The 144179-nt window shown below is 44.3% G+C and overlaps 2 protein-coding genes across 4 annotated transcripts; one reads left to right on the top strand and one right to left on the bottom strand.

The window, feature by feature from the left end:
• Window positions 1–16187: 16187 nt before the first annotated feature.
• LOC147904045 (putative clathrin assembly protein At2g25430) lies at window positions 16188–17984 on the bottom strand. Its single transcript, XM_087372375.1, has one exon. The coding sequence runs from the start codon at window positions 17982–17984 to the stop codon at window positions 16188–16190; it is 1797 nt and encodes a 598-aa protein (XP_087228501.1).
• A 34928-nt stretch (window positions 17985–52912) lies between these two features.
• Window positions 52913–118022, top strand: LOC147904044 (uncharacterized). Of its 3 annotated transcripts, XM_087370209.1 has the most exons (15): window positions 52913–53297; window positions 57038–57108; window positions 57215–57379; window positions 68718–68799; window positions 75303–75448; window positions 75585–75686; window positions 75784–75870; window positions 75962–76135; window positions 90030–90152; window positions 90256–90386; window positions 90682–90832; window positions 90928–91059; window positions 116804–116848; window positions 116941–117018; window positions 117119–118022. In XM_087370209.1, exons 3-15 carry the CDS (start codon window positions 57281–57283, stop codon window positions 117179–117181), a joined length of 1413 nt encoding a protein of 470 aa, XP_087226335.1. In that variant the 5' UTR covers window positions 52913–53297; window positions 57038–57108; window positions 57215–57280; the 3' UTR covers window positions 117182–118022. The 3 variants fall into 3 exon arrangements, with proteins under 3 accessions (XP_087226335.1, XP_087226329.1, XP_087226341.1); XM_087370203.1 differs by lacking the exon at window positions 68718–68799 and having other exon boundaries at window positions 52914–53297; window positions 57215–57310; XM_087370215.1 differs by lacking the exon at window positions 68718–68799 and having other exon boundaries at window positions 52914–53297; window positions 57215–57383.
• The last annotated feature ends 26157 nt before the right edge of the window (window positions 118023–144179 follow it).

The following is a 144179-nucleotide window of genomic DNA, read 5'->3' as shown; positions in this document are numbered from 1 at the left end:
ATGACTCATGCTATGCATTTCTCCCACAAGGAGTAGCTCAAAGTGGAGGCTCCATCGGCATATCTTCAACATCCCCATGACATGTGAGTCACCACCGAGACCCACAACATGGTGGGTGAGCGGTGGCTGGTAATTTTAACTGCCAGCCCAGTGGAATTGTAGCCACAATAGACGTGGTTGTAATCACTCATTCAACGTAGACATCTAAAGTAGGTAGACATGAAAATTATCAAAAAATATATTACAACCTAGACATGAATCAAATTAAGCTTCTACAAACAAGCATTTAAATGTTGTATGTTGGATGGATTCTATATTGTATATGCAATAAAAACAAATCCCAATAAGATACAAGATGGGTACTTAATAAGCCCATCTTGTTTTACAAGAAAGCCTACTAGTTATAGTGTGGCAAAAAAATTCCTTGCTAGGACCATTTCCTTCGCTATCCCCATCACCATTGCTAATGTCATTGCCATCCCCATCTCGTCATCACCATGCCATCACCATCTGCATGCTGCATGTAATACAATAAGGTTAGTGTAAATAACATAACTTTTGAAGACTTTTATGACACAAATTAAAATATTGGGTGCTCCCAAGATGTCAAGCTCCAATCAGAAGCATCTGTCATGCATGTGCTGCATTTCTCTACTACTTGAATTTATCTAGAGTGCTTTAGAGCCCATCTTTTGCAAATATCTAGTCAACTTTAGGGATTTGCGATGGACATGATCTCCCTATCCTCACCATGTCATGAATCTATAATTTTTGGTGACTTATCACCCCCTTCATGCATTCAAGCATTCATGCACGGGTGAACTCCTATCCCTCTAGTACAGTAAACTCATCATATAATTTGTTAATTATTTTTATCTTTGATTCATTATCTAGCTAATGCTAGTGAATGGACAATTTCTTGTCAAATTTTAGGGACATAACACTTGCCTCTTAGGATTCTCAATAATACATCCATTTCCATCCAGTTGGTAAGGTCTATGGGCATGCTGGGAGAACGGGGTAGTTGCAGGGATACTATCTAGGATAGAATCTATGTCCATATATAGCTCGAGGCCATAGGTGTGAAATTGGTAGTGAAGATAGGGGTGGGGCCAAGGGGTTTGTGATGTGTGGTCATTAATGTTGTGTAGTGGGGCAATGTTACTCCCACAGTCCACCATTGCCATGACAACTCCCTCCACTCACCCCTTGGTAGATCTAACTAAGAAGCCTATGGGGTTGAACAATGGAGCTTTGACTAAAGAGCTCAAGAGAATGTGCCTCAGTACCACCACCAACTACTCCTACCCTATGAGTTTCACTTGAAAGGGCTAGACCAGCCCTAACTTATTGGGATCTTTGTGTCCTATATCTAGAACTATATAGGTGCTTGGCATTTCATACTTTATCAAACGATGCACCTTGATGATGAACAACTTAACTCCATTACACCTTTTTACACCATAAGACCGCGTACTACCTAATCAAGTTGAACCTGCAATTGATAACGTTATTGATCCTAACGAGATAGATATGACCCCATCTTAACTTTGGGTAGAGTTGACATCAGCAGGTACAATGTGCCGAATATAGGCTATGGCAGATTGGCAAGCAAGAAATAACCTCATCTCCTGGGAAACATCAAAACATATCGGCCAAATATGCTCTTTTGTAAATGTATAAATGACATAGGCAAATGACAATACAATTTTCATGGGATATAAGAGTATAACATCAATTGGGTTCCAATGCATACAACCCCCGTCACAACCTTAATCAAGATCAAACACGTGTGGGCTATAATGAGCCTCTCTCTTCCCCTCTCCAGAACTCTTCCTGTCCACTGTGAGAAGGCTAGTCTGAAGGGGGTACAATGCGTGGCCACTTTGTAGGAGGTTAGGCCCATAATGTTGCTATGAGCTTATGCTCCAAGTCAGTACAACTGGCTTCTACCATACATGTGATGATCTTACATCACGTTTTGTTGGAGATCCTGACCAAGCCATTTGCACTAGGGTAGTATGGCTTTGACTTTCTATGTATGATCATAAACTCACTAGTCAAGATTGCTATCGTTTCGTTGAGGAAGTGAGTTCCTCGGTTGTTGACTAACTCCAATGGACATCCGAACTGCGTAATGACTTGTTCATATAAGAATTTGGTAGTGGATCTCACATCGGCCTTCATCGTGGCTCTTCCTTCTACCCACTTGGTGAAGTAATCGGTGGCCAGGATGATGTATCTAGCCCCGATCCCCTTCGTTGTTGGGCTTATGGGACCAATGAAATCGATGCCCCATTTTTCAAAGGGTTGGTTGGTCAAGATTTCGGTCAAGGGCATCATGTCTGCCTTGTGTGGGATTTGGATACGTTAGCAAGGGTCGCATCATTTGATGAACTTGGCCACGTCTCCAAAGACTGTCGGCCACCAGAGACCAGCTTGCAGCACTTTACGTGCTATAACATTAGGCAAAATGACCTCCTATAATTCTTGAGTGGGTTGCTTCAAGCACATTGATGTATTCGTGTTCCCACATGCATCTTCAGAGGATGCCATCCTTGCTCATGCGGTATAGTTGGCTAGCTATCAGTAGATATGGTGATGCATCCTTAATGAGTTTGTGGGCTCTATCCTTCTTAAGGGCCTTGCCTAGGGGTAATCCGTTGGCCAAGTAGTGGCCGATTTTGGTGGCCCATTTGGGAATGATGTCAAGGAAGAAGAGAGAAGCATCGGGGAGATCATCTTCTACTCCCGTTGGGGCTTCACCATTCGGGATTCTCGATAGGTGGTCAGCCAGGACGTGGGTTTTGCCTTTACGTACAACGACAGTGAAGTCAAACTCTAGAAGGATCAACATCCACCTAGTGATGCATCCCGTCATGCACAGTTTGTTGACCAAGTATAGCTTGATGGTCCACGAAGAAGACAAACTTGTTAGCCAACAAATAGTGCCTGAACTTCTTGACTGCATAGACCATGGTGAGACCTTCCCTCTCGATGGTAGTCTCATTAACCTCGGCCTCATTTAGTTGGCGACTTGCAAAGTATATCGAGTAATCTAAATTATGCTCCCCGGGTTGGGCTAACACACATCCGATGGCAAAACTAGAGGCATCAATATGGACATGGAATATTAAATTCCAGTCGGGTGACCTCAACACTTGTGCGGTGGCTAGAGCTAGTAGTTTCAGGGTTTCAAAAGATGTTTGGTATTCCTTGGTCCACTCAAAGGATACTAGCAGTTTGTATAATGAGCGGATATGTTCACATAGAACAAGATGAACCTCTTCTAATAGCCCATGTGACCAATAAATCATTGGACTCCCTTGGCATTGGTGGGGGGCGGTAACTCTAAGATGAGTTTGATTTTATTATGGTCTGTAGAGATTCCATTCTGGGACACTATGTGGCCCAGGATGACACCATGTTTGACCCAAAACTAGCACTTAAGAGGATTGAGGGATATGCAATATAAGCGGCATTTCTCGAGGACGAGCTTGAGGTATTTCAGATGGATCCCACTTCGAGTTCACGCAGATGTCATCTACGAAGACTTCCACAAAGTCTCTCAGATACTCTTTGAATACCAGGATCATCATCCATTGGAAGGTAGCAAGGGCATTGGTTAATCCGAATATCATCACCTTGGCTACATATACGCCCCATTCGATTGTGAAGGCGGTCTTATGTTGATCTTGTGGGGCGATCGACACTTGGTTGTAACCTGAAAATCCATCTAGGAAGCTATACGCTTCCTTTCCAACTACCCTTTCTAGAACATGTTCTGTGAATGGCAAGGAGTAGTAGTCATGTCTCGTGACAGCAAAAACCTTTTTCAAATCCATGCATACCCTAATTTTTCCATTTTTGTTTAGGACTATCATGATGGGCAATACCCAGTCCGTATGCTCAATCTCATAGATGAATCCCGCATCTATGAGTTTCTGGATTTCTTCCCTCACTATAAGTGCGTATTTAGGATTCATAGGGCAGGGGCATTGTCGTACCAGCCTGGCGTCGTCTAGCATGGGGATTGTGTGCTGCACTACTGTGGCAGGCACCCCTTTCATGTCAGTGTACTTCTAGGCCATGCAGTCCTTGTACTCCTGTAGGAGAGCTATTAAGGCATTCTCCTCATTGGGGGTGAGGTCATCAGTGACGAATATAGGTTGGGGGTCCTGCCCTTTCGAGGCTAGGTTTACCTCCTTGACCGAGGCTGGCCCGTCATACCCTTGGGAACATCCATCCTTCTGAGACCTTTGGGCCTGTTGTTATAAGATCTTATGATCGTGAATCGTGTAGGCCTTGTAGTGGGCCAGTACCTGCCGTAGGTCCTCTTTATCTTTAGTTTCCTTCTCTATCTCTGTCGAAGCAATGGTCCTTTTGGCTAGCTTGCCTTAGCCGTGCCTTTGGATACAGGGGATTTGGGACTTGAAGGGGGCTCTTCCATTGCACTTATAGAGCCGACGAGGGTGGTTACCCTACTCACCTTGTTTCCCCAGTTGGAGGAGAACTCGTGGTGAGCAGTCGTGACACCTACATAGGATAGCTAGTGAAGATCCGACTTTACCCTCACAATTCCCTTGCTTACCTCTCGGGGTTTGAGCATGTTAAACATTCTTAGGGGAACCATCGGGGTCAATCCCTCGAGCTCTAGAGTGGTGATCTAAAACCCTGCTCTTTTTGGGACATCTATATTGGCTAAGATGTGCATCCAGTTCTGCGAGATATCTGGCTCGGGGAGAGGTGCATACCAGAAGTTGTCAGACTCCTCATCCTCTTCCTTGTCACAGGGTTGGAATAACTTTACGAAGGTGGCTCGGGTGGTGGTGTCGGATTCTATGGCAAAGAGGTGTCTTGACAATGGGTGGGCCTTGTAGGTGTGTAGGTCCACTCTCATGGTTTGCTCCTCGATGCTCGTGCCGCAAGTAGATGTTATCATTACGCCAGTCATGCATGAGTCTGGACATTTGCAAGAAGGGCCTGCCTAGGATAGCTTCATATCCTGGCTATCGAGTGAAGTCCATGACTATGAACCTGATGGGGTATGTGAATCCAAATACCTTAATGTTTATGCCAGTCAGCACTCCCAGGGGTTCGGCAATTTCCCCATTTGCTAACTTTACTACAGATGGGTCTACTCGAGTGCTAGTTTTCCCCATTTCACCCAGAATTCCTTGGTACAGACACTCACCCTCCTCCCCCATCCAGGATGGCTTCAACATTCTGGTTATGATAGACTATGGGGATAGAGGCATTCGTGTCATAACCATTGAAGTCTGGCCTAGCTTGTTGATGGGAACCTTAAGTAGGTTCTGCCCCTTTTGTGGCATCGATTGGTTGGTAGGGGTTGGAGGTCAGAACGGTCTACTTATCCCATTGGATAGATCAAATCATAGGATAGGATTTCCTCTTAGCAGGCAAGTGATCAGCATTTTTATCTCTGGCAATAGGAAGGTAGCCAACCCAACACTGTTGCAGGGCTCTGGTGAAGCTTCTTCCTCATTGGACAACATGTCCACGAAGCCATATAGGTCTCCTTCCTCCTAGAGGTTATGCAACACTGGGTCTTCTTGGAACATCTTCTGCATCAGCAGATCCAGAGCTTCTGACTGTTCGAAGCTGAGGTGTTCCCCTTCCTCCATCCTCTCCAGTACCTTGAGCGATTTCGTCCCTCAGTGGCCCATCAGGTGGGCTGGATGAATAGTATCTAACCCTCTACTAGCCTTTAGTCGATTCTCAAACTTCTCTTGGCAATCTTATACCAAGTTCTAGGCATCTTTTATGTATTGCTTTTCTAAGACTGGGTCGAGATAGGTCACCTTATAGGAGGGTGAGGGTGCTAGGCCTTGGGCCCAACGCTAGATTGTTCAGCTCTAGGATCAGGGGCACTTTAGGGTCACCCTAGGTGGAATATTGTTTGGAAGCAGAGGAGTGGCAAGAGTAGCTATCTCCTCATCAGAACCATCCTAGATGAGCACTTGGTCAGAGCCGTCACCTACTCGAATGGCCTTCTTGGACTAGGTTAGGGGAGGTGGGGGAATCTCAGGGTCAGGAAATGGGGATACTTTACCCTTACTTTTGAGATTCCTCATTGCTTTTCCTAATGCCTTGGCTTGCATCCTTATGATGACTTATAGGGGCACTGCAGCCACATGGCCTGCTCGATGCTAAGCAGATTAAGGCTAGTGCTCCTTGGCGGGATGATTGGGGTGGTTGGTCTCCTCATGGGACAGTCCTGGAAAAGATGCTCGGTTCCACACCCCACACATAAGGGGGTAGGGTTGGTCATGGTTGGGGCGGCATGTGTACAATCCCTGTATGGATAGTCCTTCAAGAAGTGTGGGCCCTGGCATTTGAAATAGGACACCGGACGGTTTGAAGTACCCCAATAGGGGCATTCACTTGCTCTATGGGGACCGTGGCAGGTGTAACAATGGAGTGGGGGTCTCTGGGCAATTGAACTTAGGTCTCTCTCCCTTGCATTCATGGGGATAGTCTAGAATACAGGAACCTGTTGATCCTCCGGTGAGAGGTAGTGGATCAGGGTGCCACTTCCCTCCACATAGGGGTAGTAATCATGACATCCGTGATTAGGATCCGTCTCCTCCCAGTCATTGGGCACTTCTTTTATGAACACTTGATTGAGTGGGACTATACGAGGCAGCGAGGGCTACGGACCCAATATGGGTGGTGGTAACATGGCTAAGTTCTGTACTGCTGGCTAGAACTAGCCACGGGGCCACCTTGAGAGATCTCGAGGTTAGGCAGGACCGTTAGGGCTAATGGGGGTCTCATTTGATACATGGGTTGGGGACGGGACCTTAGAAATTGACATTGGGAGGTATCATGCTTTCCCCACCTATGGCACTGTGCACAGTAGAGTGCCAACCTTGCCCTTAGGCATGGGCAGTCATTGGAGGGGTGGTTGCCATTGCATACCCCACACCAGACATTGTCTCTCCGTGGAAACAAGTGGGGGTTGCTCGACACCTCCATGGAGGTTCCTGTCCTCCACTGTTGGCCTAGCTGATCCAACAAATTGGAGGCCAGTTCGCTCATATCCAAGACTTTGGGTTCATTAGTCTCCTTCTTGATCGATTCTACACTTGAAGACCTAATCGATGGAGCTATTTCTGAGGGATCTCGGCTTTATCTGAATTCATCTTGTCCATCATGTTGTCACATATACGGATGGCCACCTTGCGGCATAGATCAAAGGAGGTAGGGTTCATCACCATGAGGTGGTCATGCAACTTCGGGTCTCCCAATCTGATAAGGAGAAGCGAGGCAACATTCGTTCGTCACTCATCTGCTTATACTATTCACAACGGGCATTGAGGTGCTTGATCCTAGCAATGTAATCCCTTAGAGATTCCTTATCGTTCTACTTACACCATACAATTGGTTGATCGGGATCCATTTATGGCCACTGGGGGTGAACCCCACAATAAAGGCCTTTCTCAATGTCTCCCAATTGATCTTTTCTTCTAGGGTGATAGCCCTATACCATTGGCCTGCTTTGCCATCCAGAGGCTGAGGCCAAATGCATTGGCCATCTCTAGGTCTCCAGGAGTGCCAAAGGCTTCACAATTCTTTTCAAACCACTCCATGTGGGAGACCGGGTCTCCTTCTCGAAGGAACTTGGTCATTAGCTTGGAGATAGCTATGGGTCGGCTCCTCCAGGGATTCACAATCCCTACAGGAAACACTGGGGCAGGTGGAGGTGGTGTGGCCCCCCTTCCTAGGGCATTCACCAAAATGTGCATTGCCTCATTAGTTAACACTATTTGGGCTATTGGCAGAGGTGGTGTTGTTGCCGTGGGCCTGACGAGGCACAGGGTTGGCCTTAACCTGGCCCAGGTGGTGGTGTCCATGTGGTTTCTGGTACCGACATTGGGACGGATACGCTAAGGCCTGCATTCATTGGTGCAACTGGTATGGATGAGAAGGAGGTGGGTCCTAAGGCATGGGAATGTTAGCTCCTTGCAATGGGCGGTAGGGTGGAAACTATGGTGCCCCATAATTGATGAAGGCTGGTGGCACCGGGGCTGTTGGAGGTTCAAAAGGCACTCCATCTTGGAAGTTTCTAGTATCCCCCCGGCTGGGGTCTTGCCTTCGAAATTCCCTCATCCATGGATCTTCATCATCCATTTTTTCCCACTGGGAAGGTTTGGCATAGGTGGAGGGTCATGGATTGACGAAGGTGGTTTCCGTCCTGGTCTGTGATTCGGGAGCTAGATGTTGTTGGCCTTCCCTCCCCACGAACATGCCACAAAGGGATTCTCCATGTCTACCGACTTTGTTCAACCTAAGTGGCCAAACATGTTGGAGAACTTACCTCTAATCCTAGATGCAACCGAAGGTGCATGCGAGTTGGGAGAGGCTACACTTATGAATGGAGCTGTCGATGCCCTTGGACCCGAGGGGTCTTGCATCACTTCTTCCAAACTCTCTATTTCATCAAAACTTGATAGAGTTTCTAGTCAAGGAACTACTAGCAAGTGGAGGCTCAGGATCGAGCTTTTAGATTCCTAGCTAGGATGGAGGGTGGGCTGAGCGTAGCTCGAACCACTCTCTTCCGGCACAGAATCCTTTGGCAAAAGTCTTCCGGACCTCAAGTGCATGTGGGATGCCTCTAGCTGAGCACACTCAAGCTGAACTGAGGTTCTTGAATTTTTTAATTCTTTGGCTACCCTAGAGGTATCGCGACGATCGACGGGATAGCTATATAGTGATAGTCAGCAAGATCCGGTATCACACTGGGTGGTGGGATACAGGTATAGCGGTGGGTGGCGACGTAAGCATATAGCGACAACAGCGGAGTACGAATGACACTAGGCGATAGGATAGATGTATCACGACGACAGGCAAGGTAGACCTTGCCACGTGTACGGTGGGATCACAGGTCGATAGGATACGGATGGAGCATAGAGCGGTGGTATAGTTATCGCGATGGGCGTGGGGATCGACAATCGCACTGGGGGGCGTGATAGGAGTGAAATGATAATCAGCGGAATAAGCGTAAGGCAACGATCGATGGAATAAGCGTAAGGTGACGATCGACAGAATGAAATAGCGATGGGCGGCATGATCAACGTAACGTGACAGGCAGAGGGATACGAATATGACCACGGGTGTGGGGGTGAATTCACTACACCGACGGTGGGGTAGCAAAATAGCGACAATCGGCGGGATAGCCCTATAGCACTAGGTCAACGGCTGTCAGGTCAACGGGATAGCAACTCTGACACGCATTTAATCGGGGCGACAGGTTAGGCTATGGTCAGAAGTTAGGTCGATCAGATAGCTCTATAGCATCGGGTCAATAGAGTTTGACCGACGGGTTACAGCTAACGCACCAACCAGTGGGATATTTGGTCGAGGGGATAGCTCTATGGCACCGACTCGGCGGGATAGGAAAACACAGTGTCGTCGATTGATTTTTGTGGATTTTTTGTAGGATTTGAGTTTCTGTCCTGGATTTGTTATGCTAGGGGGTGCTACACTACCTAGTTCACCTATACAAAGAAAAAAACTGAAGAAAAAACACTTTTTGAAAGCAAAAATGCAAAATTTCATGAAGGGTGAGTTCTAGAACACAAAACAACTTCAAGATTTAGCAAGAATCAACATTTTGGTTGTTTTTTGATGGGATTGGACCTCACGCACTCACCAACTACGTTCCTATCAACTTAAAACACTAAAAAGCATAAAAAACAAGCTTCCAATGCTCCCAAATGACTTTCCAACAAGAAAAAATAATTTTCCTACTTTCCGTCCACACTCTCACTTCCTCCCTCTCTTTTCTCCTACAACTCCACTAACAAGCTCCAAGACAAGCCTAAAGACTTGTGCAATGGGTTGATATCGAAGGGAAACAAGTGCCAATGCAAAAGCATACCTTTTCTCCTCGGCGACGGTGCCAAAAATGTTGTGGGTCTCAGTGGTGACTCACGTGTCGTGGGGATGTTGAAGATATGTCAATGGAGCCTCTAGTCCGAGCTACTCCTTGTGGGAGTAATGCATAGCACAAGTCATCCGCAAGTGTCACTCGAATGGCCTCCAAATTGTTGCAATGTGTCCCCATGCGAGAAAGAGGGAAGGGGAAGAGGGGAGAGGAGAGGGAGAAGAGAAGAGAAAGAAGAAGGGAAGAGGAGAGTGAAGGGGGATGGAGTGGAAGACACAAGGGCACTACAATGGAAACAAGGGAACACCCAAAACACTCTCTTAGAAGAGAAGAGGGAGCTTGTATTCAAACTTGTGTAAACAACAATGAAGACCAAAGTCAACACTTTGGCCTTTTATACAAGTCACCTTTTGAAGGGAGGGCCAACTTGTTCCTTTTTAGCACTCTCCTTCTCTTTACAACCAAAGGCTCTTGGGCTCGGAGGGTGCCAAGGCATATTACTATTCTTTCCATCTCTCCCTACTAGCAGAAATAGCACTTGTGTTAACTCTATTAAAGCGCTTGGGACAAACCTAGCATTAGGAGGTAGTCCTAACTAGTTCCCAAATAGCGCTTGTGTTAGCCTCACACCTCCTAGGCTTAGGTGATTTGGGGCTCAAACTTCCTGAGCGCCCTTATGCCCTAAACCATTTGTAGTTCAAATCCCACACCTAAGGCTCAAAACCTAGAGTGGTGAGGCTTAACTTCTGTGAGACACTCCACAGCAACCCTACACATTGCCTGGAATCGTTTGCTTTGGAATATTTGGGGATCAAACTCCCTAAGTTTTAGTTGTACTCCTTTCATGGCTAGTTTTATTGGCGTGGCTATTTCCGTGGACATAGACCTGAAATGTGCATGTTGCCTTCAATATTTGGTCTTGGTGTTAGCTAGAACATACAACCTTCAATATTTGGTCTTGGTGTTAGCTAGAACATACAACCTGTGCCTAGAATCCTTGGACTTTGGGAATCAAACTCCCTAAGTTTGAGCTACACTCCTTCCATGTGCACATTGCTTACCATCATTGGCTTGTCCGTTGAAGTAGATCATGCGGCCTAATCTCCTCTAATCAACTGATTACCCTGCATTCGGTGGCACTACTCTGTGGATGTTAACACACCACTAGGATTAAGCATGCATGATCACTACGAGTGCAGTAAAAATTACGAGTCATCGGGCTCGCATGCTCAATAGAGAACTAGAGTGCATGGTAATGAGTAATTAGAGCTTCATGATTTACCTTTGTGGAAATTAGTGCCCGATGGTGGTGGCTCTCATCAACCATGTCTGTCGTGGCTAAGATTCCACTAGGCTGGCAGTTAATTACCAGCCATCGGAGTGGCTTGCTCACCCACCATGCTTCATGATTATCAGCCCATCTAGGGTGGCTCCTAAGATTCCACCACGGTGGCCTCCAATTAATATGGATGGAACCCCGGGCTCCAACCACCACGGTGGCTCAAACTTTATAATACATAAGATCTGTGGCATTTGGCATTTACTACATTGCTCTCATCCGCCCTTGCTCTACTACTTTGCTTCATAAGCTCTGCTATTTTGCTCCACACCCCTCCTCTAGCTCTTTTCCGCCCCTGCTCTACTTTGGTCCACACTCCCTCCTTTAATTCTCATCACTCATCTGCTCCCCTGCTCATCTATTGATCACCCACTCATCTTCACATGCCTACTACCAGCCCTCCTCAATGCTCTATGATCCCAATGTTATCTGCCTTCTCATATAAGGTGATTGCGTTGCACTCTCCTGGAGTAGAAATGCTAGCACTAGTGGAGACCCTTCATTACCATAGTCGATTCCCCCCACATTTGCATGTCACCACCTTAGATGACATGCTCACAGAGGGCCTCTTTATGGCTGTGTTGTATGGGTTCCCCTTAGATGTCAATGAAGGCCTCTGTATTTTTAGAGCAGAGTACTCTCGACTTGTTGGGGGGCCCATAATCTGACTCCTGGCAATGTGCATGGTCTTCATCCTCTCCATCATATCCTCCTTTGGCTCCCTAAAAAATTTTAATGCAACAAGCTAGACTGGTGGAAAACTGAGTTGTACAAATTCCCTCTTGCTCAGACGAGGCTCTCGGCAATGGATGGATGTAATCTTTTGGCCTCTAAGGCTCTCAACAATCTTTTGGCTCACTGGATGTAATGTTTTGGTCTCTAAGGCTCTCAACAATTGCTAAGTTTTTATTACAATTATATAATCTCTTTTTGTTCAATTTGAGGCTCTCAGTATGCACTGTTGTTAACTTTTTATATTTGAATGGTTATGGTCGCTAGCTATAATCTTTTGGCCTTTAAGACTCTCAGCAATTGCCGAGTTTTTATAAATGTAGGATCCTTTGTTCAAATTTTGCTCTCGGTATAAGTTGTTAATTTTTATATAACCTATTATTGGATGTAGATGTACATTGTAATGTCTTTTGCTCAATTTTCACTCAATAAATTGTACTTTTGCCCTCATTTATATTTACTACAATAAGGACAAAAATACCAAGAAAGAAGGACTGGAATTTCCTTGGTTTATGACCAAAATAGCGCTAAAATAACTCCAACGACCCACTGTTGTGGTTGCATGGAGATGAGATGGAGATACATCTAGAAAAATACAATTAAACTTTCAAAAAATGCAATTGACAATATGGCCCTTGAGGGGGCAAGGGCCATATTGACATGGATTATATAATATCCAAGATGCCACTGGACAGAAATGGCATGTCGATATGGCCCTTGCCTCTAAAGGGGAACCCTCAAGGGCCATGTCATCAATTGCATTTTGCTTAGTTGCACAACGGAATACATTTCCTTGATACACAAATATATAACTCCAAGAACCATCGCGGTGGTTGTCATAGATCTCCTTCTATTTGCCAACATGCTGGTTGTCATAGACCTCCTCCTGTAATACATAAAAATAGGTAACAGAGCTATAACTCCAAGAACTAAAGTGGTGGTCTCTCCAAGACAACCTTGAATTATGGCCAGCGTGCTGGTCTCTCCAAGCCAACCTATGATTTGCATGGGCTACGGGCAAAGATGCGACAAAAGGCTACATGATGACAGGTGGTCAGAGGCCAGAGACTACACTGCAGCGGTGTTCAGAATGATAGATTGTGCCTAGTTATTATGCCAAGAACCAGTGCAGTGGTCTCTCCAAGCCAACCTTCAATTTTAATGATCTGCATGGGTGTGGTGCCCAGTGATAGGTGGCAAAGCTGTAGCAAAAGACTGCACGATGATAAGTGGTCAGGTGGCTAAGGCCAGATACTGCACTATGCGAAGCAGTGCAGAGATGCCGTGTGTCGAGCTATGCGGTATTCAGAGTAAATAGATTGTCTCATTATTATGCTAGTGCACCTTCATGACATCGGGAAAATTTTCGACGAGAGCGCGGGTCCCCGTAAAATTCAAATATTCACCCAGGAAGTGCATCATGTCACGACCCCAATATGGCCCCAAAAATAGTTCTGTGATTGGCTACACCTAGGCACACGTTGAACCTAAGGGTGTTCACAGACTATCAACAATCTTGCCCACCCATGGTGCATTGAATCCATCCAGGCCATGGGCTAGACACGTGGGTGGGAAATCTTGCATGTCCATGATCCATACGATGGCATAATTCTGTAAACACCCTAATGTGTAGACATGGAGGTTCATGCCACCATCATGAAGTGTGATGGAAAACCGGGGTGTCCATAAAAGACCACAATCATAGTCCATCGTTTGTGCTAAAGTTCTCTCTTGTGCTCATGGATCTTTAGTGTTGATGTTTCATGTGGCATGCCAACTTTTGCAATCAAAACATATGGCTATTGTTGGTCATTTCTACCAATCTTCCTTGTGGCATGCACACAGCCACAATGGCTCTTACTCATTATGTTTGACAATAGCCTCTGCAGAGCTCCACAAAACATCTAGCTAGACACCAGCAACTATATGATAATTAGAGGATTCACAAAATCAATTGGAGAAATGTCCCTTTTTATGAGCGGCTAACCAAGCCACCTACAGTCATGTAGCTCTAAGATTGGTCCATGTACTTGGCTATAATTTTCATTATCCTATATAGTGAACTAACTAGCTTAAGTGCACCTCAGTTGGCCTGGGGTATGCAAAATTGTGACAAACATGCCATGTGTAAGTGCTCTAATAATATGTTACCTTATCAACTGACTCATTTTGTAGGAAGTTCTTGCCTTGTTATCTCAACATCCCCCAGTCAGGCTGTCTACTACATGTGAGATCCTGATCCTGTGCCTCGTTATAGAGCATGTTATTCTATAACAAAAAACATATTTGCCAATATGTCCCCTTATGTCAACACAAAATTCCAAATTCCTTCATCAAGACGGTTAAATAGTTAGGGGTTAGCTTTGAGACAATTGAAAAGGAAAGGGAGAGGACCAAGTAAGCTAAGGGGGGGGGAGGGGAAAGGGGGGGAGACAGCTTTCTGCAATGGAGCCACACTAGTGCATCATGCAATCATCCTTTTTTTAATGCTTGGTAATAAAAATTGGTGCTCTCTCATCTTGTTTAATTGCCAACACATTATGCACGCGTGCACGCACACACGCACGTGCACACACACACACAACTAATTTGAGTAGGATAAGACGTAAAAATATATGTACTATTGTGGTCCTTTTTAGTCATACATAGTTTTACCTTGGTGAGACCTACATAGCCAAAACACGATCAATGTATGTATATATAGAGAGAGAGTATTTGGCTATGTAGGCCCTACCAAGGTGAAACTATTTATGACTAAGGACCACAATATTGCAATGGCTCATCCTACTCAAATTTTATATATACTAATTTGAGTAGGATGAGGCATTGAAATATATGTAATATTGTGGTCCTAGTCAATTCCTAGTCATACATTGTTTTACCTTGGTGGCTGGTCATACCTACATGGCCATTTTTTGTGTTGTATTAGGACCATTAAACATCGGGTATGAAACTAGAATCACATGGCTCTACAATTTCTTTGTCACCAAGATAGGTGGCATGGGAGCTGAAGTTAGTGTTAGGCCTCCTTGTTTCTACTTGTGGGCAAAGCCCAGTTTACTTGCCTCCATCATATCCACCATAATATTCTTCAATCAATGCTGAAGTAAAACATGTATGCTTGTCTCTAATTCTCTGAGACAATATCTAGCCATGCGTTGTGACAAACTCCTAAGTCTTGAAGGGAAAATTAGAGATGTATTTTACTCTGATCCTTCGCTAGGGCCTTCTCTCAAAGATACTGCCTAGTTCTGGATTTGAATCTGTAGAAGTTCAAACATTGCCTCTGAAAAGCATAGATTGCCAAGCCCTTGGGTCTCACTAACCTTACAAGAAAAGAGATGTGTTTGGTTTGCCATAAGATTGTGTAATTTTGGCAACCTAAAAGTTTGATGGCTGCATCAAGAATATGCTGAAATGTCGCTAGTTTATTTCTGCAACCGAATAATAAGTCTGAAATTGGAATTGCTCAGTAATCTGAGTAGAAACCTTGTACCGTGACAAGCTTTACAAGAGGAAAAAAATATGCCAAAACGTGTACAAATATTTATAATTCTGACAACGATTTATATTTGGGAACATTGTAGACTTCTAACTTTGTCATCTCCACCCTTCCAGTGCTGCCTTCGAACTAAGAAAACGGAAAGCTGAAATAAAGACTCGTGTATAACTCAACTATGAAAATGACAGTTTAAAGCACATGGACGAATAAGCTGTGCACAACATTGACACTCTTCTGCATACCAAAACTTCTTTTTGTTACTCTTTCTTACCTTACAAAGAGGATAGTCATATTTCGATGTACGGTCAGCAAATACAGTAGGACGGAAGTTTCAAGTAAGAGAGATCAATATTTACCCACAATTTAACCGTGTGAATTCTCTCCCTTCTCGGGTTAGTTAAATATTAATATAAGAGATGTAAGCTTCAGTGTACATGCACGAGATCAAAGGAGCTTTCATTAAATATTTTCACAATTTGCACAGATTGATTTAAGACTTTGGGAGAGGGAGGGAGGTGTTAACCATCAGAATGCCTATCTCCCCACACAAAGCAATCAGAACGTAATAATAGCTTCCTTATAGAATGCCCAGACCTTTGATACAAACTTTTTTTGGTGAAATCTGTTGATACAATCACAAAACGCGTAAGAGTACTGATCTCAAAATACTGGAAGGGAAAGAGTAGTTCCACCCTCGCCACAGACTAACAGTATGAATAAGGAACAGGATGAACCGTGTGAAAGGGAGTACCATACCCATTGTTGTACAATTTCGTAAGACCATTGTAACCCTGCATGCCATCTCTTTGGTATTGATACCAAATTTGCTGCTCCTGCACCAGCAGTTGTTGCTTCTGCCTGGTGTCTGCCATTTGGACATATGCAGGTGGAGGAACGTGGAGGGAAGCTGCAAAAGGGTCTTCTCCGACCTGAGCCACTGGTGCAGGCAATGCCAAGAACGAGGATGCTTGACTTCCATGCAATGCAACACTGCTTGCACTACCAGAAGGAATATTTGCAGCCAACTTTTGCCTGTCACAAGCTTGATCATACATACTATCCAGAAGCAAACGATCAAATCCTCCTGCCATTGTGTTATTAGTACGTTTGGAAAATTCGCTAGAGGAAGTCAATAGGGCGAGTTCCCAGCCAGCAGTAGATTTCTCTCCTGCAAATGCTTGCATTCCTCCGCCTTGGCCTCCTCCAGAAGAAAAGCCTTCCGTGCTTTTGTTTGCAGAAGAGTCAGTTCCTGAGAAAAGCGCTAGTGCAAGCCTGTCTCCAAGCTCCTCGGTAGAGACTGTCGCTTGATCCAATCCTAGTAGCTCTGTTGCACTCTGTGCCTTTTGCGAACCTGGATCCTGCTTTACTGGTGGAGCTGGAAGGGGCTTCGTCCCATTTACCTCATAACAAACTTCATCCACTTCTGACTCTCTCGCTGGGCTTTTAGGCCTTGGTTCCGCACTCCTCCTGCGGCGACTGAGTGAATTTGTCTCAGAACGATCCTTGAGAAAATCTTTTATGGTCTCCAGAAGATCCTCGGAAACTTTCTGCACCAACGGATACTCTGAAGTTCTGCAAACTCTTAGATTCTTGCAGAAGTTGTAAAAAGAAGCCAGCTCATCTACTTGCTTAGCTCCCCTCGTATATGCTTCAAAAGCTTTCACACAGTCGAGATACTCCATATCGAAGAAGGCATCCAGAATAATGGCCAAGCCATCGCAAATATCAATATAGAGCTGGAAACTTTCCCTCACAACGGCGTACAGGGCAATTTGAACCAAACGATTCATCTTGGCAGCACCGGTTGGTCGGCAAGCGAGTACACGTTCCAACAGACGCTGCATCAGAGGAATCCTTTCAAGCAGTTCCTTAGGTTTCAAATCCTTGACAGCTTTGATTTTCGAGGTTGGCCCGGACACATCCCTTCTTCCATTGTCAAAGTGACGATTGGATCCGTTGAACGATCCATAGCCGTCATAAATTGAGCTTCGGTGGTTCAAAGATCTATCCTCGGGATGAGGCTTTCCACTCCAGTTATAGTCAAGGCGGTCATCTAGAAACAGCGCATATGTGCGCACAAAAACGGAATAGTCCCATGCGCCATGAGAATGCGAGTCGTCTCTAAAATTGCATAGATTCAACACTCTTACTCCCCTCCGCCCTCCCAATAGAAGCTCTTCCTGAAAGGCGAAGTCGCCCTCGCGAAGGAGACGGTGTATAAGCATGAGAGCCTTGATAGCCACAATCCAATTGTGGGTTTTACAGAGGCGCCTGGCGAGTCCTGCAACACAGGCGTTAACGTAACCCCTTGAATAAGAAGTGAGGTGGAGGATTTCCTGCACGTATTTCTCCTCGACTGGAGCCTCGTCATGGCTGGTGGCTTTCACCAAAGCCACCTCTACATCTGGAGCACGAGTGCTGGCGACTTTTGCGAGTCCGATGCTGGTTTGGTCTTTGAGGGAGCCCAGGGCCCTGCGGAGCTTGCGCTGCAAAGGCGACATGGTTTCGGCGGGAGGAATGCTGGAAAGCTAAAGAATTTGGATCCAAAGTTATGGTTTTCGAGCAACGCAGGACGCGCCGGCGCATAAGAGCATCGCACGAAAAAGGAGCTGCCCCCGACAGTGCAAGCTGCTACGAAAGCAAGAGAAGGACCACGATGATGCCGAGCCAGTCCTGGGGGAGATCAAGAGGACGATCAACGGCAATTTCAAATTCCCAGAGGCCCAGTGGACGGAATCTTCCGATCAGATCACCGGCTGTGCGTTGCGTCGTGCGCGTGCAGCAGAAGGCGTAGATTGCATTGATAGAGTGGGAATCAAAACGGCGTCTACAAGAGGAGGAAATCAGCCTGCCAGGTTGATGGAGACGCAGGAAAGAGATCAATGCATCCGTGCAAAAGTACTCGCGATCATGTGGCAGCAGCCATAGCCAGGGATGTCGAAGGAATGGAAGAGACCGTCGCGGCCAAAATCAGCTGCAGCAATCTAGGAGAGCGCTGCAAAATGAAAGGAGAAGGTGTGATGAAGATGATAACGATCAACCACAAGAAGGATGAGCTGCTTGCGAGAGAGAAGTGATGATGTGCGAGCAAAATCAAGGCGAAGGTGGAGCGACGGAAAGTCGAGATGAAGCAATAAGACGGAAATGTTTCCAATGTATGATGGAAATTCTGTGGAGAAGAAGAAGAAGAAGAAGAAGAGCAGCAGAGCAATTTTGGTGCTTGCAATCTCTCCAACAGAAGTTGAGGAGAGAAGCCAGCTGAATGGTCGTTCCCTTCACAAAACGGTGGTTAGTTGTCTAAACATCCTCTCTTAACCTAACTACTCCTTTTCATTCACCCGAGTTGGCTTGGAGTTCTCCAGACATTGTATCATGTCATAAGCTGGTCACGTTCTCATAAGGTGGAATGCAACCTGCCACCGCATAATTTTTCATTGACATGTGTTGATCCCCAGGCGCATGATTGTGAAACCCCCCTAACATGGATGCAGCATCATTGTCTCTTGCCTTACATGATTCAAAGACAGTCATTGCAAACAGGATAACCTACAACACTAGCCATTGAGATTGGATATTCATCAAATAGCATTATGTTACACACGGGAACAAGGTGAGGTTGGGAGTTTTCTGGAGTTCATATCGTTCAAGTCTACATGAGTTCATATCGTTCAAGTCTACATGTTGGAACATGCTTTTCATTTTATGCCATTGAATTCTAGATCTCTTCTAGATCCACATCAAGCAAGCTCCGCTCCTAAATAGTCTACTCTAGGTCCAATGTTTGGGAGGAGATGGCCATGCAAACCCAAAATATTGGTCCATGCTACAAGCAGTGCATGCCCCTACTCCAACTCCCATCGTTCTACAAGTTCAAAGTAACACAATAAGCTAGTGGAGAAGATATGAAGTGGCATGGTTCATGTGTACATGGAAGATTTGTCATAGTTACAACAATTTGTTCAATGATGTTTTCATTTACACCAAAATATTGGTCCATGCTACAAGATGTGTATGCACCTACTCTAGCTCCCATCGCCCTACAAGTTCAAGTAACACAATAAGCTAGTGCAGAAGATACTAGTGGCATGGTTCATGCATACATGGAAGATTTATCATAGTTACAACAATTTTTTCTAGGAGACGTGCACAAGGAGCATTTTCTCCTATTGTTCAATGATGTTTTCATTTACACCAAAATATAACTATTACCCTCGTCAAAAATCAAATATTCTTGATATTAACACGAACCAACGATATATGGTCACTAACATCATGGAATGTATACCATCATCATCCCAGGAGTGCATACATTATTAGCCTTAATATGATGTGGAGAGGCCCTTACGAGGCGACCCCATCCCATTTGCTATACAAACACCAATCTCTAAACATCATGTTCAAATCAAATAGGATTAATCATAAAGATGGCCCTACCATCCTTAACCCCCATCCCATTCCCTACTAACGTGGTGACCTTGCAGAAGACCATAAGCATAGTGGTACTACCTTCCCACATACACTACTCTTAGAATTGATACCTTACAAGGGTCTAAGGTTAAATTAATGGTTCCTCTCTTGGCAAGGACCTAGCAACGATAGTTTACAATCTCTTTTGCCCTTTCCTTTATGTTATAACATTACCTTGCCTTACCATCAAAACTTGCTACCTTGCCTTCATCTGATTCCCCCTATAATTTTTATCACTATGCCTATGCATTTCACATGCAAATGAGCACCAAAGCAACCCTCATCTACTACTATTAGTAATGGTGGGAGTCTTAACCAACACACTACACCCTCACCTTGCACCTTGACCTTGATAGTTGATTTGTACAATACCTTAGTGGACTTAGCCAATGCTCTACATCCTCACCTCGCACCTTGACCTTGATTGTTGCATTGTAATAGCTTAAAGTTTTGCAAGTATCTTGTCTATAGTTGGCTACAATATGGCTAAGCTGCCAACTTCATCAACGGCCCATATAGGTGAATGATTTGAAGGACCTAGGCCTTAGACGATGATAACATAGCTATATTTTTGCACTCTCTCTCTCATATTTGTGCACATGTTTATACATGTCATTTCATCTCAACCTAGACACCTCACTATAAGCAATGTTCAAAGTTAAAGTACACAAAATACAAGCAAATGTGGTGTATCCATAAAATACAAGAATGCTTTGTTTTTTTCTCATACATAAAATCCAAGGGTACTTTAACTTTTGTTTGTACATGGGTTGCCTTTGGAGATTTCTTCGATGTACTAACTCTTATCCTCACCATATGTAGGTATGTCTTGACATCTTTTAGATATTATGACTCTACATTTGACAAAAACACTTGTACCAAACAAAGATGTTCAACATAAATAGGCAATCATTACTCTCTCTCTCTCTCTCTCTCTCTCTCTCTCTCTCTCTCTCTCTCTCACACACACACACACACACACACACACACATGTATACTTCCCCAACTATGAATTATTCTTTTATGTATCCCCGTTGAAATCTCCCCTTTATACTCTTTTTTAAACCACCCCACACACCAAGGCCACTAATCGTCCCATACCTCCTCTTACCCCTTCTCAAGTGTTGGGGGTCTCAGCGGTGACTCACATGTCATCGGGTAGTTGAAGATATACCGAGGGAGCCTCCACTCCTAGCTACTCCTTGTGGGAGCAATGCATAGCACAAGCCATCCGCAAGTGTCACTCAAGCGGCCTCCGGATTGTTGCAATGTGGTTTCACACGAGGAAGAGGGAAGAGGAAGAGGGGAGGGGAGAGGGAGAAGGAGGGATGAGGAAGGGAAGAAGGAGAAGGGAGTGAAGGGGGATAGAGTGACAACCACAAAGGCACTACAATGGAAATAAGAGAACACCCAAAACACTCTCTTAGAAGAGAAGAGGGAGCTTGTATTCAAACTTGTGCAAACAACAATGAAGGCCAAACTCAACCATTTGGCCTTTTATACATGTCACCTTTTGAAGGGAGGGCCAACCCTTTTCCTTTTTAGCACTCTCCCTCACTTTACAACCATGAGCTCTTGGGCCCATAAGGTGCCAACGCATATTGCTATTCTTATCGACTCTCCCTACTAGTAGAAACAGTGATTGTGTTAACCATATTAAAGCACTTGGGACAAACCTGGTATTGGGAGGTGGTCCGAACCAGTTCCCAAATAGCGCTTGTGTTAGCCTTGCCACTCCTAGGCTTAGGTGATTTGGGGCTCAAACTCCCTAAGTGCCCTCACACCTTCACCTATTTGTGGTCATGCATGATGCATGAGACTCAAACCTGGAGTGGCAAGGCTCAGCTTCCGTGAGACACTCAACGGTAACCTTGTCTCGAGATGATATTTGGGGAACAAACTCCCTGAGTTTGAGTTGTACTTCTTTCATGGCTATTTTCATTGGTGTAGCTATTTTCTATGGATGTGGAGCTAAAAACTGCAAGGCGCATGCACCCCTCGTGGCCCAGAAGTGTACATCTCCTTGTTCCTAGTATGCATCTCCTTGTTCCAGGCAGTGGTAGCTGGAACATATAGCCTGTGTGTGGGATCCTTGAATCCTTGGAACTTGGAGTGGACTTTGGGTATTTGGGGATCAAACTCCCTGAGTTTGAGCTATACTCCTTCCATGTGCACATTGCTTGTAATCATTGACCTTGGTGTATTTGGGTATCAAACTCCCTTGAGCTTGTCCTGTTGAAGTAGATCATTCGGCTTGGTCACCTTTACTCATTAATTACCTTGCATTTGGCTGACTGCACTCTGTGGATGTTAACATGCCTCCTTTCCTGTTGCTGATCCATCCTCAGGTCAGCCGCACTAGAGGAGGTTGGTGGTGAGAGGATGGCGTAGCGATCCAGCTGCCTTGATGTGAGGCGAGTGAGGTACGAGCGATACTTCCAAAAATGGGTGGCATGCATATCCTCATAAGTACGAAGGTAATGCCCATGGAGATTGCAGATGCGGAGGTAGAGGCGGAGCTCCTGAAACTGAGTTGGACCGATGTTGGGGTTGAAGACAATCTGGTTGGTTAGATTGTGAATACGGTCATCGATGGGGTGGCTATGGGTGGGAAGATTGCGGAGGGGTAAGAGGATGAGGCAGTTGAAATGGATGGCGGCGATGACGGCTAGATCTGGCATTGAGCCATAGGTGTCATTGAATGACTGGAGGTGGAAGCAAAAACCCTTTTGCGTCATATCTTTTGGAAAGTTGTACCTAGGAAAATTGTACAACACATTGGGGTCTTGTTGCTGGAGAACTCGAAAGGTGGCCCAAGTCCAACATCATTCCATGGGCATGTAGAGTGGGTGGATTCGATGATCTATGGGCACGCTGCAGTAGTAGTGCCAAAATTTCTCCAACTTCAAAAATGGAAGCCACCTTGGCTGTAGACCGGCATCTGCATAGGTCATGGGGATGGGGGCATCGAAGGCGAGGTTGTATCCTCCTCTCCTCTCATGCACTTAGGATGCATGCAGCAACAGTCGTCGAATGACTACGCTATGAACTGTGTTAGGGGGTGCACCTCAACAATTTCATAGAGGTGGAGGTTGGAGCCCTCGAGCTAGCGCTTCCAATGGTGCATTAGTGCACTATCTGGGAGCTCCTAGAAGGACTGCAAGTCCAGGTGCCAATTCACATCTTTGGGGGGAGGATGGCGAAGCATCGTCATCTGCAATCGGCATGGGCTCCGTCTTCGTGGGGCTTGCAAGAGTTGCGGCGTCAGTGGTTTGTATAAAATCTGCTGCTTTGAGGAACGTGTTGAAGGCTTCGTCAGAGAGGTCGACTGGAGCATTGGAGGAGATGGATTGGGAGGGTCCTGCTATGTGGTGGTGGTGTTGGAGGCATTAGACGAGTACTCGGGCAGTGTTGTCTAAGGGAGAGGAGGTTGGGCAGCTTGTTGGGTGGGTTGGGCAGGATCTAGGGAGGCAGTAATGGAATATCTACAGGGGGCGGGTGTATTAAAGAGGGTGACTACATTTTTTTCCTTGTCCTGGGTTATTTCCTCGGGTATGCTATGTGAATTGTCTCAAAATTGCTCACCAAGGACTCAAGTGAGTCTTGGAGAGCTTGTAGCACCCTATTAAAGAGGATTATTATTCTGAGGGGTTGGTAGGTGGTGGATTGGTAGCCGCCGCAAGGTGTCCTTGGGCTTGGACTGCCGAGGATTGGCCATAGGTCTACATCCAATTTATATCTGCATGCAGACTTGTCGGAGTGCAGACCCAAGGCGAGAGGTCCTCAGGCTTTGCGAGTTGCATCACTTCATCGTCCGCAGGATAATTAAGGGACTCAAAGATGACACGGCGCCAGGCGTTAAAATTAAGAAGAATGGGATGGGCAGATAGGGTTTGGAGATTGGAGGGATGGAGAAGAGATAGAGAAGTGGGCTAAACGTCAAGAGAGAAATAGGACATGGCTAAGATGGGGTGGCAGTGGTTGGGATTACAGCGGAGAATGGTGGAGTAGCGAGATCAAGGTGGAAGGTAAGGTTTTGTGCACGGAGTGCATCGAAGTGCATTTGCAGGGTTTGGGTGATGTGCATGGTGCAAGTGCGTATGTGGCTAATTGTGCAGACACCTCCCTGTACATCTTGAACTCCTATTGCTCGTGATCTTCCAACCCTGACTCCTCAGATTGACCAGTGGCACGCTGTCTTTCGATTTCTTCTTGGAGGGGGACCATGAGGTTCCTTTCTTATGCCAAAAGTTCCTGTAAGGAGCAAATCTGTTAGTCATGGGACTCCTGTGTGCAGGTGTATCATTACTCTGCATGTGCTTGCTGCTCCAGCGGTGTGCAGGGCTAATTCTACCGTGTCTGCCTGGTCCATGAGTGTCTGGACCAAGGATTCACTAGTAGCGAGGTCATCCTTGACTTTTGTCAAGGTGAGCTTGATCTCTTCCACCTTAGCCTGGTATGCTTCAGCTTGCGATGTATTACGACATGGCCTACTGCTTGCGCTGTGACCATGATCGACTGGCTTTCATGTGCAGAGAGCTTGGCTTGGATGAACCAGAGGAGAGTTGTGAGGCTTGCTCTTGCCTCCTCTGTAAGATTGTGCAGGCGATCTGGGGCAGTTGTGCCATGGCTTCAAAGAGATGCAGCTCCATCACGTTCACACGTGACACTTTCTCAGCCATCATCTGGCTATAGCCACTTGTTGCCCTATATTGGTGCATGCTACAAAATTGTAAGGCCTCCGCTAGGCTTGCCCATGGAGTGGAAGAGGCCAGTGGCAAAGGATTCTGTCTCCTGAGGGGTGGTGGAGACTAAGATGAAGGGTGCAGTGGGGGTGTTACTATCATACTTCTTGAAAAACTTTGCCAGCAGAGTCATGTCTAGGTGGAATGGGAGACGAGCTGCTACTCTTCCCAAGCCTACAAATTTAAGTGCCTCTACAACTGCCGGGTCCTGGAGGGCGGTATATGCTATTGTGATGTGTGGTAGTGGAGGGTGTAGTCATGACCCTCGTAAGTGAAGCACGAGTGGATCATGCAAGCATCTGGCTCTTGGAGCCATGCTTCTCCCAATGGCAAGTGCGCTTGTGAATGCACGATCTTGTACTCTCCTGCGGTTGGCATCAAGGTGCACTTTCGTGTTCTCGTGGGAGGCATGCCTACTGTAGCTGGCTCTTCATCAAGGTGCACTTTCGTGTTCTCATGGGAGGCATGCCTACTGTAGCTGGCTCTTCTTGAGTAGCATGTCTGGTGGAGGTGTCTTCATCCTGTAAGTCCTCCATGGGTATTTCGGTTGGCATGCAAATTGTGGTAGAAGGGGTGCTTTGAGAATCTAATGGGCCAGTGGCCCCTGGGTTAGGGCGAGGGTGGAGACCCAGGTAGCTTCAAACTCAAAGAAGTCATGTTCGAATTCCATCGCAAACAGGAGTGGCAGTTGTGTGATGAGGGATTCGGTGGATGAGAAAGAACAGGAGGACAGAAATTTGCTGGTTGGGATGTAGTGGAAGGGGGCAGGAAACTATCAGATTTTTGGATAAATTTTGATAGAGTTATGGGGTAACAGCTATGGCAACGACCCAGTGGAGTAGGCCTACTTTTATAGAATTCTATCCCCCCAACCGACAGGATACTAGTATGGCGATAGTCGGTGCTAACTTTGATAGTGACAGTCGGTGTTGAACCTCGATGACGACGGTTAGCATGCAGTGTCCTAGGCCGCGACTGGCATGGTACTCGAATGGCGACGGTCGGAGCGATTTGGGATGGTGATCACCCGGTGGGGTATAGTGATCGTGACGTCTGATACTATACTTTTTGGTGATGGTCGATGGCATATTTTAGAGATCGGTCGGTGTTGTACTAGTTTGGCAACGGTTAGCAGGGTAGTGACTGTGTAAAAATAGGGAAAAGGAAGGGAAGGAGGAGTGGGGTGGAGGAAAATGTGGACTGAGCAAAGTGCACTTGTGTGGTGCAACGTGATAGTGAGGTTAGCGTGCAAGAACATGAACACTTGTAAAAATGCAAGAACATACTCTAATCACCTAGTGTTGACTGTGTGTGCGTGTGCGGTGTGTTCGGTAGGGACTAGTAGGCTGCGAGTGCATCGGGTGAGATGCCTAACGTACTGACTCACCTAGACCTAGATGCGATGATTATGATGAATGCGGTGGAGGCACCGTACTACAACATAGCGAGTAAGGAGCCATGTAGAGTATGTGTCTAGCTTGTTCTATACCTTGGATGCTAGGGGCACCTTTGTGTTGGACTCCATTGTTGTTGCGGGGTTCAACTTCCTTAGAGATGCGAGCTTTCGTGAGTCTACCTGTGGGGTAGCCGCTGCTTATGTGAGTAGGGTGGCGCCATTACTCTTGAGTGTTCTCCGTAGGGGAGGTTCTTGTGTAACTCTTCGTGGGGTGGAATTCAGTTTGTGCGGAGTTCCTCGGGTGATACTTGTGTTAAGTCTGACTGCATGTGGCACTAGTGCGTATTCGGTACCTGGAGGCTGGCTTGCTGTGTCCAGTTCATTGGTAGGTTCTATGGTGCTGTATCTCGGGAAGATAGAAGTTCTTGTGGTGCTATCTTTGATGCTGTCAGGGTTTGCCCTATCTTTTTTTAGATCTAGGCAACTTTGTTGCCTTGGCCGCCTGAGCGGGCGGTGTTGCTTGAACTATTGGCAATGCATGGCAGTGGATGAGGTGTGAGCTCACAGCGCAGCTTTCTCTGGTTAGAGAATGTGTGTTGGGGGATGATCTTGAGGTGTCCGGTGATGCCGTTGCTGCGTTATTGTTCTCTAGATGTCGGTTCCGATCGAAGTGACGTTGGGCATAGAGGATAGCATCTTGTACTTGGGCCGATTTTGGCGGCCCATTTTGGAATGACGTCGAGAAAGAAGAGGGAATCATCAGGGAGACCATCTTCTACTCTCGTTGGAGCTTCATCGTTTGGGATCCTCGATAGGTGGTTGGCTAGAACGTGGGTTTTGCCCTTACGCACAGCATCTGTGAAGTTGAATTCTAGCAAGATCAGCATCCACCTAGTGATGCATCTCGTCATGTAGGGTTTGTTGACCAAGTACAACAATGCTTGATGGTCCACAAAGAAGACAAAGTTGTTAGCTAGTGCCTGAACTTTTTGATTGCATAGACCATGGCGAGACCCTCTCTCTCAGTGGTGGTGTAGTTAACTTTGGCCTCATTTAGGTGATGGCTCTCAAAGTATACCGGGTAATCCAAATTATGCTCCCCGGGCTAGGCTAACACACATCCAATGGCAAAGTTAGAGGCATCAATGTGGATGTGGAATATTAAATTCTAGTCGGGAGACCTCAATACTGGTGTGGTGACTAGAGCTAGCTTGAAGGTTTTAAAGGATGTTTGGCATTCTTCGATCCACTCAAAGGAGACTAGCAGTTTGTATAATGGGCGGGCTATGTTGGCATAGAACAAGATGAATCTCTGATAATAGCTTGTATGGCCAATAAATCGTTGGACTCCCTTAGCATTAGTGGGGGGCGGTATCTCCAAGATGAGTTTGATTTTGTTGTGATCCAAGCAACATGTGCATACAGCTCAAAGCCCTGTTCAGGAGGTACTCAATGACCTTCATTTCAGGGCAGGATCTGCAGACGGCATTGGCCATAGTGGATCAAACACAGACAATGCTTGTGGCAGTCATGGCACAAGTAGTGCGAGCGAGGGAATTGTTGCATGGGAGGACATCCAAGAACCGCAAATCTGCGAAGAGTAAAACCAAGAAGAAAACGTCAAAATCAAAGAAGTCGGATAACAGTGAGGAAGATTCAGATGCGACCAATTCGGACGGCAGATCTGAAGGTACTAGTTCAGAGGATTTTGACTCGGAAGAAGAGACGAAGACCCAAAGAGCCTCTAAAGGGGGTCAGAGCATGCCAGTGGCTTCTGACAAAGGATCCGTACCTAAAGGCTTGAAGGGTATATGGTGCACTCACTATCACAATTTCGGTTACTCCATAGTCGAGTGTGCTCTTAATGCGAATTGGTGCACGATTCGCTTGACTAATACACACAACACGATGGGATGCCACTACAATGGGCGCGGCCATAGAGCAGTTGGTCAACTGATTCCACTTGTAGTAGACACAACCTCCATGCACTCACCTTCATGAATCACATAATTTTGAATTCCCTGTGGAACCATTTGTTCAATCAGAGGCAGAGACTCAAGCCAAGTTCAAGTTACACTTATCAGGAAATCGTCCAAAGGCTATCGAAGCAACTCCATTGTCGGTTGCTAACCAAGCCAAGAGGCAGACAAATTCTCTGCAAAGGGAGCCGGGGTTGGAGTGCATTTTGGAGGCTCCTATCCAAATTTCATTGGGCAGATTGCTTAATTTGGTTCCAAGATTCCATCGGCAATTGTTGCATTCCCTACACACGGAGTCTGAACCAGAAGGGGTGGAGCTATGTCAAGCTAATTCATGCCGAGTTCCAGCAGTTCCTTTGACCGACATGAGAATTTTGGTGATTTTCGCAAAGGCGCAAGGTCGGACTTTTGCTTAGGTGCTAGTAGATGGTGGTTTGGGGGTCAATATTGTCACTTTGAAAACCTGCCAAGAAATGGGATGGACATTCTAGGAGCGGGCACCATTTCTAGTCCGCATGGCTGATCAACGCTGGATTTGACCACTTGGCATCTTGCGGGCCGTTGTTCTAGAGGTGGTGGGCATATCATTCGTGGTGTCCTTCATGGTGCTCAACATGGAAGCCGCAACCCCAGAGTATAGCATCCTTTTGGGTAGGCCTTGGCTACGGTAAGAAAAAGGCAAGTAAAATTGGAAGCAGAACATCATTTTAGTGCAGAGAGGAAAGAAGAAAGTGTGGGTCACAATGGGAGTGGCAGCACCATTGGCAGATGCGGTCCTGACCTGTGTTGGCCGAGATGGTGAGCATGGCGAACAGATTGGAGGATGATGAGGAGGAAGCATTTCTCAAAGCAAATCTAGAGTTGGTTCCCATCTTCGCCATCAATGTGGAAGGCATTACAAACAGTTACATGCATCAAAGTTTTCTAGCAGACACGACAGTTCTAAAGGAGGAGACTGAGCCCTAGCAAGTAGCAGCAGAATTGGATATACAGGATCTCCTATAGTAAGAGAGGGAATTCGAAGAATGGATGATCAGAGTCATGCAAATTCAGGAAGATGCTTTGGATACGGTTTATCTCGGAGTGGATGGAGCATCTAAACCAGTCAAAGTCAACACTTTGTTGACAACTGAATTTCGCAACGAATTGATTGCCCTCTTGGTGGGAATTTTCCAATGTGTTCGCCTGGGACTATGCAGATATGAAGGGTCTGGATCCAAAATTTTACCAACACCAGGTCAACCTCAAACCAGATGTGACTCCAACAAAGATACAGAGGTATCGTATGAATCCGCACGTGGCCAAGCAAGTGCATGAAGAGCTGGAGCACTTGCTGTGGGTGGGATTCATCGCACCGATTGAAAATGCAGAGTGGATTTCCCCAATTGCCATGATGCCAAAGAAAAATAAGAAATTACGAATTTGTGTCGACTACTGCAAGCTGCATGCAGCCACAATACCTGATCCATTTCCCTTGCCATATATGGATTCTATGCTCGATGAAGTGGTGGGGCATGAGGTGTACTCCTTCTTGGATGGATATAGCAGGTATAACCAAATCCAAATGGCTCTGAAAGACTAACCCAAAATAGCACTCATCACATCATGGGGGGTCTATGTCTGCATAGTCATGTGGTTCAGATTACGGAATGCTCCCTCAACGTTTCAGTAGGCAATGCAAATCTTCGCCTCCTATTTGACATATTTCATGCAAATTTTCTTGGATGACCTTAGTGTGTTCCGGCACATTTGATGAGCACCTGGAGCACTTGCAGAAATGCTTCCAATGATGCAGGGAGGTCTCTTTTAGTCTGAATCCAATGAAATGCTCGTAGTCCACAGCGGCCGACTCCTAGGGCATGTGATCTCGACGGAAGGAATTACAGTGGATCTGGATAAAGTGGTGATAATTATGCAAACCCTCGCACCACCAACGCCTAAGGAATTTCCTGGCTCACATGGCGATTCCCTTGAATGCATTGGCATATGTGGAACTGAAGGCATTTGTGTGGACCACAGAGTGTGACCAAGTGTACCGACAGCTGAAGATTTAGCTTTCCAAAGCACCGGTGCTGTTGTCTCCAAATTGGGAGAAGAATTTTCATGTGTTCATGGATGCCTCAGATAGAGCTATTGGGAGCATCTTAATGCAGGAAGATGCTAATAAATGGTATTGCCCAGTCTACTACACAAGCTGACGCTTTCAACGGCTGAAAAGAATTATTCTATCACGGAGCGGGAACAACTAGGCATGATCTACTCTGTCAAGAAATTTCAGCATTATTTGTTGGGCCGACCGTTTGTCTTCCATGTTGATCATTCCACATTGTTATATTTGGTGAACAGCAAAGCTGATTGGCATGATGGGTGTTGCTCATGCAAGAATACGACTTTGATGTGATTCATCAACTGAGCTCGCAACATGCAGTTGTAGATTACCTTTCCCAACTGGAATCTGGAGATCTACCAATGGGAGTGTAGGACGAGTTCCCGGATGCGGAGCTAGCGGTGATTTTTCAAGCGGATTCGATCACGGCAGAGGCTGCTGAAGTCATCCTAGAAGGACCATGGTCATGGTATGATGAGATACTCTCATTCCTATCTATGGGCATCATGCCCAAGTACATGAATAAAAACTAGAGGAAACACTTAGCATTGCAAAGCCGATCCTTTGAAGTAGAATTGTACCGACGACACCTGACAGAGGCGCTACTACGGTGTGTTCCACCTCATGAGCAAGAGGCAGTGTTAATGGAGGCCCATTGTGGGGTTTTGAGTGGCCATTTTGTAGGCGAAGTCACCGCAAATAAAGTTTTGCATGCAGGGTTATGGTGGCCAACCATGCAGAAGGATGCTCGATGGTTTGCAAAAAGTTGCGACCTTTGCCAACGGTTGGGACAGCCCACTGATCGAGACCTCATGCCACTTAATCCCATCATGATCGCCAATGTGTAGCATCATAAATGCACATAGACACTACAACTCCACTACAAAAATTAATAGACAAATGATACGCATAACATCCACGAGAACGGAATACAAATATGCAAAAGAATGACAAAACACCAAAGAACACTGTATTCTGGAGCAATAGCTTGCACAACATCTGTGTATAGAATGACCTAGAATGCTAGTAATAGCATGCGTACAAAACCATCTGACTGCTAGAGAAGCAACTGTTGAAGACCACAACCACTTGGAGATCCGAACCGTCAACCCTTGCGGCTAACCTACCCTCACACCCCTCTAGGTCACTGCCTGCTAACCCGCATGGTTATGCAATAACACATGGCACTCACGGTGGACTGTGCGAACCACACATGCACATCCCCAGACTGAAGTCATATGCCTTACATGGTGCAAAGTGTATGTGCAACAATCATTTTAGGCAAAGCCAACCAAGTGTGGTAAGTTAAATCTCACCCTTTACTTAGAACACAAGAATTACAAAGCATCTCATTCCAAAAACATTCAGAAAAACATCCACTCTCTATAGTCGCAATGCCTGTCTGAACATCCTTTGTTATTTCTCCTCCCTGTCCAAAAGCATCCCCGCATTTCAGACATCTTCGATGTTTATTCTACAAGGCCCTATCGCAGCCATCATCGTAGTTCTACCCTCCATCCGAACTAGAAATGTACTGAACAGGTGCAACAATGCCACCCACCTTGCTCAATCCTGCATCACTACTCTCAGGTAACTCTATCTGCAACTACATCATCGCTCCACTCGAACCAGTAGTAGCTGCAGCCGTATCTAACTACATCTTCCACATGAACATCTTCAATCTTCGATCCTGCTCTAGATCCATCAGCCACTATAATGGATGTGGCTTGGATCTATCCACTACTTGCTGTTCAGGCCACTGCTCCGCGGGCAATACTTCATCTATCCATGCACCCAACGGTAATTGTTGCTAGCATCATTCCTGTGCCATCACTGGTCTTTGAATCACCATCGGCTCATAGGAAGGGGGATCTGGCAACCCAGGAAAAGGCGTGTGATTATTATAATACTTCCCCGGAAACCTATCCGCCTCTTTCCACCAAGGAGGATGAGGAGGTAGCGACAGACTGAAAGAATGGGTACACAATTCCAACCATTGACAAAGTGAATGCCTTTGCCGCTTCAGCGCATCTATTCTTTTGCTGTTGTGAAGAACAACTTCCACAATGCCTTCTGCTAGCTCTTCATATTTAGCTTGCCAATCCTCCTCAATCTGCATTGACTCTGCAACCACTCCTTTTCCCTTATCTGCACCACCACCACCAGAAGTACTAGACCCCTTTGGTCTAGAAGTAGTCGGCACCTGTGAACCCTGTTGCTGATCGGAGCCCGCCGCACCTACTCCTGCATCTCCATCCATCCTAGGTTGTCGTTTCTATAGAACCAGCTCCCAATAGGTCTGCAAAATAATAGCTGCACTCCATCTTGCCACCTGTTTATCCCATTCCGCCGGCACATCACCCTGAAGAGCTTCTAGGAACAAGCCCATCTGCTCCATATTGACACTCACATTCCCTAAAAAAGCCTACAAATACTCCGCCAGTGCATCGGTAGTACGTTGGCATAACAACTCATGCTCAACACTCGACACATACTCTGCATGCAGCTGCTGCATGGCCTCCGAATGTGCTTCTGCCACTTGAACCCTAGCTTCAAGGACTGTCATCCTGTCCTCCAATTGCCGCACCCACTCTTGCTGACCTTGCAGAGACTCATTTTCCATGCACAACTGCGTGACTTCCGCCTCTAAGCTGGTCACTCTTGTCGACTCTCCCCTCACACCAATTTGTGAAGCTATCGGCATGAGCAAATGCGAACAAAACTGCAGCTGCACATTCATAGGTTGCGCAAGCCGATGCTACAAGCACTTCTCGAGGACGAGCCTGAGATACTTCATGTGGTCATCCCATTTCGATTTCATGTAGATATCATCCAAGAAGACTTCCACAAAGTCCCTAAGGTATTCCTTGAATACCGTGATCATCATACGTTGGAAGGTAGCAGGGGCATTGGTTGATCCGAATATCATCACCCTGGCTACATATACACCCCATTCAGTTGCGAAGGCAGTCTTGTGTTGATCTTGGGGGGCAATTGAGACTTGGTTGTAACCTGAAAATCCATCTAGGAAGCTATACACTTCCTTTCTGGCTACCCTTTCTAGAACATGTTCCGTGAATGGCAGGGGGTAGTGGTCACGTCTCGTGGCCGCATTAACCTTCTTTAGATCCACGCATACTCTGATTTTTCCATTTTTCTTCAGGACTATCATAATGGGTGATACCCAGTCTATATGCTCGATCTCATAGATGAATCCTACATCTATGAATTTCTAGATTTCTTTCCTCACTATGAGTGCATATTTAGGATTCATAGGGTGGGGGCGTTGCCGTACTGGCCTGACATCATCCATCATGGGGATTGTATGTTGCACTACTGTGGTAGGTACTCCTTTCATGTTTGTGTATTTCCAGGCCATGCAGTCCTTATATTATCATAGGAGAGCTATTAAGGCATTCTCCTCATCGGGAGTGAGGTCATCGGTGACAAATACGAGTTGTGGGTCCTACCCTTCCGAGGCTAGGTTTACTTCCTTGACTGGGGCTTGCCCATCATACCCTTGAGAACAATTGTCCTCTTGAGTTCTTTTGGCCTATTGGTATAAGATCTTATGCTCTTGAATAGTATAGGCCTTGTAGTGGGTACCACCAAGGAATTGCTGATGAGAGCATTGAACAGAGGAGGAAGCTTGCATGGAAGCCGATGGAGCCATCAATGGAGTTGGAGATCTGCTTAGGCATTGATTGCTTCTTGCTTTGATTGTAGTCAACCTTGCCAATTTTTACTTATCTATTGCTAGAGTGTGGCCACCTTGTTTCAGATTCATGGGATGCCACTTAGTTGCAGTCGTTGATCATGTTGTGGTGCCTCATGCAGAGAGTCTCCTTATGGTTCCTTGTGCAAAGAGTCTTGTTGTGGTGCCTTGTGTAGAGAGTCTCCTTTGCTGTAGAACTTGGCTTTGGCATCTTTTGCATGAGTCGTCTCTCTACCTCTCCCTATCACCAGTGAGTCTCTCTTGAACAAAATCTCTCTCAAAACCAGGGGCAAGAACATGAAAATGAACTCTCTGTTGAGATATCAAGCTCTATCCCCGACATATCTCCTGGATGACTATCATTTATGTCACCGCCTATGTTAGTTGTACTCGTGGTGTAGTTAGACTACCACGTATGTTTTTGGTTTGGGTTCACATATGAACCACGTATTCTAGGTTTTGACATATAGGGTATTTCCCTCTTCTATTGTATTGTTGTTAGTTCAGGATGACAAACTTCTTTATGGGAAAGGGAGTTTGGGATTACATCAGTGGTGAAACTGCAGAACCAGTTTTGGGTGCTGCTCCCACTCCTGCTGAATTGAAGGCCTTTAAAGAATGGCATGAAAAAGCCAGAAAATGCTTGTATTGGCTGTCCGTTAGCATTTCAGATTCTATGATTGTGCATATACAGGATCTAGAGACGCCTAAGGAGGGATGGGATACATTGGTGAAGCTGTATAGCACAAATACCAAAGCACGAAAGATGCAGCTAAAGCAGGAGTTGCACAATGTGCAAAGGAAAAATCTGAATATAAATGAGTATTCCTTGAAGGTGAAAGGCCTTGCAGATTCTCTTGCCTCCATTGGAGCACCTGTTGATGATGAGGACTTAGTGTCCGTGACCTTGAATGGTCTTGGGAAAGATTATGCACAATTTCGGACATCCATTGGAGTCCGTGAAACATTTCCTGATTTTCAGGAACTTATTGCTCTCTTGCTGAGTGAAGAGCAAAGGAATGGTGGTTCAGCCACCTCAACTTCTCAAGAGACTGCTTTCTACTCGAATACAGGTAGAGGCAGGGGTAGAGGAAGAGGCCGTTCTGGTGGCCGTGCAGGAAATCAGAACCAACAGCAACAACAGGAAAACCAGTCCTATGGAGGAGGACGTGGTAGTTCTAGAGGCAGGGGGAGCCAAAGAGGCCGTGGTTCATGGCAAAGGAACCAGCAAGTAAATAGCAGCATAGAATGCTATTATTGTGGAAAGCCTGGACACAAGGAGAATACATGCTATAAAAAGCAGAATGACATCAAAAGTGGAAAGTTGCAGCAAAGCAACTATGCATCATCAAGTGGGCATGGTGACGACAGAAATGAGCACCTTTTTGTGATGCAGCATATGGTTAACTCCATGTCAGGAGATGCTGCAGCTTGCAATGATGTTTGGTATGTTGATTCAGGTGCCTCTAACCACATGACCAGTCATGGTGAGTGGTTTCATGATGTCAGAAATTTGGATAAGCCAGGTTATGTTGAAACAGGTGATGATACTGCGCACCCAATTACGCAGGTTGGTAGAGTGCCATTGGCTATGCAGGATGGCAAAACAAAGTACTTGGCAGATGTACTTCATGTTCCAAAAATCACTAAGAACCTGGTTTCAGTTGGCCAGATGGTTGAGCAAGGTCTGCAGGTTAGATTTAATCCTGATGGATGCTTTGTTGAGGACTTGAAAAATAAATGCCGCTTGGTTGCGAAAGGCAACAAAAATGGAAGAATGTTCACCTTGGATGTTGATATGCCTGAGGTGAAAGCTGCTATGTTTGCGCATGGGAGAGGTGTCATTGCAGATATTGAGATATGGCACAAGCGCATTGGGCACGTGAATATACAAAGGCTGAAATCTATGCAAACGAAAAACATTGTTGCGGGTTTGCCTAAATTCAGAGTTGAGGGAATGCAAAAGGTATGTGAAGCATGCCAAATGGGTAAGCAGGCCAGACATGCATTTCCAAAAAATGCTAAGGTGAGCAGAAGACCTTTGGAAGTGATCCATTCAGATGTTTGGACAACCAAAGCTGCTTCTATTGGTGGATGCCATTATTATGTGACGTTTATTGATGACTACACTAGGAAGGTGTGGATTTATTTTATGAAGCACAAAAGTGAAGTGTTCAGCCATTTCAAGGCTTTTAAGGCCATGGTTGAAAAAGAGAAAGGTGTGCATATTAAAGTGCTAAGATCTGATGGAGGGGGAGAGTACTTTTCAGAAGAATTTTGTGAATATCTGAAAGAACAGGGAATTCAAAGGAAGTACTCATGCAGGTCTACCCCTCAGCAGAATGGGGTTGCAGAAAGGAAGAACAGGCATATTGCAGAAGTAGGACGGGCGATCCTAAATGAGAAAAACATGCCTGATTATTTTTGGGCTGAAGCAGTAGCAACTGCTGTTTATATTATGAACAGAACCCCCACTGCAGCTGTCCATGGCATGACGCCTGAAGAAATGTATACAGGCCAAAAACCAGATATTTCTCACTTGAAGGTATTTGGTTGCATAGCTTATGTTCATGTTCCTGATGAGAAGAGAACAAAGCTGGATCCAAAGGCAGAAAAATGCATCTTTATTGGATATGCTCAGCACCAGAAAGGGTATCGCTGTTATAACCCTTCCACCCGCAAAATGCAAGTGAGCAGAGATGTTGTTTTTGATGAAATGAGCAGCTGGTATGCACCAACTGTTATGGTAGGAGATGCAGATGCAGGAAATGGGAATGCTGCAATAAATGCAGAGCAGCAATCTCAAGCCTTGAGTGGACCCAGAGAGTCCTCTACTAGTGGATCTAATGCATGGACAGGGAGATTGAGATCTAGTGAATCGTCACATGGCAGTCCTGATAGTGTTGTGCAGGTATCACATAAGGGAAAAGAAAAAGTGGACCATGCTCCAGTGTTTGATGTGTCTGCTGGTAGCTCTCATGTTGATGGAGAGTCAAGTGGCTCTGAAATGAGCCTTGATGAGGAACTTGGGATTCCTTCTGTTGTTACACCTGGTGCAAGGAAAAGCAGGCATGATTTAAAGACTCCTGCAACTGATCCAGTTGTACGGAGGTCCACTCGTATTAAGTATCCAGTTGACAGGCTGAGATATGATGGGTATACAGCACATCACTATGCTTATATGGTCAAGGTTCTAGAGGAGCCAGAGCCCACATGTTTTGAGGATGCAGCAGGGCATAAAAATTGGGAAGCAGCTATGGATGAAGAGATGGCTGCCTTGGATGCAAACCACACTTGGGATTTGATGCCTTTGCCTCATGATAAGAAGGCTATTGGCTGCAAGTGGGTTTACAAAGTAAAGCACAATGCTGATGGGTCTGTTAGCAGGTACAAGGCAAGATTGGTTGCCAAAGGTTTTGCACAGACATATGGAATTGACTATGAGGAAACTTTCAGCCCAGTTGCAAGGATGGCAACCGTGAGAGCAGTAATTGCTATGGCTGCTGCAAAGGGATGGTCTTTGCATCAGATGGATGTGAAAAATGCCTTCTTGCATGGTGACTTGCAGGAAGAGGTTTATATGATGCAGCCAGAAGGTTATGAGGATAAAGCACACCCCGATTTTGTATGCAGGTTGCGCAAAGCCTTGTATGGCTTAAAACAGGCGCCGAGGGCATGGTCGGACAAGATAGGGCAATATCTTGTCACTATTGGATTTCAGATTTCCAATTCAGATTTTTCACTTTATGTGAAAAGGACAAACAGAGGGATTGTGCTTATAGTCATCTATATTGATGACTTGATTATTACAGGTGATAGTGATGCAGACATTAATGAAGTGAAGTTGCTGTTGAAGCAGAAATTTGAGATGAAGGATTTGGGAGAGCTGCGTTACTTCTTGGGCATTGAGGTTATTAGATCCCCGAGTGGGATATGGCTGTTGCAAAGGCAATACGGTTTGGACATGCTGTCCAAATATGGGATGACAGGCTGTAAGCCTATCTCTATTCCATTGGAGCAGAATGTGAAGCTCAATGCAGAGTCAGGTGAGCTTCTTGAAGATATTACTATGTACAGGCGCATAGTAGGTAGCTTGATTTACATGACTATAACCCGACCAGATTTGAGCTATGCTGTGGGGCTGGTGAGTCAGTTTATGCAGGCACCGAGGAAGCCACATTTGGATGCGGCTAGGCGCATACTGCGGTATGTGAAGTCCACATTGCATTATGGACTGTTTTATGAAGCTGGGTGTGCATTACAGGTACATGGATACACAGATGCTGACTGGGCTGGTAGTGTCTCAGACAGGAGATCTACTAGTGGTTTTATGTTTTCCCTTGGGAGTGGTGCCATCAGTTGGAGCAGCAAGAAGCAGCCAACAGTTGCCTTGTCGAGCACAGAGGCTGAGTACAGGGGTGCAGCAATGGCTGCATGTGAGGTAGCTTGGTTACGAAAGCTACTTGCAGATATGGGACAGTCATTTCATGCAGCAGTTGTCATTCATTGTGACAACATTAGCAGCATCATGCTTGCTAATAACCCAGTTTATCATGCTAGAACGAAGCACATTGAGGTGCATTATCACTTTGTGAGAGAGAAGGTTCTAGCTGGTGAGATTGATCTTGTCTATGTCAGCACTGAGGAGCAGGTGGCTGATATCTTTACGAAGGCATTGGGTACCGAGAAGCTTCGCAGATTTAGGAGCTTGCTTGGTGTACGTGAGATGGATTTGAGCTTGAGGGGGAGTGTTGAGATATCAAGCTCTATCCCCGACATATCTCCTGGATGACTATCATTTATGTCACCGCCTATGTTAGTTGTACTCGTGGTGTAGTTAGACTACCATGTATGTTTTTGGTTTGGGTTCACATATGAACCACGTATTCTAGGTTTTGACATATAGGGTATTTCCCTCTTCTATTGTATTGTTGTTGTGTGCAAAAGTGAAGAAAGGCTTCACCCTCCAACCTTGTGTCCTCTCTCTTTTGTGTGTTGTCAAGAAAGCTGAACTTGAGTCTCCTATCTCTCTCCCTTATTCTTTACACTCTCTCTCAAATAAAGAGACATGAGATCTCTCCCTCATACAAAAAAGAGCATAATTGAAGCTCCATGAAGCACAATCGAGAACTTTTTCATCCGATATGGAGAGGGAGATGAGCTCAACAAGAAGAGTTGAAGAGACAATGAAGGTGCCTCATGGAGAGGGCTTATGCCTTGATAGAGAAAGGGATTATGCCTTGATGAAGCTAGGGCTTTCACTCGCTCTGATGGAAATCTCTCTTAATGGAAGATGCCTCGCAAAAGGAGGGCTTGACACACATGAAGGGAGTGGGAGCACGTGGTGCTCTGATACCATGATAGTGGAAGTGAGAGATGGAGAGAGAGAGAGGAGTGCACACAATATAGCTACATGTACACTAAGTGTGTTGACAATGAACATGAAGATATACGTGAACCCCTTAGGGTTAGGGTTAGGGTTTTCCCCTATGCCCTATGTGGATATTGTGCAATTTACACTACCTTTAACAATATGCACAATACAACCATAACATGTCCTCCCAAGGTAACTTATCAAACATCATTGTAATGCCTACAAAGGGTACACTTGCATTCAACAAACACCTTGCCTAATGTCACTATCGTACGCAACTCAAAATAACAAAGCAAGTGCTTTGGTATCAAAGTATCTTTCATCCACTCCCTCGAAGGCATGATACAACCACAACAAATCCATCCTTGGTAACTTGCCATCTATAAACAATCATTGTCACCCTTGCAAAGGCGATAGTTGCATTGGACAAACGCCTCACCCATCCTCACAATTGCATGAAACTCAAAATAGCAATGTGGGGTGCTTTTGAATTGAAATCTCTTCCATGACCGATTTCACTACTACATGCAACTCAAAATAACAATGCATTGTGCTTAACGTAATCACAACATACCCATCTCAAGAAACTTATCTTCCATGCATGATCGGAGACATCTTTGTTGCCCATGCAAATGGGACACTTGTCTTCAAAAAACCCCTCACCCATCCTCACAATTTGCATACAACTCAAAATAACAATGTGCAATGCTTTTGAATTGAAATGTGTTCCATTCTTCTCCCTCTACACGCATGATACAATCACAACATGCTCATCCTAGGTAAGTTACCTTCCATGCATGATTAAAAACATCATTGTAACACCTTGGGGAGCCGAATCCCTTTGGTAAGAATACCTATTAGAACCTTGACTATGAGATGAATTTACCAATTTACAATGAGTAAAATTTAGTCAAATTAGCATGGTTTTGTTCAACAAAAGAGCTTCAAATAAGTCTTTACACCTTGAATTTTGGGTAACACATGAAAATTTTACATGATTTTCAAAGGAGGTGGATTTTTGTATTTTAGTTTTTTTTTTTTAAAACTCCCAAATTATGTACAAATCTTGAAATTTCGCATATTTTTCAAGGTATATACCTTCTATTTTGTAGGAGGGCGGACCTGAGATTTTCATATTTTCCCTTGTATATTTTAGAAATTTGTAGGAAATCCATGCATATTCTATATGGACCTTGTCCCCCCATACCTCGGATTTTGGAGGAGGGTAGTAACATAATACATATTGAGATGGCACCACAGGGGGGAAACTTGCATTGGATGAATCCCTTGCTCAATCTCAATATTGTGTGCAACTTAAAATAACAATGAATTGTGCTTCTAAATTGAAATATCTTCCACTCCACTCCCTCTATACACACAATACAATTACAACATACCCATCCTAATAAACTTACCATCCATGCATGATCGAAAACCTAACATGGCATGCATTTGATAACCTGATGTGGCATTAATAACGTGGATGGCTTTGTTTTTGGGAGGAGTGGATTGCTAGCCACCATCGACAAGCTGATGTGGCTTAGTGTGCCAATAGTAGTACCTGCAACAAGTGTGGCAGATGGAAGTACCTACAGTAAGTGTGCCACCAATAGCAACATCTCGTGGAAAGGAGTCATGTGTTTGGAAACACCGCTATCCATAATCCATTCTGGAAAATCACTAATAGTGGAGCTCCGGTGTCCATGATCTCCATGTGCACTAAATCTGGAGTCGTCGTGGTTGCAACTGAGGAATCGATACCCTTCTCATGGCTTTGCTGAGGGCACTTCCTCCATTGGTGACCTTCTGACCACAGTGGTTACAGGTCTGATCCAACCAAAATGAAATCAGCCAAGTCATAGGACTGCAATACTGAGTCAATCATAACCTTTGAAATATTGTAGTTGTTTCCGTCCAACTGAGGGTCTCACCCATCTCAACCAAATCTACCATCTTGAGAGGTTGATCTTGCTCTTGTGAAGGGATGGTGGGTGGGAAAGAAACAAAAGAAGAGGCTGCAGGCTCTTTGGGTGCCTGTCTTTCAGAGGCGCCTCCTTCTCGCTTCTTCTCTTTGTCCCGCATCATCCACGCCTTCTACGATCAACAGCAAACACTGACTGTCTTATGCACTCCCTTGTGTCCATAGATTCAAGCTTCCTTGTGCTTTGATACCATTCAGGGATGCAAGAGTGGAAATATGCACACACACACACACACACACACACACACACACACAGAGAGAGTATTCCGCAATAGACTGCAAATGAATGTAAGAGATATGCTGGGAAAATGGTGCTTTGCTTTTGAGAGACCACTTCTGGAAGATACAATGAGGACAGAAGTGCACCTTATTTATAGGAGGGGAGCACCCTAGTCAGCTAGTGAATGGTTTGTTCGGCCTTCTTCACTCGCTTTGCAGCTGCTTCAGTCGGAGTCTGCGAAGGATTCATGGCTCAAGTCTGTGTAGCCCTTGGGGGTTGAAATTCCCTTCCTCCTAAAAGTCTTTGGCTCAGAATATGTTGTAGCATGTGGTTTCAGTGAAGAGGTCCCCTTTGCCATAGTATCATCATAGATCTTGGTGTATCTAACTGCATCCCAGAGGTTCTTACTTTGGTTGTTCTTCACATGGAGTTTGTGTTCTTTTACCAATCCATTTATGAAAAATCCACACAAGGTGGTAGGAGCCATGTATGAGGCTATGAACTATAGGTCCTTAAATTTGAAGTGTGTGAACTTTATGAGATCAAAGTCAGCCTCAAGTTGAAGGAACTCCTCTCTAAACATTTGTTCACCTAATCCTCATTACTTGTTCTAAGCCTCTCTGCTTAGCTCAACTTCCTCTTCTATTATAAACAATGACTTGAGCTTAATCCTAGGCCCACTTGTCCCTATCATCATCCCATAGACGTAGCCCTATTGCCAACCAAGAAGTGTGGGGTTAAAGGTCACTGTGCCTTAACCCCAGTTATGTACAATACTCAAACACATATATAAATGAATGAAAAAGAAGATTAGGGTGGTTCTGCACCCACCAAAACTTGTGTGGCTCTCTGTCACTCTCTCTCGCTCTCTCTCCCTCTTCCGTTCTTGCTCCCGTTGAGAGCACTCTCAACTGGTATCAGAGCCCGGGTGATCTAGCTGAGCGTGCGTGAATGCTTGAAGCTCAGCAGCTCTGTGGGAGGAAGGAGAAGCTCTGTGGGAAGCTTTGTGGGTGACTTTACTTGCATCCGAGTATGCAGAGACCTTGGAGGAACATTTGGAAAAGTCACTTTGGCTTTGCGAAGTGGTTTTGAGAGCCTGTTAAGAGTTTTCAAAGAAAAAGTCGTTTTTTGAGCTTTTCCCTGTTCCGTTTGACAGAGACTCCATATTGACTTGTAGAGGCAACTATTGCTTGCTTTTGGTGTCCACATTACTTCAGGAGCCTGGAAACACCTTCATTCCTGAATCTGGGATCATTTCATTGGATTTCTGAGTCACTGTGTCAGTTCCTACGTTTTTTGCCCGGGTGTTGGAACTCAAGTTTGGAGCAACCATTTGCAGATCTATCAGTTCCGGTGGACTCAGGAGGTCCTAAAACTTCTATGTTGCTCATCATTCGCACTCCGGTGGAGTTTACAGATAGCTCTGTTTCCAAAAACGTTTTTCAGTCCGTGTGTTGGACCCAGTGATTGAGACCACGGTTTCCAAAACCGTCTGTCCCATTGCGTTCCGGACGCCCAAAAACCCCTACCCATCAGTTCTTGCGTGATTCGGTGGAGGAATTTCAGAGTTATAAATCTCTGTGTATTCGATTTCGTCTCTCTGTTATGCATTTTTTCATACTAAGGTTTTGAAACCTTAGATTTATGCCACATGGCAGTGGATAAGTGTTGACTCCCATTTCTCACTCATCGGTTGGGATTTTGGAGTTCTGGCAGAAGAGAGATATTTGCAGATTTTCTTGTTGAGTCCGATTATGCAATGGCGCCCATGTTTTGAGGCATCTCAGGTTCTATTTTCAGTAGCGCTCATTATCGTGGGACTATGATTTCTTGAGCATACCTTATGCAGATCACTCTGGTTTCAGTTTGAGTAGTGTGCGCTCATTCGTGGTATGCATTGGGTTGTAGTGGATGATTTATAGGCCATTTGGATGCATTGCGGTCCTTGTTGGATGCGCTGATAGGCCCAAATTGCCTTGTGGGATGCTATTTTTTATGGACGCTTTGCACATGGATGCTATTTTATGCTGAGGGACAGCTTTGAAACATTGCAGGTGATGCACTGATAGTGCTATGCTCTCTTGGATGAGACATTATTGATGCATATGCCAATGGACAGTGTTTATGCTTGAGTCATTTGGCACTTATTGGCATTTTCTTTTGGGCCAAATTTGCTCATATGGATGCATAGTATATGCACATGAGTCAGATGCATCTTTTGATGCTTTGAGCTTTGAATTTTGGTGATATTTCACTCTATTGTGGCATACACATTTGGGTGCACCTGGTATTTGGTGTGATTCTCTCTTGCAGGTACTAGCATTTGGGATTTTGCTTTATTTGCATCATGGCATCCTCTTCCATGCCTGAAAGGGAGTTTTTCAGCATTAAAAAGTTTGATGGGACAAACTTTTCTTTGTGGAAAGAAAAGATAAGGGATGTGCTTATTCAAAAGAAGCAGATTAAACCCTTGGCAGGGATTGAAGCTAAGCCTGCAAATATGTCTGAGGATGATTGGAATGAGTTGGATGCATTAGCAAAGTCTACTATTAGACTTCATCTTGCAGAGTCAGTTTATTTCACAGTAGTAAATGAGCAGACTACGGAAGATTTGTGGAAGAAACTGTGTGCCACTTATGAGAAGGAAACTGCCTCTAATAAAGTTTACCTCATGAAGAGGTTGTTTGAGCTGCAAATGAAGGAAGGGGTCTCCATTGCTTCTCACTTGAATGAATTCAATATTATTTTCAGCCAGCTTCAGGCTCAGAAAATGAATTTTGATGCGGAGACTAAGGCAATATTTCTCTTATGTTCATTGCCATCCTCATGGGATACCTTCCGTACAGCTGTCAGTAACTCTGCACCTGGTGGAGTACTGAAATTTGATGATGTTGTGGGTAGCTTGTTGGCCGAGGAGATTAGACGGAAGTCTATGGATGGCAACAAGCAGGATGCAGCCTTAAATGTGCAAAGGGGCAGATCACAGTTCAGGGGGAAGTCCCAAGAAAGAGGGAAGTCTCGTAGCAAATCCAGGGCACGGAACATTGAGTGTTACCATTGTGGCAAGAAGGGCCATATGAAAAAGGATTGCTACAAGCTGAAAAGAGAGCAAAAGGATAAGAAAAAGAATGCAAATTGGGGTGCAAATCAAAAGGAAGAGAGTCCAAGGGAGGACAAAGGAAAAGTGAAGATCGAGGAGATCAATGTAGTCACACATGATAGTGACAATGATGTTCTCTTCATGTCTAGTTTATCTGCAGAGTTGCTTACCACTTCAGATGATGCATATTCCCAGGATTGGATTTTGGATTCTGGTGCTTCATTCCATGTTACTCCCCATAGGGAATGGTTCTCCACTTATGATAGTGGAAAGACAGGTTGTGTGCATCTTGGAAATGACTATGCATGTGACATAGTGGGAGCAGGTGACATAAAGTTTTGTTTTGCAAATGGGTCTGCATTTGTTTTGAAACATGTGAGACATGTGCCTAAGTTGACCAAGAGTCTTATTTCAGTGGGTCAGCTAGATGATGCTGGTTTTCACACCACTTTTGGCTTTCAGAGTTGGAAAATTCAGAAGGGCTCTATGCTTTTGACCAGGGGTGCCAAGTGTGGGACTTTGTATCCTTTACATGTATCAAGGGTATTTGATCATGTTGTTGCAATAACCGAGCAGCCAAGCACTTCTTTGTGGCATTGCAGGTTGGGGCACATGAGCCAGAATGGAATGAAACTCTTATGCCGTTTGGGTTATGTACCGCATTTGAGTTTCTCTGATTTTGAATTTTGTGAGCACTGTCTCTATGGGAAGCAGACTAAATCAGCCCATAAAAGAAAAGGAAAGAAAGAGTTTGAAATGCTTGATTTGGTGCATTCAGATGTATGTGGTCCCATGGCTACACGGTCATTAGGCGGGGCCGAATACTATGTGACAATCATTGATGATGCAACTAGGAAAGTGTGGGCTTATGCTATAGCTCGGAAGAGTGATGTATTCCAGGTATTTCAGAAATGGCTGGCCTTGGTTGAGAATCAGTCAGCGAGAACGCTTAAATGCCTACGGACTGACAATGGTGGAGAGTATCTCTCTCATGACTTTCAGCATTTCTGTGATACACGTGGGATTAAGAGGGAGCTCACATCCCCTCGTACTCCAGAGCAAAATCCAGTTGCAGAAAAGATGAATCGTACCATTCAAGAAAGGTTGCAATGCATGCTTTCCAATGCAAGTCTTTCTGGTGGTTTTTGGGCTGAGGCAATGAAGACTGCAGTGCATGTGATCAATAGATCACCTAGTAAGAGTTTGGATGGTGGTATTCCTGAAGAGGCATGGAGTGGCAAGAAGCCCTCTTACTCTCATTTGCGTATATTTGGGTGTGAGGCATATGCACATGTGCCAAAAGAGCTTCGAAAGAAGCTAGATCCTAAGTCTAGGAAATGCATCTTTCTAGGTTATGGTGAAAGTGGAGAGATGGGCTATCGTCTCTGGGATCCAGAAGCAAAGAAGATCATACGCAGCCATGGTGTGGTCTTCAATGAGAAGAAGATGCATAAGGCACCCATGAGGGATGTGGAAATGAGGAGAATCACTTTCCAGGATGTGAATCCACCTGCATATGTTGATAGACAGTAAGCTGTCCATGCACCAAATGTGCAAGAAATGGTACAACCAAGTACTCCCACAGGTATACAATCAAGGGTAGATGATGGATCATCTATTGGTGGAAATGATGAGCCAAATGTGGCTGATATGCAAGTGGGACAGCAAGCTGAAATGCCATTGAGAAGATCATCTAGAGTGTCTAGACCACCTGATAGGTTTGTTCCAAGGGTAGACTATGTGATGCTTACTGATTGCGGGGAGCCTTCTTGCTACAAAGAGGCTATGATGCGTGAGGATCAACGCAAGTGGGAGTATGCTATGCAATCAGAGATGAGTTCACTTATGAAGAATAAGACTTGGGACTTGGTTTCTTTGCCACATGGAAAGAAAGCATTGCCATGTAAATGGGTCTACAAAATGAAGGTCACAGGTGATGATGTGCCTAGATACAAGGCTCGTTTGGTTGCTAAAGGGTTCAAGCAAGAGAAGGGTGTGGACTTTGATGAGATATTCTCTCCGGTTGTGAAGATGACCACACTTAGATGCATGCTTGGACTAGTGGCAGTAGAGGATATGGAGCTTATGCAAATGGATGTCAAGACAGCTTTCTTGCATGGGGATTTGCATGAGGACATCTACATCGTGCAGCCGGAAGGCTTTGAAGAAAAGGGCAAAGAGCATTTAGTTTGCAAGCTGAAAAAGAGTCTCTATGGTCTTAAGCAAGCACCTAGAGAATGGTATCAGAAGTTTGATGCTTTCATTCGGTCCCAGGGTTTTAGAAGGAGTGAAATTGATCACTGCCTCTACACTAAAAGGGCTAAGGATAGTAGCCTGATAATCCTGGCACTATATGTGGATGATATGCTATTGGCTAGCAAGAATACTTATGAGCTAGATGCATTAAAGGCCAAGTTGCATGAGGCCTTTGATATGAAGGATTTGGGATTTGCAGGTCATATTCTTGGTATGCGCATCACGCGTGATCGGAGTAGGAAACTCCTTTGGCTTTCACAAAAAGAGTATGTTACAAAAGTATTGCAGCGTTTCAATATGGAGGGGGGGAAGGCAGTGAGTACTCCATTGCCTCCATATGTGAAACTGAGTCATACAGATAGTCCCAAATCAGATGAGGAAAGGGCCATGATGGCTAAGGTTCCTTATGCATCAGCAGTTGGGAGTCTTATGTATGCTATGATAGCTACTAGACCAGACATTGCATTTGCAGTGGGAGTTGTTAGCCGGTATATGGCTAATCCAGGAAAGAGGCATTGGGAGGCAGTTAAGTGCATCATGAAGTACATGAAGGGTACCAAGGAGATGTGCATCTACTTTGGTAAAGGAGACATGCGTGTACTTGGGTACACAGATTCAGACTATGCAGGGCATGTGGATAGTAGGAGATCCACTTCTGGTTATGTGTTCACCTTTGCAGGTGGTGCAGTGTCGTGGATGTCTCGTGCACAGAAGTGTGTTGCTTTGTCTACCACAGAGGCTGAGTATGTTGCAGCCACAGAGGGTTGCAAGGAGGCTATATGGCTTGATCGGCTAGTGGGAGATTTGGGGATTCATACAGGTGTACCGACATTGCATAGTGATTCCATGAGTGCTATTCAGCTAGCACGGAATACGGTCTTTCATGCAAAGACCAAACACATTGAGGTCAGGTATCATTTCATCAGGGAGGTACTTGAGGACAAGCGCATAGAGCTTGTCAAGGTTCATACAGATGATAACCCTGCAGATATGCTGACGAAGAGTCTACCTAGTCAGCGGTTTGAGTATTGTCGTGTATTGATGGGCATTGGATAGTATGCTCACTAGTTGTTCTCCCTTAAAGGCACATTGTCCTTTAAGTGGGAGGTTGTGGGGTTAAAGGTCACTGTGCCTTAACCCCAGTTATGTACAATACTCAAACACATATATAAATGAATGAAAAAGAAGATTAGGGTGGTTCTGCACCCACCAAAACTTGTGTGGCTCTCTGTCACTCTCTCTCGCTCTCTCTCCCTCTTCCGTTCTTGCTTCCGTTGAGAGCACTCTCAAGAAGTGGGCCATTGACTAGGTAGCCAACCCCCTACTGGCCTTTAGTCGATGCTTGAACTTATCTTGGCAATCTTGCACCAAGTTCTGGGCATCCCTTATGTATTGCTACCAGGTCAAGGTAGGTCTCTTTATAGGTGGGTGCAGGTGCCAGGCCCTGATCCTGCACTAGTTTGTTCACTTCTAGAATCAGGCGTACTTCAGGGTCACCCTGGGTGGAAGACTATTTGGAAGTAGAGGAGGTGGCAAGGGTAGCCGTCTCCTCATCGGACCCGTCTTGGATGAGCACCTAGTTAGAACCATCACCTACTTAGATGGCCTTCTTGGAACGAGTTAGAAGTTGTAGAGGGATCTCAGGACTAGGCAACCGGGATACCTTACCCTTCTTTGTGAGCTTCCTCATGGCCTTGCCTAGTGCCTTGGCCTACATCCTTGTAATGACTTGTGGTTGCACTGTGGCCACATGGCCTTATTCGATGCTAAGCATCCAAAAAAGCCTACATCCAATGATAAGTACTATCAGATTCTCATCAAATAAATTATATATCTAACTAGCACATGACCAGATATTTGTTATTTAGTTAGCTCCGTTGCATAGTTTATGGCAAATACAAAACGGTCTCACTGCAATGCAGCCCAGGTACATTGAAGGTACAAGACAATTTGGAATAATCATCATCTTGAAGGAAGGCCTACTTCATGATGTTGAGCTTGAGAGAAGGTGTTGAGGATTCATTTAAATAGTTATCACCGACGGGCATGGGGATTGACAATCGCAACGGGCACCGTGATAGGAGTGAACCGATGATTGGCAGAGTAAGCGTATAGCGATAGGTGGCAGAATAAGAATGACAGTAGGTAGTGTATTAGACGTAACACAATGATCAAAGGGATATGGATATGACCACGGGCATGCATGGGGGTGGGTACACCACGCCGGTGGCAGAGTGGCAGGATAGCAACGGTTGGCGGGATATCTCTAAAACCATCGGTTCAACAGGATAGTAACTCGAACATGCATTTAATCAGGGCGACAGGTTAGGCCGTGGTCAAAAGTCAGGTCGACAAGGTAGCTCTATGGCACCAGGTCAATGGGGTTTGACCAACAGGATACGGCTAATGCACCAGTCGATGGGATATTTGGCCAGTGGGATAGTGAAACATAGTGTCATCGATTGATTTTTGTGGATTTTTTGAAGGTTTTGAGTTTCTGTCATGGATTTGTTATGCTAGGGGGGTGCTACACTACCTAGTTCACGTACACAGTGAAGAAAAAACACAAAAATATAAAATTTCACGAGGGGTGAGTTCTAGAACACAAAACAACTTCAAATTTGGCAATAATCAACATTTTTGTTGTTTTTTGATGGGTTTGGACCTCACAGACTCCTTAGAAATAACACACACTAATTTCCTATCAACTCAAAACACTAAAAAGCATAAAAAACAAGCTTCGAATGCTCCCAAATGACTTTCCAACAAGAAGAAATAGTTTTTGTATTTTTTCGTCCTCACTCTCACTTCCTCCTTCTCTCTTCTCCTACAACTCCACTAACAAAGCTCCAACTTAAGCTTGAAGCCTTGTGCAATGGGTACATAACGAAGGAAGATAAGTGCAATGCAAAAGCATACCTTCATTCCCCAACAGCAGCACAAAAAATGTGGTGGGTCTCGACCATGGCTCACGTGTTGTGGGGATGTTGAAGATATGCCAATGGAGCCTCCACTCCGAGCTACTCCTTGTGAGAGCAATGCAAGGCACAAGTCGTCCACACGTGTCACTCGAGCGGCCTTCGGATTGTTGCAATGTGGTTCCACGCGAGAAAGAGGGAAGGGGAAAAGGGAAGAAGAGAGGGGAGAAGGGAGGGGAGAAGGAGAAGATAAAGGAGAAGGGAAGAGGAGAGCGAAGGGGGATGGTATGGCAACCACAAGGACACTATGATGGAAACAAGAGAACACCCAAAAACACTCTCTTGGAAGAGAAGAGGGAGCTTGTATTCAAACTTGTGCAAACAACAATGAAGACCAAAGTCAACACTTTGACCTTTTATACAAGTCACCCTTTGAAGGGAGGGCCAACCCTTTTTCTTTTAGCACTCTCCTTCTTTTTAACAACCAAAGGCTCTTGGGCCCATAGGGTGCCAAGCCATATTGCTATTCTTTCCATCTCTCCCTACTAGCGAAACTAGCATTTTTGTTAACCATATTGAAGCGCTTGGGACAAGCATGGCATTAGGAGGTATTCTTAACTGGGTCCCAAATAGCACTCGTGTTAGGTGATTTGGGGCTCAAACTCCGCAAGCGCCCTCATGCCTCCTAGGCTTAGATGCTTTGGGGCTCAAACTCTGTAAGTGCCCTCACGCTTTAAGCCATTTGGGGCTCGAACCCCCTGAGCGCCCTCACACCTTAAGCCATTTGGGGCTCAAACCCTATGAACACGGCTCAAAACCTGAAGTGGCGAGGCTTAGCTTCTGCGAGACACTCAACGGCAACCTTGCACGTTTCTTGGACGCTTTTGCCTCGGGATATTTGGGGATCAAACTCCTTGAGTTTGAGCTGTACTCCTTTCATGGCTATTTTTCATTGGCGTGGCTATTTCCGTGGACGTAGACCTAAAATGTGCACGTTGCCTGCAATCTATGGTCTTGGGTGGGGTGTTAGCTGGAACATACAACCCGTGCCTAGAATCCTTGGACTTTGGGTATTTGGGGGTCAAACTCCTTGAGCTTGTTCGTTGAAGTAGATCATGCATCCTAATCACCCCTAATCACTGATTACCCTGGATTCGGTGCTTATACTATGTGCATGTTAACACCTTCCCCACAATTTTCTACGAACAACCACGATAGTATAAGTTGCCAAAAGAAAAGTCTTACCAAGACATTGCCCACTGCGAGCTAACAAACAAGGACATACGCTTTGTACTATCCATAGCAAACCTATTCTTTAAGACAATGAAAGTTCTCATTGCCCAAGTGTTGTCCTCATCTTGGGTCCAGATGCGAAAAGGCCAATTGCAAGGCCAAAGAATACAAGCAAAGGATGTAGCGTAGGACACAAACATCGAACATCTCTAGTGCTCGCACATTGGTTTCCGTGACTTCGCATGCCTGCGCACTTCCTCTAACAATAAGCACAAGTTGAAGAAGAATCTCTTTGCCATGGTTAGGCAACTAGGCTCCCCGACATTCGCCTTGACTTTCTCGGCCGCAAAGAAGAACTAGAAGCCTTTGGTCTCATGCTTGGACAAGGTCAGACAAACTCCTGCCAGTCAGAACACAAAGGCCCCCACTGTCGATTTGCATACACTAATACGTGATGACCCTGTGACAACTGCAAGGTACTATGTCCACAAGTTCCAAGCAATGAAAGACTTGCTTAAACAGGATGCAGCAATCTTGGGCAAAGTGCTTGACTTTTTCTTTGTTATCGAGTTCCAAAACAGAGGGAGCCAACACGATTACGGCCTTCTATGGATCAAGGATGCAACGGTTTTTGGGGCCACCCTTGACTCTGAAATTGAGGCTTTCATTTACAAGTACATATGCACTGATATCTCATTGCTAGCACTCGAGAACAAAGACATTGAAAGGCATAAGCATAGAAAAACATGCTAGAAAAGAGGACAGTCTTGTCGTTTTAATTTCGTGACGCCTCCCATGCGATCAACAAGGGTGTTGCATGCCTTGGACGAACCAGCAAACACAAAATGAACTCCCAAACAATCAACAAGCTGCTCAACGAAGGAACAATCCAAGAACTTGACTTTGACAGTTTCCTGCAAAGCACTGACATTATCAGAAGAAGATTACATCCTCACCTTGCGTACAAGTATCGCACAGCCAACATTGTTCTTGCGAAGGCACCCCAAAGACATTCAGTTGCGATGAAAGCGCAAAACACACCCTGCAATCGCTAAACACAAGGTCATTTGCAGCACAGTCACGACATTTTGTCAGCGCCTAGCATCATGGCTGCATCGATCTTGTGCTTGCAAGAACTTTATGAAAAACTAGGGAACAAAGCCACGATCAAGAGCTTCAACCACGTACATGGCGAAGGAATTCTTGGCATTGCTACTTTCTTCAAGGACAGTTGCACGCTACTGGAAAAAATTACCTTCAGCAAAGGAAGGGGTCGAATGTTTACTGACCACATTCAAGATCGCAACTTCTAATACCATCGCGGTCATCAATGTGTACAAGTCACCCCAGTGCGGGTGCAACCAATCTCGTTGACACCCTAAAATACCTGCTCGAGCATACTCGGCCAAACACTAACACATACAAAGCAGGTGACTTCAACATTTGCTTCGCACAAGCAAGCCCCGTACTCCGAACTCTAAAGCCATTCATGGCAACCAAGGACTTGGAACAACTAATCACACAACCAACAACAATGTATGGTTCCACCTTGGACCACATTTGGGTGAGTAGAAAACTGGTCAATGCTGCGCACAGCTGCAATTACATCTACTGGTCCGACCACTCCCTCGTGTACAACATCATCACACAAAATGCTTGAGTACAAAAGCAACAACAAACCCACCCCTTAAGGGCAGGCCTCTTAAATGTAATTCACCTTTTTTTCGCCCTTTACTCTCTCTTCTTCTTCTTCTTCTTCTTCTCTCTCTCTCTCTCTCCCGTTGCAATTCTCCCTCTTTTTCGTGCACCATCTCGGGCAGGCCAAATGAATGAAATTCTTTTTCTCAATAAATTTTTTGTTGTTGACCGGAAAAGAGAAAAATGCAGATGGGTCCTAAACATAGCAAGGATTTCTTATAAAAATAGAAGGGCAGAATTGAGGCTTTTCACATCAGCCCTTGCATCATCACATCTATGACCGTGTCCCATATAATTCGAGACTCTTCTTCTTTAAATTGAAGAGGTTTCAGGTATTTTTTGGGTCATTTGCACAGGAGAGCAAGAAATCAGTTCGACGCAAATGCGAGAAAGGATTTTATTTGGATCATGAAGGACATGGGTTTGTGTCCGCACGTATAGAATTGGGCTCCATTTTAGCTCACAATCAGAAGCGACGGTTTTGGAAGAAAGACAAGCCATTTCATTGTACAATGCTGCAGCGTTTTCAGACTCTAGGCGTCATTCGCGCAAAGCAATACTTGAGGCGGCCTACCTCGCAACCATGGTCCTACTTTTGGCCCATGGCTTCAGCGCATATATCAACGTGAGTTTGTGCCCAAATTATATAATTATATAGGCAGAATGAGAGTGTGGATCTTCAGGATCCATAAGCACGTTAGAGATGTAGCGCATGAATTTCTTCGCCCCAAAATTGTCCATTGATTTAAAGCTATTAGAGAATATTTGTCACCACACCGTACCAACAGATAGTCGCATTCATCTTCATATCCATATTAAGCATCAACTTCAGGATTTACTTCCCAGTGCTTTTTTTAACTCCTTATTGCTTCCATTAAATCTTGGTAGAAATGGACTAAATTGAAGTTTTGTGGGATATTCTAAATTGCTTCTTATCAGACATGAAAGCCGGGTTGGCTCATATCACGAAGGGAATTCTAAAGCTAAGGGCAGCTATTCCCTACTCCCATGTTTTATGTCCCCAGACACTGGTTATCTGGAAACTATTGAGGTAAACGTTAGTATTAGTCTTTAGTCTAGAAACTTCAAAGATGAAGCGGTAAGGAGCTTTGACAGTGGATTTCACCAATCAGCTGCTGTTCCTGGTTATTTCTTCTGACAAGGTAGGGCACTTGTAACATCCCTGGTTTTAGGGCTAGTCAATAGGAGCTTTCGACATTATGGTAGACCAAAAGTTAATTGCTTATTTCTTTGAGATCCGGGGTTTTCGGTATAATTATATGAAAAACAGAGGCGTTAACTCAAATAGTTAGTTTCACCAATCCAATAAATTGCTGTTGCAGGTCCTGTGTATCCTCTGTCTGGGCTCTGGTGTGTCCTAGTTGCTTGGCGAAGACCACAAAATCCAGTTCCCATTTTAAAGGGAAAGTGACAAGCATTGGTGGTCCCTGAAGCTGGAGGAGGGGGGCGGGGGGGGCTCATCTTGGATAATGACTTTCCCATCCCTGTAGATAGCCCATTTACCCTTTCTACTTGCATCACTTTTTCGATGCCTGATGCTATTTGCATGTGTGTGAAGTCAGATGCATCCTTGAACCTGACAATCAAGGGCTTCTCCCCTGTCTCATCCTTCCTATTCAATATTTATAGTGTCTTGGCTTCTAGCACCTGTGGGTTGCATTTCTTCAGGTCTTGCATCTCGAGCTGAAGGGATATCATAGCTGGAGCTTGGTCCTCGACCATTTTTTATAGGCTCTCCTTTTCCTTCTCATGGCATCCCTTGTATCCTCTTGGGTGTCCATTCTTTGTATGTGTGCTACCAGGCATTCTTTCAGCTTGAGCTAAGTCATGCACCTCCTTAGTCTTATTCCCCCTTTTGTGCTTCTTGTCATCCTTGCAACCCACCTTTAATGTGCAAAATATATATTGAAGCGAGAAGGTGCCTTGTTGTTTTGTAGGTCCAAAAGATCAATATCAAAGCCACAGTTTTCGTTGATCCTCTTTGGGTCTCGTACGGCAACCCTGAAAGTTTTTGTCCTTTTCTAGGGGAATCCCACTTCTTGAGCTATGATTGATCCGAAGGTTGACAGGCTGTTGAGAGAGAGAGATATGATATGATATGATTGTATTAAAGCCCGCTTGAGACCCTTCAAGATCTATGGGATTAGACACCACTATTAAATAGATAGTGGCTCTTACATCAAGATTTTGTGGAAAAAGAAATTCATACAATAGTGCCCAGCCTATTTCTGTGCTAGGTCAAGGACTTTGCTGCAATGCCCTAATTCTTCCTGTAGGTGCCTAGGCTCCCAGTTTCTTAGCTGGCTGTTCCATCAGGGTTTTGAGACTGGCCTCATTGTTGCTATATTTTCCCCTAATATGTATGTATGCCTTTAATGGAGGAGCACGTGTTCTTCATTTTCTAGCCCCCCTGTTGGGCAGAATTTACAAGTTCTTGTGTCACTTGGGATCTTGTCTACCTATTCTGCATAAAAGTAGTACATAGCGCTATTGCGGCGAGAGAAACCCACAATGGGGGAAGCAAAACTTGTGTATGCTGTCTATGGGACCAACACGACTGGAAGACTGACGAGAGACAAAAGGAGCTCGTTTGAGAGAGAGAGAGAGAGGAGAGAGATGATATGATGTGGTTGTATTAAAGTCCTCTTGAGACCCTTCAGAATCTATGGGACTGGTGACCACTATCAACAAATATTGATCTTTTACATTTGGTGAAAGAAAATACTATAGACTTGCTCTGTAGTTAGTACTTGTTGAGGTAGTCTGTGTGCTAGCCCAAGGATCTTGTTTCAGCGTCCCAAAACTTCTTTTAGATAACTTCCGAGCTTTTAGCTGGCTGCTCTAATAGATTTTTCAAGTTGCCTTTGCTGTCATCATATCTTTCTTTGATGTGTGCATAAGCCCGACATCTTAGGAGTACATGCTGCTCGTTTTTCTGCTGCCCGAGAGAGAGAGAGAGAGAGAGAGAGAGAGAAGATTGTATGAAAGTCCGTGTGAGACCCTGCAGGATCTATGGGATCGGTGGTCACTATTAACAAATAGTGACCTTTTGCAATCTAGTGAAATAAAAGGTTACTATTAACAAATAGTGACCTTTTGCAATCTAGTGAAATAAAATGTCACAAGCTTGGTATGTAATGAGTGCTTGTTGAGCTAGCTTGTGTGCCAGCCCAAGTGTTGTGCGGTGTGCCGAGATTTCTTTTAAGTAGCTTCCTAGCTTTTTGGCTGGCTGCTCCAACAGATTTTTTTAAGTTGCTTCTGCTTCTTCCGTCCATTTTCTCTGATGTGTGCATAGGCTTGGCATCTTACAAGTACATGCTGTTCATTTTCTACCTCTCTAGTGGGGCATATTCTGCAGATTCTTTCTTCTCTTGGGACCTTCGCTGCCCATGTGTGGTTGCAGCTCTTTGATTTCATACTTTACCTTCGTGGGCATGGCCTTTATGATCTCCCCTTCCTCCTTGAGAAGGTCGAGCTGATTTTTGCACATTGCCACCTCATACCGCAAGTCTCGCTCATGTCCAGTCCCTAACGGCTCAATCATTCATGGCCATGCCCTTTTTCAGGACCAGATGGCACACCAGCATAGAAAATGTTGCATTTTCTGTTGAAAATGATTCTCAACAAAAATAAAAGAAGCTTGCTACAAAATGTGAAGGAGACCAAGGAGGAGATTGAAGGTGTATTTACGACTGGAATGTTCTTCAGCAATTGTAGTGTCTTTCAGGATTCTCTTTGTATTCTTGTGTTGACTGTTTTACTGAATTAATGAATCTACATTTAGGCAAGAAGCGCCTCCTGTTTGAAAGATGTCATAGCAGTAGCTAAGAGGTTGAAGCACATCAAAAGTCTTTGTTGTGAATGAACAGAGATGAAAATAGTCATGAACTTCAGTAGCACTGTAGGTTTGTGCAAGGAGGGCTTCAAAGCACCTGCTGTGTCCCAACCCAGAAGGCTTTTTCTAGAGACAGGCGAGGACGAGGAAGCTCACAGATAGACTCAACGTAGACTTCTATTTTATCAGCATGCTGTTTTGGAAGACACAGATGAATAAAGTTCAAGCTCAAATTTGTCCCATCAATCAGTTGAGTGCCATCCGATGAGGGTGAAGCACCAGTGGGTTGAGACTGCCAAGATTTATATAGCAGAATTTGAGGGACTTCTGGTCTTCATGTCTCATGTCGAAGTGTTTGGGGCTTCAAGGCTAATGAGCATGAGGCTTATTTCTCAGTTAGAAATGGCTGTTCTAAGAAAGGCCAGTTTTGGAGCTTGTTATATTCTTTTTGTTAATTCAAATAGGTCCAGATCATCAACTTTTAAGCTATTGTTTTGTGGAATATGCAGATCTGTGCAGCCAAATGGGGCAACTGATAACATGGACATTTCAGAGGCCAAATCTCCTGCCGCACTGCCAGGTGCATCTCTGCAGTTGTGGGACTGATCTAGTAGGTGGGGCTTCCTTGTGCTTGTGATAGGCCAAAAGGTTAAACCGGTTTTCTGTATTTGGATGAACATGTACAGATTACTCAAGCTTAACACCTGCGAAAGTTGTGGAGATGCTGGATCGTTACATCGTTGGGCAAAAAGATGCAAAGCGTGCTGTTGCTGTGGCTCTGCGTATGCGCTTATCAGCCTTGTTGCTGCTTCTTGTCTGAACTACTGCACAAACTGCTGGACATAATCTCTGTAGGTCATGGTCTATATGGAATTCTCTGTATCAGGTTTTTAAAATTCCTATTTGGGGTTGACTTTAAACTACAACATGAAATCAGTTAGGTGTCTACTGACTTTGCAGTGGCCTCTTCTGTTGGCAAGTTCTATGCAGGGTCGGAACTACCTCTATTGAAGACTAGACTTTCTTTAGTTTCCTGCCTTCGTTGAGTCTTCTTTACGCAGGCAGTGGGCCGTCATCCCTATTACAAAGAGAACGAAACATAAGAATTTCCTTCTGTAGTTTCAAGCAAATTTGCAAGAAACGGCGCTATACACTACATGTGCCTCATTACAGATATACTTCAAGAGGATGAGTTTGCGCATGTTCCTTGATTCATGTATGTGTTTGTGTTTGTGTTATGTGGCTAAACATAGAGCCATAATTTCTTTGTTTTGGGACTTGGACTGGGATTATTGGAGGATTAGAGGGCCTTGCTGTTCGTGGGAATCGGACTTATACGATTCTTGTTGGAACGACTCAAAGCTATTCAATAAATGCCTATTTTGAAAGTTGGGAAAGGACTTAAGCATGAGTTTGTTTCTTTTTAGAGGATCTGCTCGGCATGTTCATGGATTCATATGCCATGATGAATCCAAGAACATTCCCAAACTCATCCTCTAAAAACACAACATAGTGCAGTTTCAATGTCACGATAGTCACTCATAAGATTGAAAACCATAAACTTCATCACACAGAGCAAAGACTAGCTACTATGACATCCCCACTGACATCATCAGTGCCCAACAATGGGTATAGACCATAGTATAAAAATATGCTCTCACACATACAAATCCACACACCCACACATACTTGAGCATCCATTTGTACAAAGTCTTCGTACTGAGTTTCTGTCGGCACTCCGGAGGTGAAGGGTAGACTTAGCCATGACGAAGGCTAGCACTAAAGGAGAAGGCTGATAAAAAAGTAGTCCAAAATCTCTTCATTCAAGCTACAACTGCTTGTGAAGTCTAAACAATTTCATTTTAGTCTCTCCAAAACGAGCATCTCTCTCTCTCTCTCTCTCTCGACGGCGTAGCTGAGGCGTGGAGCAAGAGATATGATAGACCCGTCAACGTATCGATGCATAGATTAGGCTCTGGGATCTTTCCTCCATGTTCACCAGACTAGAGGCACGATTGATGGGTATGACAGTGGCACTTATCCAATGCAGGACCACGGCTAGTAGGAGATGACAGTGGACCACATGTTGGACTGACGTCAGTGCTCTATCATGGGTTTTATGCCGTTGCAGCCCGGTACACCACTGCAGCCTCTCATGGGCTTCGCTCCTCTGCCAACATATGAAGAACCACAACACTGATGCCACATTGCAGCTGTCGTTCTCTCCATGGGCTCAGACAGCTTGTATTAGTGTTTTACAGTTATGTTTTACTTGTCTTGGGTGCAGAGGCTCCACCTATTCAAAATAGCTCATTGTATCTGGCCCTTTGGTGTTTCAAAGACTTTATTATAATAAACTTCTCTCTCTCTCTATACATGTATGTATGTATGTATGTATAGCTCTTTGTTGTAGGACTTGGAGTACGAGAATTAGGGCCCCACCTGTGAGTGTGCAAATGAGGTGGACTAAGAGACAAGACTTGCAAAGGTACAAGGACAAAGTGAATGCCTGAGTATGCCTTGCCGGTGGGAATTCTAGTGGTGCACTGGGATTAGATGCCTTGAAGACAAGTAGAGGATTTGCAGAGAGGAACAGTGCAGGGTTGAACCCTTGTTGTAAAGCATTTCCATTCAGAAGCATTAAATAAATACTATAAGGAGTGCCAAGGCATTTGGGGCCAGTGGGCGCACTATGTACTATTTTCATTGAGTAGGGGCATTCTAGCCTCACCTTGGTTGTTGTTGAAGCTTGTTTCTAAGTTGTGCTAAGTGATTTAAGCGACTGAAGCTTGCATTGTGGCTATTTATGAAGTTTATGACTGAGTCCTTTTGTTTATCACGTCCTCGTGACATACCCTCCTCTTGAAACAGCAAACTATCAAGTTTGCTGCTATAAACATAAACATTTAACAATGATGATATGGTCTAGGAGAGCGCGCGTGTCCATCCCATATATCAATGCATCATCCATGTGGAGTGACTAGTGCACTCATCATAGAAGTCCGGTAGCAGATGTATTGTCAGCAAACAATACCTCGGGTGAGACATACAGTGTCACCAAGTGACTTCTAGATACCATGAGCTTGTCTGTTGACAAGGAGGTGGTGGAACTACCTCCCTCTTGAGCATCAGGCAATGCTCCAGACCTACGCTCTGCTGAGCCTGAAGGAGCTACAACCGAAGTCAGCTCAAAGTACAACAACTGAGTGGACTACTCCACTCTGAGTGAAATCTGCTAGTTCACTCGCCTCCAAAAACTTGAACCACACACATGGCAATAATGGATCCTAGGAACATAGATGCCGATACTCGATATCCTTGCAGACTTGCGTCACCGCAAGCTGAATCGGTTCAGCCCATCTATGCTAGACTTGGACCCTTGCCTCGTGGTTTAAATCAAAAACCAACTAGCATGTACTAAATGGATTTATTGCTCGAGCCATGCCGGGCAACAAGAGCATCCAAAACAGGCATGTGATACATGGATGGGCTGCTCTAGCCATGCCGGGCAACAAGAGGAATCCAATAGTAACAAGGACTAATTCTGCAATTTACCATTCAGCCTAGAAGAGGAGACTCTCCATCTTCTAACTGATACAAAAATCAACAAAACTAGCAGGGAAGAACCATCCTGCAAATTACCATGCAAAACTAGCAGGGAATAAACATCCTGCAAATAACAAAGCAGCCTAGAAAGAGGAGACTCTCCGATTTCTGGCTGTTACAATTATTTATACCAATATTACTGCTTTTTACCAAAGGAAAACAAATCTCCTAGCGCGTGTGGCTGTCCTTTTTCGCTTCTTGTGCCCCAATAGGTTGTTTCTGTTTACGATTGGGGCAATCTTTGGCCTGATGGCCCTCTTCTTTGCAAAGGAAACACTTTCCAGCTTCAAATAGTGCTTGCCGTTCCTCAGGAGACAATCTCTCTCTGATATTGGGCTTACTATCAGGTCACTGGTCCATATCAAACTTGACTTTGGTCGTCTTGGCAAATTTCCTTTTCGTGAAAGAATTATCCTGTTGCTTACCTTTGAATCCTGGAGTCATCCCTTGCATGAGAGCATAGGCTGTAGTAGCATTCTCAATCAGCTGAGATATGTTGGAGACCTTTGTCTTGGTGCAATAGTCACGAAGCTCCTTTGGCCACCTCCCACAACAATACTTTTCCACCTGCTCAGACAATGATACGGTCCTATACGAGCTGACTGGCAATAAGGCCTCTCAGAACTTTTTGTTATACTCTTCAAGATTGTTACAGTTTGCGACATCCAGCTTATGCCATGCTGTCATTATATCTACTTCAAAAGTGGTAGTAAGCCAAGCATATGAGAAAACTTTTTTGAACTCAACCCAAGTGTTAGGGGCTTTACCCTACAAAAGCAAATTGGTCCACCATTAGAGTGCGTTTCCCTTAAAGAAGGTGGCTGCCTTTCGTACCTTGGAAGACTCTGTGAAATGACCACCGGAATAGGCTGCATCAAACTGTTGCACAAATGTCAGAGCCTTCAATCTGTCCTGCATCCCATTGAAGGTTTCAAACTTCACAGCTGCCCCTCCCTCCTTATAATCTTTCTTTGGGAGTAAGATTATCATAAACTGGGGGCTGTAAATATGGTGGAGACATCGTGGATCCCATATTCTGTACCATATTGCCTGTGCCCATGGTGGGGTTGACCATTCCAGATCCCATTCCCTGCATCTGTGGCACACTCCCAAGTGTTGCTCATCATTCCTGGCATCCCTGTCTGCATACCGGGCTGCATCCCTATGTTTGCATACATCATATTGGCATTTGCAGGGGGCATTCCACCTCCATATGCTGCTGCAAATTCTGCATTCCTGGCTGGAAACTACCCAAGTATGTACCAGGCATACTAAGCCCTTTGGTGGGCTGTCCCACCATTGACTGAAAAACTGATCCTCCGCCAAAATATCCTGGATGCTTCATGGGCTGAGGGAGGACTTGCTGTCCTTGATTAACTGAATGAAAATTATTGACATTACCCGCTATAGGGGTGACTGTGGGCATCTCTGGTGGCTGTCCACTGAAAAATACACGCCTCTGAGTCTTCTTATGCTTTGTTTGCTTCTTCTCAGCTGTCTTTTTGCTTCCAGGGGGAGTATTACTACCAGGAGAAGCTTGCATAATCTCCATGAAAGTTTGCTGCAGCTGTGACAGGGCTCCCACTACACTTTGCATTCGTAACTGAAAAAGGGCATTGGGATCAAGCTCCTCTGCCTCATCTACCTCGTCCTACGAATCCTCGGTGGCATACTCGGGAGAAACATGCTGTCCCTCATCATTTTGCTCTTCTTTACCCTCACTAGTGTTGTGCTCCTCCTCAAAGCTGTCTGCTTCCTGCTTGGAGATAGTCAGTGATCTCTCGCGGTGCGACATGATTGTTGATGATATGGCTGTAACAAAAATGCAATGGGGCTTTCTTCACCCAACACTCCCAGGCTCACCTTTGTAGGAAGATGGTAATGTCTCGGCAACGGAACCACTGTAACCGGCCTTCAGTTTCCTAAAGGGCAGTAGACCATAACTTGCATTGCATATTCATTATTCACAGCCACATTGCATCATTTCCAACCACTTATCTTTAAACAATACCACTTAGAAACAACTTGAGAAATAACTGGATGGAGGCTAGAGTGCCCCTGCTCAATGAAACCAAGTACAAGACACCACATTGGCCCCAAACACTTGGCGCCCCTTCCGGTATTTATTTATTTCTTTAGGAATGAAATTCTTACATACAACAAGGGCTCTCCCTTGTGCTCTGCCCCACGGGCAATTTCACTGTCCAAGCTAAACCTTGGCGATAACCTACATTCCATCCTAGTGCACACACTAGCACCCAAGTGCCAAGGCGAAGCTAAGGCATTGACCATTTGTCCATGACCAACTGTAAAAGTATCCAAGCATTCCACAAAGGCAACTGTTAATGACCAGGCATCCAGAAAATCTCCAAATGCAATCACATGAAATGGATAGTGACAAGAGAACTCAAACGAGCTTCAACTGACTTCAATCCAGCTCCGAAACACCTCTAGAAGCAACACATCTAGTGTAGAGGCTAGCGGGGGGAACTGGCAGCTAGGAGAAGGGAAGGAAGAGAGAGATAACGGGCTGGAATCAGGGCTGGAATCAGAGGGAGAGAAAGAGCAGGAGGATCACGGGTAGAAGAGAGAAGGTGAGCAGCTAGCAAAGAGCGTTGAGCAGTCTAAATGGGCCGTACAAACAGCCAAAACAGCCTTGGGCTGTGTGGAAACAGCCCGTACAGCAATAACCACACCTTGGGATGCGTGCTAATTGATCCGTACAGTAGGCCCGTTCGGTACAGCAGCAATGAATGCTCTGTACAATCAGCCTTGGGGTGCGTACCTCTTCCGTACAGCCAGCAATTAATGCAATTCAGCCACCTTGGCTCACATGTCAATCAAAAGTTCTGTCCATACAGCAGGCTAGCAATCCGTACAGCAGCGTTGAAAGCACCGTACAGCAGGTACAGACACCTTAAATGCAGTTCTTGCAGTTTGTACAGCTGTACGGATTGCCTCGAGATGCGTGCAGGCCAAAAATGCAAGGAGTCAAGCCTTCCTTGGACTTCATACGGCGTGCCCCCTTCACCTTGGGATGCGTGAAAGAAGAGAGAGAGAAAACCAACGTCCAAAATCTTGCTTTTTTCCTTGGAAGGAGAGGAAGAGGGTAGGTGTGCATGAGGGGCTGCCATGTGGCCCCCTCATTAATGCTCTAACCCTTGCAAACCAATGAAACATTGGTTTGCCCCTCACATTAAAATCCTAACCCCTTCTAACCAATGAAACATTGGTTTCCTTGGGCCTAACTTTAAGACCCCTCTAAACCTTGCCTTGCCCCTAGCAAGTAGGCCTAGTGTGTGCACCTAGGGACTTCTGGGAAGTGTCTCTTCCCCTGGGCTAGCCCCCTAAGCCAAAGTTAGTCACGGTTCATAACTTCAGTTCCTGTGACACTGGATATTTCCTTTTCTTCTCCCGCTTTGGTGATGAATGGAATACTGCCTACACCCTTTACCGGGCATGTCTGGCTATCCCCCCTTCGAGGTGGGACGGTCCCTTCCATGGTCTTGAACCACTCTTTTTTGTTGGTCATATGCTTTGAGTTGCTTTTGTCCATGTAACAACCCTCCTTATTATCACTCGCTACATGATTAGAGTAGTGCTCTAAGCACAAGAAGAGCTCTCTTGTGGTGACGTTGGTCGACTCTGTCTTAGGCTCCTCCATTCTTGGACTCCTTTTTCTTATATCTGCCTTCTTCTTCCAACAATCCTTTGCATAATGATCAAGCTTTTCATAGTAGAAACATTTCTTCTCTGAGTCGTCGGCCTTGCCTTTGGAGTCCTTGGGCTTGTCATTATTGGGCTTATTCTTCACCAGAAGTTCTTTATCGTTGTCCTTGTTGTACAACTTTTCCTAGGCCTCCTCCTGTAGTAACGAGGGCCCAAGCTCTTCGAATGTCAGGGGCTTGTTCCTTTCTCCTTCTGTCACAATGATGACAAACCCTTGAAGCTGCACGGTAGCATCACAAGGGTCAGCAGTGCCAGTTGACTGGAGTCCACCTTTTGACCAACCGATGCCAATTGATCTCTTACCACTTTGACTTTCTTTAAGTGGTCATGTACGGACTCTCCCTCGTCCATGCTCATATTGAAAAGTTGGTGCTATAGAGTCAATATACGAGAAGTGTTGTTTGTCTCTTACAAGTCCTTCAGAGTGGCCCACACTTCCATTGACGTATCTGCCATCTAGATATGGGGAATCACAGAGTTCGGCATTGTCCCTATGATTAAAGCCAAGGCTTGGCCATCTCTATCGTCCCATGCTTTGAGTTCATCTTTTTCCACCGGCTTAAGGATCCTACGCTTGTTTGTCTAGAACATCCTCCGGCTTCGCGTCCGTTCCCGTTGTGATCTTCCAGGCCACAAGATGACTCCGGATCTTTACCTTCTAGATGGGGGAATTTGTTCCATCCAACTTCCCGGACTCTCCAAATTTAGGGATGGTATAAGAGGGAACATGACTAGAGGAGGAAGTATGAAGAGGAGAGGCAGAAGAAGTTTCTGACTTCGACATGTCTGCTGCAAATTTCACACAACAAAAAATCTTCAAATAGAGCATGCGGTCGATGAAGTACAACTCTACAAACCTGATTCGAATCGGAGTTGCTTTTGAGGAGAACTCCTATCTTCGATGTGAGAGTGTCTAGAGCTTAAAACCGTGCTCTTATACCATGTTGGAAATGAAGGATAGAATCTCTCTAACCTCACAACCTATGTGGAATTGGGACAGCTCCATCTCACACTCAATGATGCAGACCACACATGAAAACCTCACTTAGAAGATAGAGCATAAACTGTGTACAAGAGAGAGAGAACTCAGATAGTATTCCTCCGCCAAATAGTGGGCAAGACAAAGCTCAAAGTGAGCACAAAAGACCAGCAAGGGCTGGAATGCAAAACTGTGGACTCTTGCAGGTGATCTCCTACTCTGCGCTGGCTCTTCAGGCTTCAGTGGCTGATGGAGAATGAGGGGGGCAAGGGGCAACTGTTATAGGGGGTTGGTAGGCCTGTAAATGGCTGATTTTTTCAGTCAGTTTGCAGGCTGACTGGCCTATCGCCCCTACCAACCCCCCCTGGGCAGCCTAATGAAGGGGCTGCCAGGGGGTTCAGTCCGGCTTGCTCTCCCTGCCCTTTGTAGCCTACTTCCAGCCCCTTTTTGCTGGTGTCCTGCAGCCCAAAACTGTCCCCTACTATTCCTCCCTCTCAGTCATATGCTCCCCCATGTCCTTCTCATATGGGGGCTCACTGGTGGGGGACATTGACTTCCAACAAGAGAGTGCTGTTATAAGGCAGCATAAATATTCCTAGATGCCTGTTAGATATATTAAAGGACAGCAAACAGGCTGAGCCTTTGTTTGTCCAAGCTTCTCATCACATGCAAGGCCACTTAGTGGACGTTGCATTGATTGCTACAGCATGCAATGAAGAGCCACTGTGTCACAAAGATGCTTTTGATAGCAAGGATTGAATGGTGCTATGCAGTCTGAGTTGGATTCAACTCATCACAATGGCACTTGGTCGTTGTGTGATTTGCCTGAATGCAAACATGCTATAGGCACCAAGTGGAGACATCATTGCTATTGCAGGCCATCATTGTCGGCAAGTGCATCATTTGGATATCAAAACCATTTTCCTTCATGGAAATTTGCTTGAGGAGGTGTATGCTACTCAGCCTCTTAGTTTTGAGGTTAAAGGATTTAAAAATAAGGTATGCTGGTATGCATAAAGCCCTCTATAGTTTGAAGCATGCTTTTCAGGCTTTGTATGCCAAGACACATGCTTATCTTCTAAGACTGGGCTTGCAGAACAATCCTACAGAGAGCACTCTTTATGTCCGCAGGTGTGATGCAGACTTGCGGATTTTAATACTATATGTTGATGATATGCTTTTGCATGGACCTTCTACTTAGCATACTGCAGCTTTTAGAGCTTATGCGCAGCAGTCATTTGAGATAGACTTGGGCCAGCTTCAATACTATCTTGGCATTCAGTTTGCTCGTGTTATTATGATGAGTCAATCCAAACACATGGGACAGCTTGCTAGCTGAAACAGAAACGGGGAAAACCGGGGAAACGGAGTTTCTGGCCCACCGAAACGGAAACGGAAGAAATGGCAATATGGTACAATTTATGTATAAAATTTTATTTTTTATACATAATACCATTATCAATAGAGTGCAAATTATACATAATACAATTATCTTTACTTGAAGCATCATGCATGCTTCTATGATTCTAAATTCCTACCTAGCCAGACTTCACTCAGAGGGTGTCCACCAATCTTTCCAGCTGGATACCACGGACCAGTAGTCCCCAAGGAGATGGCGCAATTGAGATCTGAAGTGAGATACACGACAGACCCGCTAGTGCGTTGATGCACAAATGAGGCTTGGGGATCTTCCCTCCATAGCCGACAGGGTGGTAGTGGCACTTGTTTTATGGAGAGCTACCGCAAGGAGACCACAACGGACCACACAAGTTGATCGACATCAGCATTCTATTTCCTCCGTAGCATGGATCACCGTCGAAGCCTTTTTTTGGTGTGACCCTCCTATTTATTCTCAGACGCCCAATGGACTTGCTTCCTCAGACAGGATTTAGAGGACCGTTAGAGTGATACCACATTGCAGATCAACCATGGGTTCATATATTTAGTATAAGTATTTGTATTTGTCTTGGGTGCAGATGCCCTCATAGTGACTTCACCCATTTACTCATTGTATCTGGTTTTTTTAGTCTCATAGATCCTTCTATCCTTTGAAGACTTTAATAATCTCTCTCTCTCTCTCTGTCTCTCTGTCTCTCTCTCATTTCTTTTTCTTATTTTTTGCTTTGTTTCTTCTTTTTTGCTATCGAAGTTTTTGTTGTTTACCCAAGAGATTCCATAATCTTTCAAAATCCAAATGTGAGTTTATCCTTGGGTATTGATGAGAACATAAGTGTAGTTATGGTAACTAAGTTATTTTACTTTATTTTTCTCATCTACTCATAATTTTGTTTAAAGTCGCTTACAAGCTCCCTTCTTTCCATTGTTCTTTTGTTTCTTTTATAAACATTTTAATTTGTAAGATTGGATATATCCTAGTCTTTACACACACGCACACACACATACACGCATGCGCGAGTGTGCACACAAACTTTTTTTTGGGGGGGTGAAATCCATTTGTTATATATTATAGAAAGCAATCTCATAGAAGGGACAACCAGCTAAAAAGGTTAGAAGACCTCATTATATTATAAGTATGCAGGACAATTAAGGGTCCAGTGCATGCGGACAATCATAAAATTGATTGTTCTAAGGATGCACGGAAGAACTCATATTTAGCTAGAGCGGGATCACCAAAGACACAATGATTAAGGTCTTTCCATAGGGTCCGTAGTGCCCAATAATGACCTCCCTCTCCCTCCCCCTCCCCCCCAAAACCAAAAAAAGACACACCCACACACGCACACACGCACACATGTAGAGTTTGACATCAACCTTAAGCTCAAGAGAAAAGAAGGTTTTTTTGACAAGATACAAAGTTCTTTGTACCCTTGAATGTTTAGTATTGGGAGTGTCATGACATTCATACAAGATACGATGTCTCGTATTTCTCACTTTGGTACATAGATCTTACCCTTTTGAGGGTTCACCTCGTGATAGGTCATGGAGCCTCAAGGCTATATTTGAACAGTGGCAGTCTGTCCATAGTGGATACCAGGCGTGCAAGCTATGTGCATGTTTGAGCATACCAACTTCTCTTGGCAGAGCCTGCATTGTCCGGATGTAGTGGTGCCGAATTCCATGACTGTCTGAAGGTATGTGACCACTTGGAAGGATGCATCAAGGTGTAGAGGTGTGGCCCCAAACTCTCTGCGGGACTGATGGCTTGCTGCTCCATAGTACTAGACCCCGTAGTCTCTCGCCATGGGAGTCTGTCTCAAATAGATCTGCTGCCTTCCGAAAGGGACTGCCAGACATCCTAGCTAGACGAACGAGAGAGTCAAATAGGAGAGACTTGGTCCCGGGGTTCTGAAAATGGGACTGAAAGCACCGATTCTTGCATGCTAACTTTTGCACCGGTAGCTTCTTTGTAGGATGTGGTAGTTTGAATGCATGCTTGATTTAACTCCTTTGGATTTCTAAATTTTCATGATGGTAGATTATAAGCTCTAATAACGTCTAGCCTTAAAAAACTGTGCAACATTTTGTGGTCAGATAGGTTCATGGGCTGAAGGAAGCTGATGATTCGGAGTTCTGTCTCCTTTGCTTCTTGATGCACCTCCTCACATGACTGTCATAAGGGAAATTGGAATCACTGATCTTGTTCATTTCTGAAGAAAATGGTCCTTTGGACGATGATGAATTCATAGGTTCGAGGGAGAGTGGCTTTGATACAATTGTAGGGTTAGGAACTCAACACCATATGTAGAAGAAGGGTGCAAGTGATTTAATGCCATAGTGGAAATTTGTGAGTCAAATTTATGAAAATTGCAAATGGTATTGTAAGGAACAAAATTATTTTTTCAGCCTGTTGTAGTGGCTGAAACATAAACCCTAATCTAGGTGCATCGTAAAGTGATACATATGTATTATGTCAGGATTCAGCCTCAAGACAACCTACATACAAATGTATAGGAAACAGAATCTCCATACAAGGGCTATCGAGCTATCAAAACAGAGGTATCATCACTTCTGAAAATAATGATAAAAATTCATTTTAATGGTCCTCTCTCTAATGCATGCTGCTGACCTTGAATCTGATTTGAGGACGTTGGAATAGGTTACAAAATGATGTTTAGAGAGCATAAGAACTTATTCGCTGCCTTCAAACAAAAAACGGCACACATCTACAGCCACACTTGTGTGTACACATATCTGGATCATACATAAATATATACATAGATGCATGCATAGACATTCTTGTAAGCTAGGACAACCATTGAGTGCTTATAGGCACAAACATGTCATGACAAGAGAAATCACTAATCCCTGATTAGTAGACATTGAAACATTATTATATATTATACGCCAATGGTGTAACTTGTATTTATATTTATGATGGACACCGACGGAATTGTTATGGTGGTGGATCCATCTGAGTATATAGAGCTAGTCGAGCTGGAGCCACTGCTTCATACGGCATCAAATTTGGACATGTGACACTTATTTTATTAATGACGATGTGCACCCACGTGTCTAAGTCCTACGGGCAATAAAGAGGGAAGGGTGCATTAAAGTGCATTGAATGGTAGATGCACGTGTCATAGGCTAAGGGTAGGTCTAAATGGGAAGATGGAACTTGAGTGATCTCAAGGGACATTAATGAAAGGGTATCACATTTCATTGTGAATCCATGCCACTGTCATCTCCATATTTTACCAAGATCACCCAGTCACCACCTAGCTTCCGAGCCCATCCCCAGTCTTTCATGACACAGCCCTTCCAGCCTCAGCTAGGACACGGATGGGCTGACCCACCAGAGGCCTGAAAGACCTTGCTTATGGAGGTATAGAGTATCCGTGAGCACGAGATGGAGCTGAGACGCTTCGCACAGGAGCAGATCCGCTTCACCCAAGAGCAGGGCCATGTCATATAGGAGCAAGCTCAGGCCATTCGGGACCAGGCTGATCTCATTCAGAAACTCAGACAGTATATCTTGTAGCTCTGGCAGGAGGTCACCGCCATACACAGTCTCAGGAAGCACTCCAGTTGTTGAGGCACAGATTGCGAGCATGCAATCTGTAATTGAGGAGACTTCTAGATGGTTGACGTGGCCAAACGAAAACCTGCAAGGGCAACCATTTCGGCTACTCTCGTGGAGCAGCAGCAGAGAGCTAGTAAAGCTCTCAACAATAGAGTACGTGGGATCCCACGCACCGATGCTACACCAATGACAGATGTGACGGCCTTCATGGCTACTACGCTAGGTGTAGCTAAGCACAGGATCGAGAGGGCGTGGCGGGTGGGGAGAGACCCCAACCGAGAGCAGCCCTTGATCATATGGCTCCACGACGCTTAGGCACGACTTTCGGCTTTATGGCGCAGGTCAGTTCTGCGAGATCAGCCATCGATCTCCATGGATGAGGACCTCACCCCCCCACAGGTTGAGGAGAGGTGCTCCCTGTTTTGCAACAGCGGGATCAGGCCCGTAAGGATGGGAAGTGGGCAGTAGTATGAAATGGACTTCTTCTTACAGGCCCCTTCCACATAGGAAGGCGGGGTCTGTCTATGAGACTCAGATCTTGGAGACCCTATCTTGTGCCATTTGTAATCATAATGGTACCTTATAGTCAGAACCAAGGAACTTATCGGAATATACAAGTCGTGACATAGTCTTCTACACACAGCCATATCAGAGTCCAGAGTGCCCACTACGAGTAGTCAACGGGTACACATGGGAGTCTGCCTACAGAGATGAGACTAGGGACACAGGAAAAGTACGAGGGTCAAGAAGAGTAGCAGTTCTTTAAAGATCCACCCTTTTGGGGACCATTTCAGTAGAGCAAAGGGATGCACATTCTAGGTTTCTTTGGATCCGGATCCGACACATGGACAGGCAAGATCTGTTTGTTACAGTGTGCTACTTCCCTCCCGAGACCTCCCACTTTGCTAGAGATATCTGAGATGAGGCTGAGACATCTCCATTTGCAGTCCTCTATTAGTCCATTGTTGACTTCTCGAGCCGCAGAGAAGTCCTCCTAGTTGGGGATTGCAACGCGAGGATAGGCACCCGCCAGGTACCAGTCCTCGATTTCAGGGATGATCCATTCTATTGCCAGACTTTGACCGTGAGGGTGCAAGTATGCTATGGGTTTTGGCTGACAGATAGGGTCGGGTCACATCTTAGGGGCAGGCCCTTTTGGATCTTGGCAGGATGCATGATCTCATTATTTATAATGGTCTTGACAAATGGCCCGCCTCAGGTGGTCTCACATGCTTCCCACATGGGGGAGGCTCCCATCATGGGATCCCCTGCCTTCACATCTCGCATCACTGATTTTACTCTAGCGCCTCTCTCCCCAGGAGCTGATCATACCTACTTATTCTGTAGTATTTCCACTCCCGTTGCACAGCACCTTCCACCCCACTGATTTCTCTCCACCTATCATGACATACGCTTTGACCGCTATCACTCACCTATTTACTTGGGCCGTCTGTACATACTTCTCGCTTATATTGACTTCATACCCCTATTAGAGGATCGCATTGCCCTGATCACCCGCTCACTACACGAGGCTGCGCTTCACACTTTCCCTCACACCACTCGCTCCATCAGCAAGGTCCCTGCCTTTAGGCTCCCACAACTGTGAGCCTACAACTTGGGCTCTGATACCATAAAAAAAACAAAGGGTACGCACAGCGGAAGACTGATAGTAATGCTCAGGAGTTCACACAGTGTGGTGTGGGGTGTGGAACAACAAACTTCTTTACTTAATGTGCGTCACATAGAATTGCAGACTCATCAATAGACAATGAACCAGCCAAATAGAGAAACCACCAAAATATATTTCCGTCCAAAACCATGGACACAATACAAAAGATATAGATCCAGAGTCCCACCAATGGTGTGGTCCTCTGATCTTACCACAAGGTACTTCTCCTATCTGCTGGCTGTGTCTAGACTCGAGCCCGCGTGCTCCACCTCGAGCGTAAGTAGACTTTTCGTCCAAAGATCTCAGCACCTTGCTGCCCTAGTAGACAGCCTAGGCTCAGCCCCAAGTGAGCTCAGTCTGCAGCAACTCTGGCCCTGCTTTGCCTCCTGGATGTAAGCCCAAAGATCAGGCTTCTGCTGCTCCTGCTGCTCCTCTGTTTGCTGACTTGCTGGATATAAAATGCCCTGTCAAAGGGCTCCTTTTATAGGCCCCAAAGGGGCTCAAAACTGACCGACTTGAAGGGGCTTCCTGGCCGATTTTGTCTGTCCATCAACCGACCCTACAGCTCCCCATTTATGGGGCTGTGGGCTGCCCTTTTGGGGCTGTGTGCTGGCCGACTTTGATTGGCCAGCCGACCAGCCTGCTAGCCCCTATATAAAGGGCAGGGTACTGCCTTATTTGCTTATGCAGGGGGCATTCCACTGGCCAGCCCATAACCAGGCCTTTCTGGCTGGCTATACCCAGTCCAATCAGCCTATCTACACAGGCCGACCCTGCTGCTGCACACCTGCCTTCATTGCGCCATATTCAGAGCATGTTGCAGGCCATGTGCCGGTCCACAAACCTCGCTCAATAGCTCTCCATGTAGGGGATACCCCGCCAACCATGAATGCTCCAGATCTGTCCCAGATCCACACATCCAGTTTCCAACACTCTTCACTAAGGGGGGAGTGAAGGATGTTATAATGAAACTTCATAATGGCCGAGTGAAGGATTTTGAGGGGCTATGCACTGAGTTCATTGCATACGAGATTAATCTCCTAGCCACGATCTTAGCAAAGCTCTTTAATGAAGCGGTTTGCTTGAGGTTTCCACTCACTTGGACCATTAACACTATTTCACCCATCCACAAGGCAGGGGATCCCATGAGTTCGGAGAACTACAGGACCATTATGATTGGACTTGTCATGTTCAAGATTTATGCATCAGTGCTTGATTCCGAGGTCAGTTGATTCGCAGAGTGTCAAGAACTTAGACCAGCAGGACAGGCTGGATTTTGGCGAGATCATGGGAGCATGGTTCACATTCTCACGCTCAGGTGTATCATTGAAGAGGCGAGGGCATGGAAGCAGAGGGTATACTGTTGCTTTGTGGACTTCCGCAAAGCATTTGACACGGTCTTGAGAGTCCGCCTACTCCGCCGGCGCCTACAAGATTTGGGTTATGACCAAGAGATCATTTGGGCTGTATGGCACTTTACGAGAGAGTCTCAGGTAGAGTTCGGGCAGGGTCAGGGTGGACATACGAGATCATGAGCACTATTGGGGTCAAACAAGGGTGTCCTTTATCACCTACCCTGTTTGGCCTCTACATTGATGAGCTCGAGACAGTGATGCAAATACAAGGAGGGATGGATGCTCTCTTGCCGGCACTCTGATCCAGATATTGCTGTATGTAGATGACATGCCACTTTTGTCTCCCTCAGCAGAGGGGCTCTAGAGACACCTTGATGCACTACAGTCTTTTTGTGAGTCTCATGATTTGAAGGTCAACCTTGGTAAAACCAAGGTTATGATCTTCTATACATCTTGAGCCATCATGCTTTAGGAGCAGTTCACGTTTGATGGGTCGCGTGTTGAGATAGTTTCATCATACACGTATCTGGGGGTTGTCTTCTATGGACCCATCTTCACTATGAGACGTGCGATGCAGGCCTGCCTAGGTAGGGGATATGCTTCATTGGCCAGACTAGAGAGACAATGCTTCGGTTCGCACTTTCAAGATCCACAAACCAAGGGGTTGCTTTTTGACTCCTTGGTCCGCCCAGCGGGGATGTATGGGAGCCCTTGTTGGGGGCCAGACTTGTCAGATACATAGTGGGCTCGTGTGGAGCAGCTACAGGTTCTCATGCTATCGCGGTTGATTCGCGGTAAGCCGTCCGTTTCTCACCAGATCATTCAAGCTGAGTTTGGGTCATCCCCATTATAGCTAGATGCTGCATTTCAGGTCATCACGTATCTGCACCGAGTCAGGGAGTACAGGAATTACACTTCTAGGCACAGCAGACTACCTTGGCTAGCTTTGTCCTCCTGTATGGCACTTTCAGCAGGGGGGGACCCAGCGATGCTGGTATGCACGCACTGAGAGATGGTTTGAGCAACTAGGCCTTCACATGGATAAACTCCCTCCCTTCCAGTACAGTATGGATGCTCTGTTTTCTCCCCTCTTGTCACACGAGGTCAACCAAGTAATCCGTGAGGATCTCTTGCAGCTACACACATTCTGGACCTGATTGGGACCGAGCAGGCTCCCAGTGAAGCTCAGCTTCTACAGAGATCTTTGCTTGCACATCACTGAGGAGGGTTTCATCGACACACCAGGATATACACAGATCCACCTACCCCACTCATTGAGGATCTCTATTGGGCAGTTTTGGATCTCTTCACGTAGACTTCGTACTGAGAGTAGCAGAGCAGAGGGCATACCCAAGGAGAGGTGCATATGCACATTATGTGACATGCAGGAGGTTGAGACGGAGGAGTACATATCTTTAGGTGCCCTGTTTACTATGAGATCCGAGAGCGTTTCTACTACCTCTTCAGAGATAATTTTGGGGTTTTGTCCCGGTTCCTCTCGTACCCAGACCAAAGATGTTTGGCGGGCTTCATCCATGAGGTAGTCCAACACCGCGAGAGGATACTTCGATCACGGAGATAGGAGCAAACTTCGTCCTTAGCAGACCCTTCTCAGAGCTCTATCACGGAGTTCTTCCCGCCAAATCACATGGACACCCACGAGTCGAGGCTTCGACATGATTGCGATCTAGAGCCAGTGACCCGACAGCTGAGACAGAGGGTTGATGCACAGATTACACTTGGAGACATCCCCTCTCTGTTCAGAGTTGGAGCCCGACCGATAGGGGTTATTGTGGCCCTTGTTAGACACAGAGCTATGACTAGGAGACGTCACAGAGCCGCACCCGTGAGTAGCCGACAACACTCTATCGCCGATTTCATGCCTCCATTGCCTCATCCACCCTGATCTCGTGATGGCAATGATGATGATGATGATGATGATGTTGATTTGTAGTCGACCATTGGCATGACTATGTTGTACTTAGTACTATCATTATGCATTTTTGCATTCTGCATTCTACATTGGTGTGGATGCTCATTCAGTAGCTCCACCCCCACTGCTTGTTTGTACTAGGTTTCTCACAAGGTTTCTCACAGTCTCATAGACCCATCGGTCTTCCAAAGACTTTAATAAACTTTCTTTCTTTCTTTCTTTCTATTCACTGCATTCATCCGCCCTCTCTCTTACACCTTGCATGTAGGTTGAAAAGAGAAACAAGTATTCTCACGATGGCGCTCTTCGCCCATTGGAGGGCCAACTCGCATTGAAATTCTACATGCATTGCACACATTTGGATTCTTGAGAAGTCTGGTTCTTCACAAAATATACGTATGAAAACATCAAATCTCTTTGCAAGTAACTTTGAGCTAGAGTAATGAGCTTGCATCTATCATATAAGTGGTATATACTGCACAAGAAGAAGGAACTGTTAATGATGTGTTCTAGCTTCTGCAGGGAATAGATGGCGTAGACACCGAGTTCCACCTGAACTCAGGGAAGAAATTGTCCCAAAAAATATACTAATGATTGGTCCAACTGGATGCGGAAAAACAGAGATTGCAAGGCGGCTTGCAAAGCTTGCAGATGCTCCATTTGTAAAGGTTTGATTTGCCTGAATATTACTAGATTATGCGGCCTTGTTCCTTAGATCTTGCTTATATTTTATTTTTCTCCTTTTGTGGGTTTTTGACTTAAATGTGAATCTTTTTTAAAGATATTATGTGTCATTGTGTGCAGGTTGAGGCTACTAAATTTACAGAGGTTGGATTTCATGGTCGTGATGTTGATCAGATTATTCGTGATCTAGTGGATAATGCAATACAATTGCAAAGGCAAAAGGTGTGCAAAAAGATTACCCTGCTTCGTACATCTACTTTGGAAACAATGGCAATGACAAAATTTTCCTACTGGTATTTTCTTGGTTTTGGATGTGCAGGTGCGTTCTCAGCTAGCAGAAGAAGTTGAGGAGTCAGTAGCACAACAGATTTTGTTCAAGTTAACTGGGTTAAATGCTCCTAAAGAGGTGCATGCAAGCATGTGAATGCTGCTTATTTATTTGGTTTTTAACATTGGCATTGTGTAAGGTTTAAATAACTGGATTTATCTTATTGCAGACTGAGAATTTAACCCCAGAAGAGAGAGAGACCTACCGTAGTTATCGACAACTGTATGAGAATGGTGGATTGGATACTAAAACGGTAACAATGGAATTGCCTGAGGAAAGGATGCGAATGCCATTCGACTTGCCAGGTTTAGGTGGAGTTGGAGTAGGAGATTTTGTGTATAAGGTAAGATCTATTATTTAACCTTCCTCCTCTTTCCCGAAACTCCAACGCCCCCCTTCGTTCCCCCATCTGTGCCCTCCAACTTGTGTGTGTGTGTGTGTGTGGCACTCGCACGCATGCAAGTGTGTGCATAGTCACTTTATATGCATATATTGATGCATCAGGGACCATTGGGGTTACAAGGAAATCTTATTGTGCAAGACATGAATGCCTTTGAGCTCTATCTTCCTGTCTGTAAACTCCTTCTTTGTTTGCTTGTTTCCTAAGATTGCATGCGTGTGTTTTGCCAGTGGAGAATTTAAGGATGCTTGAATCGAGTTGTTTTGTGTTGAGATATGGTAGCATGCTGAGTTCCAGCATGCTCTTCAGAAACTGTTTATAGGTCTGCTGAATTGACTTCACTGCGAAGGTATGGTAGTAGGTATAATCAACCGACAAAACTTGCAGAGAAAACTTTTGTTGAGAAATCTCTCTCTCTATCTTTCTCCCTCACACAAACCACTAGGGCCCTGGACAATAGTCGGGCTGGACCCCCCGAAGGTTTTTATCATCAGAGATAATTTAAATACAAAGTACATATCAGCACATGGGCTGCTTGCTTACCAGAATTCCTACGTGAATCCATTTTACAAAAGAGCTCACAAGCTCATTCTTTGTTGGCAACATGCCACTTGTCCAAGTCCTAGACTAACTCTAATTACATGCCTCAAAGGGCAAATTCTGGGGTCTTCGTAGCACTGGGTCACCTGAGCAACTGCTGGTCGCTCGCTAGATTCTATATTGCTTGGGTCTTCAATCCCTCTTGGTACCTGCAACCATTAAATAAAGCGCACAACCATGGTACCCATTAACGGTCAGCGCTTTGCATGCAAATAACAATCTGTGGACTAGTCCTAGTCAATGTGGTCGTCCCCACCAACCAAACATGTGCACATAAATAGCGAGCTCTGCGGTTGACTGAAGCCAACCCTTCTAGTCGTAATTAAAGACTTTGACCAAGGGTCAAGGCGTCTTAATTAATGCTAGAACTCTTTGACCGGAGTTGGTAATAATCTAGGTTGACCGGAGTCAACTTGCTTTGGCTGAAGCCAAGTCTTGTTGACCAAAGTCAACTCTTTCTGACGGTAGTCAGAAGTTATTTGGTTAACCGCAGTTAACCATCTTTGCATACGCCAAGTCTTCTTATCCGTGGTTAAGTATCTTTGACCGAAGTCAATACTTTGACCAATAAAAGATAACTTTTTGAACATAATTAAATACATCTTAATTATGATCAAATAAATGGTCAACTAGAACTTTGACTTTGGAGTATTTACAACCTGGTGACATCCCCTTGGCTTCTATTCAATTGACCTCAACTGAAAAGCTTCCTTGTAAATATCCAAAAGCTTGTGTATAGTTAGACAACATATCTACATCCATCCGCTTGGCATCCAATGCTGAATAGTTATTGAATTTTTTGCCCTGGGGACCTTTGCATATAGGATGATACACAATTTGTTCTGGCTGAAGGACCTCTTCCAACTCATCCACTTCCAGTGGATCCTCTGTTACCGACTCTGTAAGCTCCTGTCCTTGATATTTCTTTAGAAAACTTACGTGAAAGGCATTGTGAATCCTCCAATGCTCTGGCAGTGCCAATCTGTATGCAACCTCATTAATCTCATCTATAACCCTGAAAGGGTCATAATCTCTGGGAGATAACTTTGCATACACTTTTTCTTTGCCCTTAAGCTTGCGGAGCCTAGCTTTTTCGAACTTCAAAGCACCCACTCCCCTCACTTGAGATCTACCTGTCTCCTATGCTTATTTGCAGCCTTCTTATACTTTTCTTGAGATCTTTCTATTGCTGTCCGCACTTGGCTGAAAGCTGTCTTGAGGTCTCTGACAAACGGATCAGCTGCAAAAATCTCATATTTGGTCCTCAGGATAGGTGGCAGAATCACCTTTCCATGGATGACCTCAAAGGGTGCTTTCCCTGTAGAGCTGTGAACTGTATTGTTATATGCAAACTCCACCAGTGGTAGGTACTTTTCCCAGTCTGAACTTTGGTCAGCCACGTAGCATTTCAATAAATCCAACACTGTTGAATTCGCTACTTCGCTTTGACCATCTTTCTGGGGATGGAAAGGAGGAGGAAAATTCAGATTTGTCCCCATATTATGAAAAAGGGCTCTCTAGAATAGGTTGGTCATTCTGGGATCTCGGTCATTGGCAATGGACTTAGGCATACCATGGTGCTTAAAGATCTGTGCCATAAAAAGCTTAGCCATATGATCTGCCTTTGTAGTTTTGCGCACTAGAATGAAATGAGCTTGCTTGCTGAAACTATCAATGATAGTCCAAATCCCATCATTCCCTGATTTTGATCTTGGCAAATAAAAAATGAAGTCCATTGCGATACTTTTCCATGGTGCTTGGTGCACGGGAAGAGGCATAAGTAGGCCAGGTGCCTTCTGCCTGTCATATTTAACCTTCTGACAAGTGAGGCATTCTATAACAAATTGGTGTATATCCTTTCGCATCCTTGGCGAATAGAAATATGTTGGGGTAAAGGCACATTGCCACCCTTTTATTAAAAATATGACACCTATGACTGTCTTAAGACAGTCATAGGGGGAAAAACCTAATCCTAATAAAACCTATGAGTTTGTGGTGTGGCTCATCACTTCACACCCGCATGTTTGGAGTCTTCTCTCTCTCTCACTCTCTCCCCGTTGTTCTTCTCTTCCTAACCTTCCCCTTCAACTGGTATCAGAGCTATCTATCCTTCCCCCCCTACCCTGGCCTACCCACCCCCTCTATCTATCCTCAGCTCAGCGCAGGCAGCAGCGTAGGGCAGCGCAAGCAGCAGCGCGGGCAGCGTGCAGGCAGCGCGTGGGTGCAGGCAGCACGTGGGCGCAGCTGGGCGTCGAATCGCGTACGGACGTACGGCCGTCCGTACATCCGTACGGACACTGTACGGTCGACCGTACCGTACGGATCGCCGTACGGACTGCGACAGGGAGGTACATTTTTCGATTGGGAGCAGCGCAAGGAACTTCTGCGTTAGGGATCTGCGTCAAGGAAGGTTTCTTTTTTCGAATTTTTTTTTTCGTACCCTGCACAAGTACACGAGCTGAAGTACAGCTGGTACAGCTGGAATACGAGTTGTGTGCAGCACGAGTGCAACTGAACATGCATCTAGGCACGCAAGCCTAGGAAGCATTCGAGGAGGAAGAAGAAGAAAATCTCCAATTTCGAGAAAAGTACAGCAGGTACAGCGAGGAGATTTGGAATTTTCCCGAGGTGCATTGCATTGCATGAAGTACAGCAAGTACTTTTCTTTTATTTCCCTCTTGTTTGGAGGAGGACTTGTGCACAGATATCGGGATTCATGCATCTGACAGAGGATATATGCTTTTACTGGGTTTGAATCTCAGTTTACGGGTGAGCAGATCATAGGGCTTTTGCCCGGCAGTTGATGCCTTCTATGCCTTGAGGTAGTGTAGTGCCAAAGTGCACACATTGGTCTCGATTTCCGCAGTGTGGAGGTGACATTTTCTTGCAGGTCACATTTCTTGTGCAACACTCAGAGAACCTCAGTTGAGCCACGCTTGGCCAGGGCGCATCGAGTTTACTCGGTCCCTAACTGTCCATCGTTGACAGTGCTCAAAAGGTTCATCATTGAGTGTTTGTACGTTGGGATCTGTGTATGTCACTTCTACACAGGGTGTCAAATCAAGGGGCTTTTGCCCAGATTTTGCTTGAGAGCACTTGGGTTACTGTTTTGAGACCTTCAGATGCCTTTTATCCCCTTGGCTGAAGGGTGATTACTTGGGATTTGTCCCATTTTCTGTTGCAGGTTTGTGACAGGCTGAAGAGTCTGGAGCTTTTCTTTCAGTGAACAGAACAGTGTATGACAAGTGGTTTATGCATATAAAATCAGTGCAATACCTCATCTGGGGTGGGAGAAGTGATCAGGACAGCAGTGCTTTGTGCTTTGTCAGCTGATGATGCACTGTTGCGCTTGTGGAACAGCTGCAGCATTCTGAAATTACTGTTTTATGCCTATTTGAGCACGGTACAGTGTGTCAGAAGGTACAGTAACTGGAGGGAAATTTTTTCTGTTTTGCTGCAGATTTTTTGACAGTAAAAACAGCACTATTGTGAGTGCTCCTGGCTCTTGATAGAGCAGGTTTTTTTTTTTTCCCTGAGAAATCAGAATTTTATTCAGTCTTTTTTCAACTTACAGGGAGTCAGGTACTTTCCTTATCTGATATGGCATCAGGGGGAAGTGAATCATCAATTCTGAACATAAAGAAATTGGAAGGGGCACACAATTATGCATTATGGGCAGAACAGTGTTTGAATGTACTTCTGCTTAAGAAGATTTCTAAGCCCATAAGGGTGAAGGGTGTCAAGCCATCTGGGATGTCAGATGATGAATGGGAGGAGCTAGATCTGTCCGCGAGGGCTGCTATCATGCTTACTCTCAGTGATTCTCTTGTGTACAATGTTCAGGCTGAAAAGACCTCTTATGGTGTATGGCAGAGGCTAGCAGAGTTGTATGCCCAAAAGAGTTCAGCCAGTAAGGTGTATTGGTTGAAGAAGCTGGTTGATCTTCGCATGAAGGAAGGTACAGCTATGACCTCACACTTGAGTGAGTTCAATGCCATCTTTACACAGCTGATTGCACAGGGGTTGAACCTTGATGAGGAGTTCAAGGCTACTTTCTTGTTGTGTACTCTTCCTGAGAGTTGGGACACTTTCAAGACCACCTTGTCTAATTCAAATGTCACTCTTATATATGCTGATGTAGAGAGCTCTCTCCTCATGGAGGAGATGAGCAGGAAAAATAATGCGGGCAGCAAGTCTTCAAATGCTTTGCAGGTACAGGAAAGAGGCAGGACTCAGCAGAAGGGGAGATCTGCTAGTAAGTCCAAATCCCGCAGTCAGTCCCGTGGTAAAAAGGATATTGAATGCTTTTATTGTGGCAAGAAGGGACATGTGAAGTCTAAGTCCTTCAAGTTTATACGGGATCGGAAAGCCAAGAAGGCTGAAGCAAAGGATGCAGGCAGTGGAAGCAAAGGCAAAGGCAAGGCCAAGGTAGATGACTTGGATGCAGTGAATGTTGCAGCAGAGGACAGTGACAGTGACAGACATGAGGTATTATGTTCTTCTGCTGTAATTGCACACACATTGGTTATTGATGGCCATGACATGCACACCTGGCTCTTGGATTCAGGTGCTTCTTTTCATGTTACTCCTCATAAGGAGTGGTTTACTTCTTACACAGGTACTCATGGAGTTGTTCACCTTGGGAACAACTATGCATGTCAGATTGCAGGGATTGGCAGTATACAGATAGTATTCCCTGATGGACGGTCATTTATGCTTGATGGTGTTCGCCATGTGCCGCAAATCAAGAAAAATCTGATTAGCACTGGCTTGTTGGATGACAGTGGTTACCACACCACATTTGGGGATTCCAAATGGGTGATTACTGATGGCCAGGTTGTAGTGGCTGAGGGTTATAAGAGTGATACCTTGTACCCTCTTTATGTTTCCAGTGTGGGTAATCATGTTGTTGCCATAACCGAGCTGCCAAAGGTTTCATTGTGGCATAGCCGGTTGGGACACATGTTTGTTAAAGGAATGCAAGAACTGTCACGTTTGGGTTATCTGCCGTCTCTTTCTTTTTCAGATTTGCCTACTTGTGATCATTGCATATTTGGCAAGCATTCTGTGACTCCTCATAAGAGGAGAACTCCCCAGAATAGAGCACCGCTTGATCTAGTGCACACTGATTTGTGTGAGATGCCACAGTTATCACTAGGGGGTGCAAAGTATTTTATTACTTTTATTGATGATGCCACACGCAAAGTGTGGGTCTATTTCTTGAAGCATAAAAGCGATGCCTTAGATGCTTTCAAGAAGTTTGTCGCTCAGGTTGAGAATCGGACAGGTCGCAGGCTGAAATGCCTCAGATCCGATAATGGGGGTGAGTATGTGTCACATGCTTTTGTGCAGTCTTGCGAAGCTAAGGGCATCAAACAGGAACTCACAGCCCCTCATAATGCATCTCAAAATGGTGTAAGTGAGCGGATGAATCGAATATTCAGGAGAAGATTTGATGTATGTTGTCTTATGCTGCATTGCCCCATGGCTTTTGGGCAGAAGCCGTGCAAACAGCAGTTCACATTATTAACAGGTCGCCAAACAAGGCTTTGGAGTTGAAAGTGCCAGAGGAGGTGTGGTCTGGCAAGCCACCCTCATATAAGCACTTACGTGTGTTTGGCTGCGAGTGCTTTGCTCATGTACGCAAAGAACTGCGCACCAAACTGGAGCCAAAGTCTTTCAGATGCATCTTCATGGGTTATGGTGACGAAGGTGAAATGGGGTACAGGTTATGGGATCCCGTTAAACGGAAGATTATACGCAGCAATGATGTCATCTTTAAAGAGGATAGTGTACACAAGGAACCCGTGCAACCTGTGGAATACAGGAGGGTTATTTACGATGATGTTGGACAGCAAAGAATGCCCATTTATATGCAGCAGTAGGCTGCTGCAGATAACCCTGTTCAAGAGGGTATACAGGCTGAAAATCAGCCAGATAATTTTGCCAATGATGCACCACTGAATATGCCAGCAAATGGGGCTGTAGAACAGCCAAATATGGTGGTACAGCCACCCGTCATGCATGACGAACAGGCTAGACAGCAGCCTAATCCGGAACATTTTGTTAGGAGGAGCACCCGTGTACAACGGCCTCCTGACAGGTTTGTTCCAGGAGCCAATAATGTGGCTGATTTTATCATGCTGACAGATTGTGGTGAGCCTTCCAGCTTCAAGGAAGCTATGGGAAGAACAGAGAAAAGGAAGTGGGAGAAAGCCATGCAATCTGAAATGGACTCCCTACTTCAAAATGATACATGGGACTTGGTGCAGCTACCTGCAGGCAGAAAGGTTTTGCCATGCAAGTGGGTTTACAAAGTCAAAGTGGATTCAAATGCTTTATCGAGGTATAAAGCCAGATTGGTTGCCAAGGGATTTAAGCAGGAGAAAGGTATTGACTTTGATGAGTCTTTTCCCCTGTAGTCAAGATGACTACTTTGAGAGCAGTGTTAGCTCTTGTTGCTCATGAGGACATGGATTTATGTCAGATGGATGTGAAGACTGCTTTTCTTCACGGAGATCTCCATGATGAGATCTATATGAGTCAGCCAGAGGGATATGCTGTTAAAGGGAAAGAGCAGCTCGTGTGTAAACTGAAAAGGAGCTTGTATGGACTCAAGCAGGCACCAAGAGAATGGTACAAGAAGTTTGATGCCTTCATGCAGTCCCTTCATGCAGTCCCAAGGGTATCATAGGTGTGAGACCGATCATTGCTTGTACACCAAACGGGCAAAGGATGGCAGTTTGATGCTACTCATTCTATATGTGGATGACATGCTGATTGCCAGTAAATCTCAGCATGAGATTAGTGCTTTGAAGAAACAACTGCATAAGTCTTTTGACATGAAAGACTTGGGTGATGCAAACCATATTCTTGGCATGCGGATTACTCGTGACAGGTCCAAGGGACTTTTGTTTCTGTCACAAAAGGAGTACATTGCAAAGTACTGCAGAGGTTTAAAATGGAGGGGGGGAAGTCTATTAGTACCCCGTTGCCTCCACATTTAAAACTCAGCAGTAAGGACAGCCCCAGATCAGATGATGATAAGGCTGAAATGGCCAAGGTTCCGTATGCATCTGCAGTTGGTTCTTTGATGTATGCCATGGTTGCCACTCGTCCGGATATTGCTTTTGCGGTGGGAGTCATCAGCAGGTATATGGCAAATCCAGGCAAGCGGCACTGGGAAGCACTGAAAGGTGTCTTGAGGTATCTCAAGGGTACCAAAGACTTGTGCATATGCTATGGTAGGCAGGATGCATTGGTGCATGGTTTTACAGATTCAGACTATGCAGGGAATGCAGATAACCGGAAGTCTACTACCGGTTATATTTTCACATTTGCAGGAGGTGCTATATCATGGGTGTCTCGGTTGCAGAAATGCGTTGCACTGTTAACTACTGAAGCTGAATATGTTGCAGCCACTGAGGCTTGCAAGGAAGCGATATGGCTTAGTTGGCTGGTGGGAGATTTGGGCATTACAGGAGATATGCCAGTTTTGCATTGTGATAGTCAGAGTGCTATCATGTTGACAAAGAATCCGGTCTTTCATCAGAAGACCAAGCACATAGATGTGAAATATCATTTCATCAGGGAGGTACTGGAAGACAAGCGACTTGAGCTTGTGAAGGTGCATACTGATGATAATCCTGCAGATTTGCTCACTAAGAGCTTGCCTACAGAGCGGTTTGCACATTGCCGCCACATCATGGGATTAGGATGAGACCACTCTTATTTTATGGTCTTGTATACAGTAACTGTATATTGCTGTAATTTTTATTCTTTTCTCCCCTTCGGCATATTGGCCTTTAGGTGGGAGGTTGTTGGGGTAAAGGCACATTGCCACCCTTTTATTAAAAATATGACACCTATGACTGTCATAGGGGGAAAAATAAAACCTATGAGTTTGTGGTGTGGCTCATCACTTCACACCCGCATGTTTGGAGTCTTCTCTCTCTCTCACTCTCTCCCCGTTGTTCTTCTCTTCCTAACCTTCCCCTTCAAAATACCTCTCTAGTGCTTGAGTGGTAGCTGCAATTCCTTTATGCCCAGCATATGGAGGTGTATGGCATTCCTCCAAAATCTTTTGCCTCATCTCTCGGTGATGCATAGGCAATCATCTTTCATAAGATACCCATCTTTCAGGGAATAGTGACTGGTGGACTGCCTCTCTTGCACTCGTTGCAAAATCTCACCAAAATCTGCGTCATTGGTATTTTGCTCTCTCATGTCTTCTGGATCCCTATGATAGCCAATAGATACATTGTTCACGTGGGGTCTTTGAGACAGCATGTGCCACTCTGTTCTGAGCTCTCGGAGTATGGACTATCTGAAAATGATACATTGACAGCATATTTGCCCATTTCATGTGCTTCTCGGGGAGCTTAGTTTGAGTCAAGAAATATATCTGACTTTGGTGATCAATCTTTACTGTAAATTCTGCACCAAAAAGTTAATGCTTCCATTCATGGAGGGCATGAATTACAGTCAACAACTCTTTCTCACAAATTCCCAAATATCTCTCAAAGTCTCCGACTCTTGTAGGCCACTACATGACCATTCTGTTGCAATGCAGCCCCAACATAGTCTCCACAGGCATCACAATCCACATCAAGAGGCTGATACAAATCAAGAACTATGAGAGTTGGCTCTGTGGTCAGCTTCTCTTTGAGTGTAGTGAATGCTTTCTTCTGTGGAGTACCCCACCTGAAAGCTGCATTTTTCTTAGTTAACTGCTATATCGGCAAAATGGCCGATAAATCTTCTGTAGTATGAACACAGGCCTAGGAAACTACGGACTTCATGCATAATTTTCAGCTCTAGCCATTCTTGAATGGCTTGAATCTTTGCAGGATCCATACGTATCCCATCTTTGGATATTATATGGCCCAAATAGTGGATCTCTTCCAAAAAGAATTCACTTTTCTTGCTGTTTGCATAGAGTTGGTAATTTCGTAGCTCTTGGAAAACAGTAGCAAGATGCTCCTTGTTCTCTTCTTTGGACAGTGATGTCATCGAAGAAGGTACCTATGAACTGTCTATAAGGACGGAAGATACGATCCATCATCCTATTGAAGGCAGTGTGGTGGGGATCCTGCATATGCATTAAGCTTGCCACAATGGCTGCATGCATGATGGATATTAACCACAGCCTGTATCTTTGGAGTGAGACTAGACCTGTACTTTCTTACCTAGGTCTTCTTTGAGACCTTCTTGAAGGGAGTAATCGGCAAGTATGCATCCCGACATTTTTGGTTATAGGCTTCTATTGTATTTCTTGCATCCATATGTAAACTGTCCTAGGCAACGAGGACATGGTCTCTGAACTGCTTGGGCATGAATTGTTTGTAGAAGGCTTTCTTGAAGCCCTTCCACTTCTTTGGAGCAGTACTAGCTATAGTCTGTGCGCTCCACCATGCACTAGCTGTTGTTGTCAGGTGTAAACTAACCATGCGCAGCTTGGAGGACTCACAAAAATTCTCTGTGCCAAAAGCTGCATCAAATTGCCTAATGAACTGCATGGCTTTTTCTGTTTGACGATACTGGCCCTTAAATATAGCAAAACTGACAGACTTCCCACCTTTGAACTCCTTAGATTTTACTTTTCTTGGATGACGTCTTCTTATGCTTAGGCTTAGATTTGACTTTTCTTCGATGATCCAGATGAAGAGGTAGAGCTGAAAGAAGAAGAACTTGAAGAGCTATGGTAATGCTTAGCCTTTTTCTTCTTGGAAGGTGTACTCCCTTCCTGGCTACTTGCTTTCCTCTTTTCGCTGTCCTCATTTTGAGGTTTCTTGCTCTTCCTAGAAATATCATCTACAGGAAGAACACCGATTGTGTCTAGGGATCTCTTTTTGGCTGTCACCTTCTGGGTTGCCCCAAAAGAAACTCTCTGCTGCTCTTCCTCTGCATGATGATTTACGAGCCTGCGAAACAATGGATCCCTCCTAGCTTCTACAAGTTGTGCCAGTAAATGTCTGTCTATGAGTTGCCTCAATCTTTGACTGCACATTCTACTCTTGCATGGCCTGGTCATTCCTGGCACTCTTCTCATGGGAGGGCATGGCATCTTGCTGTGAAGCCATTCTCTACAAACTTATCCTGAGAGTTACAAACTCTCGCACAGAGTATATGTAACCAAAACACTCATCTTTCCTTTCCAAAATGAAAATACCTCAACAAGAGGTGTATTGCATCCACAAATTTGTGCCACTAACTGGCTGTCACCTCAAGGCATAAACCACAAGGTTGCTTAAGCATCAATTGCTGTGTTGTCCCTTTTTCTGGCTACTGCAAAAAGTACTAGGAATGCATCTAATTCCCCTTTTTCTGCACAATGGCATGCATTTTCTTTACTTCTGCAAATCTCTGATTTACTGATGTTTTCTGTTGTTTTCTAACAGGCAGGACAGGTGAAAAACTGACACGTAAAGCCTTTCTTTCTTTTTTGTGTAGGTAACTGATTGGTTGAACTAACTAGACTAACTGGCTCTGGTTTGGCAGAGTCGACTAACTGTGGTCAGATCACCCAACCCAACATGGGTTAATTGCAGGTATGCCCCTCAGCTCTGCCTTATCATCACTGCACTGTGCACTGCTACGTCAACACCTCTGTTTGACTACCACGTCAATAACTATGCCACATCAGCTTTCTGCAGGTACTGCCACGTGTCAGACTGCACTGCCATGCCACATCAACACCACGTCAGTGCCACCTGTCAATGCCATGTTAGCGCTGTAATGCCGTATGTCTGTCATGTCAGCGCTACATTTGAGAGAGCACGCACAGCATCATTTGGACAAAATCTTCTGCTCAAGACATACCATAGGCGAAATTTCCGTCGGAGTCTTCTATCAACGTCTAGGAAACAGCACCCCATCAGCGTCACCATGTCTAAACACCTGTGCAATAGTGGTGCTCGCAGATCGTACGACCCAACCGGAAGCCAGCGCTGCTGTCTATCGACGAACCATTCAAGCAGGCATACTTCTAGGTATCGTTGCGCTGCACGGCCCAACAAATACTCATCAATTTGGGCTCGGAGCTTAGAACATTGATCTGACAAGACGTGCTACCATTGAAAATCAAGCATCTATGGACATAATCTCCCGTGCAAGCTCATGTGTCAAGCAACTAGAGTTGGACGACACAAGTTAAAGTTAGGGGCATCGCATCTCCCACAGCTTCCAAAGGTCTACGCCGTCGGGCCTGTGCGCCAGAAACAAGCACCTGCGCTTGCTCGTAATTTTACCTGTCTATCTTTGCTTCTCCTGCACCTACGTTGAGCACAATGGCTAGCTTATTTGTTCATATCAACAATCGATTTCGAGGTCGCCATAGAAGGCAATCCTTGCCTTAGTTCCGATACCAATATAATCAACCGACAACTTGTAGAGAAAACTTTAGGTGAGAAATCTCTCTCTCTCTCTATCTTTCTTACTAACACAGAGCACTAGGACCCAGGACAACAGTCGGGCTGGACCCCCGTGAAGGTTTTTATTATCAGAGAGAATCTTGAATACAAAGTACATATCAGTACACGGGCTGCTTGCTTACCATAATTTCTACACGAATCCATTTTACAAAAGAGCTCACAAGCTCATTCTTTCTTGGCAACATGCCACTTGTCCAAATCCTAGACTAACTCTAATTACATGACTGAAAGGGCAAATTTTGGGATCTTCGTAGCACTGGGTCACGCGACCAACTCCTAGTTGCTTGCTAGACTCCATATTGCTTGGGTCTTCAATCCCTCTTGGTACTTGCAACCATTAACTAAAGCGCACAACCATGGCACCCATTAATGGTTAGTGCTTTGCATGCAAATAACAATTTGTGGACTAGTCCTAGTTAATGTGGGCGTCCCCACCAAACAAACATGTGCACATAAATAACTAACTCTGCAGTTGACCAAATCCAACCCTTCTAGCCTTAATTAAAGACTTCGACCAAGGGTTAAGGGGCCTTAATTAATGCCAGAACTCTCTGACCGGCGTCAGTAATAATCTAGGTTGACTGGAGTCAACCTGCTTTGGCCGAAGCCAAGTCTTGTTGACCGAAGTCAACTCTTTCTGACAGTAGCTAGACGTTCTTTGGTTAACCGCAGTTAACCCTCTTGGCATATGCCCAATCTTCCTAACCGGGGTTAAGCATACTAAATAGGGTTAAGCATCTTTGACCGAAGTGAATAGTTTGACCAATAAAAGATAACTTTTGAACATAATTAAATAAATGAAAAACTCTTTAATTATGATCAAATAAATGGTCGACTGGAACTTTGACTTGGAGTATTTACAACTTGGTGACAATAGGCGGATGCAAGAGCAGAGAATTGGAATTCTTGCTAGTATGCACAGCTAAAGAGCTGTATTGGAATAGAAGCTGGCAATAAATAGAAGCATAGAGATAGAGTTCATATTCTGAACAGGTGAACTGACCAACATGTGCTGCTGGTAATAGAAGGACTCAAAACAATTTATATGACCATACCTCTTTATTCTCTTATACAAAAGTGTCTCTTGACATTACTAAGAATAACTCTTCTGCATAATTTATCTTCTCCATTAACTCTTCCTGATGTGGATTAGCAAACATTGTCACTGCAAAAATTGAACTTCAATTAACTATGGGATGATCATATCAAATGGCAGAAACAAAATTCTTTCTTAATCAAGGAGCATACGAGCATCCCATAGGTTTTCCATTCAATATCACTGACATTCTGGTTGAAATTCCTAAAACGTACTCAAGGCAAACCAATTAGGCAAAAAAAAAAGGGAAGTTCTTGAGAGTGATTCTACAATACTTTTTGTGAGTCCATAGAGGATTCATGTGAACTTAACCCTTTATTTGTATCAGCACGTAAATAGCATATGAGTGCTCTGATGAACTTGCATGGTTTAAGGCTGAATACTGCACAATTCCAAACCATGCTGAATTTCTTCTAGCCCATGATGTGCATTGCTTGCACATCACAAGTGTTTTAATCTTCCAGGCTGTGTTTAAAGAAAGTGTATGAATTCTGTAATTTTATATGCAGATCGTAGTTTTTTCACAGTTTCTGTCGGACACTTGTCTTTGCATGTAAGATGGGTCCCTCTGGTATTTTCTCTTTTGTTTTTTGTTTTTATTGGGGGGTGGTGACCGCGGGGAGGGGGGGGGGGGGAGGGCGGGGGTGTTCAGAGATCCAATTGTCCTCAATGCTGGCAAGCTGATGGTTTCAATGTTCTTGCTTCACAGATAGAAAAGGTTATGAAGACTCAGAAGGTGGAAATGCCAGTGAAAGATGCAAAACAGAAAATGGTTGAGATTGAGATGGAGAAACACTTAAATGCTGATCAGGTCACAAGGGATGCAATTCAGGTAACCTTCTCCCTGCCTTTTGCAAGCTAATGATGTTATCCCCTATCCATCTCACGTTACTAAGAAGCAATATGGAGGATGCTTTTGTGTCGCTTGGTCGCAGCTTGCAGAGTCAGATGGTATCGTTTTTATAGATGAAATAGATAAAATTGTCAGTAGCAGTGAGACGAGGCATGGTGCTGATGCAAGTGCAGAGGGTGTTCAACGTGATTTGCTTCCCATTATTGAGGGCAGGTTGACATCTTGCATCACACATGAAATACATTAGACTTGGTTTCTTGTTGCAATTGAGATGTTTCATGTTGAGCAATTATACTTGGTTTCTTGTTGCAATTGAGATGTTTCATGTTGAGCAATCTGTACCTATTGTGCACACTGGATTTAATTTATATCTCAAAAGATCTAGCAGTTTTGACTAGTTTTGATTATAATCTTTTAGTATTGATTTGCTGTTGTTGAGAGATTGGGTTTCTTTGCAATTCATAAACATTGTATTTATGGCTACCTGGTTGTCTATTGTTATTCTCAGCACAGTGAACACAAGGTATGGCAATGTCAATACAGATCATATCTTATTTATTTGCAGTGGTGCTTTTCACGCATGCAAGCCTAGTGACATGCTTGCAGAATTACAGGGGCGGCTGCCCATCCGAGTTGAATTGAAGGGTCTGACTCGTGAGGTGACTAGCCTTTTTGTTGCTACATCACTACATGATAGATCAGGTTCAAGGCTTTTCTTATTATTTACAATAATTGGAGTCCATGGACTTGTCAGGATCTTTACCGCATCTTGACAGAGCCTGAGACAAATATGATCAAGCAGCAGGTGATGCTAATGAAGACTGAGGGTGTTGATCTTGTCTTTACAAGTGATGCCATCAGGGAAGTAGCGAATGTTGCTGCCGAGGTATGAACCCTTTATATAACAGGAATTGTGGGTCTTGTTTAGAATGTCACGTTTTTTGATTGACTGTGTTTCCTGTTTACCACTTCGTTTCCTATTAGATTCTTAGGTGTTGGAATAAACGATACTGTATGACATTCAAGGGAGATTTGGAAAGCACACAGCATGAGTTGAGAATTCATTTCTCAACTGAGGGAGAGATGCTTTTGTTTAGAGGGCAAGATACAATTGAAAGAGTAGTCAGAGGACCAAACAACTAATTTATAATTCCAAGGACTGTATTGCACGGAGCATATTCAACCTTGAGCCTGAACCTAATGTTATGCTTATGAGATTTGTTTCATATGGTGGTGTGTATGTGGTCACATTAACCCCTGTAAGCCGTTTGGCTTATTTCTGATTGGAGTATAAGACCTTCCAAACCAAAGTGTATTCAAGCTTCTTACAAGACTCCTCTAAGAGTTGTCTTGTGCTCTGGGGATTTTACAAGGCACTTATATTTAAATAGATCCATTGGTTGGATAATCACCTGTATAATTAGATTTATACTTACTGATTAAATGCAGTTTAAAGAGGAGAAGGTATACACACGATTTACAAACTGGAGATTTCTGTGACTACCTGTTATATTTGGTATTCCAACGAATGGTAATTGTTATTTCCTCACTCTTGTAGAAAAAAAATTCATTGTTAGCTGTATGCTAATTCTGCCTCGAGAATGTTACTGGAATTCAACCAATTCAAAAAAGGTTAGGCCTTTTGAAGGCTGGAGGCCATGTTCTTGACTGCTGTCATCTGCCCTCTCAGCTCGATTCAATGTTACGCTCAAGCTGAGGCAACATGACCTCGGAAGGGTTGGTCGACATTTTCCTTTAAAGGATCAATGTTTGTATTATATTTGTTTGGGCTTTATGTAAATGATCAGAAAGGAATTAAAGTCAAGGTCCTTAATGAGGGTGATATGGCACTAGACTAGGTGGAAGTAAGGCTAAGGGGTCTAAATGCATTAAATGTGCCAAGGGGCAAATGATTTCAATGATATCCCAAGAGAGGGGTAAATGATGCATTTAGAGGTACCCTAAATTGTAGACATGTGGCATACTAGATCCATCTAGGGAATTGGGGCTCATTGGAATTTGGCAAGCGGGAGCTTCACGTAAAAAGAAAGAGAGATTCTGTGTGCTTGCTACCATCGAAGTTGGCTGGGAGGAAAATACGTGCCTATGCCCGTGATTGTGAAGAAAGTTAGGCCGTTGAATGATTTAACCGTGAGATTTGGTATCCGAGCAGTAGGCGATTGGAAAAGGGGGATCGAGAGAGGTCTTGGACTGGTTGGGCGTATGACTAAGCTAACGAGCTAAGGAGGAGATGGACGACGACGTGTTATCTGTTCACGGTATTTGTGAGTATGCAGTATATCGCAGTTAGTTCGTTAATCAAAAGGTTGTGTGACGCCCAAATTTGACGACGAATAACATGGAGTACATACTACAGATTGTATTTTGGCATTATATGTTCACTTTGCGTGACGGAGCATCCGGCTGTTTGTGTTGTCTGGTTTACGTTATATCCAGTAGTTCGTCAATGTTGGAGCTGTGTGTGAAAGGATAGCAGGATCACGTACAGCCGCAGGTTCATAATTTGGTACCTTCAGGGCTTTTTGGCATCGCGTGAGGAACTAGTTATTGCACGGAGACTGATTGGCTGGCGTTGTGACGGGCTGGTGGAAGTTTGGTTAGTATTGAAGACCGGGGCGGAATATTATATGGTCGGGAGCGTTCGAATTGTGGGTCAATTGCTGTGCGAAGTTTGTGAGTTAAAATAGTCACGTAGATCAGTCTTCTTTGTCAACGGATTGACCACTTTGGTGTTGCTTTTAATTACGTTTATGAGCGTAAAACAGTTATGGCTTGGGGCTAAGGTCACAATAGTATCCGGTGGATTTTAAGGTGATGTTTACTGTTTACGAGGTGGTTATTTTGCAATGATGTAGGGTCCAGATTAGATGCTCTTAGAGATTTGGTGAAGAAAAAAAAAAGAGAGCCACATCATCCATTCAGGACAGATCATAAATGCGTGTTGGAGTGGCTTACAGGGACTAGTTGATCTCTTCATGCAGCAGAAATATGACCAAGGAGCTCTCTATGCCTTCTAAGTTTGTTGGAGTATACGCTCGTTTATTTGCCTTGGTGTTTGAGTTGTTTGAAATCGCAGATATTTCCCTAGTATAGGGAAAAGATTTGGTTCTCAACTAATTTCAGTTGATGGTTACGCCTGTTGAGACACCTTTTGTGGTTAGGAGATTGAAAAGTAGTTTGTAAATACAGTTTTAGGTGGTGTTTTATTTGTTTTTGTTTTTTTTAAAACACCCATTGACCTAAATGGAACTTGAAGAAGAAACTTCTAGGGTGGATCCCGTAGAGTCGGGAGTCCAGTTGAACCCGTGGGTGTCACGCCCAGCAGGCCATACACTATCTGGCAGAATTGCAATATTAGAAGATGCCTTGCAATAGATTTTAGCGCAACAGTTACAAGCAAATGCAGGGCAATCTGAGCTCAGGAAAATGGTCCATAGTATGTCTACTAGACCATCTCGTGAAGAGAAAGGTAAATCTCAAATGGAACTTGAAACCAGTGTTCATACGGTCGAGCCTAGGAGGGCTAAGGTGCCTAATATTGCCAATTATAGGTAAGAAAAGTATTCTGGTCGGATGTCTGACCATAGTTTCGATATCATAGAGACCTGGTTACGCAAATGGGACGAGGCCTTCGCCATTTGTGAAATCAGGAATGATATGAAGAAAATCCGCAAGGCCACCCATATGTTTAATGAGGCAGCGGATAGGTGGTGGATAAAACAGCAGAAAGATGGATTGGCATCCACTACTTGGGAGGGGTTTAAAAAGGAATTTAGAAAACATTTCTTATCTCTTGATGAAGCATCCCAAGCTTGGGATCAGTATTGAAATCTTCGTCAGAGAAATTTATCAGTGGCGGAATACACTGATAAGTTTAGAGAAAGTGTAATGAAAGTTTACGAACCTCTACCTCAGTCAATCCAAGTAAAAGATTTTGTCTTTGGATTGAATGATCGGATTAAGATGGAAGTTCGGGCTAAGTATGTGAACACGTTATATGAAGCAATTGCCATAGCCTTGCTATGAGGATGCAAAAGGGAACAGACCAAGTGGGTTTGTGCAGGTTGGGACTCGGTATGAGTACCCGAAGAAAACTAGGTTTAAGAAGAAGTGGATTAGCAAAGGGAGTGCCTCACAGCCTAGTGGTCAAGCCAAGCAAGCGAAGCCAGTTGAGACTCCTAAATCAAGTACCACCATTGGAATGAAAAGAAAAGTAACACCAATGGCAGCCTGGGCTTGATCGAAGTCTTCTTTGAACCCAAAGCAAAGAGAAAAAGCGAGAAGAAAGAAAGAAAGAAAAGAAAGAAATTTTATATTAGTCTTCGGAAGACCGATGGGTCTATGAGACTGAAAGGAAACCTGATACAAATCACAGTAAGGGTGGAGCTATTGAAACGAGCATCATCACTCGTGTTGAACCCTAAGTCTGATCATACATAATCAAATACACAATGAAAAGAAAAGAAAAGGACTGAAGCGGAGCGGAATCCTCCGTATGTCATGTCGCCCTGACTGGTGCATAGTCGGTGATGGGATGCTGGCGCCCGTCAAGGGGTGCCGTGCGTCTCGGTCTCTTGGACAAGACTCGACACAAGACCAGAGCCATTGTGACTCCCATGGGACGTATCTCGGGTCTAAACAATGGACGGAAGGTACCCCAGAGTGATATGTGTCCCCCCTCGATGTCTCGAGTGTCGTGCTGCGGTTGTCGGGTCGGGGTCTCTGTCACGTCTGCGGCTAGAGACGGGACGATCAATATCACTCGATGGGAAGAACTCTGTGATCCTACTTTGAGAGGTGTCCGATGATGTGGCCAAGCCTCATCGCCTGAGTAAGTACTCTCTGTGTCGGACCCCCTCGTGAATGAAGGTCGTGAGGCATCTCTGATCTGGGTAGGCGAGGAATCTGGAAAAGAGCCTGAAGCCGTCTTTGAAGAGGTAGTGGTAGCGACCTCGGGTCTCGTAGTACACTGGGCACTTGAAAATAAAATGCTCCTCCGACTCAACCTCCTGACAGTCGCACAATATGCATAAGCGATGCTCCCTAAGAATCCCCTCTGCTCTGCCACACTCTATGCGGAGGCGGTGTGATGATACCCGAAATTGTCCGATGGAGATCCGTAGTGAGTGAGGCATATGAAGCTCAGTGTATCCCGGTGGTGTGATGAATCGCTTCTCCGAAATACGAAGACAGTAATCTCTGTAGAAACGCAGCTTTACTGGGAGCTCCCTCGGCTCCAACCAGGTCCTAAAGGTGTGTGTAGCTGCAGGAGATCCTCTCAAATGACCTGGTTGGTGTGTGGCCCAATCGGGATGGTGGGTGGGAGTACCGGAGGGGCATCTAAATTGTATTGAAAAGGAGGTATCCTATCGATGTGGAACCCTAGTCTCACAAACCATCTGTGAGACCGTGCATACCAACATTGCTCGTCTCCCTCTGCTGCCAACCTCATGGAGGAATCTAGAGCCAACCATGGCAACCTCTGTCTCCCTGTTGTGCAGTCTCCATATGATCTAACCCGGTGTAGATATGTGATGGTCTGAAAGGCTGCATCTAGCTGGAGTGGAGAAGCACCAAACTTGGCTTGAATGATGTGATGTGGTACAGACGGTTTCCCCCGGATCATCCGTGAGAGCATGAGGATCTGCAGGCGCTCCACCCGTGTCCACTCTATCTCTGACATGTCAAGTCCCCAACAAGGGCTGCCATACGTACCGGCTCGTCGGACCAAGGAGTCGAAGAGAAGAGCCTTGGTCTGAGGGTCTTTGAAGTGGGAGTGAAAGCATTGTCTCTCTAGCTAAGCCAGTGAGGCGTATCCCATGCTCAGTCTGGCCTGCATCGCTGGTCTCATCGTGAAGATTGGGCCGGAGAAGATGACCCCCAAGTAAGTGTATGAGGATAGGATCTCAATTGGTGACCCACCGAAAGTAAAAGTAACTTGCTTCCGTTGCATGTTTGCTCAAGAGGTGTTAAAGATCATGACCCTGGTCTTACTAAGGTTGACCTCCAAATCATGGGATAAACAAAAAGCCTGCAGTGCATCCAGGTGTCGCTGGAGCCCCTCGGGTGTGGACGACAAGAGTGCCATGTCATCTGCATAAAGAAGAATCCTGATGATGATCCCGGCAGTGAGCAATTGGTCCCTCCGAACGCCCCCATGAAAGTCTCAAGCTTATCGATGTAGAGGCCAAACAGGGTTGGTGATAAGGGACAACCCTGTTTGACCCCTATGGTACTCAGGATCTCATCTGTTCAACCTGTGCCTATCCGAACTTGGCCTGAGTATCTCTCATACAGTGCCACGACTGCCCAGATGATCTCCTGATCAAATCCCAGTGTCTGTAGGCATGTGATGAGACGAGCTCGAGGTACTGTGTCAAAGGCTTTGCGGAAATCCAAGCAACAATATACCCTCTCCTTCCGTGATCTGGCCTCCTCAATGACACCCCTGAGTGTGAGTATGTGATCCATAGTCCCATGGTCTCGCCTGAAAGTGGCCTGACCCTCTGCTTTAAGCTCTCTCATCTCTACGAACAGGCTGTCCGATGCATCCAATAGAGCTACATAGATCTTGGACATCACATGTCCAATCATGATAGTCCTGTAGTTACTTGGGTCCATGGGATCCCCTGCCTTGTGGATGGGGGTGATGGTGTTGAGTGTCCAGGTGCGGGGGAAGCCAAGGCAAACAGCGTCATTGAATAGCTTTGCTAGGATCGGGGCTAACGTGTCGATCCCATATGCGATAAACTCAGTGCATAGCCCCTCGTGATCCTTTGCTCGGCCATTGTGCAGTTTCAATGTCGCGTCCTTGACTCCCCTCTGGTGAACAACGTGCAAGTGGTGGGGCGAGGTGTGTGTATGAGATCTGGAGTGGGCTGGTGTGGGACATCATAAAGATGGTGTGCATACGTGTGCCAGACTCTCGTGTCGGTGAGGGGTGATGGGGACCTACGCTCAACGAATCTCCGCTAAAAATCCTTATAGTTGCTGCTGTACAAGATGTGTAGCAACTCCTCTTCATTTCAAGGAAGAAATGCTTGCTTCTCCCGACGTACGAGATGTCGGTACTTGCGTACCGTGTTTGGTGTGTTTGAGAGGTGACATCTGGTTTCAAATCGGAGTTGTCGGCGATAAGCCTTGCACTCTGCATCGTACCAATTGTTGCAGGGTACAGAACCAAGAGGTGGTGGTCTAGTGGACCGTGTGATGTGGGAAAGATTTGGAGGGTAGCCTCGTGGAGTGTGCGACTAATCAGGGCAGCACGGTCCTCTATGAGTGGTATGTGATCGATGTAGGTTAGGAGTTTGTTTAGGCGTCCAGAGTAGGCCAGTGAGAGGCTGTGATCAAAGTGTATGTCGTGGTAGGTGTCGTGCTTCCTATGTGGTGTGTGTGGTGTGGCTAAGCGTGGGATGGCGATAGTGAAGAATAGGTATGTGTGATCAGCTCCTAGAGAAGGCTTGTGTTTTGGATGCCTTCAGCCTCATGAATGGAAAGATTGTCCACAAAACAAGGATGTCGGATGGCTGAGATGGTGATCTCAGAATGCAACGTGGAAATGGAGGGAAGTGCGAGAGAAGAACAGATGCAGATTCAACTAGCGGGATCTTCTCAAAGGTCAATACCTGTTTTGTTATGTGTGTCTGTTGCTAAGCTAGTAACTAGTGCACCTGATAATGTCGTGTCAAAGCCCGCAGCAACGGGATATATAACCTTTAACGATACGGAGTTAATTAAGATGAAAGGGCAAGTAGCCAATCATGATGTCATTGTGTTGTTTGACTCAACGTCAACGCACAATGTAATTAACTCCAAGCTTGTAAAGAGGCTGAAATTAAAGACTAGCCCATCTGATTATGCATATACAGTCAGAATCGCAAATGGAAGTTCAACTGAAGTATGGGACCAAAGGGTTACCGAGTTGGAACTTCGAATTCAGGACTATGTTGAGAAGCTTGATTTTGAAATGACAAAGCTTGCTCATGTAGACATAGCCTTGGGTAAGGCTTGGCATTCTAGGAAGAATCCAGCCATAGATTGGAAAAAGCACATTTATCAATTCAAGATGAATGATGTGCTATATGTCTTACGAGGTGAAAAAGATATACCTCAAGGACCGTTGGTTTCCGTAATGAAAATTCGAAAAGCTCAAGAAGAGTTTTTGTTTCTTTGTATAGCATCGGTAGAGCCGATTGATGGTCCTTCGGCTAGCACTAATGTTCCCCAAATGGAGAGATGGCCAAGCTGGCTGATGAAATAGCAGAGGAGTTCTCTGATTATTTTAGGGATGAGTTACCTTATGGGTTACCTCCAGAGCGGAATGTTCAGCATAAGATTGAACTAATCCAAGGGGCAGATGCTGTAAATAGGCCTCCCTATAGATTAAGTTTTACAAAAGAAGCAGAGGTACGAAGACAACTGGAAGAATACCTCAAGCTGGAGCAGATTCAACCCAGTTTCTCACCTTTTGCTTTGCCAGTGATATTAAAGAAGAAGAAAGATGATACGTTTCGCCTCTGTATAGATCCTCTGTATAGATTACAGAGCATTGAATAATATCATTATTAAGCACAGGTATCCGATGGCTCGGATCGATGATTTTAGAAGTAGGTTTGGACATTATGAGTTTTTGGTAATGCCGTTTGGACTTACCAATGCCCTAGCTACATTCCTCATGTTTATGAACGATTTACTATGTCCGTATATCGGGAAGTTTATAGTACATTTTATTGACGATATTCTGGTATTCAGTAAAAGCATTACTGAGCATTACGAACACTTAAGAATAGTGTTCAATACTTTGAGGAAAGCCCAGTCTTTATGTAAATAAAAAGAAAACTGTACTGTGTATGGTAAGACTTGAATATTTAGGATTCATTATTACTCATGAGGGGATAGAAATGGATCCAAAGAAAGTGGCTGCGATACTGGCTTGGCCAATCCCTCAGAGTTTGACCGCTTTGCGATCATTCTTGGGATTTGTCCAATTTTATCGAAGGCATATTAAAGAATATTTCGAAATAGTATTGCCATTGACTGATCTGACCTCAGATAAAGTACCTTGTATATGGGGACAGAATCAACAGGAGAGTTTTAACACCATAAAACAAGCTGTGGTTTCAGGACCGGGTATTAAAAATAGTTGACCCCTAGAAACCATTTTTCCTTGAAACCGATGCAAGTGGCATTGCGGTAGGAGCAGTTCTTCTCCAAGAGGAAAGACTAGTAGCCTTTGAAAGCAAGAAGCTTTCTCCCTCTCAACGAAATTGGCCAACTCATAAATTAGAGTTGTATGTTGTTGTCCATGCTCTAAAAACATGGAGACATTATTTGTATGGGTTAGAGTTTTATGTTGATGTTGATCATGATACTCTAAAACATTTTTGTAAACAACTTGACTTGAGAGGCCGCCAAGCTAGGGGGGGCAGAACTCATGCAGGAGTTTAACTTGACGATTCGGTACCGAAGAGGGAAGGATAATAAAGTTGCTGATGCGTTGTCACGCATTATGCATAATATGAGTTTCACGGTATTAGAGAGTGCTCTAATGATCGAGATTAGAGAAACTCAAAAGGTGGACGAGTTTGTCCAGAGCCTTTAGCCTAAGGCTCATCCAGTAGCCTTTGAAAGCAAGAAGCTTTCTGCCTCTTCGCACTCAAAGTCTTTGATTGCAGGAGATTATGCTAAGTTATCACCTCGATATTGTGGGCCATGGTTAATTCTAAAAAGGATAGGCAAGGTAGCCTATAAATTAGAATTACCACAGGGTTGTAAGGTGCACCCAGTGTTTCATGTTTCTCGTTTAAAGAAATTTTTGCATACAGGTGACTCACTAATCGAGAGTGTTGTTTTGTTTCAGGAGATAGAGGATAATGCAAGACACAAACCAACAAGAATCTTGGACCGAGAAACAATGCAAGGACGCAATCCGAAGATACCCATGGTGTTGGTTGCATGGCATGGTTTATCTCTATCAGAAGCTACTTGGGAATCTGTATACTAGTTACGAAGAGTGTTCCCAGACTTTATCATTGAGGATGCTGATGCCTGAAGAGGGAAGGAATGTTACGCTCAAGCTGAGGCAACATGACCTCGAAAGGGTCGGTCGACATTTTCTTTTAAAGGATCAATGTTTGTATTATATTTGTTTGGGCTTTACGTAAATGATTAGAAAGGAATTAAAGTCAAGGGCCTTGATGAGGGTGATATGGCACTAGACTAGGTAGATCTAAGGCTAAGGGGTCTAAATGCATTAAATTTGCCAAGGGGCAAATGATTTTAATGATATCCCAAGAGAGGGGTAAATGATGTATTTAGGAGGTACCCTAGATTGTAGACATGTGGCATACTAGATCCATCTAGGGAATTGGGGCTCGTTGGAATTTGGCAAGCGGGAGCTTCACGTAAAAAGAAAGAGAGATTCTGTGTGCTTGCTACCATCGAGGTTGGCTGGGAGGAAAATACATGCCTAGGCCTGTGATTGTGAAGAAAGTTAGGCCGTTGAATGATTTAACCGTGAGATTCAAATCTTGCAATGTGCATTCCAAACTCTCTTTAAGGTCTGACTTCTTGTCAACTTGCTTCCAAGTGTATCTTAAAGTCCATGTTCTCTTTAATTCTTCCCTCCTCATTCTTGCCAACCAAGGTGCTGAGTTTCACTCACCTTTATGGTGGAGTCCCTGTTTGAGCACCAGGCCTCTTTCTGCATTGAACTGAGCAGACAAGACGAGCTAGCAACAGGCGTTCGTGTCCTCCAACTGGTGATTTTTACAATTGACATTTTGTGGGGGTTGCATTGGAGAATTTTTTTCAATCTGATTGGATTAGACAAGAACTGGACAAGCTGATATAACTCTACTCTATGTGTAACCATAATGCAATTATATGCCACGTCTGTGCTAATTTATGGGAGGTTGGGCGGGGGGAGTGTGTGAAGGACGTGGAGCCTGGGGTGGTGGTAACGGCAGCGACTAGGAGGGTAGGACGGAGCAGGGAGGGATTTCTAGCGCTGGCCTTGAAACTGTTTGAACTTTTCTTTTTTTAATTAAAGTGTCGCCTGCTTGCGAAAACGGGTTGTGCATTTGGCGAGCATGGTGGACTGAAAAAATTTCTTGCAGAGCCACTATATCAGGACTGCAATTTATTGGCATATGCCCACACAAGTTCCATTCCCATGCAGAAGATGATGTGTCACTATGAGTCACATGCAGTGATGATGTGGCACTGTGCTTAGCAAGAGGTGTGCCAGTGAAGCTCTGTGTTGAGGTGGCAACTGTGTGCACATGCAGTGTGCTTGACAAGGGGTTGTGCCTGCAGAGGTCAGTGCTGATGTGGCACTGATGACGTGTCCCTGATGACGTGGTAGTTGGCGATGACGTGGCAACTGAGGTGGCACTGATGACGTGGCAGCTTCAGAGATAAGGTTGCCACGTGGCATGCACTAGAGACTGCTGAGGTGGCAAGAGGATAGCTTGTGACACGTGGCAGATGGATAAGGTGACGTGGCAAGTGGATAAGTGTGTGACACTTGGCATATAGATAGGGATGATGTGGCACTAGGCGGGCTTGTTGACGTGGCAGTTGGTCAAGACTCCACGTGGGAGCCGACGGAATCTTTCGAAGATTTCGATGGAATCTAGTGATTCCGTCGTCGTTTTTGTTGGAGACGACTATGGAGTTGCTGGTGCATACAGGAGCTTGGGCTGCGCCATTCTTCGTTGCTGCTCGTTGGAGCGTAAGCATGCTGTAGATGGCGTTGGCGAGAATGAGAGTTGATGGGCGCTATGTTGGAGACGGAGCCTTGTCGCAGTAGATGGTGTTTCTCGGTGGACTGGCAGAGCTTAGGCTTTGCAGGCCACGATGGCGTTCATTGCTACTGTTGGAGGCGACCTTGTTGACGGGAGAATTTACTAGAGTTGCTGCTCATGAGTTGCCAGTCGATGGTGGCATGCTGCATGCGAGTCGGTGTTGTAGAAGCTGCTGTGGTGGAGGAGGCCTTTGAGTCTTCTGTGTAGGCTTAATAGTCGGTGCGGATGGAGGCTTGGGCTTCCCTGCTGCAGGGGTGCCTTGAGGCTGGAGTTGGTGAGCCGCACGTGGAGGTGGCTAAGATGGTAGGAGTCGATGAGCCTTGGCGTTGCTAGTCGCAGCAGCAATCGTTGGAGCTTGGCTGGTAGAGATCGCTGAAGTGGGACATCGCCCCTCGAAGGAGCTGCTCCAGGAGATCGTAGGTAGTGAAAGAGGGAGAAGTACAATCGAGAAGAGAGTGAGAGAGAGAGGGGTGACACTAAAGATGCGGGTGTGAAGTGATGAGCCACACCACAAACTCTTAAGTTTTATTAGGATTAGGTTTTTTTCACCCTATGACTGTCTTAAGACAGTCATAGGTGTCATATCTTTAATAAAGGGGTGGCAATGTGCCTTTACCCCAACAACCTCCCACCTAAAGGCCAATGTGCCTAAAGGGGAGAAAAGAATAAAAATTACAGCAATATACAGTTACTGTATACAAGACCATAAAATAAGAATGGTCTCATCCTAATCCCATGATGTGGCGGCAATGTGCAAACCACTCTGTAGGCAAGCTCTTAGTGAGCAAATCTGCAGGATTATCATCAGTATGCACCTTCACAAGCTCAAGTCGCTTGTCTTCCAGTACCTCCCTGATGAAATGGTATTTCACATCTATGTGCTTGGTCTTTTGATGAAAGACCGGATTCTTTGCCAACATGATAGCACTCTGACTATCACAATGCAAAACTGGCATATCTCCTGTAATGCCCAAATCTCCCACCAGCCGAGTAAGCCATATTGCTTCCTTGCAAGCCTCAGTGGCTGCAACATATTCAGCTTCAGTAGTTGACAGTGCAACGCATGTCTGCAACCGAGACACCCATGATATAGCACCTCCTGCAAATGTGAAAATATAACCGGTAGTAGACTTCCGGTTATCTGCATTCCCTGCATAGTCTGAATCTGTAAAACCATGCACCAATGCATCCTGCCTACCATAGCATATGCACAAGTCTTTGGTACCCTTGAGATACCTCAAGACACCTTTCACTGCTTCCCAGTGCCGCTTGCCTGGATTTGCCATATACTTGCTGATGACTCCCACCGCAAAAGCAATATCCGGACGAGTGGCAACCATGGCATACATCAAAGAACCAACTGCAGATGCATACGGAACCTTGGCCATTTCAGCCTTATCATCATCTAATCTGGGGCTGTCCTTACTGCTGAGTTTTAAATGTGGAGGCAACGGGGTACTAATAGACTTCCCCCCCTCCATTTTAAACCTCTGCAGTACTTTGTCAATGTACTCTTTCTGTGACAGAAACAAAAGTCCCTTGGACCTGTCACGAGTAATCCGCATGCCAAGAATATGATTTGCAGCACCCAAGTCTTTCATGTCAAAAGACTTATGCAGTTGTTTCTTCAAAGTACTAATCTCCTGCTGAGATTTACTGGCAATCAGCATGTCATCCACATATAGAATGAGTAGCATCAAACTGCCATCCTTTGCCCGTTTGGTGTACAAGCAATGATCGGTCTCACACCTATGATACCCTTGGGACTGCATGAAGGCATCAAACTTCTTGTACCATTCTCTTGGTGCCTGCTTGAGTCCATACAAGCTCCTCTTGAGCTTACACACAAGCTGCTCTTTCCCTTTAACAGCATATCCCTCTGGCTGACTCATATAGATCTCATCATGGAGATCTCCGTGAAGAAAAGCAGTCTTCACATCCATTTGACATAAATCCATGTCGTCATGAGCAACAAGAGCTAACACTGCTCTCAAAGTAGTCATCTTGACTACAGGGGAAAAGATCTCATCAAAGTCAATGCCCTTCTCCTGCTTAAATCCCTTGGCAACCAATCTGGCCTTATACCTCGGTAAAGCATTTGAATCCACTTTGACTTTGTAAACCCACTTGCATGGCAAAACCTTTCTGCCTGCAGGTAGCTGCACCAAGTCCCATGTATCATTTTGAAGTAGGGAGTCCATTTCAGATTGCATGGCTTTCTCCCACTTCCTTTTCTCTGTTCTTCCCATAGCTTCCTTGAAGCTGGAAGGCTCACCACAATCTGTCAGCATAATAAAATCAGCCACATTATTGGCTCCTGGAACAAACCTGTCAGGAGGCCGTTGTACACGGGTGCTCCTCCTAACAAAATGTTCCGGATTAGGCTGCTGTCTAGCCTGTTCGTCATGCATGACGGGTGGCTGTACCACCATATCTGGCTGTTCTACAGCCCCATTTGCTGGCATATCCAGTGGTGCATCATTGGCAAAATTATCTGGCTGATTTTCAGCCTGTATACCCTCTTGAACAGGGTTATCTGCAGCAGCCTGCTGTTGCATATAAATGGGCATTCTTTGCTGTCCGACATCATCATAAATAACCCTCCTGTATTCCACAGGTTGCACGGGTTCCTTGTGTACACTATCCTCTTTAAAGATGACATCATTGCTGCGTATAATCTTCCGTTTAACGGGATCCCATAACTTGTACCCCATTTCACCTTCGTCACCATAACCCATAAAGATGCCTATGGAAGACTTTGGCTCCAGTTTGGTGCGCAGTTCTTTGCGTATATGAGCAAAGCACTCGCAGCCAAACACACGCAAGTGCTTATATGAGGGTGGCTTGCCAGACCACACCTCTTCTGGCACTTTCAACTCCAAAGCCTTGTTAGGCGACCTGTTGATTATGTGAACTGCTGTTTGCACGGCTTCTGCCCAAAAGCCATGGGGCAATGCAGCATAAGACAACATACATCGAACCTTCTCCTGAATAGTTCGATTCATTCGCTCACTTACACCATTTTGAGATGCATTATGAGCGGCTGTGAGTTCCTGTTTAATGCCCTTAGCTTCGCAAAACTGCACAAAAGCATGTGACACATACTCACCCCCATTATCGGATCTGAGGCATTTCAGCCTGCGACCTGTCCGATTCTCAACCTGAGCGACAAACTTCTTGAAAGCATCTAAGGCCTCGCTCTTATGCTTCAAGAAATAGACCCACACTTTGCGTGTGGCATCATCAATAAAAGTAATGAAATACTTTGCACCCCCTAGTGATAACTGTGGCATCTCACACAAATCAGTGTGCACTAGATCAAGCGGTGCTCTATTTTGGGGAGTTCTCCTCTTATGAGGAGTCATAGAATGCTTGCCAAATATGCAATGATCACAAGTAGGCAAATCTGAAAATGAAAAAGACGGCAGATAACCCAAACGTGACAGTTCTTGCATTCCTTTAACGGACATGTGTCCCAACCGGCTATGCCACAATGAAACCTTTGGCAGCTCGGTTATGGCAACAACATGATTACCTACACTGGAAACATAAAGAGGGTACAAGGTATCACTCTTATAACGCTCAGCCACTACAACCTGGCCATCAGTAATCACCCATTTGGAATCCCCAAATGTGGTGTGGTAACCACTGTCATCCAACAAGCCAGTGCTAATCAGATTTTTCTTGATTTGCGGCACATGGCGAACACCATCAAGCATAAACATGCGTCCATCAGGGAATACTATCTGTATACTGCCAATCCCTGCAATCTGACATGCATAGTTGTTCCCAAGGTGAACAACTCCATGAGTACCTGTATAGGAAGTAAACCACTCCCTATGAGCAGTAACATGAAAAGAAGCACCTGAATCCAAGAGCCAGGTGTGCATGTCATGGCCATCAATAACCAAAGTATGTGTAATTACAGCAGAAGAGCATAGAACATCATGTCTGTCACTGTCACTGTCCTCTGCTGCAACATTCACTGCATCCAAGTCATCTACCTTGGCCTTGCCTTTGCCTTTGCTTCCACTGCCTGCATCCTTTGCCTCAGCCTTCTTGGCTTTCTGATCCCGTATAAACTTGAAGCACTTAGACTTCACATGTCCCTTCTTGCCACAATAAAAGCATTCAATATCCTTTTTGCCACGGGACTGACTGCGGGATTTGGACTTACTAGCAGATCTCCCCTTCTGCTGAGTCCTGCCTCTTTCCTGTACCTGCAAAGCATTTGAAGACTTGCTGCCCGCATTATTCTTCCTGCTCATCTCCTCCATGAGGAGAGAGCTCTCTACATCAGCATATATAAGAGTGACATTTGAATTAGACAGGGTGGTCTTGAAAGTGTCCCAACTCTCAGGGAGGATACACAACAAGAAAGTAGCCTTGAACTCCTCATCAAGGTTTAACCCCTGTGCAATCAGCTGTGTAAAGATGGCATTGAACTCACTCAAGTGTGAGGTCATAGCTGTACCTTCCTTCATGCGAAGATCAACCAGCTTCTTCAACCAGTACACCTTACTGGCTGAACTCTTTTGGGCATACAACTCTGCTAGCCTCTGCCATACGCCATAAGAGGTCTTTTCAGCCTGAACATTATACACAAGAGAATCACTGAGAGTAAGCATGATAGCAGCCCTCGCGGACAAATCTAGCTCCTCCCACTCATCATCTGACATCCCCGATGGCTTGACACCCTTCACCCTTATGGGCTTAGAAATCTTCTTAAGCAGAAGTACATTCAAACACTGTTCTGCCCATAATGCATAATTGTGTGCCCCTTCCAACTTCTTTATGTTCAGAATTGATGATTCACTTCCCCCTGATGCCATATCAGATAAGGAAAGTACCTGACTCCCTGTAAGTAAAAAAAGACTGAATAAAATTCTGATTTCTCAGAAAAACCTGCTCTATCAAGAGCCAGGAGCACTCACAATAGTGCTGTTTTTACTGTCAAAAAATCTGCAGCAAAACAGAAAATATTTCCCTCCAGTTACTGTATTTTCTGACACACTGTACCGTGCTCAAATAGGCATAAAACAGTAATTTCAGAATGCTGCAGCTGTTCCACAAGTGCTTTAACAGTGCATCATCAGCTGACGAAGCACAAAACACTGCTGTCCTGATCACTTCTCCCACCTCAGATGAGGTATTGCACTTGTCATACACTGTTTTGTTCACTGAAAAAGAAGCTCCAGACTCTTCAGCCTGTCACAAACCTGCAACAGAAAATGGGACAAATCCCAAGCAATCACCCTTCTGCCAAGGGGATAAAAGGCATCTGAAGGTCTCAAAACAGTAACCCAAGTGCTCTAAAGCAAAATCTAGGCAAAAGCCCCTTGATTTGACACCTGTACCAAGTGAAAAACACCTCAACACTGAGGTAGCATACAAAATGCAGCGCTCTCCTGGCACTTTCACCTGACAATGCAATGTATAAACAGCCCTGTGTACACAATAACAACACAGATCCCAACGTACAAACACTGAAGAGAAAATCTTTTGAGCACTGTCAACGATGGACAATTAGGGACCGAGTAAACTCGATGTGCCCTGGCGAAGCGTGGCTCAACTGAGATTTTCAAAGGTGTCGTACACAAAATGTGACCTGCAGAAATGTTACTGAATACACTGCGGAAACAAGACCAATGTGGGCTCCCTGGCTCCACACTGCCTCAAGGCATACACTGCATAAGCTTCCAGGCAAAAGCCCTTTGAAAATGTCACCCAAAGGCTGAGATTTGCACTCAGCAAAAGCATACAAAATCCTCTGCAAAATCAAGGCATTACCTTCCCGAAACAAGATAACTGTGCAACCACCACACACTGTGGTACTAGTCACCTCAAGCACGAGGGACAAGAGTGTACTTGCTGTACCTCAAAAAAAAAAACACAGTTTGAAGGATTGAACAGCCGGGAATGCTCTCTCTTTGCCTTCTTTCCTCAAAGAAAAAGTGCTGTACTTGCTGTACCTGTGTACTGGCAGCACTGTACCTGCTGTACCTATGTACGGGTGCAGGGTACGGAATCCCAGAACTGAGAGAGGAAATTTTTTTTTTTCGAAATGCCCTTCTCTGATGCTGTTCCCTGTACGTACGGCGGCGTCCGTACAGTACGGACGCCTGTACAGACTCCGTACGGCGGTACGAACGGCCGTACGTCCATACACGCGCCGCCCTGTTTGATCCTGAGGCTGTAGCAGCTAGCAGCAGCTAGCTGCTGTTGTTGCAGCTGCTGGCGCTGCTTGGCGCCGCCCTGCGCTGCCGCTGCAGCTGTCCCGCGCCGCCCTGTCCTAACGCAGGCTACTGGCACTGTTCCGCGCCGCCCTGCCCTGCCCGCAGACCCGCTACAGCCTGCGCTACCCCGCTGTCGCTGTCCGCGCTACGCCCTCGCCGCCCCGCGTTGCTGTCCCGCGCTGCAGCCCTAGCTGCTTGCGCAATGCCAAGGGCACAAGTCCCGAGGGGGGGTAGAGGGAGAGGTAGGCAGGGGTAGGGAGGAAGTGAGGCTGGCTCTGATACCAGTTGAAAGAGGGAGAAGTACAATCGAGAAGAGAGTGAGAGAGAGGGGTGACACTAAAGATGCGGGTGTGAAGTGATGAGCCACACCACAAACTCTTAAGTTTTATTAGGATTAGGTTTTTTTCACCCTATGACTGTCTTAAGACAGTCATAGGTGTCATATCTTTAAAAAAGGGGTGGCAATGTGCCTTTACCCCAACAGGTAGGTGCGCCCCTCGAAGGAGCTGCTGAAGGTAGTTCGGTGCTGAGCCAACGGGTTCCCGTGTGCTTGTAGCAGGGTCGCCTTGTCGATCAGAGAAGGCTGGCTGCTTGTGCGCGCTAGGAGTTTGGAAGGAGGTAGTCGATGTTGAAGTCATTTAGCAGCTCTCCTGCAACCTTGGTCTGGGTTGTAGGTTGATGGGCCGCCTTGCTGGACGTAGCTGATTGCCTTATGCAGCTCGTTGAGGCCGTGTTGCTATAGATAGGCTCTCGGTCAAAGGAGCTTTGTTTGAGCCATGAGCTTGCAGATAGGCTGTTGATGGCCTCTCAATCAATAGAAATCTTTTTCTCTCTCAAATCTCTCATAGTGAACTCTGAAGGAGGATCTCTCACAATATGAAAAATCACTCTCTCACGGAAGAATGAACTCTCAAGAAAATGAATGGATGGAAATTCCTCTTTCATGAACGGAACTTTCTCACAAAGAAAACATAAGTTCTCTCAACGGAAGAGAACACTCCAGAACTCTCAATCACTCTCTCACACTCTCACAAGAATCACAATGCCTCAGCGGAAGGCTAGGGAGCTCTGATACCATGACAAAATATGAAGAGGGGAGAGGAGAAGAGTGGAAATGAGGAGACAGGGCACAGCTAGAGAGCACACCACAAATGACTAACTGTACACTAGATTTAGTTGAAAAATAGAATATATACAAACCCTTTTAGGGTTAGGGTTAGGGGATCTAACCCTTTCCTTTATAGCACTCTATAAGGTTAGTGCTATGCACATATGATCACGTGATGGTGCTATGCACACATGATCACATGATGTTGAGCGTGAACTCTCAACACCTACACCCTGTTGGGAGCTTGGTCAAGGGATAGGCGTGAGGATTGAGCTTGCCCCTCTGCCATGGACAGCGGGTATTTGGTTTTTGGGATTCCTTTTGTTTGCATTTCTTGCTTTGGAGCATTTTGTAGTGCATGTTTGGTGTTTTGCAGTCCTTTTTTGTCTCTCTCAAGTTCTAGTAAGCACCTAGAGGCAAGGGTGTTCCTGGAAGAGGCCTGAGGAAAGTGTGGATGCATGTGATAGCCTTGAGGCTGCTTTGAGCATAGTTTGCTAGAGGATTGGATGCATGAATGCCTTTCAGTTACGGTACACACTCTAATGGCCATATGGGCGACCATGCAGGGATCCTCTCGAGCAGCCTCCTCCAGGAGAGTTACTTTTCTCAGGGATTGGAGAGACTCTCCCTTCCTTGCTGAGACTTCTATAGGGTCGAGTTGGCATTTTCAGCCTCAGCCTTGGTTTCTTTCTACCTCATTTTTCTAAGGTGTTTTTATTACATGCTTAGCATGATGTATTTCCGCTCAAAGCTTGCTCTAGCGAGTTTCCTTTTTACTTAATAGAAGTCTCTTTTTTGCCAAAAAAAAAAGAATGCCTTTCAGTTGGATCAGTTCAGAAGTGAATGCCAAAGATTGCCTTGCTACTGGTATTCTAGTGGTGCACTTGGATCAGATGCCCAGAAGATAGATAGAGGATTTGCAGAGAGGAACAGTGTAGGGTGAACCCTTGTTGCAAAGCATTTTCCATTCAGAACCATTAAATAAATACTGAAAGGGGCACCAAGGCATTTGGGGCTAGTGGGCGTATGGTGTACTGTTTTTCATTGAGCAGGGGCATTCTAGCCGCACCTTTATTGTTGTTGAAGTTTGTTTCTAAGTATTGCTATGTGGTTGAAGTGACTAAAGCTTGCATTGTGGCTATTTATGAGGTTTATGTTTGAGTAGAAGAAGATCATTGCCCTTTTGTTTGTTGAAGGCCGGTTACAGTTAAGTTATTGGATTTATAATTTGATGTTAGTTAAGCTAACATATCTAGGGTTCTCTAGCTTATGGGTCAATCACAAATTTAGGACGACACGTCTCGCTAGTTATTTTGTGGATGTGCTGGTTATTTTCAATCAGCTCTTCAATTGTGTGTCCCGTTCTCTTCATCTCTTTACTAGTGATGTTAGAGACAAGTTCTTGAAGCAGTCCCACAAAAAAGACACACGAGTGAACATTTAAAGGTGATCAAAGAGTGAAAGCTGAAGGTCCCGCCTTTTTATTTCTTCAGGGGATTTCCCTTCTCTTTCTTCAGTTTATGTCAGAGAAGGCTCTAGTTTATGGGTCAATAACAAATTTAGGACGATACGTCTCGCTAGTTATGATTCAGCATGTCATTACAAAACCCTCAATCTCTTCTATACTTTTGTGGACATGCAGGTTATTTTCAACCAGCTCTTTAATTGTGTGTCCTGTTCTCTCCATCTCTTTTCTAGTGATGTTGGAGACAAGTTCTTGAAGCAGTACCACAAAAAATACACACGAGTGAACTTTTAGAGGCGATCAAAGAGTGAAACCTGAAGCTCCCGCCTTTCTATTTCTTCAATGGATTTTCCTTCTCTTTCTTCAGTATATGTCAAAATAAGTAAACTCCTAACTGGGCCTACATTTTGGTTCGGTGCACTTGGATCACAGGGTGCAGTTTGCATTTCAGTTCCAAGGTCTTTTCTACCCATTGTTATTGCACATGGTGTCTGCCAGGGCATAGCGGATCCTCCTCGTCCCGGGGTCAGATATGTTGACAAGAGGGGGAGAGGGCGACACAAGAAGAGACTTGGGGGGACTACTCATGCTAGGAAACTTAGTACATCAATGATTGGGCCTTGGATAGAGGTGGTTGTGTTAGGAAACTTAGTGATGTACTACAGAATTAGTTCATTAAATTACCCTTGGGGTGATTTGGGTTTAGGATAATTAAAGGTCAAAAGAGTGCTAGTTAGACCTTAGGTATTAGGTTGGACGGTAGACTACTCGTAATGTTATGTTATGGATAGTGGTTATAGATTTTTTAAGAGCCACATGATGAGGTATTACCCCACCCACACACATCCATCGTGGATGAAGCAGTGCCACATGACACTATTTTACTTGTCTAACTCCATGTGTCACACAAGCAAAGCAATCACCATGTCACTCAATCTAGGATAGCCAATGAGATTCAAGCATGACATCTATCGGTGAGGCGGCTTCACTCTCACACCTCCTTGCCTCCTCAGTTAGGGTCTGCTATATGTTGAGTTTTTTGTGTGTACAAAGAATGCTATATCTTGGGTTCATTGTGCGTTTACAGTTAAGTGGTTACTCTTTCCTTGCTTGTATAAAATACCAAAGTAAAAAGGAACGGAGGTAATTGCATTAAAAAGAGGGCAAACTTGAGGAAATCAACTTGCAAGAGTTTTGCTTTTTCATTTACCAGGTTTTTTGCAAACAAGAACATAAATTAATCAAAGCCTGGGAACCTCTTCCACTAGGCAACTAGGAATGGATAGGAGGGTCTCGGTGGAGAGAGACTCGTGTAGGCATTGGTGCTCAGAAGGGATGAAACCCGTTATAGAGCACTGACTTCAGCCAACCTACGCGGTCTACCTCCGTCGAACAAGTGCCGCGATCACCCCCTTTAGTTGTGCCCTCGGGCCGACGAACATGGAGGGAAGATGACACCAAGTTGTAAAAACTCCAAGTCAAAGTTCCAGTCGACCATTCATTTGATCATAATTATAGAGTTCTCCATTTATTTAATTACGGTCAAAGAGTTATTTTCATTGGTCAAAGTATTGACTTCGGTCAAAGATACTTAACCTCGATTAGATAAGCCTTACCTTGGTTAGGGAGATTTGGCTCAAGCCAAGAGGGTTAACTACGGTCAACTAGAGCATTTCAGACCTGACTTCGAAGTTCGGTCAGAGAGTGTTGGTTTCGGCCAACAAGATTTGGATATAGCCAAGGAGGTTTGTCTACAGTCAACCAAGTTATTTATGACTTCGGTTGGAGAGTTTTGGGTTTAATTAAGGCACCTTGACCCTCAGTCAAAGCCCCTTAATTACAGTCAAAAGATTTGACCTCGGTCAACCAGAGGATGTTTAATGTTAATGCGCACATGTGTTTAGTGGGGACGCCCACAATGACTAGGTATAGTCTAAAGTTTACTTTGCTTGCAAAAGCACTAACGATTAATGGATGCCATGGCTATGCACATTTAATTAATTGTTGCAGGTACCAAGGAGGGTTGAAAACCAAGTGCTATGGAGCTTAGCAAGCAATCAGGAGGTGCCCGTGTGATCAAGTGCTACTTAGGCTCTAGAGTTTACCCTTTGAGGCATGTAACTAAGTTTTAGTCTAGGATTATGACATGTGGCATGTTTTCAAGAACGTGAGCTGAGAGCTCTTACGCAAGATTTTTAATGAGCAGCCTGTGTGCTGAATTTTTGTACTCCAATTCTTTCAAGTTAAAGACCTTCGGGCAGGTCTAGCCCGATTGTTGTCCTTGGGCCCTAGTGTGTGCAGAGTGAGAAGCTGAGAGAGAGAGCGCTTTGATTAACCAGATATAAATAATCGCAAGCGTGCAGACCTGAGCCATGGGTCTTTATTTCGTGTTTGATTTGTGCAACCTTGTTGGTTTGAGAAAGGACAGTCTCTTGTTGCTTTTTGTGCTTGAACCATAGTAAGGGCAAATCTCTAATTTTTTTAGAGCAAGCATAAAATTGTTCATACATTTCAGTTATATTTCCTCTTCGGAGGCCCGCTATATTTTCTCCCTCTGATTCTCTTACTCACATCCACAGCATCACGAGTCCGAGAACATATCTCTCGAGAAGAGAAGGAAGAACGGGACCAATAGCTTCTCATTTCTCGACTCCGACCAGCGGGGGGAGAAAAGAAGAGACTTCCACCTCGAGCCAAGCCTTCCTTTCTGGGGAAGTTCTACTTCACACGGTACGATGGTAAGCAGGAACCCTTGGACGGAATTCGTGAAATATCTTCGATCACGGTTCTTGCCACTCCAGTATGTGGACAGGCCCTAGAGTCAGTACTATGAGCTACACTAGGGAGACACCGAGATGGTGAATCGTTATGCCAATAAATTCACTCAGGTGTTATACAGCCGCAACTGGAGGACAGTGAGAAGCTGATCAAACTTCTCCATGGGCTGCGTATAGACATCCAGTGGTATGTCAAAAGTTTCAGGCCACGGGATTGTGTGTGTATACGAGCTTGCTCAGAATTTTGAGCTCATGCACAAGGGTCAAGGATCCAAGCAGGTCAACAGTAAGAAGTCCCAAGATTCCACACCAAGTGATGGTGGGAATGGGCAGCAGAAGAAGAGTTGGATGGCAACGGCTATGGCGGGTACGTGGATAAAGTTACACGCACACTCTATTCCAAGGAGAATCGATGCTTCCATTGTCATGTGCCGTGCCATATTAAGGAAGATTGCTTGTATTACCAGAAGCTTCTAGCAGCAGGAGCTGCATCAAGTGGTTAAATAGCCTCAAAAACCTCAGTATTCATCGAGGAGTATCGAGGAGCTTGATGAACAACAGACTACAGGAACAACCTCAGTAGTCATCTAGGAGCTTGAAGCTCAGCAGAACGGGAAGCCTCGTCAGTTTCCCAATATCTTTTAGTTTTATGGACAGGTTGGTGGTCAGAAGGTTCCTTATCTTGGCAGATTCAGGCAGTTTTGAGGACATCATCTCCACCAAAGCAGCTCAGAAGGCTCAGTTGCCTCTTACGCCAACGGAACCAATGACCGTGAATGGTGCATTTCCAAGGCAATAGATAGAGAGCAACGTGCAAGTAGCTTCAGTCACTCTAAAGATCTCACGATGGGTACACAATCAGCCACTCAGGGTCGCACCTACTCAAGCCGTGGACTTCATCTTGGGAGCACAATGGTGGCACAAGTTCGAAGTCCGACTAGATTATCAGTACCACGGCTGGGATGTCAAAATCCGAGGTAATGGGTCCAAGTTCATCTATTGGATTAAGGGTGTTCCACTTCGACCTTTGATATCAATCATCCAAGGGGTTCGAGACCAGCGCTAGCACAACACAGTATTACAGCAGGATATGGTCTTCCAGCAAGAAACAGGGTTACAACAAGATCAGGATGCCTCTCTCAAACCCAGTCTTCATATGTGCCCATCAGCAGTATGCACCGAGGAACACCACATGGAGCATCATCTTGGAGCATAAACCCACAGTACTTGTTCTTACCCAAAGTTAGCAACAGATCTAGGCATTCAGTACCCGCAGATCAGGATTCATGAGCTTAGCAACCATTTCCAGATTCATGAACCAAGTATTCAGATCAGGAGTTATCAGCTAGGTATACCACAGCCAGTCACCTCCTTCAGCATGACAGGAGGCCACTTTTGTAAAATGGTTTGAGTTTCGGTAGAAGGGGATGTCACGGGCATCAACAGCCCGTGGCATGCTGAGCTGCCACGTGGGCTACCCTGTCAGCATGCAGCAGCCACGTGGACTGCCACACAGGCAGCCACGTCAGCCGGCTACCACATGGACCACCACGCAAGCAGCAGCCAGCTCAGCAGTATAGTGCAGGCACCCTTGCTGTCAGGTGGTGCCGCATCAGCAGCCACGTGGCAGGTTGGGACAGACAACTGGTCGACCAACTCCCTGCCTGGTCATTGGGCAGCAGTAGGCTGGTCAGTCCACTTCCAGGCACAAGGGGACCTATAAAAGGCAGCCCCCTCGGCCTTCATTCCTCATCCCCACCTCAGGCCTTCCAGCCTTCAGTGAAGCAGCACCTAGGCCTCCCTGTAGCAGCCCAGCAGGGTAGCCTCAGCCTCTTCAGGGATTTAGTGCTCCTCTAGGTAGTCTAGTTCTTTCCAGTTATGCAGTGAAGGTTTGAGCCCCTCCATACAGTTGTATTCTGCCCTTTGGGCATTCATACATTTCAGTTATATTTCCTCTTCGGAGGCCTGCTATATTCTCTCCCTCTGATTCTCTTACTCACATCCACAGCATCACTTGTGTATTGAGTGCATCATCTATCAGTTCCAGTTAGTGTTGAGCAGGAGAGAGTGAGTTAGTCTATCTCCCGCTACATGCATGCTCCAGGTATGTTTCTACTGTAAACGAGGTCCATGGAACCCCCGTCGTCCTCATACTGGGCTCTCAGATGGGTCAGTGACCTATTCTAACAAAGAGGACATCCAGCTTGTCTTATGTTAGTTTTAAGTCTTTCTAGAAGAAATATATATTCACTCTGGCATCTTGGTGATCATGCCTATTATTATGTCTTTTAACAATTTAGCTTGTCATTCATCCCCGCTTGTCCAAGTCTTACCAATTCCTGGGAAGCATGGATCCTAACTTGACAGGCTTTTTAAGAATCTGCTGTTTTGACGTGGCTGTGTTTGATTTATCGAAACTCTTCCTGCAATGTCACTGCTGTACCTGATTCAGATATACCATGTAACTTTCATTTATGGATTTGGTGAGCTCTAATCAATGTGGAGGGGATTCTGGCATGCCTAACTTTCTTCCAGGCATCCTCAATTACTTCATGGTAACATTGCAATTTCTTCCTAGGAAAGATTAGGATTTACAGCTCAGCCCTTGAGAACAAGCTTATATACTTCAATTTCCCCTTTCTCTTCTTCATACCCAAATTTAGTTTGGGAGGGCAAAAGGGCATCTCATGTGAGGTGAGGGGGATCAGTGAGGGCAGTGAGCAATCACATGTGAGAGAGTGGAGGTGGTAAGTTCAATTCCTCCTTTTTCCTTTATGTACACTCTCTCATCGCATGTGAGAGAGATAAATTTACAGGCTCTTAACCATAGGCATAAAGGATTAATGTATTTACCCCTCCCCTCCATGAGGACAAATTAATGCCAAAATAGATGGCTCGTAGCCATAGATAATAAAGATCATCTTATAGTTTGAGAAGATTAACCTATGTAGAAGCATAGATTAGTTGGTCTTCTTGTTGGCCAAAACTAATGGATGAATTAGGTGAGACCCACTATGTAGGCGAATGGAGACACGCAGATGGTGTCCATGGAAGCGAATAGAGAGGATGGAACTTGTTGTGTATACCTGCGTCACAAAAGCATATTTACCTGATGAATGTACCAGTTTTGTGGTTTATTGGAAGCTGAGTTTTGATTGTGTTCATCAATTTGGTTCTAGCAGATCCTTGACTATGGCTGTCGATATTCTGACTCAGGTGAACAAATCTGTGGACAACATTGGCGCAAGAAGGCTGCATACGGTAAGGGGGTTCGAACCCTACATAATGAGGGTCATGTGCCACACTCTTTCTTGACAATCTTATTGATGATGGTGATTTTGAGTTTCCTGCAGGTCATTGAGAGGGTAGTGGAAGATATAAGTTTTCATGCCCCTGAGAGGACCGGGAGTAGATATATTATTGACAAAATGGTCTGTCTCTGAATTGAAGCAACCTTGATTTTCAGCTTTGCACATAATTTTTGGCATGGATTCGGATGCAGCTGTATTAAGATGGTATAATTTTGTGCAGAAAGTGAGGGATGCAGTTGGACACCTTTTGGCAAAGATGGATCTTTCAAAATTCGTCCTATGAGGACACGAGCCTACATCCAGGTCTGCTGGCCATTCACAAGTTCACGGAAGGGATCTTAGAGGGCATTGTCAGCTCCATCCCCATCTTGACAGAGCCATATCGACTTTGCCAGATGTGTCTCACCATCTCATCTGTCTTTGTAATCTTGTACATTAGCTGGTTGTCTTTAAAGCGTCAGTAAATGAGTCTCATCCCTACAAGAAAGTTATTACGTTCTGCCACATAGCCTATTCTAAATGGTCTACCTTGTTTAGAAGATTCATTGCATCTGGTTGAGCTACAGTAAACATATTCCTCTGCCATAATGATTGGGGTAGTTTGGATGTGTAATGTGGCCATTGGCGGAACTGCCACACGGGAGATCATTTAGGATTTAGTCCTAGGACTTAATAATTAATGGAAGAAGTAACTGAAGGCTTACTGGCCGAAGAATGATCACGATTGGTTTGCCATGCCTGGATCGTTTGATCAGAAAGTCTACTGAAGTGTCTACTTCATGATCCTATTTTAGGTTACTTCAAAAATGTGCATGTGTGTGTGTTATGAACGACTTATTCCTAAGAAAGAACACCTTTAGGCACTAAAGATCATCTTCTTTTTTGGGGATAAGCTGTAAGCAGTTGTGCTCTTTGATTTCAAAGAAAACCTTCTCAGAAGGGCTCCATGGTCTTTTTTTTAACCTGCCACTTGTAACTTTATTTGGGTTACCTCTGGTACTCAAGGCATGAGTGTTGGCAATGGAATTTGCATGCTACCAAGCACAGTTGTTTTTGGAGGGAGTTGACGTAATTTAGTGGGGTTCAGCATTTGAAGTATTGTTCAGTGGGGCATAGTTTTTTAAGGGTGCAAATAATATGAGACGTAGATACAAAAAATAAGAGTTATTACGTTTGAGTACCAAGCTCTATCCTTGAGTTATTTACAAAAACCTAAATGTTGAACTAAGTTATTGCGTTTGATTACCAAGAAATTTAGAAAGCTCAAATTAAATGGTTAGGTTATGATGATTTTCGTTTACGTAATGCTGGGGAATTTTTCAAGGCTCTAGTTTTTTCGTCACTCTTGGAACTGAGTTGTTTCTTTAAACAGATTTTACTTTTGTGGCTACATTCAAGAAATCTCCAATTCCCTCCCTTGGAATAGATTGTCTACTGACGATAACTTTCTCCACTGTCACCTTTTGCTATCTCATTCTCCCTTGAACCCCACTCGTAGCGTTCCTTGCCTCATGAGAACTCGAGAAGATAAGGGGGACAACAGTTAACTCAATTGAGCTAGGGATTGGATAGAATAGCTAGACTTAGCAAGCAATCCTTGCAAAAGAAACCATTGTGCAAAGCTAGCAAAACACCCAATAACTCAAAGGGTGAAAAAGAGTTGCATTGTGTGTCACTTACGACTCTGATCAAGCATGCATTGGACACCTTTCAACAATTAGCTGCATACCATTGGTTTGCAAAATTGACAATAAGCTTACACACAAAGCATCTTTCTGATTGGTGGTTGCTCAAATGGACTTAAATATCATTCATGCAAGAATACAACAGACAATTACAAAACTTTCCTCCAGGAATTGCAATAGAGTCATGCTTTTCGTCATAGTAAGATAAATGGCAACAATTCACCACAGATAATATGGCAACAATTCACCACAGGTTGTTCCTCCTCGCATTCCATGATGACTCTTACGAAGTTCGGCAAACTCAAAAGCACTATCGCATTTTGATTAAAAACTCTCTTTTCTCATAGCAGTTTTATATGAAAAAATTCTCTCCCCCCAGCCCCTCTTTGTCCGTCACCCCTCGTGCAACCGTCCGTCGCTCACCCACGCCCGTCGCGGGCTAGCCAACACCTCCCCTCCATCGCCGCTAGCCCCCCCATTGTAGCCAACCTCTCCCTCCGTCGTTGCCAACCTTTTCCTCTATCGCCCTCTAGCCGCGCCACCAATAGGCCCTCCCTCTAGCTTCGCCATTGCAAGGCATCGCCAGGCCTTCCCCTTCCCTTTATCTCCGCCACCCCCTAGCCCTCCCGCTCACCCCTCCTTGCTCCGCCAACTCCCTCTTTGCGCCTCCTAGCCTTCACCTTGACACCTTCCACATTCCCTCTGCCCACCCCCGTCCCTGGCAGCACACCCCTCCAAGAAACTGCCACGGGACAGCAAGGAGACCCTCGACCAAGTTGCTAGGTTGCTGCAGGAGATGTCGCCATGGTTTCTTGGCCCTGGAATAGGTCTCCTGGCCCTCGACTAGGTTGGGTTGTTGCAGGGGGGTGTTGACCTGGCTTCTTGGTCCTTGACTAGTTGTTGGGCTACAAGAAGCAACCCCTAGCTGCTATGGGCACCCCCCCTATTCACTGGCTGCTGCTGTGAGCAGCCACACCTGTGGTACACTCACAGGATCTGCAAGATACAAAGAAAAACAAAATGCATCAGTGAAAGAGGAGAACATAGGTGAAGTGGATAATTAGCAAAAAGCTGAAGACCAAAACAATCCACCCAATGGGAACAATGGGTAGTCGATAAGATCAAAAAACAAGAGGGGAGAAGGAATGCAAATATAGTCTCATTTGGGCAAAGGTGGAGAAAGTGGAAGACATGAATATAAAAGCTTGCATTACAACAATTAAGGAGGTGTTTAAATTACAGGATGCTGAGATTGAATACCTACAAAAGAAGGTAGGGGAAACCAAGGAGGATGAGCCCTCAAGTCTATGCCCTAAAATGCAAGATAACATGAAGAAATGGCAAGGAGAAAAGCAAACGAAATGGGCTAAGGAGATAACCCGATGAGAAAACTCGCTCCCTTTCTTCCAAGGTTAAGACGTTGGAAGTCCAAGTTGCCACCCTCAAAGAGGAGAACGAGAACCTGAAGGCAGGCGCACATTGGGAGGAAGGAGAGCTTCAGCCATCTCTAAAAGAGGAGCTGAACACTATCAAGGAACAAATGAAACAGTTCAATGATGCAAGAGGGATTTCAAAAAGCAAGATGCAAGGTCATAGATGGACTGAAATATGAGAATGAATAGCTGAAGAAAGAAATGGCAGCCTTACAAGCCACTATGCAAGGAAGACATGTTGAGATCACACAACAAATCATAAAGGGGGAAGCTCATATGCTCGCATGGAAAGATGTGCTAAAGAAAGGTACTATAGCACCCAAAAACGAGCTCATTTTTGAAGCACTTGAGGAAGAAAAGCGGCGGGGCAGCAAGGCTTTGAATGTGCTAGCTAGAGGCCTAACAGTAGGTGATAGTCCCATGTCAAATGCCAAAACCCTTTTTGACAAGATGGGAGTCAACCTTTAGCTTGGAGAGTCGGTAAGGTAGATGCACCAGCGAGGCCCTTGTAGTAAAGCTACAAACAACCAACACATATAGATCCACCCTCTTGAGTACACGAGCAACACTGAAGGGTATTAGGATATTTCTGGATGAAGATCTCACACTCCTACAGTAGGAGCATAGAAGGGATGGAAATGGTGAGGGTATTAGCGGCAAGACAAGAGGGGAAATGGGCAGCTTACAGAGGGCAGAAAGAGAAGTACAAGATGAAGGAGAAGGGGACATCACATGACGGTGTTTGAACAATGGGGAGAGAATGCAAAACAAACTGAAGATGGCAATGTGGAATTGCAATGGAGCCCTCGGGTCTGATCCAGGAGGTTTCTTGGAGACCTACACTGATAGAGACATGATCTTCTACACTGAGACACATGAGAGTCCAAAGAGAGGGCTGCCCACATTGATAGGATACACAATGATGGGAGTCAGCCCATAGGAGGGAACTATGGAGGAATAGTGGGGTACGAGGCTCTGGAGGTGTGGCCGTTATCTTCAAATCACATTTGAGGCCACTCCTCTCTGTTATATGAAGGAAGGAACATGCATGGCACATGTGGATTCGAGTTTAGCTACCAGATGCACGACCGATCTTCATTGTGGTGTGCTACTTTCCCCTAACACATCATCCTATGCATGGGAGAGGTCACTATAGAGGGAAACAACCCATATGAGACCATACACGATGACATCACAGAGCTCTCCAGGTAGGGTGATACTCTCCTCCTTGGTGACTTCAATGTAAAATAAATAAATAAATAATATATGCTAATCCAAATCAAGTAATCACACCCAAATTTTCATAATGTTCCAAAATGAGTTGTATTCCAAATTTTTCAATTCCATCAAAATAAACTCCAAATGTATTGAAACTGGGTATAATATTGATGTCATTCATCTATCCAAAAATTTGGTAGTATAAACAAACTTCATCCATTATAAAAGGATATATAAGCTGCTTCAAAGCATTCTTGCTCAAATCATCCCATTCAAATCCACCATAATGTCAAATGGGGGACACAATGCAACAAGACATATGCCTCTTCCCAAGATTGCAGCTTGTTGCTCATAGTTAGGGATCTCTATAATTCTTGAAAATCCACCCATTTATGTAAAAGTTCCATACAACATTGTATCTCTTATCAAAATTTTGGGTGATATCAAAAAGCTGTATGTAAAAGAACAGTAGGTACTATAGGGTACAAAAAGGTGTTCATTTGTCATGCCAATGCAAGTCCGTAATCCACTGTAGTGTGCCAACTCACCTGCATCCATCCACACAAAGGGCAAGTTAGAACAAATACCTTTTAATGTGGGACTGCAGGCATCCATGCCGGCACACAGTTGTTATCCATGTCACTCATCCTAATTTGCAATATTTATCATATTGGCATTTAAGCCCTAAAAAATAAGCAGTAGAAAATGATAGAATGTCACTTTTTAGAATACTATCAGCAATGGGAATAACTCTGGAGTATAAATAGAGTCCAAAGGGTCTCAATCCATCATGAAGTTCATTAACCAATTGTCTTTTATACTCCTTGCCATGTAATTCATTATTCACATCTGTCTAATTGTATCATATTGAAGGTAAAATCATGAATCCAAGATATGCTCACATACCTCAAATTTTTGGGGAGTATTAGTATTTTCTTAAATGGGAAAAACAACATATATGCTGGTACCATCAAAGAAAATAAAAAATATATTCAGAAAATATGTCTTTTCCAATGAGCAGAAAGCTGTCTCAAGGAATCTTATGGGATGTCTCAATCCTAATTTTGAAGGGAAATTTCTCCTCTTATAATTCATTATAATGAGAAACTCTTTTGATATTGGAAGTCCTTATTGAGGATCCCCATGTTCCCTTTCGAAGTATGGGATTACATAGAAAACCTCAGTTTAAATAGACTTTCCCTCTCTTCATTGGTCCATTAGTAATCATCTCTGGCATGAAGGAACAACCAATCATCAGATAGGTCAGGGTCAATTGACAATTAGTCCGTCCAATTATTCTTGGTGGTATACCATTCCTGTATCAAACGTACAACCCAAGCATCCAAGGCAAAGCTTTCAATTCTACATATGTATTATACAAGTATCAAATAGACAGTAGCAGCGCGTGAGCATCGAATAAACTAGGAAAGACCATTGGGGTGCATGTAATACAACGGGCCATTTTATAGTGAAAGTACGTCCATAATACATGAATCCGTGAAAGCACGGCCATAATGCTCAGTCTCGTTGTTCATCAAAAGCTGATAGCTATATCTCTCTAGTTTTTTCATCCACCTTGTGGTCAATCTATACGAATAGGTAACTCTCTCCAAACAATCCATAGTGGTAAGCCTATCTATTTTGCCAATGTATAAGAATGCGAGACTCAAAAATAATTAGAGAAGCTAATTGTGGTATGCCGTATAAACAAATCTAAGTACATCAATTGTAGAAATAACGTCCAACTCTCTCTCTTAAATCCACTATAACTCATTCTCAATAATCTCTCAGCGGATTAATGTATTAGTGTTAGCAAAGGATTTGAGTATTCCGTAGCTTAGACTACGCACTCGACCATGACCCCGGTAGTTCATACCTAATAGGTAGTTGGGAAGCTAACCTAACAACCTATTTGCATGGAATTATAGAGTAGGAGAAAAAGTCGACAATTGTACTGTTCAAAATATACGTAAGGTATATCGTGAAGTAAACTTCTGTTCTATATCCAAGATGTCATCCTCTTTCTAATACTACTAATTCGTATAATAGTGCTCAGTGATTTCGATTAATCTCGCTCACGGAGCGTCAGGGTGTCGAAGCCAACTCCGTGGAGGACTGCAACTATCTGGGCTATCCTTGGGCACTTTTCACGCCCTCAACCCAATAGTTTCCAGACATGCATGGGCAGAAAGCGAAGACCACGGGATATCCTTTTTCACATCGTGCCAGCAGCGCGGCTGAGAACTCTTCCCCTATGGTGACGCCGGGCTGTGGTATTTACGATGGAGCTCCGGCTGAGAGCAAGTGCCAGCACAATATGAACTAGAACCTACGTAAGAAGTGCACCGTATTAACCAGAACCTACGTCTCCACATATCCTTGTGCCGGATAATTGTGTGCAGTTTAAAGAAGAAAATGGGGACGCAAAGATGCTAGATATTGTCATCGCGCTTAAGCAGCCTCGTAAGCAGCGCTCCCTTCTAGCTCATAATATATATTTTCTATAGTCTGCATGTCTCAGATAGCCTGTGCGAAATGACGGAAAAGCACGAGCTACTAACATTCGTATCGATATGAACAAAAGTATCTTGTCTGCAGCTGTATAGGAAGCATACGTGAACTATTGGCGTGAACTTCAACTCTAGAGTGTGTATAACGACGGCGGGGGAAATACATTGCCGTGAACTTCCTCATCTTTTAATCTCAACGAGTGTCACAAGGTGGTGCGCTTACCTGTGAAGACTCCATCAATTCTCACGCTCGTAATTTGAATGGTCTCCAGGTGTAGTGGTGGATCCGAACCGAATTCCTCAAGCTCCTTCAGTGTTACACAGCTTGTGGGATACCCCGCTACTGTAACTCATCCCAATTCTGCTGCTGTGTAGTTAGTGCTCTATCACTTTGTTTACAGTGAATGCTTTGGATGCTCCTCTCGTTAGGCAATAGTACTGCACCCAGGCGGCTTCATCTCAGTCTCACTGCCAGTGCAAATCCTTGGCAAAAAATCCCCATTTAGACTCGAGTGTTTGCGTGCCTTAAATCTCAGTAGTGCACCCAGGGGGCTTCATCTCAGTCTCACTGCCAGTGCAAATCCTTGGCAAAAATTCCCCATTTCGGCTCGAGTGTTGCGTGCCTTAAATCTCAGTACTACGCCCATGGTTAGTCTCTGTGGATGGAGGGTAATTTGCACTGCAGCCATTTAGTTCTCAGTCTCTGTGGATAGTGATTAGAGACTGCTCGATGGCCTAGTTTGGAGTATGCATCCAAATATCCATTACTTCATGTAAATAGACAAGACCCGCTAGTGACTCATATATAATCTAATTCTCTCATGAATATCCTTTGCTTCCTTCTTAGTATTCGTAGCGTGGTCAATAATATCTAGTCCAATAGTAGGACATATCTACATCTCTACATCTGGGTATATTATGGGTGAGCAGTAGTATCTTATAATTACTCTATAGCCAAATAAGGGATTTCATGTTAATCTCCCTTATATATGGGTATGCCAATAGATATACATTTCTATATGCTTTACTATAATGGTAAATATATATGTATACTTATCATTTCTTGAATGAATGTACTAATCCATATCCACACCTCTCTTCTAGTACTTTTATCCAATCTACAGATTGGTAATCAGCTAAATTTCATATATTATATCCCTCTAAATGTTGGGTTTCATCATTGTTTACCATATCCAAAATTCAGTGTAATGAATATCGTTAGTCCTAAACCAAAGTATATCCCACTAAGTCGAAGTAAATGATTGACTCTTATGTTAATCCACCATTAATTCTTAAACTTTGAGCCCCTATTAATATGATTTTCTTTTGAGATGTCATATGTATTTCTCTTCAATATATTTCTTTCAATTGGGTAGAAAATCATGGGTAATACAAGAAATGTGTTACTAGAGGTGAAGAGTTAAAATATCTAGTTGTCACACATATGCATCATATGTCCCTTTTGGATAATCTAGGGCCAATTATTTGAATTATATCATTATGTATCTAACACTAATTTCCTCAATAATGCTTACTAGGGGAAGGCAACCTCTTTAATATGAAGTGTCCATTACCCTATCTCTCCATAGGGAGGTAAGTGTGTGTGTGTGTGTGACCCTCCTACCGCATTCCTGCAGGTCCAACACACAATCTAAGTAAGGGCAATAGTCCTCCCATCACTTAGGATTGGGTTGGACTACTGCCCAACAAGTATCAATACGTATATTGAGGGGTAATATAGAATAAAGTGAAGGACTCACCCAACCATTTCCTCAATTTTCGGAGGTCCAGGTCGCACCCGGGGAACTCCTATTGTAAGGTTTTTATTATTTTTCTACTCTTCTTTTCTTTGAATCCATTCAATTCGAAGCTCTTGATCAATTTCTTGAATTGCAGAAAGGCATTGATCTCCTCTTTTTCTATATATAGTATGGGCATTACTTGGGAAAGAATCACTTTTTCATAAAAGGATAATGGTCTGTTACTACATGCCCAAATGAACTTACATACTAGATAATCCAGGGATTCAATCTTATCATATTTCTCAGTCCTACTATTCCATTATCTCTGTTAGTGACAATGATGGACATGTTTAGAAAGTTGGCTTTGACACCTATAGTTTCTCATTATTTCCCATCTGTGTATCCACTAGGGTATCCTTGATTTCCAAGAATTGGAGGGGGTAGATCCAAAGTGGATCTATTTCATTATTTTCATGTAGTCTACAAAATTCTTTTGGGGAATCGACATTTTACAATAAAATATCTTCCATGTATTTGAAAGGGTGTTTAAATCTGAACAACCTATCCCATTCTCTATCTTTCCATAGTTTCTTGATAAAGTTAAATTCAAACCAATGCACGTATAGATTGCACCACAAGGGTGAACAAGAGAATCTGATGGGTATTCCCGAGATTTGTTTAAATACCTGGTTTGCCACTCTCAAGTGCATATTCTGAAGGAGCTATATATTAAGCATAATAAAGTCTTGTTTCTGATATGGAGGTCAAGGTCTTACCTTTTCTATTGCTCCGTGATGCTTTTTTCTTATGCCAATTGATATTTAAGTATCTTTTCTTTCTCCTTAAATAAGCCATGTTGATGACTTCCAATAAAATCCTTTTGAGGCCAATATTCTCTTCTAAGGTGATATTCTCATAGCATTTGCCAATATCCACTGTGAAGATGGAGTCTATTTTCTCTGCTGGTAAATTTAATTTTACCTCATAAATAGAATTCACCTTGATATTGGTCTCTAATCGTATTTCTTCTTGAAGATCCCTTGATGTTTCCATTATGGGATCTAGGCATGTTTGTAGAGCCATAGTGATTGAGGAAGCCACTTCCGAAAAGACACAAAGGTGGGCATTAGCAATCCACCTGAAAGTGTTCTTGTGGCCTTTAAAAGTAGCTATGAGATAAGGTAATGAGTGAGAATCCAAAGTAATATTCAAGTTAAAGTGTGTAATCTCCTTGACCAGTCGGTCTAGGATGTCTGGGTTATCCACTCTTGTGAAGTCTCCACTTGAAAACCTCTGCATGGCTTGATCCCATATAAATACTTTACAAATGTAAGCTGGATTCGAAGCTGACTTATCCATTGATGTAATGAGAAGAGATGTTGTTAATGTTGTAATTTCTCTCTCTACATTTGGGGTTCTCTTTCTCTTCAATGTGTAATTTCTTTTTCCTAGTCAATTTTAGCAAGTAGTCTCTACAAAATGTCATAAAATCAGACTCTTTGAATTTATCATGTCATATGATAATGGACTCAAGGTTATTAATTGGTTCCACATCATAAATGAAGCATCCAACATTCCCTCAATACTAAGGTGTTTCCTAGGGATGTGTCCCAAACCTTTCTTGATATTTTGTTTTAAGGTTTTGTCAGTCACTATATCGTTGTCGTTCGTACATCCATGTCCCCATTCTTTATTAATAAACCTTTTGAAAGAATTCATCCGGCAATGGCATGTAATCTCAGAACTGTCTCTAATACCAATCCGGGTTTATTTTATGTAGTGGAAGGTTGATGCCACATAAGATTCTTTATTTCTTGAGGGGAACTTAACATTGTGGGGAAATAGTGGGGTGACTTGCGCATGGGTCTTTTGAATTCTCTAATTGTTGTATGGTAAGAGAGTCGATCAAGCATTGCCCGAAATACTATAAGCTCTATCACTCATGAGACGTGGGCCTTTACATGGTGAGGATTAGCCTCCCTTTTTGTTGGGTAGGTACTAAGTTGAGCATCAATAGTTTCTAAGGTATTGTTCCTTGATACTAGCATCCATCACATGATTCTTATATTGCATCTTTTCCTAGGGAAAGGACTCCTTGGGAAAAATTGTCCTAGGGAAAGGACTCCATAATTGGACATTATTGTTCACATGCTTCATCTGTGCTACTATCAACATGGGAGTAGTCTCTTATTGCTTATGTCATTGGGCTGCCTTTGTAGTGTTATTTCTACTTAGCAAGCATTACCTTTAGTAATAGCTCTTACCCCTGGCTGCTATTGTTACACTATGTCGCATAGCCCCTCGTTTGCTATTGTGAGACATAATGCATGCAGAATACAAAAGATAAAGCTCTTACTCCTGGGTGGCATTGGTGCACTATACTGCATAGCTCCTTTTTGTACTACAACTAAATAACTGACTAGGCAAGACCTATGCTAGACTCGACCTACGACCTAGTGTAGACTAACCATGTAAACAAGATCAGAGTTAATATTCACTCTAATAGTGTGCATATGAGATTGCGTAAATGTTAAGGCTCAAGACTTTCATTATGAACAATGCATACTAGCTACAAGATCGTAGGAAATCCTCTAGGATGTCAGCCAGCATATCTTCAGAACTCACAAACGTCAAGGTCAACATAGACGTTCAGATTGTGCTTGATTCTATGCGATAGCAATGTAGGCTTTACTTTTGCAGGAAACCGACGTCAAATATCCGAACTCTCCCAAAGGACCTCGGATTCCATAGTAGCTGCTCCCAACTTGAGTTATTCTGCCTCAGCCAATGAGAGGGCGACAATACTCTAATTCGAAACCACTGCCCACCTACAAGGATGAAAACATGACAGAAGGTAAGACTTGCGGGTCTCGAGATCCCCGGACCCCCATCATTGCATCAAACTAACTGTAATGGGCTAATCAGTGTAGAACTGTGTCCATATGCTGGCTATGTTGCATGTGTTGGGAAACCTGTCTAGCAGCATAAGCGATGTTTGGCTCACCAAAAATCTGATGCATCCAACGGTCTGCTTGTAAGGGATATCACTTAAAGTTGTAGGGGATATCCTTTGTGCCAGTATGAAGGTCAACCTCCATGGGGGTTAATGTCTGTTGAGCATTCTCCATTTGAAGCTGAAGCAGAATATCCTCCATATATCTCCGCTGGAACAATTTGATGGCGAGTGTGACCAAATTGCCTTGAATTTGGATGCTGAAACAATATTCCAACAAATCATCTAGAATGCAGACTCCATTGCTTCTACATTTGATGTAGGGAATGCTGTCTAAAAGGCGTAGCATGTGTTTCATATCTTCAAGGAAGAATTTGTAACTTATTGCTTGAGCCGAATTAGACTCATGATTAGTGCGTAAGTTTCAGTGTAGTCCACTCCATAAATGTGGGCAAAGTCTCGAGCAACAAGTCAAGCCTTGTAGCAATCGGCCTAGAACCCATGCCCGATTGAGCTAGAGAGAGTTGAACTCCTGGTGCATCACAACTCTCGAGAATGAAGCCATGGCCATTTGAAAAGTTAGTTGATCGGGGGGAGGTGGTGTTTTGAGCGTGATGATCAATCCATGAAAATTGTTAGCTTGAGGCAATGAGCAATGTTGGGAAGAAAAATGGTTTTCGGTTGACAAGCCGGCAAATTTGAAATTCTAACTAGAAATTGAGTGGCAATGTTTAACCGAAAATTCCAACCAGAAATTGAGTTGCAATGGTACTAGAAGTCCGAAATTTCAACCGGTTGGTTTCATATTGACTCACAATCCATCCGGCCAATTTGAATTTTAAACCGGTTGGATGCTAAGCTCAAGCTTTCTTTTCCCAAACCCTAGCAATGCTACAATGGTCTCAAAAAATGGTGCTTTCATGAATAAGATGATTTTGATTGAGAAATTGCGAGGCTTTGACATCATGGTGCTGCACTCATCTGACTTTGGATCGGCATTTTTGTTTAGGAATTCGAGCATTTGCCATAGCCAAGGACACAAATCAAGATGTGTGCCTTCTAGATTTTATATGGTGTGGCCATATGGCATCAAGCCAAGTGTGCCACATTTTGAACATATGTGGCAGTTGAAATGGCTTCTTCTTAGAAGGTGGACATGAAAGAAGCAGCAATGAGCATGGTGCCATGATATTTGGAGAGACACTATTTTTATCTAGTGAGTAGAAGATCATGAGTTGATGGATGATGCCATGTGAATCATAATAGTTGTTGAATGCTTGAGAGCAAAACTCACCACCATTCTTCAATTGCAACACCCTCATTCGGCTGACCATTTGGTTGTTTCCCTTTGCATGGAAAAAGTTTTAAAGAATAGAAAAGCTTGGCTCTTGTGCTTAAGAAGATATATAGTGTTGAACATACTATAATCATTGATAAAGATAATGACGTATGTCCTCCTCTATATGCGATTGTTTGCATGGGGGTGCATGGATCAGAGTTTACCATCGAGAGTGTTGCCTAGTCCCTACTTGAGAATGTGGATTTATGAAGTTTCCCAATTGTGCATGCATTGCAAAACATATTAGAAAATTGCAACTTCTCTAGGACCCCCTTAACAACATGGACCTTGACAAACTTGTGAAGTACTTGAAAATCCATGCGATGAAGGAGTTGATAAGTTTGATGGAGAAGTCAAGACCAACGCTACACAAAGAGAAAGTGCCACATCCAAATGAGTAGAGATACTATTTCTAGGGAAAAGAGTATGAAATACCTTTGCCTTTATGAATCATTCGAATCTCGTAGTGGTCACCACAAAAATTGATACTAGTGCCTTCGAAGGTGGCAACAACAACTGAGACCATGTTCTTGCAAACGCTCGGAACAAGATAGACATTGAAGACTAGCACCTTTGTGCCATTCTTTATTCAAGTCCTGATCCTAAAGTAGCCAGCAAGTGTTGTCGCCAAGGGACACATGAATGGGCTTGAAGAAAGGTCAACAAACCAATATTTACAAGAAGTGATATGCTAAGATGCCTATGTGTCTAAGTACCATATATCATATTTGACGATGAAAGTATTTTCATTCGAGGTAGTGGCCATGAAAATTTTCGAGGGTAGTGAAACTCACGCAGTATCTTACATATTGTTTAGTGAACTCTCCACATGGGCAATTAAATTCCAATCACCATGCTTAACAGTTCTTATAAGAAATTTCAAAGATTCTTCTTTGAGAAAACATCTTGTCTAGGATGGATTATGCAATAAAACGTGGATAGCAAAGCATTCCATTGAAAAACTGACTTGGACGAAGGTTATGATAGACTTACATATGTAGACTACTTGATTTAGTCATTTTGTAAATGCTTGTTTCTCCTCTCATGGCATCCTCCTATAGGGTCTTGCTTATAAGGGTGAGTAGGGTCAGAGTAGGTGGACCAATTTAGGTGGTGACAAATGTCCTCCATGATGTTGGTAGAGATGACATGACCATCGTCACCTCTTACAAAGGTGGAATCATGAGACCAACACTAGCTCTATCATTTAACAATAGTCAAAGAAATTTGGAATTGAGTCTGAGTTATTCAATTGCATGTTAAGGAATCAATGGTGGTGAGCATTCATTTGTGTGGCTTGTCCACATGATCATATGTCCTTTTTAACTTGTCCTAGAGCTTCTTGGACGTTTTGACTAAATGCACTAGTTGAATCTATTCATCACCATAGTGAAGGATGAAGTTTCCTAGTTCTATGTAGACTTGGTTGAGCAATGCCTAGATCAAGAGCAATGCCATTGATGATGTCCTAGAATTCAAACTAAATCAATAACATCTTCATCTTGATCCACTATAAGAGATAGTAGATTTTTGGATATGGCAAATTTGTTTTCTGTTTATGGGGTTGATGTTTGATTGGGTGTAGCAAATCCCGAAACTATTTTTGGGGCTACATTGTGATGCACTAGTGGGCAAATTTTTGAGTTTGAGGTAGGCTCACACTCACTGAGTTTTTTTCTGATGTACTTTTCGTCACATGACTGGCGTAATGAAGAGACACAATTTGTCAGAACTTGTTGCCGTAGTCATTCTGAACATCGTAGAAAGCTCGACACATGGCACTTCACAGGTTTACTCCATGGGCCTCCATTTATTCTAAACATAATGTAGAGCTTGACCTATTTTAGAAGCATGCACATGATGGCATAGAGAGGCTCATATTGCTGGATTGAAGAGCTTTTTTAGACCTATTATCAAGAGCCCACCACACGTTTAACCACTTTTAGCACTATTTGAGCATTTTCCGAGCCTCATCTCCATCCTCATCTCGATGTATGCATGGTAGCCCTATTTTATATTCGACCTCCTTTGGGAACACCTTAGGATGCAAACAGCCAAGTGTAGGGCCAAAGATTGATAAAAAGAGCTCAATATTCTCTTGCAAAGTTTTGTAATAATATAAACACATTTCTATTTTCTCATATTGTCTTACCAAATGGTGAATCTGGTTGGACTATTGTAATAAAACTTTTGTAGTAGAATGTGTTTTTTGTAGTAGAGTACAGGGCGATAAATTTTGTAGTTGAGAGTAGATGGTTGACTTGGGCACTACAAGTGCATCCCAACCACCACAGTGGTTCGGTGCTAAGGAACTTCTAATTTTCCCCTTAAACAACATTCAGTGGGCAAAAGTGGCAAAACAAGCAAATTCTTCTATAAAAATCCTAATTTCTTCATCGACGTCTACATAGTAACCATAGAAACCAACTAGATATAAGCTGACTACAAAGTATCCATAGAAAACAATTAGATAGAAGCCGACTTCATGCATCTCGAACAAGCCGACAACCTTGAGAATTGCTCAAGAACACACCCTATATATGCAACACACAACATTATAATTTGTATACAATGCAACATGACCACGTTGTAGGAAGAAGAAAGATACAAGAGGGATGACGTTGGTAAGAGCACGAGTGGCCAATCACCTATTGGTAAGAGCAAGCATGGCTAACAATGGATCCATTGAGTAGTGGAGAGATAGTCATAGAGCTGTGGACCTCTTTTATGCCTATGCGTAAGTATTACCAGCTTAATAAATCCCAATTGAACATGTGCCATTTGATCAATTGGCATGTCCAAATAATCGTGAGTGACCTTCAATCAATCAAAGAAGTTGACCCTTGAGGGATCCTTTTTAGGAACAAGGGCCATATTTATTTACAAGCCATATATGTCCCAGTGGCATCATTCACCCACCAAGCCATAGTAGTGATAGGCAATTCCATGTGTTCATCGCAAAGGGTGGAAGTAATTTCTCTTTTATCCATGTGTCCAAATAATCATGAGTTACCTTCCATCAAAAATTAATTTCTCTTTTATACATGAATTTAGATAATCATGAGTTATCTTCAATCAATCAAAATTTAAGCATCCCATTAATCATGCGGTGGCATCATTAGCATGACTAGACCACCAAAGTTGAGCGAGGGAGGTGGCTTCGTTCCCATGGATGGGCCACCAACTTAGGTCTCTGTGACTAGTAATTAACTACTCACTCTACTTACTCTGCATGCAATCCTCATCTGCATAGAAGCCTAATAATTATCACTCAATGTACATGTGGAAATCATGGTTGCGGTTCGAATCATCATTACATTCTTAAATAAATGCCACCCTTGCGCACTCCCTCGGACTCAACATCTTACTTCTCAACCTCACACCCTTGCACACTCCCTTGCACTCAGTCATCTTGAGCTTCCTACAACTTCTATCTCCTCCTGTAAATTCTATCCCCTCTTGCAAATCCCCTCTCAAAATGGATTCCTCTATACACAGTGAGTTCCAACACCTATCATCCAACCCCTCCCTAATGGATCCCTCTAGCTGAGTTGCAAAACTCGCTATCCAGCCCTTCCCCTATAAATCCCTCTTGACTCGTCATCCTCTACTCCCCAATGGATCCCTTTGGATACACCAAGTTCTAACATTCAATCCAGCTCCTCCCATCTTGAAATCGTGAGACATAGTCCCATCTAGCTTCAAATGCCTGATATGGGTTCTCTTGAAAACTTCACCAAGATGACAAAAGAAGTGAATGTGAAGGAGAGACATATTGTCTATCATGATCAAAAAATTCCTATTGATAGAATCTTGATAGAAAAGGCGCTCGGCATCCTTGGAGGTAGTTCACAATCTTATTACTTGGAGAAGGCATAGGATGAAAAAGGACCTTTTAGATTTATCCCTCGAAGATTAGATTTGTAGAGATGGTGGAGTCAAGGCTTTGAGATTGCCACCAAATGTTCAAGTTGTTTTGCTAAACAACCTAAAGGATGTAATGGATGAAAAATCCAAGTCGACATCTAAGACCATGAGAGTTGGATTAAACCCGATGGATACTTGTGTCAATATAGTTTTTGTCCAATATGACAAGGAGATGATTTTACATGAGAAGACCCTCAAGAAGGATGCAGAGACCAAGGTAGAGCAGTCACAAGCCATGGTAGAGGAGGCAAAAGCAAAGGTCATGCAGGCACGAGAGAATCTGATGCACAGAGCTTGAAGACACTAAAATGGATGAGAACCAAGCAAAAGCCAATCTAGCAAAGATAAATGATAACCTAATGCTCAGAGAGCAGCAAAGGAAGTTCTTTATCTTATGGATCGACTGAGTAGGGACAATGCACACACTAGAGCAAGGATGCAAGAGCTACAAGAGAGCTTGAAAGCCAAGAGGATGTAGAAGAGAGTAGGAAGGATGTAGATCGAACAAAGACAAGCCATCAGTCACAAAGTAGCCAAGGCGAAGCACAAAGTGAGGATGCAATATTGGAAAGTGAAGATGCAATATCGGCAAGATAAGTATAATTCCGTACTACTGAATTAAAATACCACTATGCAGCAACTTGCCATTGTTGACCCTGAGTTAATCCACACTCCACCTAGGTTCCAAGTGACCAAGCATCCAAGTTAGCCCTGTGAATAACCAAGCGATGAGTTTTCAAGCTGTCAAGTGCAGGTATCAAAAGGCTACACACGTGGTCCAGTCAGTGTTCACAGTTTGGAGAAGTTCCCAGGAAGAATTTAGGGAGTTAATTGTTAGAACCTACTAGGAGTTATTTAAGAGAGAGTGTCCTATCTCGAGCCAAGGCATCAAGTTATCCATGTGGCTACGACTATTCATATTGGACGAGGCCCTATTCTTTAATACAAGTTTGCATATCCCTTTTGTTTACAATTGCTTTCGTGCATGCTCATTTACCCATCTTCATATGCTTTTGCCCATGTTGCACAAATCCCCATTTAGTATTTATATCAACAAGCAACTCTGTAACCCAAGCACCGAGTAGGAGTATTTTTGCCAAGCAATCATCAGAGTGCAAACGAGAAATCTCCCTCCCAAGCCACACCAGTCTCCAAGCATAGTGCACACCCATTAACCGAGGGTGAGGAAAAACAAACATTAATATTTAGTGATCTTGCTAGAGAAGGAATGCTGAAATAAAGAGCAGGGTATTGAGTGAAATGAGCTTAGTGAAACTTAGAACCGAGAGCATAGACATTGAGAGCGATAGTTTGTGTTGACAAGCGGAAAGTTATGGTAGTTGCTTGGTCTAGCATATTACTGTAAAATATATATCCGAGTGGTTGAAGACAATTTGAAGGTCCTATCTAACAACTGATGTGTGGATAAAGAAGTGTTACAAAGCAACCTGTAGGATAAAGGAGTGTTACCGAGCAACTTATAGGATGTGTCTAACAACTGATATGTGGATAAAGGAGTGTTACCGGGCAACCTACAGGATTCTTCTAGCATTGACTGATGTCTAATGGACACTCGAAGCGGTGCCAAAGGTCTCTGGCCAAGTGAGAAGAACACCTACATTGGGGTGGCAGAAGTTGGTTGTACATGGACCAACAAACATTTGGGATGATCTTAGAACTAGAAATAGATGACTAGCATGAATGGGTATGAGTAGAAAAGGGACCTCAACAATGGGGAGCTCAAAGATAGCAACGGCCTAGCCGCGATGATGATGAGATGGCATCTGTACTATATCGACACTTGAAGTGAACCAATTCTAGAGACACATCGGAGAAAACCCAAGACACTACACATGGGACAATCCTCAAGGTAGTGGCGTGTGGAGATTGAGCACATGTCGATAGAGAGCCAAGATCCTAGTTCCAATGAACCCATCTACGAGCCAAGCCATGAGCATGAACATCAACATGACAGTCAAAAGTGGATCATGAATTGAACTAGGGCCATTACAAGGGTTCAGAACAAAATTTGAGCCACAAACTCAGCCAATACAGTCGTCGTCGAGGCTCACAAAAAACACATGGAGCTATCTCTAGAAAGCTGATGTCAAGTCCAATGGCAAGCCAACCGGCATCGAGTCTTGCTTGGACTGAGTTCCATGACACCCACTGAGTTCTGAGTCTACCAAAACCCTAGCTAGAGAAAGAAGGTCAAAACTACAAGTGCACCAGCCCGAGTCAAGAAGCACTAGTCAAAGAAACTAGCTATGTGGTAAGACAGCATAAGTTACATAGCCTAGCTCGAGCGCAATGACCTAAAGTGCAAAGTCCATCACCAACTGGTCTTGTTGTACCTATAGGCTGCAAACTGAGATCAAGGCCACTTAACCTGACTAATTTGGATCCAATGGGCATGATACCAGAGCCAACAAACAACGATCAAGGAAAAATCAACACGATTGATTAAGGTGAAATTCCAAGAATTCAAAGGTGTCAATGACAAAGACTCATACGGTCATCTACAGAGTTTCTTGCAAGTATGCCACATAGAAGGTGCCATGATTGGGGAGGAGTACATGAATTAAATTCCTTGCACTTTGACAAAGACAACTCGCCATTGGTTTATCCAATTTCCAATTGGTTACTTTGCGGATTGGCAAAGATAACCAAGGCCTCCTTAAACATTTCAGGCAAGAAATCAACGAGGAAGATGTATGCAATCAAAGCATAAGGAAAATGAATCTGTTCATGATTTTGTATTAAGGATGCATTCCCTAATTAATCAATTAAGCACACCTAGCTGCTTCATTCTTGGTTGATTATGGGTTGTACTCAGCTAGACTTCAATCTCCCAAGATCGTCAACCCGACCGAACATATGAAGAGTTGTTGAATCAAACAGTAGTACTAGAGAAAATTGGACCTGCAAAGAAAAAAGCAAAGAAAACTCCCGAAGAGGATGATGAAGAATATACTTTTGCCAAACCAAATAAGCTGAGTCTACACTTAAAAAGGCCTTAGGAATTAGGTTACTGAGGTAAGCCCAGTTCAAATGAGAAATGATGCAATAAGTGCTCCATGTAAGGACACATCGAAGATGAATGTCAAACCAAGCATTGTGGCACTTGCAAAAAATTCGGCATGATGAATCTCAATGCTAGTATAACAAAAATCGCATTGCAGATGTGCAACAAATAATGTAGAACGCCAAGCCTAAGATGGACATCCCATCGAGGTTCAAGCAGAATAAAGGTAAAGGCAAGAATAAGAAAGGTGAAAGCCAAGGCCCATCACAAATTTGTTGCTATTTTTTGTGGCAAATGTAAGTTTTAGAAGGAGCATCTTAAGATGCTTAGAAACAATGTAGAAAGAAGTGAAGTTGATCCCAAGTGCCGAGCGATTTCAACAAACTTCACAGACTCAGTGGACGTTCATGTGGTTACTAGGTTCCAGGGACTAGGAACAAGCCTAGAAAAGAACCCACCGCAAACTAACGATGTCAACAACTGGAAGGAGGAGAAGCAAGTGGATGCCAAGTTGGCCAAGGAATTAAAAGGAAAATGCCACCCAATAGAATTAAAGGGCGGTCACGTGCCCTCTTTCGAGCCTCTGAAATTGGATCCCCTCAATGGGTAAACATCAATTTGCAGCAAGAGCCTCAAATCTTCATTTTGTTCACATGGGATGTTGCATTAGGATGACCGTTTCAAGATTTCACCTACAGTTACCGGCTATTGCAGGGAACACTCCCCCTTGTGTCACATTTCCAGCCTGCCTTTTTTTCCCGTCAAAGCTCTCCCCTGCGTTTCCTCACTGCACTCTCCAAATCTATACATTGCCAATTCTGTGTTTTCTCACTACTCTCTCCCCTGTATACCTCTCTGTATTCTCCAACTCTATGTTGCCTCATTGCGCTCACTGTGTTGCCTTGCCAAAGTGAAAGTGTGTCAGCTCACTGCATCTTTACAAAATTACAAATCTACGATAACCAAACTCTCATCGCTACCTTGCTTGGACTATGTTCGTCACTAGGTGTGCTCTTGTAGCATTGGGTGCGCAATTCAGCCCCTTTCTCTCAAACCAACTTGCAAGCATTTGACAACAACCAGGGCATCGATGAGGAGACTAAAGACATGGACATTTAACACATTATTGAGGGCGATGATGGTGAGGATTGCATTGTTACTACAACACACGCATTGATTGAAGCTTCACAGGTGATGAGGAAACGGAAAGCAAAAGCTGTAGGACAAAGGTATGTGAAACCTCGTTCATTGCATCTATGGAATAATTTCAAGGCATTCACTATGGGAGATGATGTGCGCTTTGAAGGGTCTTTTCGTCTTCCTAAAGAGGTGTTCTCCTTCATTTATGAGTTATTAAGAGATGACCTTTCTCAGAAGAACATTCCACTCTCATTGCAAAAATTGCCCACACGTGTGCTTAGTGTGGAGAAAAAAGTCGCCATCTCGTTACATAGAATGGCTTCCCAAATAACAATTCAGAATTTGAGTGAGCACTATGGCGTGGGCAAGTTTCCGGTCACTAAAGTATTTCGACAATTTGTGCCAAGCACTCGTCAAGATTTGTGCATTGGCCTAGAACAGATGTAGAGATGCAAATAGTGAAGGGAGGATTTTACAGAAAACAAGGTTTCCCAAATTGTTGTAGAGCCATTGATGCCACTCACATTGACATCGAATTGCTTGCAAGCGAGGTGCCAACCCATTGGTATGACAGGAAGACTAGGTATTCAATGTGTATGCAGGGAGTGGTCAATGCAAACATGAAGTTCATGGACATCATGACTGGTTGGACAGGCTCCATCAATGACATACGTTTACTATGAAACTCATCACTTTACCATAAAGCACAGCAAGGGCAAATATTGAATGGTACGAATTTTGCTGATGGATCATTCTCATGCCGCGAGTACATTGTTGGGGATGGTGGGTACATGCTCCTCCCATGGTTAATCATTCCCTACCCGGATCCAAAATAGGGAAGATTGGAAGGAATTTAACTTCATGCTATCATCTACTTGGATTGTGGTCAAAAGAGCATTTGGAAAGCTGAAAAACACTTGGTCTTACTTGCACGGGACGGTGAAGAGGCCAGACCTCTGCTTGCTTCCCAAAGTGATTGGATCTACTTGCATCTTGCATAACATACTCATTGACTTTGGGGTGGAGATGGAAGATGTGGTAGTTCCATTGGATGTAAATGGAGGTGGTGCCAAACAGCCAGGTGATGCAATTGCAAGAAGCTCTAGGGACAGGCTGATGGAATATATCCTGAGCTTGGAGTAGCACCCGAATGTACCGTTTCTCTTGCAACATGATTTTCATCTCCTCTCCCAGAGAGCTATTTTGTCCTTTTATTAAAATCATGGTCATATGTTTTTATTTGCAGATGTAGTCTCTTGATATTGTATGTTTGAATCTTGATGCTAGAATGCTAGGCATCATGAGGTTCTGACTGCTCCTTTTTATATAATAACTTTGCTAATCTGTGTGAAACTTTGTAAGGTCATTAGAAGGCTTGCCTTCCCATTGAGTTGCCTCTATAACTTTATCATGACAGCCTTCTTTTTTATTGAGCTGATGATTGCTTTACGACTTGGCCTCTTTGAGTCCTCAAGCTTGTATGCATTTACTTCGTTCTTCCAGTCCACTTAACCTCTCCTTCATAGTCGCCTTTGAAAGAAATTCTCAGATATTTGCTTAAACGTTTGCAGGTGGACTGAGGAGATCTTTGCAACCTCATTGCATAACGCATGTGCTCCCAGTGTACTGATGTACGTGCCCAAGATTTCTATGGTTTTCGAGAGTCCAAGAGAAATCCAAGTAATGATAATATGTTTGTGAACTGTGTGGAAGAGAATGTTTAAGAGTAGTGCACTCAGCCTATATGAGGGGCTTGATATGTGGTTTGACTCCACATTCAGCTAAGCTTTATGTTTTCTTCACCCATTCCTCTGTTGGAAGATTGTGATGTCGTCAGCCATGACTTAGAAGGCGCGTTTTATGAGTTTTCCTTTGCTTCTTGCAACTGTTCAACTTTGGACTCTTCAGTAGGCATTTGTCTTTTTTCTTGATCCATCTCTTCTGGAAGAATATGCTTTCATTTCTTGCGTTCTTCTAGAGCTGCTAGCAAAGGGTTTTGGGCTCTGTTTCTTCTTAAACTTTCCTGAAAATGGTTAGTTATGTGTGGGTGTTGTGAAGGGCTGATGAGGGTGTTAACATAGCACGTGTCCCTAATGTTTTCATGTTGAACTATTTTATATTTTCTATTAAAATAGTGGCTGGTGGTTGCTCATGTCTTCATCCCTCTCTTTTGGAAGATTGCTGCAATTTTTCCTGTCAAAAAGTCTCTGTTCATGTGTGCATGAGGATATTCATGGAACCTTGCTAAATATACTTCTGTCACATAGTACTCTGCAGCATTTCACCCTTATACTAGGAGGGATATTAGTGCTTTTAAGCACTGGTAGTGTATGACTGATGATGATGCATTTTGAGTGCCCTCTGCATAAAGAGAGTTTCCCATACATGAACTTGAGAATAGACAGCACGTGTTTTGGCATACTGACATAAATACTCACTGAAAGACATAAAGACTTCAATCCAATGAAAGCCATATAGATTCCTACTCACCAAAATGCCATGTCTTTCAGCCCTCCACTCATCGTTTCTCCAATGGGCTTATGGAAACAAAGATATGGGGCTGGATTCTCTCTAACTATATCGACCAAATAAAAGAATGCGAATTGTTTGATGCAGTTTGAGATGTAGTCTCATGAAACATACTAGTCACAGCATATGCTGAACATGGTCTTCTTTTGGATGCAGTCACATTTGGTTGCAACATGAAAGCTTTTGGCAGCATAGGAGACATAGAGGAGGCACAGACAAGGACCAAGAAATGAATGCTTTAGATTGCAAGAAAGGGGTTGGAAAGACGTAGTCTTATGGTCTTGGCATTGAAGCACCGAGTAGTTTTGAACAGATGCAATTGCAAGGTGTCTCTTTGGATGTAATCACATTTGTTTGCGACATGAAAGCTTTTGGCAGCGTAGGAGACATAGACAAGGGCCAACAAATGAACGCTGAGATTGCAAGAAAGGGTTTGGAAAGACGTAGTCTTATGGACTGCACTAATCACAGGATATGCAAAATATGGGCTTGGCAAGGAAGCGTTGAACCTTCAACCTTTGCATGTTGTAAGCAAAGAACTGGTGATTAAATGGTGTCCAAATGAGAAAGTCTAGCTCATCTTGCTTGAAGATTGATCTTTCGGCAAAGGGAAAGCCATGATTTGCAAGGAATGAGGCAACATTCCTAACGCATACCAAGCTTTACACACCAGTAAGCATTCTAACTGAAGTCCATGAGATTTGAAGAGGGTAAGATGCTAAGAAGAGGGTAAGAATGCCTTCCTGCCTCATTTTCTCAAACAAATAAAACACAAGTTCACACTCTGCGTAGTGGACATAACCTGCAATCAATGAACCCCTCGTACAACATCCCTTGTGGACAAGCCATCAAACAATTGCCAGGCGTCAATCATGCTCTTGCACTACCTGGTGACTTGTACTTCTGCATAAAGTATCAAAGCCTTCTCACTTTCTTCTTGCTCATGGCAGTCCACATCACCAAAACATGATATGGAAGCTTTTTAAAGATGCACAATGCATCCTCCATACTCTAGATTTCATGTACACCTCCTTTCCAACATTCACAACAACATAACATTGAGAAAAACACAGCAATATTGGCAAACCGAAGTGGAGAGCTACTTGAGAAAACCCATGGGAGCCAGTAGACAAGGCTAGTAAGGAGCTCATGGCAGTTTGATGGCAATACAAGGAGATGCATTCTATGAGAGTCAGTTCTGGCCATTGTCAGGGCTGCTGCTCTCTACCATCAGCTACTTACTTTAAGACCATGGTGTCTAAATCATTTTGAGGCTACACTGCAGTAGTAATAAGCCAACAACTCACGCCTATAGATCCCCCGTTCCCCTTTGTTTGCTGCTCACATATGTGCAGGTCCTTCCTCAGCCCATTAAGCCACTATATGGGCTCATGGATGGGCTTATGTCAGCCCTATATGTGAGCTTATTGTCAGCCCCAATTGCTGGCCCATGTGGGTGCCCACAAATTAATCCAAGGACTGTTCTCTGCTGCCCATGTGGCAGCCAGGTCATTCCAGCCCTCTCTTTCCCATCACCTACTACATGTCAACCTTCCCCCATGCCCTTCTCATGTGCCAGCTCGGTGGAACAGGTAGAGGTCGCCTCGGATTGAAACAGGGCCTATTGGAGTTGTCAAACCCAAGCTAAACCGCCTGTGCACATGAGTGACTAATTTGTACATCCAACTTTTTAAGAATACACAGTATGATGGAGCATATAACGTGAGCGTCACCCATTTATGCTTTCAAATACACAGAGTTAGGCATCTAAAATATTCAATGAAAGGTTATATCAAGCTCAACTCTATTCACTTCCAAACATAACCCGCAATCAACGAACCTCATGTTAAAACATACCCTCTGGACTATCCATCACTCTGTGCACAGGGAAGAGTTCTTATGGCACGAGTCTCAGTTCTGGCAGCATCAATACCAACAGCAAGCATGCTGAAACTACTACAATTACAACATAGGTGGGCATGCGCATGGTGGTGCACATGATCTGCCTGGCCATGGTATGGGCTCAGCTAATAGAAATGAAGGGTTTGGAGGCCAGTCATATAAAGGTGAATCAAGGCATTACAACGTATCCCATCCTTTCAGCAGGAACCTTGGATCTGATGCTGGATGCTGCATCCAGGGAATCAAGCCTATGATTCAGGTCCGTATCGTTATTGAGTTATGCATGTCAGGGACTATTGTGTTGTGAAAGGAGAAGCATGTGTACTGAAAGAATTCCCCCTTCATATTCATGTCAAACTCATAAGACTACAATCAAGCCCACCATCTTGAGTGATAAGTTGGATTGCATAATAGAGAATCTAAGAGTCATGTCCAAGTTTTAAAATTGAGCTACCTTTTAAATTGATTAAATCATGTGCTCCAACTTGATATTAAATTCCCTCCCATAAAGTAGAAATTCCATTTCTTAAGTATTGCAAACATTTCTTGGTCATACACATGGCAAGTTAACTCTTTTATATGAACTCTTCTGATCTCAAAATCTATCATTCCGTGCTCTTACTCTAGAACAACTTCGAACTTTGCTAACAACATCTGCCTCCACAATCAGTGGTCATGAAAAGTCCAGACATACTAATACTCGTCATACAACAGTTTACAAAAGTTCAGCATGCATAAATCAGTAGCAGTCCATCATACTGTAGCAGTCCAGTTATAGCAGTCAGAAGCAGCATTGGGAAGGCCTGATTTCAAAATCAGTAACATGCTTGAAATCAGCATTGGCTGACATATGTGCTCTTGCATTTTCGCATGAAGTATAAAAGCTTTCTGAATTTCTTCTTGCTCAGCATAACCCAGGATCATGGCAATCCATGTCACCAAAACATGATATGGCAACTTTTAAGAGACGACAATGCATCCTCATACTCCAACATTTTGTGTACATATCCAGCAAGGTATCTCACAAATACATCAAATTCCACATGACAGAATCCAACTAATGTAATGCCAGGGAATGAAACTAAATTTCGGATTAGAAAGTTCAAAATAATCGAGAGCTACTAGAGCGACATGCTCCACTATACATAACATATCAACTACCACAAACAGCAGTACTATCATGAGTCCGCACAATAGTAGGCTACCTAATATAGCACATGAGCTCCAATCCACTTAAGGCAGCCCATTGGAGGGGTTACAACAACTCGGCTACGTTGCGACATAGAGGGAAATCAACCAATCAATATATGAAACTGAGATTTACACTGTGTTTCCATAATCTATAATAATTCATAATTTCGAACATAAGCTTCAAAAGAGCTCAAAATTAGAAGCATGATTTGAAGAGACTCAGCATAGAGTATCCTCAACGCAATCCAAAAAATAGTAATTGAACATGGGAGGTTATCGACTTCAATCCTTCTTCAAACCACCTGCTAACGCGAGCAATGACCCCGCTATATTATCCAGCGACCTGCAAATTCCGGAGGTCGCTCCTTCTGTCATCTCTCTTTGAGCATCCATCTTCTCACGCTCTAGCCTCATATGTGATTCTTCACGAGCCTGCTCACAATTTGCTCAACTTTCCTCAACTCGCATTCAAGCCTGCTGCTCCTCGTTAAAACGTTTGGTTTTCCGCTCTTCAGCTAACTCAAATGCACCCACAAGTTTCTTAGCAGTCTCGTTCTTTCCTCCTGACAACCTACGTGCTTTCCTTCGAATCACACCTGAGGAGGACGAGTCTAGCTTCTTGCCATCGTCCTCTAAAGGATTCACATCCACATCGCTTGCTTGAGTACGCAGGGGTGACTTGTCATC

Source organism: Dipteris shenzhenensis, chromosome 3 (genome assembly GCF_047967505.1).
Source record: "Dipteris shenzhenensis isolate YYH24624 ecotype China chromosome 3, Dip_SZ_1.0, whole genome shotgun sequence".
Taxonomy (NCBI): domain Eukaryota; kingdom Viridiplantae; phylum Streptophyta; class Polypodiopsida; order Gleicheniales; family Dipteridaceae; genus Dipteris; species Dipteris shenzhenensis.
This window is presented reverse-complemented; position numbering and strand designations above follow the sequence as displayed.

Coding starts and splice junctions, on each gene's coding strand:
- LOC147904045 (XM_087372375.1), bottom strand. CDS start 17,984: ATGTCGCCTTTGCAGCGCAAGCTCCGCAGGGCCCTGGGCTCCCTCAAA.
- LOC147904044 (XM_087370203.1), top strand. CDS start 53,185: ATGCTGCAGCGTTTTCAGACTCTAGGCGTCATTCGCGCAAAGCAATAC. Junction 75,449..75,584: donor CAGATGCTCCATTTGTAAAG/GTTTGATTTGCC, acceptor CATTGTGTGCAG/GTTGAGGCTACTAAATTTAC. Junction 90,833..90,927: donor TGAAGGGTCTGACTCGTGAG/GTGACTAGCCTT, acceptor TGGACTTGTCAG/GATCTTTACCGCATCTTGAC.